Genomic DNA, 144,179 nt, shown 5'->3' with positions numbered 1-144,179 from the left:
TTCCTACTCGAGTATCTACTATTATTGACCAATTTGTCTCCTAAGGGACAACTGTCTTTTTATTTCATTGCATTTCAATGCATTTTTCAGCCTGGTCAAGTATTGTCCTAAGTCAATATTTTCTTCAACAATCTGGTTGCTTGTGTGTTATTATGCTAAAAATTGTCTATCCTTTGAGATGAAAACGAGCGCGACATATCTAACTGCAAATTTATTTAGCGCTTTATATAATATATGGTTCTCTTTGTGACTTTTTCTTCATTTCTACTGTTATTACTGGTGCAAATTTTACTTTTCTCTTGTGGTATCTTTTGGTGTGTTGCATGCTTCCACTGACATTCAGCTATGTACTCGTTGAGGTGTAATTTTTATGATGGGTATATAACTATTAAGAAGGATATTGAGTACTTGCATTTTTATCTAAATTACCACTATTTGTGAATATCGATATTGTTATTGCTTCATGACTATCTTTGGGTTGTGTAAAGATATCATGATCATCCAAAAGAAAATTTTGCAAATTCTTGCTTTGCTGTCGGACTTAGACTTAGACTTTCTGAAAAAACTTTGCTGTTAAGTGAATCATTTTGGGGTTTAACTGTTTGAAAATGTTTGCTGCTCTTCCTCAAAATCGGATTGAGTTGCAAAAAAGAAGTACTTCGTTCTTCTTAAGTTCGTTTCTTCTTCAATAGGTGGCTCATATTTGAATATTCTGGTCTCTGATTTTTCAGTTTTTTCTTTCCCTTCTATAAGTAAACTGCTATAACGCAAGAATATTGCGTCAAATTCCCCCTGATCACTAATGATGGTCATTTGAAAAAAAAAAAAAATGTTCATTTCTATGCTATTTGGACTTCATATTTTTTTTTCTCTTCTTCTTCATATTCATTGGTCTGCCTAAGTTCTATTAGTTAGAAAAAATTTTCAAAAAATTGAATTTTAATTAATAATTTTTTTTTCTTCTTCTTCTATTAATCTACTACAACGCAAGAATACTGCATCAAATTCTTCCTGACTACTTATATCATTCATTTAAAAAAATTAGAGGGGGAAAAAAATTCTTAAATTTATTGGCAAAAAGTAGATTGCCCGTAAAGTGGCAGCCGTTAGGTTGTCAAATGCTTCTATTATAATCTACCAAATGCATAATAAGATAAATAATACATAATCCCGGTCATCCTTCAGCAAGTTGTATAGCGCACTTAGAACCTCCAACAAGCTGATAGTTCATATGGTTTTACTCCACGTTTTTTCCACTTCGCTATGCGTCGGTGGTGGTTGTTTTGGTTGCAGTTAACGAGAATGCCATCCGTATTAAAGACCAACAATATTTTTCCTTCTTTCGTTTGCGGTATTCAAGTATTTTTTTAATTTGAATTGCACCCTTTTTGTCACTGTCGCTGTGATCCGCCCCTTTGCATTGACTATACCATTCGCCGTTGCAAAGTTGATGCCTTGAACTCCTTTGCAGAAAGTAAACTATTTCCATAAAATAATGACGGCTAAACTAATCCTGCTGTTTATTAAGCAGGTATGGCAGGATCGCCATGTAGGATGACATTAAAAAGAAATTAAATTTGGGAAGTGCCATTGAAGCGGCACCAAGATTGAATTCACTTTATTCACAAAATTTCGGCGTATTTATACTAAAATATTGTCACGGATATTAACATCACTAAATTATCCCATCACTAAGGCGATGCTAAGGCCATGCCAAGCAGTATTTACGTTAATAATCAAATCAAGTATACACATATATAAGGCAGCCCAGAGAGATGTCACACACAGATGCATTTACTTATATGCCTATGTGCGCGCGAGAGACTGTAAACTACAAACATTCACATCAATAATTCAATCTTTATGTATCTACATAAACGAATAAATAATTGCGTCTACACATATGTACGTATACGAGCAGCGGAGCGGCAATGCACAAACACATGCATATATCTTATCTGAGTTGTCACAAGAGCGAGCAATAATTTGTGCACGTAGTTGTGGCTGGCGATTTTGTAGCCGAAACAACTAGTAAGTTCTGGAAATCGAAGAGCCTAGAAGTATGCAGCGTAAACTATAAAAGCGGGGCAAGCGAGTAAGAAGTAATTCAGTTTGAGTTGAGCTATCAATCAGTTTGATTAAGCACGCGATCTGGCGGCCAATAGTAGAGTTTCATTTGAGTTATCAATCAGTTTGGTTATTAAGCCAGCGCGTAGCAAAGTATAAGTGTATTGTGAAGTACTTTAATAAAGGCCATTTTTCCATTATTCAATATTGGAGTTATTTATTCAACAGTTTAGTGATTCGAACTTAGCAGAGGATTGCAAATAAGAGGATTTGCAAGCAATTTCGTTACAATTGGTGTCAGAAGAGGAATTGTTGAATAAATACCAGAGGACAACAAGGACATGGCAAAGTTCAGTGAATTGAAGATCCAGCAACTAAAGAAGGAGTTGGAGAGCCGTGGATTGAATACAAGCGGCGTTAAACTTGAACTTCAGGCACGGCTACGAGAGGCAATGGAAGCAGAAGGAATTGATGTGGAAGAGTATGACTTTCATCTTGATGGCGAGGAAATAACAAAAATGGATGAAACACCGCAGACAATGGCGAACACAGACCTGAACATGATATTGGCTGCAATATCGGCACAAATGTCCGAAATGTCATCACAAATATCTACCAATATGGCATCACAATTGGAAGAACAGAAAACACACATGGCGTCACAAATTGCAGAACAATTAAAAGAACAAGAGGCACTATTAACATTACAGCTCGAAGCACAAAAAGAACGTATCTCAACAAAGCTGGAGGCACAGGAAACAAAATTCTCATCGCAGCTGGAGGCTGTTAGTGAACGACAAAATAAAGTGGAGGCCGAGATGGATGCTTTGAAAGATCGGATTCAGGAGTTACAATTGAACCGTCCAATCACTTCAACGTCTACTCTGAAGGTAAAATCCCCAGCGTTTGATGGTTCTGTTCCATTCCAGGTATTTAAGCTCCAATTTGAGAAGACGTCGACAGCGAACAACTGGAATGATGAAGATAAAGTTGCAGATCTGTTCGTGGCATTGAAAGGGCCAGCAGCCGAAATCCTACAGACGATTCCCGAAGGAGAGCGGAACAACTATGAAGCATTGATGGCCGCTGTCGAGAGACGTTACGGAAGCGAGCATAGGAAACATATTCCAAATTGAGTTGCAAAACCGCTACCAAAAAGCAAATGAGACATTGCAGGAGTTTGCTTCAGATGTTGAAAGGTTGGCTCATGTCGCAAATGCGGACGCACCCGTGGAATACACCGAGAGGGTAAAAATCCAGAGTTTTATAAATGGCATACGAGACGTGCGAACGAAGCGAGCTACATACGCGAACCCAAAACTGAAATTTGCTGAAACGGTATCACATGCATTGACTCAGGAAACTGCCTCCCTATTAAGTAAACCAGCATATAAGGCTCATCGTGTAGAAGTAGAAAGGCCAGAATGGGTAGACACAATTTTGGAAGCACTGAAGGGATCACAACAGAAAAATGCCGGAGTTATTAAATGTTTCAAGTGCGGCAACCCAGGTCATATTGCACGACATTGCAGCACCGGTCCCAATAGCTCCAACAATGTGGGTGGCCGTAAACGCAGAGTTGAAGGAGATGAGCAAATCTCCAAGTCCACTCAATCGTTAAACTAAAGCGAGTCAGCCGCAAGGGGCGACAGCTGGCTCCCTCAATTGAATGCCCCATAATCTCTATCTCACAAATTGGAAGAAGGTCAAACAATCTTACTGTCGGAGGACATGTGGATGGAAAAGAACGTTTACTGACTGTAGATACGGGTGCATCTCATTCCATCATTCGAGCGGATTTAGTCAACAAGAAGATAACACCATTGCATGGAGCAAGATTGCGTACAGCCACTGGAGAAGACAGCACGGTTCTAGGAGAAGTATCATGTGAAGTCGCAATTGGTAGCGTTACGGTAGTACACAATTTTATAGTGGCAGAGATTGTTGATGAAATCATAATTGGAGTGGACTTCTTAATCGACCAGGGCATCAAGATCGACATACAAAGCAAGACGATGCGATATAAGAACTTGGATGTACCACTTAATTTCGCCTACGAGAGAGGCTACAGCAGTAAACGAGTGCTGGTGGAAGAGAGTCAGCGAATACCACCAAAATCCGAAGCAGTCATCTGGGCAAAGATTGATGGAGATTGTGGGACAAACAAATTGTGGGTTGTCGAAGCAGCAAACAAATCAGCACTGAACATACTTGTAGGAAAAACCCTGGCTATGACAAAACAAGATGGACGTGTTCCGGTAAGAGTACTCAATGAGTTCAATTCACCACTCAAACTGACTAAAGGAGCTATTTTGGGAAGATGCCAAGAGGCTGAAGTAGTTATTAACTGTGAACAGCTCCAGGAACACGTTTCAGCTAGTAATACTAATCTTTCAAATGACATCACGGCATGGACGCAGGGGCTAGAGGAAGCATATCAGAGTAAGGCAAAACAACTGCTCCTAAAGTACGCGAACATATTTGACGAGGATGGTTCTAAACCAGGCCGCACCAACGTTGTGAAACATCAAATTGACACTGGAGATGCGAGGCCGATCCGTCAAGCTCCCCGTAGTGTTCCACTGGCGAAGCGGGAAGTTGTGAGTCAAATTATACAAGAAATGAGCGACAGCGGCGTCATCGAACCATCAGCTAGTCCCTGGAGCTCACCGGTAGTACTTGTAAAGAATAAGGATGGAAAAATGAGGTTTTGCGTGGACTACCGGAAGTTGAATGACGTTACGAAAAAGGATAGCTACCCATTGCCAAGAATTGACGACACTCTGGACTCGCTCTCTGGTACGAAATGGTTTTCCTCTCTGGACTTGAAAAGCGGCTACTGGCAAGTGGAGGTAAAGGAGGAAGACAAAGAGAAAACAGCATTCAGCTTTGGAGATGGTCTTTGGCAATTTACAGTAATGCCCTTTGGACTATGTAATGCACCAGCTACTTTCGAGAGACTCATGGATCAGGTATTGAAAGGACTACATTGGAAAACATGCTTGGTGTACCTGGACGACATCATCGTATTGGGCAAGAATTTCGATGAACATCCCAAAAAGTGTGCGCTGTTTAAAAAGGAAGTAAATTATTTGGGTCACAAGGTAACGACATAGGGCATCTGCACTGCGAACGAAAAGATAGAGGCTGTAAAGGATTGGCCAAGACCACAGAACCTACATGAATTAAGAAGTTTCCTTGGGCTGTGCACATATTACCGCCGATTTGTACAAAATTTTTCCAGCGTAGCCCATAGCCTCCATGAGCTTACAAGAAAAAATAAAGCTTTTGAATGGAAGAAGGAGCAAGAAGTGGCTTTCCAAACATTGAAGGAGCGTTTGTGCACTGCCCCAACGTTAGCATATCCGATTCCTGGAGCAACATTTATTCTAGATACAGATGCGAGTGGATATGCTATAGGAGGCGTTTTATCACAACTGGTCGATGGACAGGAGAAGGTAGTTGCATATTACAGCCGTTGGATTGGAAAACCAGAGAGGAACTACTGCGTTACGCGGAGAGAGCTGTTGGCATTGGTAGAGTGCATTAAACATTTTCACAAATACCTCTAAGGCCAGCGATTCCGTGTCAGGACAGATCACGCAGCTTTAAAATGGCTACTGCAGTTCCGTAATCCGGAAGGACAATTGGCACGGTGGATCGAGCGACTACAAAGCTATGACTTTTCCATTGAGCATCGAAAAGGTAGTACCCATGGAAATGCCGATGCAATATCACGAAGACCATGTTGTTTGGAATGCAAGCACTGTTCAAAAGCCGAGGCTAAAGAAGACATTATAGATGTCCGGCTAATGACTATAACATGTACAGATGAATGGGACAAGGAACAGCTAAGAAAGTGCCAGCTAGAAGATGCAGATCTGTCACGTGTTATGCAAGGGCTCGAACGAAATGAAAGACCAAACAGAGAAGAGATGTCAGCAGAGAGTCCCATTGCGAAGTCATATTGGGCACAGTGGAACAGTTTAGAATTGATATCCGGTTGCCTTCATCGAGTATGGGAGAGTGAGGATGGTAAATACAAGAATAAACTGATAGTTGTTCCCAGAAAGAGGATTGCTGATGTGCTCAGAGAGCTGCATAATGGTCCAAGCGGAGGTCATCTTGTAATCACGAACACGCTCGAGAAGATTAAACAGAGATTCTATTGGGTTGGTTGCCGTCAGTCGGTCACTGAGTGGATTGCGAACTGCGAGGTTTGCAGCAGAGCGAAAGGGCCCAGAACACGAAGTCATGGCCAGATGAAGCAATATAACTCAGGTGCGCCATTTGAAAGGATCGCTATGGATGTCGCCGGTCCATTTCCTACTAGCAACGGCGGAAACAAATATGTACTGGTAGTTATGGATTATTTCAGCAAATGGCCAGAGGTATACCCAGTCCCAAATCAAGAAGCGGAAACGGTAGGAGAAGTGTTTATAAACAATTGGGTTGCAAGGTATGGTGTACCAATGGAGTTACATTCTGACCAAGGCAGGAATTTCGAATCAGCTGTGTTCCAGGAAATGTGTAAGTCATTGGGCATTCGAAAAACACGGACAACTGCATTGCATCCTCAATCCGATGGTATAGTAGAACGATTCAATAGAACATTGGAGGAGCACTTAAGGAAAGTAGTGGACAAGTACCATAAAGAATGGGATACCCGCATACCATTATTCTTGATGGCTTACCGATCAGCAGTGCATGAGACAACGGGCCAAACCCCTGCAAAAGTAATTTTTGGCAATGACCTTAGACTGCCAGCTGATTTGAAGTTTGGGATAGATGCCAATGCGGAGAGAAATGTCAGGAAATCCACTAGTGATTTGGAAGAAGAGCTAAGAGAAATACATGATCTGATAAGGCAACGAACAAAGATTATGAGTGACAAGATGAAAGCCAGATATGATAAAGCAATTAATTCAGAAGGTTTTCAGGAAGGAGATTTGGTGCTGTTATACAACCCACAACGTAAAAAAGGCTTGTCCCCGAAATTGCAGTGTAATTGGGAAGGCCCATACAAAGTTGTAAAACGGATCAACGATGTAGTGTACCGCATACAAACTATCGGTAAACCACGAACCAAAATGAAGGTGGTCCATTTGGAAAGGCTAGCAACGTTTAGATCGAGAGATTTGTCTGATCGGGACGATCAGACTTAGGTGGAGGGCAGTGTCACGGATACTAACATCACTAAATTATCCCATCACTAAGGCGATGCTAAGGCCATGCCAAGCAGTATTTACCTTAATAATCAAATCAAGTATACACATATATAAGGCAGCCCAGAGAGATGTCACACACAGATGCATTTACTTATATGCCTATGAGCGCGCGAGAGACTGTAAACTACAAACATTCACATCAATAATTCAATCTTTATGTATCTACATAAACGAATAAATAATTGCGTCTGCACATATGTACGTATACGAGCAGCGGAGCGGCAATGCACAAACACATGCATATATCTTATCTGAGTTGTCACAAGAGAGAGCAATAATTTGTGCACGTAGTTGTGGCTGGCGATTTTGTAGCCGAAACAACTAGTAAGTTCTGGAAATCGAAGAGCCTAGAAGTATGCAGCGTAAACTATAAAAGCGGGGCAAGCGAGTAAGAAGTAATTCAGTTTGAGTTGAGCTATCAATCAGTTTGATTAAGCACGCGATCTGGCGGCCAATAGTAGAGTTTCATTTAGTTATCAATCAGTTTGGTTATTAAGCCAGCGAGTAGCAAAGTATAAGTGTATTGTGAAGTACTTTAATAAAGGCCATTTTTCCATTATTCATTATTGGAGTTATTTATTCAACAGTTTAGTGATTCGAACTTAGCAGAGGATTGCAAATAAGAGGATTTGCAAGCAATTTCGTTACAATATCCTAAACAAATTCTTATGTACTAAAGTTTCTATATACTAAACATACGTATTGCAAGAGCGATGTAAACGTTTGTACATAGCAACCGTTCGCACGGTCGCTGGCGCATAAGCGTGGCTCATACATATATCGCACGCGCTTCGCTTGCTTGCCTGCCTGTGGGAACGTAATTATGTTGATATTGCTTATTATAAACACATTCATACTTACGACATAAGCAGAGTACCGAATGCACTGCAGCGTGAGAAACGTTTAGAATGCATGCAAGAAATATGTATGTAACACACACAGACTTAGTTGTCAATTTGTTAGTGTAGGTTTGCTTTTCATATCGAGGTGTTCCTTCATCATATGAAAGCATGAACCAATAAAAGATTCCTCATTAAAAAAGGAGAGAGCAAAATAATCACCGTTAGCTGTGAAATAAATTTTCTCGGCTTGACGTCACGCTTTTGACAACAAGTTTCATTGCTGATGCAGTGTTCAGACTTCATTCCAATCGAAGTATTTTGCTCCGCTCTTACCTCCTACTACATTTTTTTTATCGCAAAGGTTTATTTGGAGTTGAAAACTAAATAGTATTACTACCTAATATAATGAAATATCATTGCATACGTAGAAAACCTGATTGTTTTCATGTGACGATTTGATGAAATTACGTGAATTCATTGTTCGTGTCTTAATACATGACTATGCCCATTTTACTTACAGCTTTCTACCATTTTACGTACGGAATGAGAATAGAAGGAGTAAAATGTAAGCAAAAAATGTGTCCGAACGCGATCTGTAAATCCTGCCAGAATTCAACATACAGCACTTTTTTTTAGTTTAGTTTAGTTTTTTAGTTTATTGATCATTTTGCTTATATCTACACAAATTTTAAATATAATTACAATAAGGCAAAGTATTAATATAAATTCAAGATATAAGAAAAGTTAGGAATTTTATATGTTATGCATAACAAATGCCAATCCTATTTTTGTTAATAATGCAGTGGGGTGGACTGTTAAATTAATGGTAAATTTTTACATGAGGTTAATAAAGATAACAAAACAACAAAACTTGTAAATTCATAACAAAATTGTCTACATAAGGTGGGTTGAGTAAAAATTAATAGTATTGAAAAATAAAACAGAAGAGATTAATTAAATTACAACTCTTAAGAAATCAAATTTTTAATTATCTCAAGCTGGCGCCTCCCCAACATGTGATTCCGTATAGCAATTTTGAGTGAAATAATGCGTAGTAAACTATTTTCATAGTTTTACTAGAGCAGTAATTCCTGAGTTGATAGAAGCAGCGTATTGAATATTGCAAATATTTTTTCAAGCGGGAAATGTGACTAGACCAATTCATATTACAATCAATGATTAGACCAAGGTATTGAAAATCCTCTACTATGCCAATTACAAAGCAATTGGCGCTACAGGGTGTAAGAGAATTGAAAGTACAAGACTTTAGCTCATGACATAAATGCTGATGAAGGGTGAAGCGTTCGCAATCTGAAGAATGAAAAGTTATGTTGACATCTGTAGGTTGTCATGAATTCAAGCTATAAAACAGTGACTTAGTTTTACTGCTGATGACGAGTTTATGTTTTGCAAACCAAGATCTTAACCGAGAGACATCATAATTTATATTAGCAATTATATCAAAAGAACTACCTTAGCCACATGCTATTGCAAGATCGTCAGCAAACGCAGTAACATTTCCTTTAAAGGATAAGTCAAAAATGGAATTTATATAAACTAGGAAAAGAATAGGGCCCAGCACGGAAGTTTTATAAAAAAAATGAAGTACGTTGAGTCAGTGAGGTAAGTTAACCCTGTTTTGCGATAACTGTCGCCAATTGGGAGCTCAAGAGATGTCAAATGATGCTCCAACTGTCTCTCCTAACTCAGTGAAGGTCTTCTCTTTCTTCTGCTTACAAACTGCGGTTACTTTCTTTCTTGGCCGGAGCGTATTCGTCCTTCCGCATAACATGACCTAGCTAGCGAAGCTTTCTGTTTTTATTCTCTGCACTATCGTCATATATGGGAAAAGCTCATATAGCTCATCATTATACCTCCTTCGATACTCGCCATCGACACCACGGACAGGACTATAAATCTTCCGGAGAACTTTTCTCTCAAATACTCCAAGAGCCATCTCATCTTCTCTCAACACCTTCCATGATTCCGAGCCATACTTCAGGACAGGTATGATGAGTGACTTTCAGAGCGAGATTTTTGTTCGTCGAGAGAGGACTATAGTTTTCAATTGCCCAAAGAAGCACTTTTTGGCAAAAGTTATTCTCCGTTTGATTTCTAGGCAGACATTGTTTTTGCTTTTAATGGTGCTTCCCAAATAGACGAAATCCTTCACATTCTCGAATTTATATCCATCAACAGTGGCGTGCCTATCATCATTAAAAGAGCATCAAATATGTATAGTGAACCGAAACCAAATTGGTCATCCTACCCGTTTTAGGCCGATTCCATGTGCATCTCATAATGCAGATACGTTTTTGTTGCGAAACATTTCATGGGAGAAACACAATCAAAGAGTTTGCTAAGCCACCAAATAAATTTGATGTTTGTTGTTCGCCCGCTTTCAAAAAGGAAGAAAAAATATACTCCGAAAATTTAACTTTACTCCGGCGAAGTCGTTAACTCAGGTAACAGTTTTAAATACTCCGAACACTGGCAGCGAAATATGATAGAAACGTAATAAATCGACAAATTTCAAAAGCGCTCCGTCATCAAACTTTTTATTCAAATTCGATTACAAATAAAACAATTCCGGAATGCGTGATCTTGGTTAATTTGTTTATGATATGAAAGCGTTGTCGATAAAACAAGTGTGATAACTTCTGCATAAACGTCAAAAAATTACAATTAGAGTGGATCACCTGGTTTTTAATTGACTATCGCTGTCTCATTATGTATCTCTTTCTAACAACCGCTGAAGATAGCTAGCCCTATGCGCCGCCATATTGAACATCCTGTCAAAATGCTAAAAAGTAGCCATATTGAACATCCTGTCAGGCAGTTGACGGATAAGATATAACACTTGTTTTATCCACAAGGTATGAAAGTGCCTTTGCTTTGCACTTACCATGATTCAATTACAAGAAGTTTGTTCTTCAATGATGACAGAGCTTTGACACTCACAAATTTAAAAATCTAGACGGGTTGCTTTTACGAAGTAAGGAAAACAGGAAATAATTCAATCCCCTTCTGCGAAAATTGTAGTAGAAAAATACTTTTAGTAGTGATATAATATAATAACCACAACTCAACAATTTTTAACGTTTTCAGTTACTTTTTTGTGCAATTTTAACGAAAACACCGCGTTTTATGCTAATCCTCAAGTAGGTAATATGGGGTGTGACAATCCAGCGGAGTCCCGAAATCCCTACAGCCATCTTCATCCGGTTTAGTTGTACCGATGCGGGCTAAGACATCCGCTTGACAGTTACCCGGGTTATCACTATGGCCCGGGACCCAGATAATCTTAATTGTAAAATAATTCGATGCAACCGCAAGCGTGGCCAGGCACTCCCAGACCACCCTCGATCGCGCTGTAGTTGAGCTCAAGGCCTTGATAGCCGTTTGGCTATCAGAGTAGATGTTAAATTCCCTAACCGCAGGGCCGCAGAGAGCCGAGCCGGGCCCCTAGGGCAGTTCGCGTTTACGGGCCCCCTAAAAAATAAACTCAATCCAATAAAAAACTAACATAACATAAATAAATTTTTCAGTTCACGTTGTCAATTTTATTTCATATAAAATAAAATTTACTGGAGCACTTACATAAATGAAATGTTAGATTTCATTGTTTGATTTGCTTACATTAACTTTTTCTAAATATGTACATTTTAAGAGCTTGAATCAGCCAAGGAAAACCTTCCGTTCGTTTTGGTCTGCGAATATGGAAATTACCGATTCAAAAATAATGCTGCGAGCAAGGCTGGACTCCAACGCTAATTTTCCAAGGCTTGTCAAGCGATTTTGGCTCATAGTAGAACGTAAAAAAATTTTCACGCGAGACAATAGACTAAAAGAATACTCCCCTTCAGTCACACTGACTGGAAGTGTGCAAAATATTCTTAATGCTATGCATATGTTCGGAAATAATACTTCCGTCTTCAAGTCATGAAATTTGTTCAGAAGTTGAAATGGTGGCAGCGAATCACATCCCAAATTTGCTAAGTGGATGGCTTTGAGATGAATGATTTCATCTATTAGATCCGTAGAAATATCGATACCATAGATCGTCCAGAATGCCGCTGCCTTTTCTCTGAGCTCTTCTTCCGTCAGATCCTGATACTTCCACAAAAAACTAAATTTAATCGCAACGTCATTTACGGCTTCGAAACGTCTTGTCATGTTACCAATCAAGCAGCCCAAAAGAACGTAAAAAACTTGCTGTTTGAATTGAGTTTTGGGATCACACTCAGACGATTCGCCAGGTAATTCATCGAACTGGCGCTTTATTATCTTCCTTTTTTTCTCTGCGAAGGTATTCACAACTCCTGTACTCCCTGCCAGAACCTAACATTCTTGAAGTATGATCGACCATTGATCCCTGAACTTCTTCAACTCATCAATGAGGCTACGTATATTTTCTGTTTCCACGTCCAGTGTGACATTTCTAGCTTGCAGTACCAGATTTCAATGGTTGATCACCGGCAACACTTTGAGCCAAATGGAGGCTAAGAGGATACACTCAATATATGCTTCAATACCTTCCGAATCCGTTACTGTTTCTGAACTCAGATTCAAAAGCTTGGTTTCATCAATAGCTTTCAATATTTGGGGAATGTGAGTTGCAAAAGGTTTCAAACTATCCACACGAGCAGACCATCGTGTTTGTGACATGCTGTGCAAGGAGCAATTAGTTTTTTCCTTGAGAATTTCCCATCTCTGAGGGTTTGCGCTAAAGCTATTATACAATTTCTGCATAATACCGAAAAATGTGATGACTTCTGCACAACATTCAGCAGCTTGCACTCCACATAAATTTAAACTATGACAAGCACAAGGTGCAAATATTGCCAGGGAGTTATTTCTCGGGATATGACTCTGCGCTCCTTTGGAATGACCGCTCATATTACTGCCATTATCATACCCTTGCCCACGGCAGTCATCCAGAGGAATATTGTGCTTTGTTAGAGTGCTGCGAAACAGCTCAGCGATAGCTTCTCCTGTTTTTGCGTTATAATCGACAAACTCTAAGGAGTCCTGTCTAATAAAACATAACGCAATATAAAAACAGTCTGCTCAATATGCGCCGAATCAGAGGTTGCATCCACTATTACTGTGTAATACTTGACGGACTTTCTCTCGCCTTCTATCTTTCTAATTACTTGAATTGCAAAGATTTCTATGAACTCATTTTGTATTCCATCAGACAAATAATGTGCTCGGAGACGATTCTTTTTCGTTTGAGATTCCCTCACCTTCTCCAAATGTTCATGCAATAGGGGGTCATAACTGCTGATCAGTTCCAAAATACCAAGAAAGTTTCCATTTTTTGGATTTCCGATCAATGAAATATCCCCTCTAAATGTCAATCCTTTTGCTCCAAGAAATAAAACAACATCAAGAATTCTGCGAAGTATCTCTTTCCAGCGAGCTGCTTCATTTTTAAGGGTTTCCGCGAAGAGAAAATCCACTGAACTTGCATTTCGAATTCTCATTTCATATTGGCGCCACTATATACAGCAAGTTTTATGATTTTGACTATTTTCATGTTCAGGAATTTTGTCGTGTAACCTCTTCCAACCTTTTTCTTTAGAATGACCTGAAGATTTTGTCAAAGCTGATCGGTTATTTTCGGAAATTTTGCTGAAAAGCCGGCATGGACAACAAAAAAGCGCTTCTTTCGTTGCACTCCAAACGAGCAAATCACGCTTTACTTTTTCTCCGTTTTTTTTTAGAGTAGTATGGAGTATGATTTGAAGGAAATGGCGACCACTTAAGTCGTTGGGAAGTCGGAATAAAATGAGATTTTAAGTTAGTTGAAGCATTTTTGACAGATAGCGCTTATAAAATTGTGTCAAAAACGTTTATCTAACTTAAAATCACATTTTATTTCGACTATGACTATGCCCCATAGTATTTGATCGGATGCTCATGATTTTAGTTAAGTGATTTTCAATTTTAAAACAATTTTTTGTAGCAACAAAATATATATGTATCTATGAAATCCTAGTTAGACTACTGTCAATACTGCTTTGCCTTGCCGGGCCCCCAAAAATCTTCCGAGCCCCATGGCAATTGCCCTTGCCATACATGGGCCCCCTCTCCGGGGCCCTGCCTAACCGTAGTAGCACTGGATAGCATTCCATCCACCGCATACTTAATCGCAGCAACTTCCGCTTGGAATACACTTTATTGATCAGCCAACTTAAACTTCCGGCTTACATTTAGCTCTTGACAAAAGACCCCCACCAACCTTTCCGTCCAGCTTCGACCCATCCGTGAACAAGTTAACCGGTCCCATGCCCAGATTATTCCTCTTCCCCAGTCCTCTCTCGATGGAATGAATGGGGTGAAGGTTGTATAGGGAGTAGTTATCGGCATACAATAGTCCGTTCTGTTCGGGACAAAGTCGAAACTTGTAAGAAAGCTAGAGTGTCCGCAGTCAGAAAGCCCATTGCCCATATCACGAAGCCTGACCAACGACCTTGCCGCGGCTGCCTCTCCCGCAATATCTACTGGGTATATGTTTAGCATGACGTTCAGTGCCAAGGTAGGTGTTGTTCTGAGAGCGCCACTGATACCGATTAGCGCCGTCCATTGCACGGACATTAACATTTTGGAGGTGCTCGCCGTGTCCAGTGCTTTTCACCAGACCAGCACCCCATATAGCAGAATCTGTTTGTAAGTAAAAATTTATACTTCGTATTTTTGCTTTCGGGCGTAATTTTTTTTTTTTTTTTTTAGGAATATATTTTTCGTTTAAAATGTTAAGGAACAAAAAAATAAAACTATTTTTTTCACGATCCCTGCGAGTTAAAATGACGAAAAAATATATGTTAGTCGCCATATTGTCCGCTCTTACTCATAGAAAGTGCACGAGGAAAAATTGGTGCAACACTCGCAAAAATTGTATTGAATATAAAACACGCTTGTCTGAACTAATTAATGTCTTTAGTACCAAAAGTTTTATTAACAATATAATATTTGCATTATTGAAGGATCGTTTAAAGTACCGCATTAGGGCCCATCAAAATCAACGACAAAGCCATTTGTGGTGCATATTGTGAATGGTTCGGTATTTTTTTGACCAGAGTACGATTTTCTTTGGTAATAGTTATTGATACATTTTTGGTGACGTTTGGTGACATTGTGCACCGTCTACAAATAATATGAGCTGATTACTTTCAATATTGAATAATTTTTTTGCAGTTTCGCTTGTCTCCGATTTAAGGTGTTGTCAAGTAACTGCATTATATCCAAAATAATAATATTTTTCAAAACTTGATGAATTTTAGAAATGTATTCTGAAACTTGTTGGTGGTGGGATACGCCAAAAATACTAGATATTGTTTGGTTTGAGTTCCTGCTCTTTAATTTTAGCAAAAATATAAATAAAGCTTGGGTTACAGAATGTGTGCTTACATTTCGCACAGACGAAGCTTATGGGGGGATTCCCCCCGGGCCCGGGGTTTCTCAGGGGGCCCGCGATTTAGAGGTACTAAGAAATTTTTTTTAATTCAGGAGAGTCTTTAGTTGTTCCATGTGCAAATTTTAAGCCGAATTTCAAAAGCAACGACTATTGATTATAATTTTTTGCCTGGACCTGAGGAGACAATAAAAACATCAAACAAAAATGTATGTTTACTTGAATCCGAAATCGTAAAGTTTTCGTGGTGACAGGTTCATATTCAAACATTCTTCCAAAAATACCACCAACTCTGTATCAAAGTTCAGATTATTTAAACGACTTAGATATCGGTAGGGTAGAGGGGGGAGGCTTCGACAGGTTAAGAGAAAACGATTTTTTTAGAGAAACTAGAATGAGAAATAGATAACTCCTTTCATAATTACTGATGCCATGTATGTTTATGACACTTCGGATTTGTGGTTAATATTCCACTTGTTTGTTTTTTTTTAGTTATAATAAAATAACCAAAAACAAAAAATATGACCAAACCTCCCTTTTTCAGGGAGGCTTCGTCAGTCATCTGGGTGGCTTCGACATTGGGTGGGAGCTTTCGACATTTATCAAATATAACCAGCAAAATAAAAAAAGGATGTTGGAAAAAACTCTAAACAATATTTTTAATTCATATTTTATGTAATTTATTTCAATACAGTAATAAATTTTTCGAACAAAAACATAAGAAATGTAAGCATAAAATAAACTTTAACTGTACTTTTAACGAACATCTAAATTTGAAATTTCAAAGTAAAAAATAAACTTGCTTTGCGCATGTGAAGTTCCTGGTGGATATTCAGGTGTGGGCAATATACGTATTATATCCTGATTTGAAACCAAGTGTCTGTCTTCTACAATTGTCGAAGCCTCCCAAAACATATTGTCGAACCCTCCCCCGTGCACTTATTTCAGATTTTTCGCTCCAAAAAATACATCTTAGTGTTATTGAAAAAGTCTTTAAAAGCAATAAATCTTAATTTTATTGCAATTTTAATGGGCATAAAACTCATGTTATATATTGTATATTGTACACTTTACACGCGAATACTTACCAGCAATTTTTACATCAAAACTTTTCCAAAATAAAAAATCTCATCTGCATACTATCGTCGTTGAACAAGCACTGAATAGCTTTCATGACAGCGTCACACTCAATTTGGTTACTGTTTATTCGTGGAATAAGAACAATGGCAGTAATAACGGCGACCAAATTTGAAAAAGTCGAAGCCTCCCTCATGTCGAAGCCTCCCCCTTCTACCCTACCGTGAGTAATGAGTTTTTGCGATCTGAAGAAGTCAACGAAATAATTCGTCGAGGTCATCAAAAGTGTCATGTTATTTTTCTACGTGATTGTCATGACGAGGCATTTCCTACCTCGTTGTTAAACAGAATCTTGCCAAATGGAGAGAAAGTGGAGCGTGACTGGTTAGTGTGGAGTGTCAGTAGCAATGCTTTTTATTGCCTACGATGTCGTCTATTAAGCACCAATACTTTAAATGGACCTAAAATTTGTTCTGCGGATATTCGAAATTCCAGGTATGGAAGAAGCTATACGATAAACTGCCATCACACGAATATACTCAAGATCACATTAGATGTTATATTCAATGGCGATCTTTACAAAATCTAATTCAAAAGGAGGCTACAATTGATACACTTATCAATGAACAGCTAATCAGTGAAACTCAAAATTGGAAAGAAATTGTATATAGAATTTTCTACACTATTTTATTTTTGGGTGAAAGAGGTCTAGCTTTCAAGGCGAAGGTATATATCTTGGAGAACGAAACGATGGACATTTTTTGCGCATCTAAGATCTCATAAGCCATTATGATCCGATACTGAGAGATCATTTGGAGAAAGTTGGGGTTTCACAACAGCGGCACAAACGTTTACAAGTTCACTATCTCTCCCCAGACATTCAGAACGAGTTTATAGAAATTTGTGCAAAGCACTATATTAGATCAAGGCAAGAAAGCCAAGTATTTTGCTATTATCGTTTATGCTATGCCTGATGCTAGTCACGTTGACTACGTTCATTTTGCACTAACTCCATTTCAATTCGAAAGCAACAAATTTTACAATTCAAAAACGGTTTTTCGCTTCCGTGAATTGTAACCAAAAAACTGGTCAAAAAATCGCTGATCTAATTTGCCATACTTGATTTAAGATTGGCGTGCACAAGGGTACGATAACGGCGCCAATATGAAAGGAGCTTACAAGGGAGCACTACGTCACATTCTCGACAAAAACTCGAATGCTGATTACTCGCCTTGCGCAACCCACAATCTCAATTTATGTGGTGTTGATGCTGCAGAATGTTGTATGGCTGCAATTACTTTCTTCGGGGTTGAACAAAAATGTTTTTCTATTTTCAGCAGCACTCCACAACGATGGGACATCCTCAAAAAAATGTACCGAGCTCTCTTCATAGTCTTTCAGACAAAAGCCAAATTTGGCTGCGCAATCATACGGAGGTGTTACCGGCATTCTCAAGTACATCAACAAGTTCGAATGTATCTTGCTGTCCTCAATTTGGTTCAAAATACTGACTACTATTAATGAAAGAAACGTGGTCCTCCAAGCTAGGGACGCCACCATAGATGTTGAGGTCCAACATCTAGATGCCTTATTAGCTGATTTGAATTTGATCAGGAACCAACGGGAAACAATTTTAAACGAATGCAATACAGTTGCTATTCAATTGAACATCTCGCCAAAGTTTCTGGACATTCGAAAGAAAAAACCCAAAAGACGTTCTGAAGATAATTTAAATGAGATGATTAGGGATGATTCAGAGTCTGATTTTAAAAACAATACATTCCTGGTGATCGTTGGTTCAGTAATCACTGGCATTACTGAACAATTTGCAGCTATGAGAAATTTGAGCGAGACGTTTTCCTTTTCGTGGCAATTTTAAGACATGGACGAAACTACGGTTCGGGCGAGTGCAGCAAAATTTGTCGAAAAATACAAGTCGGATATGTCTCAAAACTTAGAATGCGAAATAATTCACTTGAAACACATTTACGAAGCAAATTTTGATAAAGGTCTGTCACCATTGGAATTGCTAAATGCCATCTACATATGTTCAAAATCTGTATACGATTTTCCCCAACATTTGTGTTGCTTTACGTATATTTTGCACTATACCTGTCACTGTAGCTAGTGCAGAACGTTCCTTCAGCGTCCTTTCAAGAATCAAAAACATTCATAGATCGTGTTCAGCTCAAGAGCGAGTTTCAGGACTTTCCACGATTTGTGTTGAATCCGTTTTGGCAAGACAGTTAAATTTTGATATTATTATAAAACAATTTGCAGCGAAAAAAGCAAGAAAAACCACTCTTCTATATTGAATAATTAAAATTTATAAACATCATTAGATTTATCAGAAAGGTATTAAAATGTTACCATATAACTAGAGAAGATTATTTGAAACAATATGTGGCTGTTAAAAGAGAATTTTATTTCTACGTTACAATGAAATAGTATAAATAGTAAATATTTTCTGTTTATTTTTTTTTTCAGCTCTTAGTCCAAAAATCATTTAGTTTATGATGAAATGAATATTCAGGTGTTCTCATCCCGTTGACGTTTTCCCTTATTCTGACAAGTTCGGCATGCATTTTAGGGTTGTCTATAATACAGAACAGCCTTTGAGTTCTACTACGATCGTAGTAGATTTTACTATACGTTTAGAAATATTATAACTATATAAGGCGTTACTAGAATTATTTAGCCAAAAGATTAACGTAACATTGTATTCCCTAACAGAATATAGACAACATTTTGCAGAAAACTAATTTTTTTGAAGAATTTGTACGAAAAATTAAGCAATCCAAATGTATTACTTTTGAAATAAACGTAAATACTGGTATTTAGAGCTGCCGAAAAAGTGAGGTTATGTTGTTGACATCACCTTTATTATTACATCATGATTTAGTTGTTGTGGCAAAATTTTTTTTGATGTAATCCATCAATAATGATTCATGAATAAGACGTAATTAATTCAAATTAATCAAATGTATTAGTGGATTTTTTATAGGGGGACCGTAAATTGTTTAGTACTGGGCCCGGATTTTCTCTCTACGGCCCTGTTCGTGTATGTAATAGTATTTACATAATACCAATGGATTTTTGACACATTACGCAATATTTTTGAATAGATGCAAGGGAATTTCCATAAAATTATCATTACTTTGGTGTTTATATTCAATTCCACTTACACCAATATTATCAAAATCCTCCATTCTCACATTGTTATCTTCAGTGCTTGAACAATATTCATCAGGTGATGTACATTTCGCATTACAGACTGTTTTATTCAAATATGGCAGAAGTCGACATTTGCAACATAACAGAAATCTTGCGAAGATACCTATTACAATTTCTGCATTTGTACGACTTTATTAGTTATATTAGTTAAATTAGAAACTAACTGGCGTTTTTGCATTACGCACGAAAGCAAAAATACAAATTTATACTTACGAAAGACCGGTGGCGCCATGAATATACATACATATTTCCACTCTCCACAGTGAATGGTTTGAAAAGAATTACTTTAATAAAATGGAAAGTTATTGCGGGTAAATTACATTTTATTTTTTTCCAATGTTTTGCACCAATTTTTTCCTCGCGTACTTTCTTTGAGCAAGAGCGGACATTAAGGCGACAAATATATTTTTTCGTTATTGTAACTCTCAGGGATCGTGAAAAAAATAGTTTTATATTTTTGTCCTTTAACATTTCTAATGAAAAATATATTCCTAAAATTAAAAAAAAAATGTGTAACATGCCTCGTTAAATAACCTAAAGCTTCGCGTTTATTTGATCTGTCTAGCAATTTTAGTTTCCGAGATTTAATTTTTTGAAAAAAAGTTACTCATACGCATATTTTGCTTAATATCTCCAGATCAAAGGGCAAGCCGGTCCTAAAAATCTATGGATAGAGTTTGTTCGTGGAGTAGTTTTTGAAACATAACCTCCGATATAGGTTACTATCTGGGGGCACACTTCCGCTACACCCTTTTCATTTAAAACATTTAATTATTAGAATAATTTGGCAAAACGATTGCTATTTTTCAAACTTTTGTACAACACTAAGGAAGAATGTTTCCCATGGGTTTCTAAAAAGCTCGATCAGTGCGACATCCAGCGACACCTAAATCCTATTTTGGTAAAATATCGCCTCTTAAAGGCCCTGGAAATTTGCCTTATTCATAACGTGCAATTCGTAAACATGTTTTCACTTAATCATAGATAAATGTATATTGGCATCGCTTATTAATGCCTTAACCTAAAAAATGTCATAACTTCATATAATAGAAAATACGAAGAATTTCAAACGAAAAATACAATCCCCAAAATATGAATAAATTCGCCAACGCAAAAAATTATTAATTATGAATATGGCGGAAAACCAAAAACTAATTGTTATTGATATTAGAGAAAAATTGCAAAGTTTACAAATTGATTGGCTATGGTACCGTTATGACTAAGACGTTATTCAATTGCTTCAATAACCGACTAGATTGACTTCCATAGAATTCGTTGAATCAGCTGTTTTACACGGAGTTTGGCAGGGCCTTAAAGTAGTTGTTCTGCAATTTCGATTTAATCTCATGATCTATTTATACACGAGGGCACTATAAAGTTGTGATCAAAATTTGGTCTCACAACTTAATTCATTTACATGCGTCACACTTTCATAGCATAAAATAAAAAATATTTATTTACTCTCAGTTATAACAATTTATTTGTATATCATATAAGAAAAAATACATAACATAATTTCGACTGCTGAGCGGAATATCACTATATCTCAACTGCTGTTTCGAAAACGCGCTTTCTCAAAATGTTTCGAAATTCGGCGCTCAGTCGAGTTAGGGTGATATTCCACTGAACAGTTAGTTTATAATAACACCCTTCAGCTACATCCATCTTTTTATAAATTCTCGAACTTTTGGATTTGATACATTTGTATATAAAACCGGAAAATTGGGGTTGCTACAAGCAGCTGTTGCTACTGCACAAAGTCGTTCATTCTCGACACCTGCTGCTCCAGAATCTCCAGAACTCATATCTTTTCCACTACGTCCAGCATACATGATTGTTTCTGCATAATATTGCGGTGGTGTTGCTATATTCGCATATGCATTCCTACATTTTTGCGTGTCTGCTATTTTCACGAACTTTGTTTTGAGAAGATGAGAACTAGTTTCACTGTTTATATGTAACGAACCCCATCCACTAATTTGCATCCATGAGCCCGGTTTTAACGGAACATCGCAAAGTGGTATTATTTTTACTGCAGGATTCGGTTCAAAGGGTATATCCACTTTAACAATAGCTATATCCATAAATTTTGTTTGTGGATTATAATTAGGATCAATATGTATATCCTCCACATAGCGTTGTTGCCCTATTCCTGTGTTTATTGCCTCTGTGCTTGTTACACCAGCTAGAACGACGAGATTCTGCATAAATTTTTCTTTTACGCAATGCGCAGCTGTAAGCACCGATTTAAAATTGACTATGGAACCAACGCAATTATAGATGTTATTATTAACGAATATTGCTACAGAATGTGCGCTGTCCGCTATATTTATATTATGGCCACCTATAATGCGCAATTGGGCATTCGTATGTGCCCAAACACAGCTAAGGAGGACAAACAGCAGCCCGAAGTGATTTTGTAGATTCATTTTATTTTAAAACTTGTTCTACCACTTTTTAAGTATAAGTACGTCGAGATTAATTTTGTGGGCGCTATTTATACCTAAATGAGTCGTGTAAATAAAAATAAGATTCCAGGAATTTGAAATAACAAAAATACATCTAAATTTAAATTAAAACTATTCAAGGTTAATCTTGTTATACTCAGCGTACTTTGCACACAGAGTGTGTTAACTTTGGTAACATAACGGTTGATCGTAACGAAATAAACGAATCGAGATAAATATAGACTTCCATATATCAAAATTCTGAGGATGAAAAAAGGAATTGATTTAGCCGTGCGTCCATCCCTCCGTCCATATGTCCGTCCGTCTGTCGGTGCACACGATAACTTGAAATTTGGTATATGGGTCCTTTGGCGATCATCTCCCATCGCTATAAAAATAACGGAAATCGGATGGTAACCACGCCCACTTTTTACAAATAAAACCTGATTATTTAGTAAATAATTCATCTTGAATGTTGAATGTGGAGTGATATTAAGTCTCTTGATAAAAATTAAATTTTTTTTAAGTAGGCGTGGCACCGCCCACTTGTGATAAAATTAATTCTACAAATATTATTAATCATAAATGGGGGAAGGACCACGTCCACTTTTGTATAAAAGATGTTCAAGGGTCGTAGACTAGAATAATAAGTTTAACTTAGCGAAAAATAGTTTTGTATCACTGATATTTCACTCAACAAGTTTTATTGTAAGAGGAAATTAAGAGACATTTCTTTTTAATGGACGGTGTCCCTTCCCTGTTCCGATGAAGTAATATAAAACATTTCTAGAGCCTCAAAAAAAAAAATAAATAAATCCCTCGTAACAAAATTCGAAAAAGTAATTTATCTGAAATGAATTGTACAATTCAAATTCACGCTGAGATTATAATATTCGGTTACACCCAAACTTATACGCCCTTACTTTGTTTTTGTTTATTTTAATTAGCTGAACAAACACATTTTGTTCTATCAAAATAAAAAATTAAATGTATTTATTAATATTCTAGCGAAATGAAAAATGACAAAAGATTTTGCTACACTTTTTCAAACGGAAATTTCCTTGCAATTGTTTGTTTATATATGGGCAAACCCCAAATAAGTTCCATCACGAACCGAAAATCAAAAGTGGTCAGACGTTATTTCTATCACTTGGGATTAAAGGTCAAATTTTGTTGTTGTTGTAGCAATGTTTCAACAACAACAACAATGTGCAACAAAAACAACAACATAAAGGTCAAATATGTGTATGATGTGGAAATCAAATAGTTTATTCTTTCCCCCCATTCTGCACAGAGAAACATATTTTCAAAGAAACGCTTCATCGATTTTGCGAATTTGGATGTTTTACTAACAAAATATAACGTCCTTTCTTTATATTGTTGCGCTGTTAAACCCAGATGTAAATTTTTGCTTTTAATAAAATTTTGGAAAATGGAGGTTTTTTAAATTAATCCTGCCATTATCCTTATTATTTTCCCAGTAAGACAACGTGGACTTGAAATTAAAAAAGCTTTCAGATGTTAAATAGATTTGTTTACTAAAATTTTTCCAGAAAGTTCGGGTAGCATTCTTTATTGGTGTTTAACAAAACTTATATGTTATCAGAAACAGGTCATTTTGCACTTTCGACAGTGTATAAACTGTTAATGGATCCTTGGAGATGTAAGAGATATCTTAAAAAATATATATATATTACTAACATTTGTAAATCGTTAGAAGAACGTAATCTATAGAATAACCTACAAATTTATTGAATAATAAACAGAGGGAAATTTATATACAAGAATACGTCTCCGCTTATGAAAAGGGGATTTTGGGCCCTTGGCTCCCTTGGCGGGCATATTCGAAATTCCAGGTATGCACATTTTGTTTACTCTACTAGACCTAAACCTTCATGTCTCGCAAATAATACATTTTCAATGTCAAATAGTGCTATTCATTGAGAAAAAATTGTCGCGTCCGTAACTTGAGCTTATAGGGCCAGTTAATGGTGACTTAACCATAACCAGATAAAAGAGCTGATCGAACCAACCTTATGGAAATCAATGTAATCGATTAATGGTGCCATACCATACCTTGCCATATCCATAATCTAAAAATATTTGAGTTGGAGAATTTAATAACTTTTTGTAGATTTTATTTATTGTTTTGGATACGTTTTGACTAAGAGATTTAATTTTAGTGGCATTTGTTTGTAATTTTTTACGTTTCTTCATTTTTATGAAATTTTCACAATTTTTAGGTTAAGGTACCAATAACTAATGCCAATTTGATATTGATAAGTAAAACTATTGTTATGGCTATATCAACTTTAACTCGGGCTTATATCCAGCGTTTTAAAAAGATATTTCAGATTTCGAAAATCTACGAGCATAGGGATTGTAAAATTTGCCCCTAGATTCGTTAAGGGTTACATACTTTCACAAGCATTAAAAAATTACTTCTATTTCTTGTCCCGGCCGAGCCTCATTTTATTTGGTCATATACATGTACTTCCATTTTGGGGTACCCACAATTTTTGCTTCAAATATTGTAATATCCGCTCAGTCCGCTGCTCATGTTCCCTTTTATGCATGTTGAAATGCGTGAGAATGTCGCGCCCGTTACCAAGGACTTGCCCACATGTATTTGCAAAGTTTAATTGTGTTATTAAGTTGACGTGTACATTGAATGTATTTGTACAATTACGTAGCGGCAACGGCCCAGCCACGTAATTGTGGAGAAAATATTTGGCGAGAAAAGATAGGAAAAATAAAAACACCAAAAGGGTTTCGTATTAATACACGGAAATATGTGTGGTTTTTTATTAAAATGTTTTGAAAAAAAGTAGTGATAGGGAAAAGGTTTTTAACTAATGTTGTGAAATATAATATTTAAGAAGTATTAGAAAATTAACACTTACGTGGCGTGTGATGCGTGTTTCCTTGCTGGCTGCTGGATTCAAAGAGGACGAGCCCCTTTGCAACAAAGGCCTAGGAACCCATGATAATGCACCTTCGTTGGGTTTCCCAGCAACAAAGTTGCTACACCGTGCGCTCATGGCAGTAATAATATGCATACGTGCTACCACTCACACATGCCTGTGTGTGCTACTGACCACAAGCATATGTGGGTGGTAATTAATTATGTTACGAGGGAGGGCATATATATTTAGGTCTGTGACCTATGTACATTTGTGGATCCGCCCCTTTGCGCAATCAAGGTGGAATGGCCCCAGCTATCTCAGTACATATAGTCGCGGTTCTGTACCCTTTTTTCACCTTGATGCAAGGCGGATGTCACAATCATCTTAATAATTCCTCTCTCACATCACCTCATCAGAAGCCCACCCTTTCTTGGACCGCGCGCTTCGTATTGCTCTGCAGGTCCCCTTTCATTGCATTTGCTCCAACATATTCCAATCCGACTACCCTTTACTCATCCTCCCCCTCCCCACTCGATTAATTTAGCACATCATGTTTAAGATTTTTTTTTTCTAAATTCAATATGATATTTTACTTACATACTTACTTAATTGGCGCTTAATCGTCTAAACGGTTATGGCCGTCCAACAAGGCGCGCCAGTCGCTCCTTCGCTCCGCCAACCGGCGCCAATTGGTCACACCATATGATATAAATGTCATCAGCGTATGCCAGAAATTGCACCCTTTTGTAGAATATTGTTCCAGTGCGGTTAAGTTCTACAGCTAGTATAATTTTCTCCAGCATCAAATTAAAGAAATCGCACGATAGGGTGTCACCCTGTCTGAAACCTCGTTTAGTTTGGAACGGCTCGGAGAGGTCCTTCCCAATTCTAACTGAGCTGATGGTGTTACTCAACGTCATTTTGCACAGCCGTATAAGTTTTGCGGGGAAACCAAATTCAGACATAGCGGCATATAGGCAGCTCCTTTTCGTGCTGTCGAAGGCGGCTTTAAAGTCGACGAAGAGGTGATGTGTGTCGATTCTTTTTTCACAGTTTTTTTCCAAGATTTGGCGCATTGTGAAAATCTGGTCGATGGTAGATTTACCAGGTCTGAAGCCGCACTGATAAGGTCCAATCAGCCGGTTCACGGTGGGCTTCAATCTTTCGCACAATACACTTGAAAGGACCTTATATGCGATATTAAGAAGGCTGATTCCACGATAAATGGTGCATTTTGCAGTATCCCCCTTCTTGTGGACTGGGCAAAGAACACTTAGATTCCAACCGTCGGGCATGCACTCGTCCGCCCATATTTTGCTAAGAAGATGTTGCATGCGCCATACCAACTCCTCGCCGCCGTACTTGAATAGCTCCGCAGGCAAACCATCAGCGCCCACGGTCTTGTTGTTTTTTAATTTGGTTATTGCTATTCTAACTTCGTCATAATCAGGCGGAGAGCATATATTCCACCATCATCGATTGCGGGATCGGGTTCTTCATCCCTGCGCGGTGAATTGCTGCCTCCATTTAGGAGAGCAGAGAAGTGTTCCCTCCATAATCTAAGCACTCTCTGGATATCAGTTACAAGGTCGCCGTTTTCGTTCCTACAGGAGTTTCCCCCGGGTCTTAAAACCTTCCGTCTGTCGCCGTATTTTTTGGTAAAATTTTCGGGCGTTATTGCTGGTGGCTTGCAGCTCAAGCTCCTCGCACTCACGCCTTTCTGGTTCTGCTTTTTTCTTCCTGAAAAGGCGTCTCGCTTCCCTTTTCAACTCACGATAGCGTTCACACTCTCCTCTTGTCGCGCTCAATTTTAACGTAGCCCTGTAGGCAGCGTCAGCGTGATATTTTAGTCAGCTGAAATATAGGTAGATACATACATGGATATACGCTTTGAACAAAAATTGTAAAAAAAATTTAAACTTTACTTTGGACTTATTTACATGCAATGTTTAACGAATCAAAAAATCAAATTTTACCTTAGTCTCCAACACATGTAAATGCATCAAACAAAATTTTCTTTTGTATTATTATAGTATGGAAGTTCTTTTCTAAATTTTAAATTTGGCTAATTCAGTTTACACAAAATCCTTATATATATTGTGACGAATATTAGTAACACTAAGGGATACTATCATCTCTAAGCCGATACTAAGCAGTGACTTGTATGCACATAAACCAATCAATCATTATGTCTACACATATGTTCATGCCAGCAGCGGAGAGATGCTCACAAAATTATGCAATCTTCAGCAAAGTATTTCTCACATATACACATGCATATATCTGTAATGCTCACAAAAGTAGGCAATAATTTGTGCAAGTAACACTCACATATACACGCGCATATGAGAAGATGTAAACGTGCATCTGTAGTTTATAGCTGGTAAACAAGTAGTAAATTCTAGAAAAAGAAACGCCTAGAAGTATGCGAACGAGACATCACAGAGTATAAAAGGAGTTAAAGCTGAGTAAACAGTACTCAGTTTGATTTAAGCACGCTATTGGTTGCAAAGTAGAAGTGTTATTGTGAAAGTAGTCTAATAAAGACCATTTTGCATTATTGAATATTGGAATTATTTATTCAACAGTTTAGCGATACGAACGATAGTAGAAGGTTGCAAATAAGCGGAATTGCACGAAATTCATTACAATTGATGTCAGAGGAGGAATTGTTGAATAAATTCCGAAGATTGCGAATACAACTTGGACATGACAAAGTTGAGTGAATTGAGGATCCATCAACATCGCAGACAGTTACGAGCACAGACTTGAACACGGTTTTGGCTGCAATATCTGCTCAAACATCGACAGTGTCATCTCAACTGGAAGAACAAAAGACAAATATAACATCTCAACTGGCAGAACAGAAGACATATATGGGATCGCAACTGGAAGCACGGGAGGCACGCATTTCAGAAATGTCGACACAGATTACATCTGAGATTGAAGCACAAGAGGCACGAATGTCCGAAATGTCGGCGCAAATTTCAGCACAGATATCATCATAGATCTCTGCTCAACTGGAAGAGCAAGAAGGACGTATTTCCTCGAAGTTGGAGGCGCAAGATAAAAAAATGTTACAACTCGAAGACAAAATTGATGCCGAGATTGAAACATTGAGAGGTCGTATAGAGGAGTTGCAACTAAATCGCCCAGCAGTTTCAGCGAGTAATTTAAAGGTAAGGACACCATCCTTTGACGGTTCTGTTCCATTTCAGGTCTTTAAGCTACAGTTTGAGAAGACCGCAGCAGTGAACAACTGGAATGCGGAAGATAAAGTTGCTGCACTGTACTGTTATGAAGCATTGATGGGCGCTCTAGAGAAACGATACGGAACTGAGCATAGGAGACAGATATGCCAAATGGAGTTACTGAACCGCTTCCAGAGGCCTGGTGAAAAATTGCAAGAGTTTGTGTCGAATGTTGAAAGGCTGGCACATTTAACGAATGCGGACCCACCCACAGAATACACCGAGAGGGTAAAAATCCAGAGTTTTATAAATGGCATACGGGACGTGGAAACGAAGCAAGCTACATACGCAAAACCCAAAGCTGACATTTGCTGAAACGGTATCCCATGCACTGACTCAGGAAACAGCATCGCTTCTGTGTAACCCAGCGTTAAAAGCATGCCGGGTGGAGGTAGAAAGGCCAGACTGGGTGAACACAATATTGGAGGCGCTGAAAGGATCGCAAAAGCGGAGTGAAAGAGTTATCAAATGCTTCAAATGCGGGAAGCCCGGTCACATTGCATGTCATTGCGATCTTGATCCAAAGCTGGAGGAGATGAGCAAGAGCGAGTAAAATATAGAGATCGAGAGCTAGCTCCATCTATTGAATGTCCTGTGATATCTGTGTCGCAAATTGGAGGGAAATCAAGCAGTTTGGATGGCAAATAACGTGTACTGACCGTAGATACGGGCGAATCTCACTCATTAATCCGATCTGATTTGGTCAATAGGAGAGTAAAGCCATTACCTGGAGCAAGGTTGCGTACGGTCACTGGCGAGTATAACCAAGTCCTGGGAGAAGTGATTTGTGAAGTCTTAATTGGGAAGGTCATGGTTCTACACAAATTCGTTGTAGCGGAGATTATTGATGAAGTCATATTGGGAGTGGACTTCTTAGTTGACCATGACATCAGGATCGACATGCAGAGAAGGTTTATACATTATAAGAACCAGGATGGGCCACTTAACTTCAGTTTGGAAAAAGGGTTCAGCAGTAATCGAGTACTGGTGGAGAAGACTCGACAAAGACCACGAAAGTAAAAGGTAAAGGTTGATGGATCGAATGGGCCAAATAAAGCGAAATCAAAAGTCCCTGCGAACGAAACACTGGCATTGACAAAACCAAATGGACGCACAAAAACGAAGGAAAGAATTTCCCAGAATGAATGCGAGGGTAGTTTCAAGCCAGGGCGCACTACTCTTGTGAAACGTAGTAACAATACTGATTATGCGAAGGCAATTCGTCAATCGCAAGCTCTGCGAAGTAGTTCATTGGCCAAAGGACAGAGTGTGAGGGAACGGCCCATAAGTAGTAGTAAGATGAAACACAGGTACGACGACAACAAAAATTCGGAAGGTTTCTTGGATGGTGATTTGGAACTGTTATACAACCCTCACCGGCGGAAAGGTGTTCCATCCAAATTTCGGTGCAGTTGGGAAGGCCCGTTGTGAAGAATTTCAGTGATACCATATACCGCATACAAACCATTGGGAAACCACGAAGTAGAAGAGTGGTTCATTTGGAAATGCTAGCGGCGTTTAGATCGAGAGATTTGTCTGATCGGGACGATCAGATTTAGGGGGAGGGCAGTGTTAAGAATATTAGCAACACTAAGGGGTATTGCTATCTCTAAGCCGATGCTAAACAGTGATTTGTACACACATCAATAATTCAATCATTATGTCTACACATATATACGTACACGCAGCAGAGAAGAGATGCACAAACACATGCAGACATCTGAGATGCTCCCAAAAGTATACAATTGTAATTGCGGAAGTGTCGCTCACAAATACAAGCATATGAGAAGCTATATACGTGCATCTGTAGTCATAATTATATGGCGGTGACTAAGTAAATTCTGGAAGCGCCTAGAAGATGACACGAGGAAATCACAGAGTATAAAAGCGCCAGCGGTAGAGGCGCTACAAGCAGTTTCGATAAAGACACTATCTAACGAGCAATAGCAGTATTATTTTGAAAATCAGTTTCATTTGAGCTATCAATCAGTTTGGTTACTAAGCAAGCTATTCGTTGCAAAGTATAAGTGTTATTGTGAAGTACTTTAATAAAGGCCATTTTTCCATAATTCAATATTGGAGTTATTTATTCAACAGTTTAGCGATACGAACGTTGGCAGAAGATTACAAATAAGGGGAACTGCAGTAAATTCGTTACAATATTTTGAATAATTTTTAGTAGTCAATTTGTTAGTGGAGGTTTGATTTTCATACCTTTTTTCCGGTTTTGGGAATTGAATCTTCCAATTCCAATATATGGCAAGGGGACCCTTAACTTACCTCTTAAATCGCCAGGTTAACAAACGTATAAGGGTAATATACTTGCAACATTTAGATGTGCCTAAGCAGCTAACCATCGCTGCCATCGCTGTGACCAAAACATCTAGGAAAACATCTAGTATATTCTGTGCTGGCGAACGGCGCAAATGGTGGTAGGGACTAATTGTCTGTTCTGACCTACTCGAATGGTAGTGCTGGAACGAGGAGAAAAATAGACGGGGGTAGGGGCTGATGCTCGGAATTGCTACCGACTCTACTACGGAGATAGTAGTTATGAGTAGGAGTGGCGGTATGTACTGGTGGGCCGTGGCGCGCGAGCAGTAGCTGGTACTTTTTGTGGATTGATGGGCTACGGGACGCCCTTGGGCGTGAACAGCAAGGAGCCACAAAAGATTTGTAAAAGTTACGGGGACGTCGGGTTTTGGGATCTAGCCCAGAACATCGCGTCCGGTGTAACCATCCCTTACACGTTACACACTGGCAAGAGTGTGACCGTCCTAAAAAGGTTTTTTTTCCGGCAAACCCATCAAAACTATTTCTCTGGACCGGAATCAGGAACAGGTCCCGGATTGGGTTCGATACCTTTCCGGAGCAGGAGAATATGACGCAGTGCCGCTGCAAGGATCTGCTGGGAGGACGCAACAAATTAAACAGGATTGTACTGAAATGACAGCCCTTGGTCGGGAAAAATCCTGAGCGCTCCGGTACATAGAACCGGCTGCCTAGGGAAGCGTTGACATGCCTGTATTTTCTTCCAGTGAGTAACTTTTAGACTTGGCGACCATATAGGGGACACGTAGCATGTAATCGGTAGATCCTGATCAAACGTCACATCTAAGATTTTTGGGTGTAAGACAGTCGGTAGCGTAATTCCGTCTACGTGGATGTTGATTATGGTCGACCGTTTTCAAAAGGAAATACAGACCGCAGGCGTTGCTTTTCCCGAATGTTACCTCATGTTTCAGAGTAGTATTTTGTATAATAGTAAAAAAAATCAACATTGCAGACAAGTCAAGATGCATTTAATTTATGAGGGCTAGTATTGTCAAATGCGACTCCATTTTGTAATATTGACTTCACCTGTCTGGTTTATTGCACCATGGCCTAACCTAAACGCAATTTTCACTGTCACTTATTCCTTCAGTATTTAGCTCTGTGCTGATTTGAAATATAGATGAGGGCACGTTTTCTTCCTAATGCCAGTCCAATAGTATGCCAATATTTTACTGTTCAACTTTTTTTTATAAATTTTCACTTACAACTTTTAATTATTACAATAATTTTGCAAAACTTTTGACTATTTTTTAAACTTTTGTATAACACTAAGGTGTGTTTCCGATGGTTTTCTAAAAAGCTCGATCAGTGCGACATGCAGCGACACCTATTGCAAAAGTAAAATCCTATTTTGGTAAAATATCGTCTCTTAAAGGCCCTGGAAATTTGCCATATTCATAACGTCCAATTCGTAACCATATTTTCACTAAATCATGGTTAAATGTATATTGGCATTGATTACACTGGTCGACGGCCAAAATTTACCAGAGACGCCGTTATGAAATTCGTATGTAAAACCACCCCTGATTTCGAAAATCGAGTTCATTTTTGATTCTATGGTACCGTTTTTGAGATATTTTCAATTTACCGTTATTCGAAAAAACCAAAAAGATGGCTTCATTTAATTACGTATACATACATACATATATTAAAGGTATAAAGTGCAAATGGGATATTATCCGGATAAACGAATAACACCATAACAATGATAATACTTTTTCTTTAAATAAATCAAATAGTACTTTTAATACTCGAATTGTTTTATAGTAGGTAGAGTGGTTGCATCGAAAGGAAGAGTGGTTGGGTTCGAAACCTGCTGTAGGCATGTAGTTATAAACATGTATTTCCGTCACTTATGGGTAAGTATGCAGGTAGATTTTCAAAATTATAAGACACAGAAAATTTTTAAAGCCTACATCTAAAGCAGGTAGTATTTTCTTTTCCCGGCTTCTTATAAAAAGGAACCTTTTTGTCTAGGTAAGATTTGATTTTTTCAATTTTATTCTTGTTCCGAGTATAAATATGAGTTAATGCGCCTTGAAACTTCATAACATCTGCAAAGATCGCCGGAGATAGTTCAGTTCATAAGTAAAATTTCAAAACCGTGATTTATTAAAAAAAATAAAATGAGTAAAAGGACGCGAGAATTTGAGAGTAATAACGATCCAGATATATTCTGTTTCATGTGTGGCCAATATACTATCATAAGGCGACGACGAGTTTTCTCAGATCATATCAAAACTTTATACTCCAAGTATTTTGGCATTGAGCCTAAAAATGCTGAAAAACCATGGACACCGAACACTTTGTGTACATCGTGTCGAGTAGAATTGATTCAGTCGGAATCAGGACAACAAATAAAATTTGATACACCAATGATATGGAGAGAACCTACTTGCCATTCAATAGAGTGTTATATTTGTCAAACAAAAGTACTTGGCGTTGGAAGATCAAGAAGAGTAACCTATGCCAGCGTACCTACAGTGACATTACCAGTACTACATTCAACGGCAGTTGCGGATCCAGTTCCATTGTCAACAGTAATATCTGAGTGCGAGGAATCAAGTTGTACTGAATTTCGCATGGGAAACGAGAGAAACGTTTTGTCACAAGCACAACTTAATGATTGGATAAGAGATTTGGAACTATCCAAGGAAAAGGCCGAGATCCACACTTTTCGTATGCAACAATTTAAATTTGTGTCATCCGATGTTAAGGTGATATATTGTAGAACTCGTCACGAACCATTTTCCAAACACTATACCAAGAAAGACAGTATATGCTACTGCAACGACATTCCTGGTTTATTCAAAGAGTTTGGTCATATATATGATTCAAAAGAGTGGCGATTGTTCATAGACAGCAATAAACTGAGTTTGAAGGCTGTATTATTGCATATTGGTAACAAAAAGCCTTCTATCCCGATCGCACATGCAGTAAATACAAAGGAATCCTACGAGGAAATGCAAAAACTACTCAAATTTATCAAATATGAAGAGCATGATTGGAAAATATGTTCTGATCTCAAAGTCGTTGCAATGCTATGCGGTCTACAAAGTGGCTACACCAAGCACTGCTGCTTCCTCTGCAAGTGAGATAGCCGAGCTCGTAAGGACCACTACGTCAGAAAGGATTGGCCGGAAAGAGTCGAGTTTACCGTTGGTGTGGATAACATCAAATACACCCCTCTTGTCAAGAAAGATAAAATCATACTTCCACCCTTACACATCAAGCTCGGTCTCATTAAAAACTTTGTTAAGGCCTTGGACAAAGAAGGCGAAGCATTCGACTATTTGAAAACAATTTTTCCAGATATTTCTCAAGCCAAAATAAAGGAAGGTATTTTTGTCGGACCACAAATAAAAAAGTTGATCAACAATAATCAATTCAAAGGACTACTCTCATCAGTTGAGGCAGCAGCGTGGGAATCCTTTGAAAAGGTCGTTGCTTCTTTTCTCGGTAGACACAAAAGCCCTAACTACGAGCAGATAGTGAATTACTTAATCAATAATTATGCGAAAATGGGTAAATATTAAAGGCGTATTAAAATTAATTTCAAAAAATCCTATAACTTGTTTACCTAACTAATATTTTCTTTCCAGCCGTAAATATGTCGTTAAAAATTCACTTTCTGCACTCACATTTGAGCTTTTTTCCGGCAAATCTTGGCGACGAAAGTGACGAGCATGGCGAAAGGTTTCATCAGCAAATGAAATTAATTGAAAATCGATATCAAGGATTCTGGGACGTCGCAATGATGGGTGATTACTGCTGGTTTCTCATAAGAGAAACCGATCCTAAACTGAATAAGCGTCAAAGTCGAACACATAATTATTTCGACTACATAGTAAAATAAAATTAAGATAAAGATTGTTAGAATATAGTACAAACATAAATAAATTAAAAAAAAAAAAAGTTAAAAATATGGGTAATTTCATTCATAAATTGAACTTTTAACTAAATAGAAACAGAGCATAGCTAGATATTTCACTCTTCTTTTTACGATACATACGTTTTGAGGTTTTACGTTGAAATAGCGCAACCTGGGTATTTTTATTTGATCGCTTATAACTTACGTAGTTTTGCATCGATTTTCTTCGATGATAGCTTATTTTTTTTCTAATTAAACAGAGCTTAACGTAAATAAAAAATATTTGGAAAAAAAGTTGTGGTTTTGGAATGCAATGCAATTGCTCGACCCGTTCGTGAGATATACGTAATTAAATGAAGCCATCTTTTTGGTTTTTTCGAATAACGGTAAATTGCAAATATCTCAAAAACGGTGCCATAGAATCAAAAATGAACTCGATTTTCGAAATCAGGGGGTGGTTTTACATACGAATTTCATAACGGCGGTTCTGGTAAAGAGAAAAAGTTGAAATTCGTGGTCCAGTGTTTTTGATGCCTTAAATTATAAACCGTCATAACTTCATAAAATAGAAAATACGAAAAATTTCAAGCGAAAAATACAATCCCCAAAATGTGAATAAATTCGCCAACGCCAAAAATTATTGGCTATGGATATGACTAATTGTTATTGATATTAGAGAAAAATTGGAAAGTTTACAAATTGGTTGGCTATGGTATCGTTATGACTAAGACGTTATTCAATGGCTTCAATAAACGATTAGATTGAATTCCATAGAATTCATTGGATCAGCTACACGGAGTAGTAGTAGTAAAGCAGTTATTCCGCAATTTCGTTTTCACCTCATGATCTATTCATACACGAGGGAGGTACATATAGAGTTGTGATCAAAGTTTGGTCTCACAACTTAATTTATTCACATGCGTTAGACTTTCATAGCATACAATAAAAAATATTTATTTACTCACAGTTATAACAATTTATTTGTACATCATACAGGAAAAAAATAAATATAATAATTTGAACTGCTGAGCGGAATATCACTGTATCTCCACTGCTGTTTCGAAAACGACCTATCTCAAAATGTTTCGAAATTTGGCGCTCAGACGAGTTAAGGTGATATTCCAATAAACAGTAAATTCAGTTAATGTATCTTCTTATAAATTCTCGAACTCTTGAATTTGTTACATTTGTATATAAACCCGGCAAATTGGGGTTTCTAGAAGCACCTTGTGCTACCGCACAAAGTTTTCCATTCACAACGCCTCCTGCTCCAGAATCTGCAAGACCCATATCTTCTCCACTACGTCCAGCATACATGATTGTGTTTGCAAAATATTGCGGCGGTGTTGCTATATTCGCATATGCATATATACTTTATTGCGTGTCTGCCATTTCCACGAAATTAGTTTTGAGAAGAGAAGAAGTAGTTATACTGTTTCCATCTAACGTACCCCATCCACTAATTTGAAAACATGAGCCCTGTTCTAATGGAACATCGCAAAGTGTTATTATTTGTACTGCAGGTTTCTCTTCAAAGGGTGCATCCACTTTAACAATAGCTATATCCATAAATTTTGTTTTTGAATTATAATTACGTCAATATGTATATCATCCACATAGCGGTGTTGCCCTTTTCCTGCCATTATTTCACGTAAATCGGTTACACCAGCTAGAACGACGAGATTTCGCATAATTTCATTGTTGAAGCAATGCGCAACTGTAAGCACCGATTTCATACTGACTAAGGATCCAAAAGCAAATAAAGCAGATATTATTACATATTGCTAAAGAATGTGGGCTGTCCTCTATATTTATATTATGGCCACCTATGTATAATGCAAAATTTGGCATTCGTATGTGTCCAAACGCAGCTAAACAGGAAAAACAGCAGCCCGAAGTAATTTCGTAGATTCATTTTATTTTATTTCTAGTTTAAAACTTTTCTTTTTCTACCACTTTTTAAGTATACAGTACAGCAATACTAGTTTTGCGGGCGCTATTTATACCTAATTGAGTCGTGTAAATAAAAAATAAGATTCCAGGAATTTGAAATAACGAAAATACATCTAAATTTAAGTTAAAACTATTCAAGGTTAATCTCGTTATACTCAGCGTACTTTGCACACATAGTGTATTAACTTTGGTAACATAAAGGTTGATCGTAACGGCATGAACGAATCGAGATAAATATAGACTTCCATATATCAAAATGCTGAGGATGAAAAAAGGAATTGATTTAGCCGTCCGTCTGTCAGTGCACACGATAACTTGAAATTTGGTATATGAGTTCCTGGGCGCTCATCTCTCGTCGCTATAAAAATGAGGGAAATCGGATGGTCACCACGCCCACTTTTTACACATAAAACCTGATTATTTAGTAAATAATTCATCTTGAATGTTGAATGTGGACTGATATTAAGTCTCTTGATAAAAATTAAATCTTTTTTAAGTAGGCGTGGCACCGCCCACTTGTGATAAAATTAATTCTACAAATATTATTAATCATAAATGGGGGAGGGACCACGCCCACTTTTGTATAAAAGATGTTAAAGGGTCGTAGACTAGAATAATAAGTTTAACTTAGCGAAAAATAGTTTTGTATCACTGATATTTCACTCACCAAGTTTTATTGTGAGAGGAAATTAGGAGACATTTCTTTTTAATGGACGGTGTCCCTTCCCTGTTCCGATGAAGCATTACAAAACTTTTCTAGAGCATCAAAAAAATAAAAATAAATCCCTCGTAACAAAATTCGAAAAAGTTATTCATCTGAAATGAAGTGTACAATTCAACCTCACGCTGAGTATATAATATTCGGTTAGCCCCAAAATTAGACACCCTTACTTGTCTTTTGTTTATTTTAATTAACTGAACAAACACATTCTGTTCTATCAAAATAACAAATTTATTGATATTCTAGCGAAATGAAAAATGACAAAATATTTTGCTATACTTTTTCAAACGGATTTTTCCTTGCAATTGTTAATATATGTATGGGCAAATCCCAAATAAGGTCCGTCACGAACCGAAAATCAAAAGTGGTCAGACTTTATTTATATCACTTGGGCTTAAAGGTCAAATATGTTTATGATATGGAAATCAAATAGTTTATTTTTTCCCTTCATCCTGGGCAAAGAAACATGTTTTCAAAGAAACGCTTAATCGATTTTGCGAATTTGGATGTTTTACTAACAAAATGTAACGTCCTTTCTTTATATTGTTGCGCTGTTAAACCCAGATGTATATTTTTGCTTTTAATAAAATTTTGGAAAATTGATGTTTTTTAAATCGATCCTGCCCTTATCCTTATTATTTCCCCCAGTAAAACAACGTGGACTTGAAATTAAAAAGTTTCAGATGTTAAATAGATCTGTTTACTAAAATTTTTCCAGAAAGTTGGGTAGCATTTTTTATTGGTGTTTAACAAAACTTATATAAGAGGGCAATTTGCGCTTTCAGCAGTGTATAAACTGTTAGTTGATTCTTAGAGATATTAGAGATATCTTACAAAATATGGTGACAGTTTAAAGCGGCAATTAAACTTCCTTAACCCTAACCCCACAGTCGTAACCATACCCATTATCCATAACCATCTCCAAAGTGATCGATTAATGGTGCCTTAACCTAAAAATTGTGAAAATATCATTAAAATGGAGAAAACGTAAAAAATTAAAAACATATACCACAAAAAATAAGTCTCTTAATCAAAACTTATAAAAAACAATAAATAAAATCCACAAGAAGTTAATAAATTCTCCAACTCAAATATTTTTAGGTTATGGAGAGAAACCAAAAACCAATTGGTTGGCTTTTATATGGTTATGGCTTTAGCGCTATGGTATGGCACCATTAATCGATTACATTGATTTCCATAAGGTAGGTGGGATCAGCTGTTTTATCTGGTTATGGTGTTATGGTTATAAGTCACCATTAATTGGCCTTAAATTCGTATTCGTAAGTTTTTGAACGCAAAATTATATATCGCCTCTTTAAAGTTTTGATTTAGTTGTACTTTGTTCTTTTTCTTCTTTATTACTAACATTTGTTAATCCTTAGAAGCAGAAGAACGTACTTTATTTAATGACCTAAAATTTTATCGAAAAACAGACACAGGGAAATTTATAATCAAAAAAAAAGGGTTTTGGCCCCTTAGCCCGGACTTCGAGGTCGTATTCGAAATTCCAGGTATGCACATTTTGTTTACTCTACTAGACCTAAACCATGGTGCCTCGCAAATTATACATTTTCAATGTCATATAGGGTTATTCATTGAGAAAAAATTATCGCGTACGTAATCGTACTTGAGCTTATATCCAGCGTTCTAAAAAGATATTTCAGATTTCGAAGATCTACCGGCTTGCGTATTTATTTCACTCTCCATTACCAGGGACTTGCCCACAAAGTTTAATTGTGTTATTAAGTTCACGTGTACATTAAATGTATTTCTGATGAAAAGCACAAAGCGTACACCTGAGTACACTTAATTAGTTCTATCTGTTTACAAGCTGCTAATATTCCATCGTACACTACTACGAAACCACAGTTTGGAGCAGTGCACTAAATTTTGAGCAGCGACACTTACAAATTAATTGGGCTCACATAATCAAGATCTTGCCTTAAGTATTAATGAGACATTAATTTCTTATGGATTGAACTTATTCGTAAAACTAGCCAATACTCGCGGGTCAGTCCGCACGAAGAAAATACAACATAAAACTAGGCTTAAGTGCAGTATACGTACAACTCCAAAATCAAAAAAAGAAGTATGAGGATTGATAGACATGGTCAAGGTGAGTATAACTACACAATTTTTTTTGTGGGCAAATGACAATAACAGGAGTTATTAAGGGTCAAAGTTCATATGAAGCATTTTTTTAAATCTAAATTTCTCTTTAAGTATCGAACCGATTTTCAAAATTTTTTTTTCATTGTATAGGTAGTAAAATTACCTTTCATTGATATGCTGTTTGTATTCCTATTATTTGTACATATGTAGGTATGTGTATGTATATTCAGTTTGAGAAATAAAGCCATATGGCCTTATTTCCAATTGCTAATGGAAATAAAGTCAGTATGGCCTTATTGCCATTTTCAAAACATGGTTGTGGTAATTTTAGCAGGTTGTACCTAAAAACGCGCAAAAGAGTGCGTACCGTGGCATGTTGCCACGGTTCAGGCAACCACCCGGACTTGGCATGGCGTATCCCAGGGTTATTTAAATAAGGGCGGCCCAAGGCCGCCAACTCGGAAAGGTGTTCTGCACATAAAGGAAACAAATACCAGGTGTTCTGCGCAGAATTACTGTTAATTTGTCCAAAATTAAGTTTTGGTATACCAGGAACAGGACAGTTGGTATTGCATTGATGGGACTAAGGATATTATATATAATTTTAAATGAAAGCTTAAATTATTTCCCATCTACCAAACTATATTTTCATATATTTAATACAGCAATTAAATTAAAAAAAAATTTAGTTTTTAAAAATTTTGATATGTTTTTTAAAAAATTATATTATTTCAGGAAATTCTTTGCAGTTATATACTTAAGATATATGTACATCAAATGAAAGGTGTTGGAAATACCTATCCAACGACGTTGATAATCGGTTCAATACTTTAGAAGTAATTTAGATTTAAAAAAAAGCTTATTATGAACTTTGACCTTTAATAACTTTTGTTGTTGTTGTTTGCCCAACAAAAAAAATATATCGTTATGTTTCTTTTATTAATACCTATCGATCTCAATTTTTCGTTTTTTTATATCAGCATTGTCCGTATACTGCACTTGTTCCTAAAACTATTGCGATATACCAATATATGATACCAATATACGAAAGTTTACTGGTTGCGTCCAGATATCGGAGTTATCCCCATTTTCGGTAGTTCCGAACTGGTAGGAAAGTGTTGCAAAAATGGCATACTCATAGCCGAAGCTCCTTAAAGCTGGCCGCAGTTGTTTTTTTGTTGGTGGCTTGTTTCTCAAATATATGTTAAATAAATTCAAACTGTCGATTTTATAACTGGATAAAATGTAGCTATTGGCGGCCACCGTGGTGTGATGGTAGCGTACCACTCTGGGTTCACACCCCGGGCGAAGCAACATCAAAATTTTAGAAATAAGGTTTTTCAATTAGAAGAAAATTTGTCTAAGCAGGTCGCCCCTCGGCAGTGTTTGGCAAGCGCTCCGGGTGTATTTCTGCCATGAAAAGCTCTCAGCGAAATCTCAACTCATGCCTTGTAGATGCCGTTCGGAGTCGGCATAAAACCAGTAGGTCCTGTCCGGCCAATTTTGAGGGAAAATCAAGAGGAGCACGACGCAAATTGGAAGAGAAGCTCGGCCTTAGATCTCTTCGGAGGTTACCGCGCCTTACATTTTTTTTTTTTTTTTTTAATCTAGCTACCAACGAACTAGTACTTATTTGGCACATTCAGTCTAGTTCCGAACAAGCAATTGTTATCACTAGATACTGACTTCCCTTCAGGTTTATAGTTAGTTCTTATTATTTCCGCTATATATTTGTTTATTCCAATGAATAGAGCAATTAGTGCAGCATTCGAATAGGTACATTAATGAGTTCCGCGCAAATGTTTTTCGGCACTCCATTTCCTATATTTTATTTTGATTTCAGCAAAAAATCTAATTAAGAACAAGCTCAGCGAGTACTTCTTTGAAATATGAATAACGTATTCAAATATTCTAAGAAAAATTTGGAACAGAAGATTTGGTCTGGCGTGTTTTTTCTTTAATTTGTACTAAAAATGTTCCGGAAAGAAAAAAAAGTATTTCAATTAAAAGTCTAATTAATCTTGCGGAGCTTGTTTCAGGGGGTTTCATTGCAACAAAAAATGGTAAGGCCTTGTTCCCGAAATAATCATAAGATCAAACAAAAATTTTCTAAACGGCTATTAAGTGTAATTTAAAAAGGTTACACAGTGAATTGACCACTGAAAGTGCTGATGAGACCAATTTAATCTTATGGCCGTTGTTGACCTTATGTATGTCACCACACCAACAAAAGAATTCTCAAGTAAGATTTCCAATCCTACATCCCTCCTAATAACTGGATTTATTTAAATCAAAGTTTGTTACAGTTACATTCTAAGCTGGTTCTTTTAAATCTATGGCTTATTGAGATTCCTTCACAGGGTTGCCACCTTTTTAAAACGAAAAAGGTAGACGGAAAAGCCCAATATGTGTATAAAATCAAAGGTATTGTAAGCCGTATTAAAAAAAGTTGTTTCAAGAGATGGTTGCCACTATGGGTTGCCATCTAACTGTATATGTTTTTTGAGTCTGTCAAAATCTCGTTGACGGTTTAGCCCATAAGGCTGAAATTTTGTAGTTAATATCCTACATTATAAGCTCCGCAACTAAGTGTTTGCTACTTATTATGTTCTCTTCTGTGTAAATGACTAGGTAAATTTATTCTCCTGAAAAAAAAATTCAAGAACAGTGCGGCTCAAAACTTTTTATATTGAAGTGCGGATCACAATACATGTAAAAAAATGTATATACACTCATATTTTTTTTGTGTTTGTCCTTAAAAAATAAAAATAAAATTTTTAAGCCCAACTTGCTGAATGGCAAGTTATTTTTTTAACATAGAGTTAATTTTAAAAATTTGTCAGACGCGCACATGCGACTTATCGTGACTTTTAATACCATTAACATAATGTTGTGCGTATGCAAGTTTCCAAGCCTTTTATGAAATTCCGAGGTTGTTGTTGTTCATGATGTAATAACGACAAGGTGGTCTATGTAATGACAGCTCATTTGAAAACTCCCATACAATACGAATGATGAGAGAAAGGGGAAGAATAGAGGAGGCCGTTTTGTGAAATAGTATTAAATAAAGTACCTTTTTGTATCAAAGCCTAAGTACGTTTTTACACTTTTCATGAAAATAATTCTTATATTAAAGTACGTTTATGTCAGGCTCTCTTAATATACTTCTGGTTCTGCTATTAAAAGTTTCTGCCATTGTTTACTATATAGTTTGGCAGCTTAATTCGAGGTTATGTTGCGAATAGAGTGGAAGGCACTCGCAGGCCGTGAAAATAGGCACTCGAATGGAGTGGAATGAAGAACAGTAGGAAGACCAGAGTTGCATTGGATCAATCATTGCATCAATATTAAAGATAAATTTAGAAAAAATAATTAAATACTTGAGTATAAGCAAACATTTTCTTTCAATTACTGCATTTAAGGTGTCCTAGATGCTATTTATTCCAAAATTATAACATTTTATGTCTGTTTAAAAATTTAACTTTAATTTCCCTAAGATTTCCGTAATATGGCCATTAGTGATGTTTGTGTGTGTGTGCAAATTTTGAGCGATCAGCTGTTAGTTCCGCTACTTGGTAAAGTTTACAATGGTTTCTGCCGTTCGAAGTTTGCATAAACATGCAGGGCCGCCACTTAAAGATATATTACTATCCTTTCTTCAAAGCCTTTATTTACTTAATGTTCGTGAATTCTGTTGTAGTATGCAAACCTAAGATATTTCGCTTAGTTTGTGTTCCGAAAGGCAAAATGAGTTACAAGAAGAATAAACAGTGAAGGTATGTGGCAACTTAATGACGACCAAACTCCTCCACTAATGCTTGCGGCTATTCTACATAGTAGTTATTACTATACATACATAAACATAAACATAAGATGACGCAGTGAGGGGAGGAGGTTCGATGACGTTGCGCTGACGATGGAAATACCAGTGGCCTGCTATAGTTTGCAATACGCATGGCGAGAGGTAAGGCTGATCATTTTACTTGAGTAATGAGATACCCGGGTACTCAAGTGAGGGGGATCCAAATACCCGGGCAACCGAGCATTACCCAAAATCTGTGAACACTGTAAATAAATAATTAATAGCGTGCTAACTTCCGAAGGGATTTAAAGTCAAGCTTCTCTTCCTATTTGCGTCATGCTCCTTTTAATTTTACCTACAAATTGGCGGGACGGGTTCTACTTGTTTTATGCCGACTTCGAATGGCATCCGTAAGGCAGATGAATTTTCACTAAGAGCTTTTATGGCAGAAATACACTGGGAGTGCTTGCCAAACTCTGCCGAGGGGTGACCCCGCTTAGAAAAATGTTCTTCTCCTTGAAAACTTGTTTCTAAAATTTTGATGTTGCTTTGCCCGAAGAGTGAGCCGAGGATCTTCGGTGTCGATGGCGGAGCATGCTACCATCACACCACGGCGGCCGGTATTTAGTAACTGCATGTATTTGTATATAAATAGGAGCATGAGTTATTTCAGAGAAGAAAGGTCAGATAATACCCGGCTATCCAATTACCGGGTTAACCGGGCATTACCAAATTTACTGAGGCAGCCGGCTCCAATAAGAACATGGTAGTTTGCCATGTCGGGCATTGAATCGTCGATACTGCTACAACATATGAGGCACGTCTCACAGCCCCATCCAAGATTAACCAGTAAGCACCGCAGACAAGATGGGATAACCTGCGGGGCTAAAAATTATAGAAGGTTGTAACTGTATAAAGAATGTACATAAGTATGAAACTTTCTCGTCATTCACCATCGAATAGCCCACGGGTACACTGACCATCAGTATGGTAATGTGCTTAAGGCTAAAACCAGGCATGTTCACTCCGTTATAAACTGTTTCAGGTTTTTCTGATGGACCGCTTTACAATGAGTATTTTAACACTATTGCTTGCTGACCGAGATGTGCACTGGAATTGGCACCTGCCACATAAAACAACATATACATGAAAATAAAACAGCCACCAAAAGATATGAAAGAAATATGGTCAGTTGTAGAAAAGCTCGAGTCTTGTGTAGTATTTCTTTAGAGTAACATTAGTCTACCAGCAACAGACAAAGAATATTACATTGTACTAGCGCTTGTAATGAACTTTCGAGCGCTAACTCTACCAATATATAAAAGTGGGGTTTAGCGACGTAAACGACAGGGTTAACAAAAATGTGCCTGTGTGACACCTGAAACATTGGTAACAAGCGGAAGAAATGCTTTCGGAATATACCTCAGAACGGCAAAGAGCAGAAAAAAGCACCTGGAAAGGAAAAGCAAATGACCCGATTAAAAAATATCATTTAAATATGTATTATAATGATTATTTTAAACAAATTACCTTAATTTTGTGACGAAAATATTAAAATTTCTATAATTTTGTTATACAAACAAAATTATTGCATGAAAAAAGTGGTGCCGTTGCATAGTTTTTCAGAAAAATTGATTTGTGTAGTTTTTAGGACACTTTTTCTTCTGAATAAAAAAGTAATTTTGCAAAGAGGCAAATTGAGCTTCAGAGTGGGAGTTCAAGATGGCGGATTAGAAAGAAAAGCTGCCAACGTCAGTCACCTTGTAATTGCATCATGGTTGTTGTTGTTGCATTAACGATAAAGACACTCCCCGAAGGCTTTGGGGAGTGTTATCGATGTTGATGTTCCTTTGCCGGATATAGATCCGGTACGTTCCTGTAACAAAGGACCATTAAGGTACTAGCCCGACCATCTCGGGAACAATTTATATAACCACATTAAACCTTCAAGGCCATACCTCCCTCCCCACCCCCTTGTTCTATGAGGAGCTTGGGGTCACCAGAGCCTCGTCTGTTAATGAAACAGGATTCGCCGCGGGTAGACGAGGTTGACAATTGGGTTGGAGAAGATATATATTGCGCTGGCAACCCTTGAGAGGGTTGCGCTACACAACTACTTAAATCCCTCAAATTCCGAGAGAGTTGAGAGCCAAATTATATTCAACCAAAAATATTAAAATTTTCTCTGTACTCATATTTTTAATCTTTTGTTTTGATTTTGTTTTCATTCTAAAAAAAGTAAACACAAACAATAATCTTTTTTTAATTTGAATGCACTTAATTTGTTCACATAACATTTTGAATTTTTAAATAAAATCATTAAAATACTATTATTTCTGGGAGGGAAGCCATAGTTACGGCCATGCGCAATCCCGACTCTTTCGATCTCGTCCTATATATTCGGAAACATTGGCTACATTGTGCTTGGACAGTAAGGGGGAAAGCTTCATGCCTCGGTGGGTTAAATGTCGTAGAATACTCCCGAGGTAAGGTGTGCCCACCGCATAGGGCGACTAAAATCCCAGTGGCGGAAGTTCTCTATATTAAAGACCGTAATGAGAAGCTGAGTTCTTCCAAACCGAGTCTTCAAAAAAAGAGGATGCGGGCGCGGCACCCTGCCTTAATTCGATCTGCAAGCATATGCGCTATGAGATTTATCCCCACATTGCACAATGCTATTTAAACAATAAATTCTTTGGTATGATACTGTGGAAACTGTTAGTTGCCTTGGACTATCATAAAATATTTTTTAGAAACTACCGCCAAGTTCCATCGACACCAACAAGGACAACTTTTATAATAAAGCAGAAGACATCCGAGCTCTGCTTGACATCAAAATTTAACTTTTCGAAAAGGGTGTCATTTGTCTGAAAGATCTGCATCAACAAACCAACATACGATGTATATTGGAACGATTTTCCGTCATCCCTTGCCAAATTTGGTTTTGAGACAAACCTGTTTCGGCGTTGTGCCATCATCAGTATCGATTTTCGTTCTCGACACTGATGATGGCACAACGCCGAAACCGGTTTGTCTCAAAACCAAATTTGACAAGGGATGACGGAAAATCGTTCCAATATACATCATTTAACCACCCTGTCGAAAATCAACAAAACAAAATAAGTCAAACCAACATACCCTAACTAGAGGAGTTGAATTGGTGATATAGAGGCCGATTTTCGTTCTCGACACTGATGATGGCACAACGCCGAAACCGGTTTGTCTCAAAACCAAATTTGACAAGGGATGACGGAAAATCGTTCCAATATACATCATTTAACCACCCTGTCGAAAATCAACAAAACAAAATAAGTCAAACCAACATACCCTAACTAGAGGAGTTGAATTGGTGATATAGAGGCCTTTTACATCTCTGGTGGTGATGGCAAGTCAACTGCCTGCTGGTCTGGACGAATTACGGTCAACCGAGAAGCCACTGTGTAACCCAATTAAACAACGCCAAGGAAAACATTGCCGTTGACCACTCTTTAGTAGTACTCTGGTTGCTGTGGTCGGGCTATTTAACCGGCAATATATTTTCCACCGCTCGATGGAAAGCGCGAAAGTACAAGCCATCGGAAAAAAATGTGTTTCTTGCCATCTGCACTATAGAAACTCCTAAAATGCTCTGAATTCGCAAAAAAAAAACATCGGAATCATGATGGAATGATAGAAGGTGGCGGACGTAAGCAGTTCCTCGCTCTTACGCCGTCATCTTGAACGCCCTTAGAAATAAGAATGTTGTCGCTTTACAAAACTCCTTTTTTATTCAGAGGAAAGCGTGTATGTAAAACTTTACAAATCATTTTTTCGAAAAAAATATACAACGGCATCACTTTTTTTCTGAAATTCCATTTTGTGTTGACTTTTTTATCAATCAAACGTGTGACAATTCTCACTCAATAAATTTGTTCAAAGCGAATTCATACCAGGTAGTGGCAAGGCGAATCCATACCAGCTGATGTCAAAGCGATTTCAACCAATTCGCCGTGCAGAAGAATGTCAAGTCAAAAGAAAATTTTCATAGATTTCGATTAACTGTCATTTTGTTGTACAAGGTGTTGTATGAAAAATTATCAAGAAGAAGCAATCAGCTGTTGGGATAACAACACCTGGCACTGAAGTCGTCTTGATTTTGTTTATTTGAAATTAATTACTTGAGTTAAATGATGGTAAGATGTTTTAAAATTAGAATAAACACGATAATATTTATTTTAAATATGTTTATACAACTTTCATTGCAGGTTTTGTTCCGATTAGTGACTTTATTTCAAATAGTCATTACAGAACGCCCCGTATCGAAATTTTTTTTCAAATCAGCCCTATTCCAATGCTTATTGATCAGTGATAGCGCGATTCTTTTCGGATCAATCAATTAACATTTATTGGATAAGTTCTTATCTCAGAGAGAACCTCGTTGGGCCGTTGGAAAAGGGGCGCCGTAACCGAAAATTTGAAATAAAAGCAAATTTTTCTTTTATTTTTAACAATAAAATGGAACTATAATTCAACAATGTCAACATTTTAATACATGGATGTCCGTAGCAAAATAATTTACCTTATCTTTCCTGGTTGTTTGGTTGGTGGCTATGCTGCCCGGTCCCAGAGACCTCGCTCACTCTATCGCCATTTTCATGCACATTGTACTCCCATGGAACCAATTACGTAATATACGCTGTGTTTGTTTTACCCATTTGTTTTGATGTCTTTAATGGAGCATGCGGGTAGCACAAAACAGATTTTAGTTCGATACCTAAAGTTCTGAAGTGTTGGGCACTCACAGACGATGTGGGTAACTGTTTCCTTACAACCGTCCCTGCCTGATGGGGATTGACATTCTTCCCGAATATCTCTTTTCTAGGCATATTTAATAGAAACTCTTTTTGAAGTTGGAGGGTTTGTCACTCTGTGTTTGGTTTTCATCAACTTACTTCGTTTTATCCACATTGTACTTATCTCACCTTGTACTTTACTAACCCTACTCCTAAAATGTATCGATTAATCTTAATATCAATTATTCATCAGCACTACTTGTTAACCATCACTACTTTGAACAAAACAAAAGATATTAGCAGCAAAATACAATCGTGTTGAGTATTTATTTATTTTAATGCACTAAAGTCAAGGTAGTGAGTTCTTTTTTCTATTAATGTATCCAACATTAAATGGTGCCGAAACCCGGGAATAACTGATTCTACAATCATCCCACATCAATTGCCAAACTTACCAGCTAAGTAAAGAAAAGTAATCACGTGGATTACCTAACCTCTTTATATCTATACACTTTATAAAAATTTCTAAAATGGCCACCGTCGATTCGGTGATCGAGGACCAGCGAAAGATATACAAGCAACTACAAAGGTTCCAAAAAAACTTTGACGAAAAACCCGCTGCATCAAAAACTGCGGGTCTTATACAAGGCCTTCTTACAGAAATTGAATTGCTGTTCCGTACTTTTAAGCAAGGCCACGACGACATCTGCGCGGAAGTACGAGCAAACTCTATTGCTGATGCCGACGTTCCTTACCTAAAAGATGAGACCTTTTACGACTGCTATGATCTTTTTATCAATTTCAAAGCAAAACTGTTAGACTTACAATTGGAACTTGCTTTGCCTACGACACCTGGTACAAACAGTACATTCGCCGCCACTAATTCACACAACGATACCATTTCAGCTGCCGCTCGCTTGCCTAAAATCGATATTCCTACGTTCTCAGGGGACTACTCGGAGTGGATTCCGTTCCGCGACATGTTTCTGTCGCTCGTACACAACAATACCAACCTAACGCAGGTGCAAAAATATTTTTATTTAAAGGGTTCGTGTACTGGAACTCCCAAGAAAATGGTGGAGGAGTATCCAGCTACAAATACCAGTTATGGACCATCTTGGGCTGCGCTCGTGAATCGGTATCACAACAAAAGCAAACTCGTTGACCAAATTCTAAGAAAATTGGTTAATGCTGAAAACACAGACGGACGTCTTCGTACTATACAACAATTGCTAGACATAACACGCAATTACTTGGCGCTTTTAAGAACCTTAGAAGTGGACACCTCGAACTGGGATCCAATTCTTATGTTTTTGTTAACCCAAAAAATTGACAAGCAAACTCGAAAGGAATGGGAGCAAAAACTTCACGGCAGCACTGACATCCCACAAGTGAAAGAATTTCTTAAATTTTTAGATTCCACTTACAAGGCATTAGAGTTTGTTGAAGAAGGGCTTCCTATTGCAAAACTGGCAAAACCTTCTGTCAATTCCAAATCAGCTTAATCAACTTACAACTCTCACCAATCTGGCGTATCTAACACCTCTAAAGCTGCGACCGTGCAGTCAACCAACGTTCACACTTTGTCCACTAATATTAGTACACAAGTACTCCTAGCTACCGTTCGCGTAATAGTCGAAACGCCCAGTAGGAAATTTTGTTTCAAGGCTCTTGTAGATCAAGGAGCTCAAGCGTCTTTTATATCTGAGGATGCCGCTCAATTGCTAAGATTAAATACACGTAACGTTACTGCAAATATTTCGGGTATTGGAGGTTCTCAATTTTTTACAACAAGAAGGGTTGCCCACATAAGTTTGCGGTCAGCTTACAACAAACACTTTAATCTAGAATGCCAATTTATTTTACTGCCAAGGGTTACAACATACTCTCCTACTGCAATCGATCCCAATTACCTGAAGGATTTACCAAACGTATTCTTTACAGATCCAGAATTCAATTCTCCATCTAAAGTCGATTTTATTTTGGGTGCTGAGGTTTATTGTAACATTTTGCTCTCGGGAATGATAAAATGTGAAAATGGTTTACTACTGCAAGAAACCTACTTTGGGTGGATGATTTCAGGTCGTGTTAAAACCAATTTTAATGAGTGCAATCTTTCTGCAAATTTATCGTCAATCGATTCCATCGATAACCAACTGCGTCTGTTTTGGGAACAAGAGGATATGGTGGATCTTCCGTTAATTTCTACTGAGGAAGCTGCAGTAGAGAAACATTTTTTTGGAAACTCACTCTCGTGACGACACTGGTCGATATCAAGTCCACTTGCCATTCAAACGTCTTGTTTTGCAAAATGAGTTACCAACGTTCAGTCACACCAATTTTAACGCCCTTCGAAGACTGAATCAGCTCGAAAAACGGTTCAGATCTCAACCTGAGTTTTCGAGGCTTTATAGAGACTTTATGGAGGAGTACGTTCGTTTAGGTCACATGAAGGAAATCGGAAACTATTCGCAAGATCTTCCAGCTAACTCATATTTCCTATGTCATCACGGTGTTTTGAGAGACAGCAGCAGTACTACTCAGTTAAGAGTAGTATTCGATGGCGGAAATCATCATCAAAACCAAAACTCCCTTAACCTCGAACTCTTGGATTTGTTACATTTGTATATAAACCCGGCAAATTGGGGTTTCTAGAAGCACCTTGTGCTACCGCACAAAGTTTTCCATTCACAACGCCTCCTGCTCCAGAATCTCCAAGACCCATTATCTTCTCCACTACGTCCAGCATACATGATTGTGTTTGCAAAATATTGCGGCGGTGTTGCTATATTCGCATATGCATATATACTTTATTGCGTGTCTGCTATTTCCACGAAATTAGTTTTGAGAAGAGAAGAAGTAGTTATACTGTTTCCATCTAACGTACCCCATCCACTAATTTGAAAACATGAGCCCTGTTCTAATGGAACATCGCAAAGTGTTATTATTTGTACTGCAGGTTTCTCTTCAAAGGGTGCATCCACTTTAACAATAGCTATATCCATAAATTTTGTTTTTGAATTATAATTACGTCAATATGTATATCATCCACATAGCGGTGTTGCCCTTTTCCTGCCATTATTTCACGTAAATCGGTTACACCAGCTAGAACGACGAGATTTCGCATAATTTCATTGTTGAAGCAATGCGCAACTGTAAGCACCGATTTCATACTGACTAAGGATCCAAAAGCAAATAAAGCAGATATTATTACATATTGCTAAAGAATGTGGGCTGTCCTCTATATTTATATTATGGCCACCTATGTATAATGCAAAATTTGGCATTCGTATGTGTCCAAACGCAGCTAAACAGGAAAAACAGCAGCCCGAAGTAATTTCGTAGATTCATTTTATTTTTTTCTAGTTTAAAACTTTTCTTTTTCTACCACTTTTTAAGTATACAGTACAGCAATACTAGTTTTGCGGGCGCTATTTATACCTAATTGAGTCGTGTAAATAAAAAATAAGATTCCAGGAATTTGAAATAACGAAAATACATCTAAATTTAAGTTAAAACTATTCAAGGTTAATCTCGTTATACTCAGCGTACTTTGCACACATAGTGTATTAACTTTGGTAACATAAAGGTTGATCGTAACGGCATGAACGAATCGAGATAAATATAGACTTCCATATATCAAAATGCTGAGGATGAAAAAAGGAATTGATTTAGCCGTCCGTCTGTCAGTGCACACGATAACTTGAAATTTGGTATATGAGTTCCTGGGCGCTCATCTCTCATCGCTATAAAAATGAGGGAAATCGGATGGTCACCACGCCCACTTTTTACACATAAAACCTGATTATTTAGTAAATAATTCATCTTGAATGTTGAATGTGGACTGATATTAAGTCTCTTGATAAAAATTAAATCTTTTTTAAGTAGGCGTGGCACCGCCCACTTGTGATAAAATTAATTCTACTAATATTATTAATCATAAATGGGGGAGGGACCACGCCCACTTTTGTATAAAAGATGTTAAAGGGTCGTAGACTAGAATAATAAGTTTAACTTAGCGAAAAATAGTTTTGTATCACTGATATTTCACTCACCAAGTTTTATTGTGAGAGGAAATTAGGAGACATTTCTTTTTAATGGACGGTGTCCCTTCCCTGTTCCGATGAAGCATTACAAAACTTTTCTAGAGCATCAAAAAAATAAAAATAAATCCCTCGTAACAAAATTCGAAAAAGTTATTCATCTGAAATGAAGTGTACAATTCAACCTCACGCTGAGTATATAATATTCGGTTAGCCCCAAAATTAGACACCCTTACTTGTCTTTTGTTTATTTTAATTAACTGAACAAACACATTCTGTTCTATCAAAATAACAAATTTATTGATATTCTAGCGAAATGAAAAATGACAAAATATTTTGCTATACTTTTTCAAACGGTTTTTCCTTGCAATTGTTAATATATGTATGGGCAAATCCCAAATAAGGTCCGTCACGAACCGAAAATCAAAAGTGGTCAGACTTTATTTATATCACTTGGGATTAAAGGTCAAATATGTTTATGATATGGAAATCAAATAGTTTATTTTTTCCCTTCATCCTGGGCAAAGAAACATGTTTTCAAAGAAACGCTTAATCGATTTTGCGAATTTGGATGTTTTACTAACAAAATGTAACGTCCTTTCTTTATATTGTTGCGCTGTTAAACCCAGATGTATATTTTTGCTTTTAATAAAATTTTGGAAAATTGATGTTTTTTAAATCGATCCTGCCCTTATCCTTATTATTTCCCCCAGTAAAACAACGTGGACTTGAAATTAAAAAGTTTCAGATGTTAAATAGATCTGTTTACTAAAATTTTTCCAGAAAGTTGGGTAGCATTTTTTATTGGTGTTTAACAAAAATTATATAAGAGGGCAATTTGCACTTTCAGCAGTGTATAAACTGTTAGTTGATTCTTAGAGATATTAGAGATATCTTACAAAATATGGTGACAGTTTTAAGCGGCAATTAAACTTCCTTAACCCTAACCCCACAGTCGTAACCATACCCATTATCCATAACCATCTCCAAAGTGATCGATTAATGGTGCCTTAACCTAAAAATTGTGAAAATATCATAAAAATGGAGAAAACGTAAAAAATTAAAAACATATACCACAAAAAATAAGTCTCTTAATCAAAACTTATAAAAAACAATAAATAAAATCCACAAGAAGTTAATAAATTCTCCAACTCAAATATTTTTAGGTTATGGAGAGAAACCAAAAACCAATTGGTTGGCTTTTATATGGTTATGGCTTTAGCGCTATGGTATGGCACCATTAATCGATTACATTGATTTCCATAAGGTAGGTGGGATCAGCTGTTTTATCTGGTTATGGTGTTATGGTTATAAGTCACCATTAATTGGCCTTAAATTCGTATTCGTAAGTTTTTGAACGCAAAATTATATATCGCCTCTTTAAAGTTTTGATTTAGTTGTACTTTGTTCTTTTTCTTCTTTATTACTAACATTTGTTAATCCTTAGAAGCAGAAGAACGTACTTTATTTAATGACCTAAAATTTTATCGAAAAACAGACACAGGGAAATTTATAATCAAAAAAAAAGGGTTTTGGCCCCTTAGCCCGGACTTCGAGGTCGTATTCGAAATTCCAGGTATGCACATTTTGTTTACTCTACTAGACCTAAACCATGGTGCCTCGCAAATTATACATTTTCAATGTCATATAGGGTTATTCATTGAGAAAAAATTATCGCGTACGTAATCGTACTTGAGCTTATATCCAGCGTTCTAAAAAGATATTTCAGATTTCGAAGATCTACCGGCTTGCGTATTTATTTCACTCTCCATTACCAGGGACTTGCCCACAAAGTTTAATTGTGTTATTAAGTTCACGTGTACATTAAATGTATTTCTGATGAAAAGCACAAAGCGTACACCTGAGTACACTTAATTAGTTCTATCTGTTTACAAGCTGCTAATATTCCATCGTACACTACTACGAAACCACAGTTTGGAGCAGTGCACTAAATTTTGAGCAGCGACACTTACAAATTAATTGGGCTCACATAATCAAGATTTTGCCTTAAGTATTAATGAGACATTAATTTCTTATGGATTGAACTTATTCGTAAAACTAGCCAATACTCGCGGGTCAGTCCGCACGAAGAAAATACAACATAAAACTAGGCTTAAGTGCAGTATACGTACAACTCCAAAATCAAAAAAAGAAGTATGAGGATTGATAGACATGGTCAAGGTGAGTATAACTACACTATTTTTTTTGTGGGCAAATGACAATAACAGGAGTTATTAAGGGTCAAAGTTCATATGAAGCATTTTTTTAAATCTAAATTTCTCTTTAAGTATCGAACCGATTTTCAAAATTTTTTTTTCATTGTATAGGTAGTAAAATTACCTTTCATTGATATGCTGTTTGTATTCCTATTATTTGTACATATGTAAGTATGTGTATGTATATTCAGTTTGAGAAATAAAGCCATATGGCCTTATTTCCAATTGCTAATGGAAATAAAGTCAGTATGGCCTTATTGCCATTTTCAAAACATGGTTGTGGTAATTTTAGCAGGTTGTACCTAAAAACGCGCAAAAGAGTGCGTACCGTGGCATGTTGCCACGGTTCAGGCAACCATCCGGACTTGGCATGGCGTATCCCAGGGTTATTTAAATAAGGGCGGCCGAAGGCCGCCAACTCGGAAAGGTGTTCTGCACATAAAGGAAACAAATACCAGGTGTTCTGCGCAGAATTACTGTTAATTTGTCCAAAATTAAGTTTTGGTATACCAGGAACAGGACAGTTGGTATTGCATTGATGGGACTAAGGATATTATATATAATTTTAAATGAAAGCTTAAATTATTTCCCATCTACCAAACTATATTTTCATATATTTAATACAGCAATTAAATTTAAAAAAAATTTAGTTTTTAAAAATTTTGATATGTTTTTTAAAAAATTATATTATTTCAGGAAATTCTTTGCAGTTATATACTTAAGATATATGTACATCAAATGAAAGGTGTTGGAAATACCTATCCAACGACGTTGATAATCGGTTCAATACTTTAGAAGTAATTTAGATTTAAAAAAAAGCTTATTATGAACTTTGACCTTTAATAACTTTTGTTGTTGTTGTTTGCCCAACAAAAAAAATATATCGTTATGTTTCTTTTATTAATACCTATCGATCTCAATTTTTCGTTTTTTTATATCAGCATTGTCCGTATACTGCACTTGTTCCTAAAACTATTGCGATATACCAATATATGATACCAATATACGAAAGTTTACTGGTTGCGTCCAGATATCGGAGTTATCCCCATTTTCGGTAGTTCCGAACTGGTAGGAAAGTGTTGCAAAAATGGCATACTCATAGCCGAAGCTCCTGAAAGCTGGCCGCAGTTGTTTTTTTGTTGGTGGCTTGTTTCTCAAATATATGTTAAATAAATTCAAACTGTCGATTTTATAACTGGATAAAATGTAGCTATTGGCGGCCACCGTGGTGTGATGGTAGTGTACCACTCTGGGTTCACACCCCGGGCGAAGCAACATCAAAATTTTAGAAATAAGGTTTTTCAATTAGAAGAAAATTTGTCTAAGCAGGTCGCCCCTCGGCAGTGTTTGGCAAGCGCTCCGGGTGTATTTCTGCCATGAAAAGCTCTCAGCGAAAACTCATCTGCCTTGTAGATGCCGTTCGGAGTCGGCATAAAACCAGTAGGTCCTGTCCGGCCAATTTTGAGGGAAAATCAAGAGGAGCACGACGCAAATTGGAAGAGAAGCTCGGCCTTAGATCTCTTCGGAGGTTACCGCGCCTTACATTTTTTTTTTTTTTTTTTTAATCTAGCTACCAACGAACTAGTACTTATTTGGCACATTCAGTCTAGTTCCGAACAAGCAATTGTTATCACTAGATACTGACTTCCCTTCAGGTTTATAGTTAGTTCTTATTATTTCCGCTATATATTTGTTTACTAGCCTTTACCCGCGGCCCCGTCCGCAAGGAGAAAATGAAATATGTGGGCTATTCACGTTAGCCTGCTTATAAAGTTATCTGTTTAAAATTTTTTTTCTGTCTAATGCATTTTATTTTTGTAATTGAGTAAACAAAAGAACTCTATGAGCTGATAACCTGATAGGATCCCAAAATGATAACGAAATTATCCAGAAAAAGCCACGAAATGACCCCGACGCTATCGCGGACGGATCCCGAAAATCATCCAGAAACGCCCCGGAAGTGTTTCCAAAAGTTCCCGAAGTAGTCTCAAAAAAACCCGAAATGACAACGACACGATTCTAGACTTATCCAGATAACCACACAGAAATGATGCCTGAAGGGTACCAAATTGATCCCGAAATAGTCCCGAAAAAGTTCCGAAATTACCCTGACGGGCTCCCGGACGGATCTCAGAAACCATCCAGAAAATATCCAGGAAGGGTCCCTAAATTATACCGACTAACTCCAGAAAAAGTTCCGAAATGGCTCCGAGGGGATCCACGATGGATCGCGAAAACCATACAGAAATGATTCCGGAAGGATTCCAAAATGATCCCGAAATAGTCCGGAATTGACCCAGATGGGATCCCGCACAGATCCAGAAATGATCCCGGAAGGGTGCAAAAACTATCCCGGAAAAGTAACAAAAAATCCCGAAATGGCTCCTACGGCATCCCGGACCGATCCAGAAATGATCTCGGAAGGGTCCACAAATGATCCCAAAATGGTCCCGAAATGACCCTGATGGATCCGGCAAACCATCAAGAAATTATGCCGAAAGGGTCCTAAAATGATCCCGAAATAATACAGAAAAAGTCACGAAACGACCCCTAGAGGATCCCCAAATGATCCCGTATTAGCCCCGAAAAGGTCCCGAAATAACCCCGACGGGATCCCGGACAAATCCCGAAAACCATCCAGAAATGATGCCGGAAGGAATCCCAAATGATTCCGTAAAAGTCCCGCATTGATTCCGACGGGATCCCGAACGGATACCGAAAATCATCCAGAAGTGATGCCGGAAAGGTCCTCAAATGATGACCTAATAGTCCCGAAATGACCCTTAAGGGGTCATGGACGGATCCCATAAACCATCCAGAAATGATCCCGATATATTCCCGAAGAAGTCCCGAAATGACCCTGACGGGATCCCGGACAGATCCCGAAATCCATCCAGAAATGATCTTGGGAGGGACCCCAAATGATCCCGAAAAAGTCCCGCAATGATTCCGAGGGGATCCTGATCGGATACCGATAAACATCCTGAAGTGATGCCGGAAAGGTCCTCAAATGATCACCTAATACCAAAATGACCCTGACGGCATCCCGGACTGATCCCAAAATCCATCCAGAAACGATCTTGGGAAGGTCCCAAAATTATCCCGAAATAGTCTCGGAAAAGTTCAGAAATTACCCTGACGGGTTCCCGGACGAATCCTGAAAGCCATCTGTAAATGATCCCGAAAAAGTCCCGAAATGACCCTGACTGGACCCCGAAAGGATCCCGAAAACTATCCAGAAATGATGCCGGAAATGTCCTCAAATTATCACCTAATAGTTCCGAAAAGACCCTGACGGGATCCCGAACGGATCCCGACAACTATCTAGAAATGATGCCGAAAGGGCCCGCAAATGATCCCGTATTAGTCGAGAAAAAGTCCCGAAATGAACCCGACGGGATGCCGGACGAATCCCAAAAACCAGCCAGAAATGATGCCGGAAGGGACACCAAATGATCCCGAAAAAGTCCCGCAATAATTCCGACGGGATCCTGAGCGGATACCGAAAACCATCCAGAAGTGATGCCGAAAAGGTCCTCAAATGATCACCTAATAGTCCCAAAATGACCCTGACGGCATCCCGGACAGATCCCGAAATCCATCCAGAAATGATCTTGGGAGGGTCCCAAAATTATCCCGAAATAGTCTGGGAAAAGTCCAGAAATTACCCTGACGGATACCGGACGAATCCTGAAAACCAATCTTAAATGATGTCGAAAAAGTCCCGAAATGACCCTGATGGGACCCGGAAAGGGTCCCGAAAACTAACCAGAACTGATGCCGGAAAGGTCCTCAAATGATCTCCCAATAGTTCCGAAAAGACCCTGACGGGATCCCGAACGGATCCCGACAACTATCCAGAAATGATACCGAAAGGGCCCGCAAATGATCCTGTATTAGTCGAGAAAAAGTCCCGAAATGACCCCGACGGGATGCCGGACGAATCCCAAAAACAATCCAGAAATGATTTTGGAAGGGACCCCAATGATCCAGAAAAAGTCCCGCAATTATTTCGACGGGAATCTGAACGGATACCGAAAACCATCCAGAAGTGATGCCGGAACGGTCCTCAAATGCTCACCTAATAGTCCCAAAATGACCCTGAGGGCATCCCGGACAAATCCCGAAATCCATCCAGAAATGATCTTGGGAAGGTCCCAAAATGATCCCGAAATAGTCTCGGAAAAGTCCAGAAATTACCCTGACGGGTTCCCGGACGAATCCAAAAATGATGCCGGAAAGGTCCTCAAATGATCCCCTAATAGTTCCGAAATGACCGTGACGGGATCCCGAACGGATCCCGACAACTATCCAGAAATTATGCCGAAAGGGTCCGCAAATGATCCCGTATTAGTCGAGAAAAAGTCCCGAAATGACCCCGACGGGATCCCGGACGAATCCCAAAAACCATCCAGAAATGATGCCGGTAGGTATCCCAAATGATCCCGAAATAATCCCGAAATGACCTCGTCGGCATCCCGGACGGATACCGAAAATTATCCAGAAATGATGCCGGAAAGGTCCACAAATGATCCCCTAATAGTCCCGAAATTACCCTGATGGGATCCCGGACGGATCCCGAAAACCATCCAGAAATGATGCCGGAAGAGCCCCCAAATGATCCCGAAAAAGTCCCCAAATGACCCCGACGATATCCCGGACGGATCCCGAAAACCATCCAGAAATGATGCCGGAAGAGCCCCCAAATGATCCCGAAAAAGTCCCCAAATGACCCCGACGAGATCCCGCACGGATCCCGAAAACCATCCAGAAATGATGCCGGAAGAGCCCCAAATGATTCCGAAAAAGTCCCCAAATGACCCCGACATACTCCAGAAAAGGTTCCGAAATGGCTCCGAGGGAATCAACGACGGATCGCGAAAACCATACAGAAATGATTCCGGAAGGATCCCAAAATGATCCCGAAATAGTCCGGAAATGACCCAGATGGGATCCCGCACAGATCCAGAAATGATCCCGGAAGGGTCCAAAAACTATCCCGGAAAAGTAACAAAAAATCCCGAAATGGCTCCTACGGCATCCCGGACGGATCCAGAAATGATCTCGGAAGGGTCCCCAAATGATCCCAAAATGGTCCCGAAATGACCCTGATGGATCCGGCAAACCATCAAGAAATTATGCCGGAAGGGTCCCCAAATGATCCCGAAATAAAACAGAAAAAGTCACGAAACGACCCATAGAGGATCCCCAAATGATCCCGTATTAGCCCCAAAAAAGTCCCAAAATGACCCTGACGGGATCCCGAAAGGATTCCGAAAACAATACAGAAATGATGCCGCAGAGGTCCTCAAATGATCCCCTAATAGTCCCGAAATGACCGTGACGGGATCCCGACAACTATCCAGAAATGATGCCGAAAGGGTCCGCAAATGATCCCGTATTAGTCGAAAAAAGTCCCGAAAGGACCACGACGGGATCCCGGATGAATCCCAAAAACCATCCAGAAATGATGCCGGTAGGTATCCCAAATGATTCCGAAATAGTCCCGAAATGACCTCGTCGGCATCCCGGACGGATCCCGAAAATTATCCAGAAATGATGCCGGGAAGGTTCCCAAATGATCCCCTAATATTCCCGAAATTACCCTAATGGGATCCCGGACGTATCCCGAAAACCATCCAGAAATGATGCCGAAAGGGTTCCCAAATGATCCCGTATTAGTCGCGAAAAAGCCCCGAAATGACCCCGACGGGATCCCGGACGGATCCCGGAAACCATCCAGAAATGATGCCGGATGAGCCCCAAAATGATCCCGAAAAAGTCCCCAAATGACCCCGACGAGATCCCGGACGGATCCCGAAAACCATCCAGAAATGATGCCGGAAGAGCCCCCAAATGATCCCGAAAAAGTCCCCAAATGACCCCGACGATATCCCGGACGGATCCCGAAAACCATCCAGAAATGATGCCGGAAGAGCCCCCAAATGATCCCGAAAAAGTCCCCATATGACCCCGACGACATCCCGCACGGATCCCGAAAACCATCCAGAAATGATGCCGGAAGGGTCCCCAAATGATCGCGAAATAGTCCCGGAATGATTCCGGAATAGTCCCGAAAATGTTCCAAAAGAACCCCGACGGGATCCCGGACGGATCCCGTAAACTATACAGAAATGATCCCGGAAGGGTCCCAAAATGATCCCGAAATAGTCCCGAAAAAGTCCCGAAATTACCCCGGCGTAATCCCGGACCGATCCCGAAAACCATCCAGAAATGATCCCGGAAGGGTCTCGATATGACCCTTACGGGATTACAAATAAGGTGAAGCTAATTATAAAACCATGTTAATAAGGCAGCAGGCGCATTGGAGCGAATAAAAAGTTAGATAGAAACATACAGGTAAAGCTAATAAAAGCGTGCTAATAAAAACAATTGATGGAGGGCGGATGGCGGGAGTAGAGGAGAGGACCACTGATCGTTCCTCCAAAATTGTCTAGATCTCGTTCTGTATGTACCAGATACCAAAAACTATTGATTTAGGAGAAAATTTAGATTGAGTTATAACAATTTATGGATTTTACACCAGAGGGGGAGATAAAGGGGGGCGGGCGGAGGGTGTCACTGCTTACTTTGTAAGCCCTCGACTTAATTGACCCCTTGAGTCTGTGATATTGGTGAAGGCCAGTATACGTAAAGTTATAATGTGTAAAAATTATGAAAAATAATTTCTCGAAGGGTCGTGGGACCCCCACCCCTCTTTCCATGTTCGAAAAAAATTTCGCTAGTAGACTACTGTCTGTGTCCCAAATTTCATCAAAATCCGTGTAGCCATTCTGGCGTGATTCAGTCGCAAAGACGAAAAAATATAATAATTAAATTATAACTGTTCCTAGGGGGCGGGGACCATGCCCCTTTTGAAAAATATATAGCTAGTAGATCCTTCTAGACTATTGGCTATATGTGTGCAAAATTTCATCCAAATCGGTCCAGCCGTTCTTGCGTTATTGAGTCACAAAGACAAACGTCTGGACAAACATCCAAACATCCAAACATCCAAACATCCAAACATCCAAACATCTAAACATCCAAACATCCAAACATCTTCACATCCAAACTTTGCCATTTATAATATAATATATTAGATTAGATTCCAATGAATAGAGCAATTAGTGCAGCATTCGAATAGGTACATTAATGAGTTCCGCGCAAATGTTTTTCGGCACTCCATTTCCTATATTTTATTTTGATTTCAGCAAAAAATCTAATTAAGAACAAGCTCAGCGAGTACTTCTTTGAAATATGAATAACGTATTCAAATATTCTAAGAAAAATTTGGAACAGAAGATTTGGTCTGGCGTGTTTTTTCTTTAATTTGTACTAAAAAATGTTCCGGAAAGAAAAAAAAGTATTTCAATTAAAAGTCTAATTAATCTTGCGGAGCTTGTTTCAGGGGGTTTCATTGCAACAAAAAATGGTAAGGCCTTGTTCCCGAAATAATCATAAGATCAAACAAAAATTTTCTAAACGGCTATTAAGTGTAATTTAAAAAGGTTACACAGTGAATTGACCACTGAAAGTGCTGATGAGACCAATTTAATCTTATGGCCGTTGTTGACCTTATGTATGTCACCACACCAACAAAAGAATTCTCAAGTAAGATTTCCAATCCTACATCCCTCCTAATAACTGGATTTATTTAAATCAAAGTTTGTTACAGTTACATTCTAAGCTGGTTCTTTTAAATCTATGGCTTATTGAGATTCCTTCACAGGGTTGCCACCTTTTTAAAACGAAAAAGGTAGACGGAAAAGCCCAATATGTGTATAAAATCAAAGGTATTGTAAGCCGTATTAAAAAAAGTTGTTTCAAGAGATGGTTGCCACTATGGGTTGCCATCTAACTGTATATGTTTTTTGAGTCTGTCAAAATCTCGTTGACGGTTTAGCCCATAAGGCTGAAATTTTGTAGTTAATATCCTACATTATAAGCTCCGCAACTAAGTGTTTGCTACTTATTATGTTCTCTTCTGTGTAAATGACTAGGTAAATTTATTCTCCTGAAAAAAAAATTCAAGAACAGTGCGGCTCAAAACTTTTTATATTGAAGTGCGGATCACAATACATGTAAAAAATGTATATACACTCATATTTTTTTTGTGTTTGTCCTTAAAAAATAAAAATAAAATTTTTAAGCCCAACTTGCTGAATGGCAAGTTATTTTTTTAACATAGAGTTAATTTTAAAAATTTGTCAGACGCGCACATGCGACTTATCGTGACTTTTAATACCATTAACATAATGTTGTGCGTATGCAAGTTTCCAAGCCTTTTATGAAATTCCGAGGTTGTTGTTGTTCATGATGTAATAACGACAAGGTGGTCTATGTAATGACAGCTCATTTGAAAACTCCCATACAATACGAATGATGAGAGAAAGGGGAAGAATAGAGGAGGCCGTTTTGTGAAATAGTATTAAATAAAGTACTTTTTTGTATCAAAGCCTAAGTACGTTTTTACACTTTTCATGAAAATAATTCTTATATTAAAGTACGTTTATGTCAGGCTCTCTTAATATACTTCTGGTTCTGCTATTAAAAGTTTCTGCCATTGTTTACTATATAGTTTGGCAGCTTAATTCGAGGTTATGTTGCGAATAGAGTGGAAGGCACTCGCAGGCCGTGAAAATAGGCACTCGAATGGAGTGGAATGAAGAACAGTAGGAAGACCAGAGTTGCATTGGATCAATCATTGCATCAATATTAAAGATAAATTTAGAAAAAATAATTAAATACTTTAGTATAAGCAAACATTTTCTTTCAATTACTGCATTTAAGGTGTCCTAGATGCTATTTATTCCAAAATTATAACATTTTATGTCTGTTTAAAAATTTAACTTTAATTTCCCTAAGATTTCCGTAATATGGCCATTAGTGATGTTTGTGTGTGTGTGCAAATTTTGAGCGATCAGCTGTTAGTTGCGCTACTTGGTAAAGTTTACAATGGTTTCTGCCGTTCGAAGTTTGCATAAACATGCAGGGCCGCCACTTAAAGATATATTACTATCCTTTCTTCAAAGCCTTTGTTTACTTAATGTTCGTGAATTCTGTTGTAGTATGCAAACCTAAGATATTTCGCTTAGTTTGTGTTCCGAAAGGCAAAATGAGTTACAAGAAGAATAAACAGTGAAGGTATGTGGCAACTTAATGACGACCAAACTCCTCCACTAATGCTTGCGGCTATTCTACATAGTAGTTATTACTATACATACATAAACATAAACATAAGATGACGCAGTGAGGGGAGGAGGTTCGATGACGTTGCGCTGACGATGGAAATACCAGTGGCCTGCTATAGTTTGCAATACGCATGGCGAGAGGTAAGGCTGATCATTTTACTTGAGTAATGAGATACCCGGGTACTCAAGTGAGGGGGATCCAAATACCCGGGCAACCGAGCATTACCCAAAATCTGTGAACACTGTAAATAAATAATTAATAGCGTGCTAACCTCCGAAGGGATTTAAAGTCAAGCTTCTCTTCCTATTTGCGTCATGCTCTTTTTAATTTTACCTACAAATTGGCGGGACGGGTTCTACTTGTTTTATGCCGACTTCGAATGGCATCCGTAAGGCAGATGAATTTTCACTAAGAGCTTTTATGGCAGAAATACACTGGGAGTGCTTGCCAAACTCTGCCGAGGGGTGACCCCGCTTAGAAAAATGTTCTTCTCCTTGAAAACTTGTTTCTAAAATTTTGATGTTGCTTTGCCCGAAGAGTGAGCCGAGGATCTTCGGTGTCGATGGCGGAGCATGCTACCATCACACCACGGCGGCCGGTATTTAGTAACTGCATGTATTTGTATATAAATAGGAGCATGAGTTATTTCAGAGAAGAAAGGTCAGATAATACCCGGCTATCCAATTACCGGGTTAACCGGGCATTACCAAATTTACTGAGGCAGCCGGCTCCAATAAGAACATGGTAGTTTGCCATGTCGGGCATTGAATCGTCGATACTGCTACAACATATGAGGCACGTCTCACAGCCCCATCCAAGATTAACCAGTAAGCACCGCAGACAAGATGGGATAACCTGCGGGGCTAAAAATTATAGAAGGTTGTAACTGTATAAAGAATGTACATAAGTATGAAACTTTCTCGTCATTCACCATCGAATAGCCCACGGGTACACTGACCATCAGTATGGTAATGTGCTTAAGGCTAAAACCAGGCATGTTCACTCCGTTATAAACTGTTTCAGGTTTTTCTGATGGACCGCTTTACAATGAGTATTTTAACACTATTGCTTGCTGACCGAGATGTGCACTGGAATTGGCACCTGCCACATAAAACAACATATACATGAAAACAAAACAGCCACCAAAAGATATGAAAGAAATATGGTCAGTTGTAGAAAAGCTCGAGTCTTGTGTAGTATTTCTTTAGAGTAACATTAGTCTACGAGCAACAGACAAAGAATATTACATTGTACTAGCGCTTGTAATGAACTTTCGAGCGCTAACTCTACCAATATATAAAAGTGGGGTTTAGCGACGTAAACGACAGGGTTAACAAAAATGTGCCTGTGTGACACCTGAAACATTGGTAACAAGCGGAAGAAATGCTTTCGGAATATGCCTCAGAACGGCAAAGAGCAGAAAAAAGCACCTGGAAAGGAAAAGCAAATGACCCTATTAAAAAATATCATTTAAATATGTATTATAATGATTATTTTAAACAAATTACCTTAATTTTGTGACGAAAATATTAAAATTTCTATAATTTTGTTATACAAACAAAATTATTGTATGAAAAAAGTGGTGCCGTTGCATAGTTTTTCAGAAAAATTGATTTGTGTAGTTTTTAGGACACTTTTTCTTCTGAATAAAAAAGTAGTTTTGCAAAGAGGCAAATTGAGCTTCAGAGTGGGAGTTCAAGATGGCGGATTAGAAAGAAAAGCTGCCAACGTCAGTCACCTTGTAATTGCATCATGGTTGTTGTTGTTGCATTAACGATAAAGACACTCCCCGAAGGCTTTGGGGAGTGTTATCGATGTTGATGTTCCTTTGCCGGATATAGATCCGGTACGTTCCTGTAACAAAGGACCATTAAGGTACTAGCCCGACCATCTCGGGAACAATTTATATAACCACATTAAACCTTCAAAGCCATACCTCCCTCCCCACCCCCTTGTTCCATGAGGAGCTTGGGGTCACCAGAGCCTCGTCTGTTAATGAAACAGGATTCGCCGCGGGTAGACGAGGTTGACAATTGGGTTGGAGAAGATATATATTGCGCTGGCAACCCTTGAGAGGGTTGCGCTGCACAACTACTTAAATCCCTCAAATTCCGAGAGAGTTGAGAGCCAAATTATATTCAACCAAAAATATTAAAATTTTCTCTGTACTCATATTTTTAATCTTTTGTTTTGATTTTGTTTTCATTCTAAAAAAAGTAAACACAAACAATAATCTTTTTTTAATTTAAATGCACTTAATTTGTTCACATAACATTTTGAATTTTTAAATAAAATCATTAAAATACTATTATTTCTGGGAGGGAAGCCATAGTTACGGCCATGCGCAATCCCGACTCTTTCGATCTCGTCCTATATATTCGGAAACATTGGCTACATTGTGCTTGGACAGTAAGGGGGAAAGCTTCATGCCTCGGTGGGTTAAATGTCGTAGAATACTCCCGAGGTAAGGTGTGCCCACCGCATAGGGCGACTAAAATCCCAGTGGCGGAAGTTCTCTATATTAAAGACCGTAATGAGAAGCTGAGTTCTTCCAAACTGAGTCTTCAAAAAAAGAGGATGCGGGCGCGGCACCCTGCCTTAATTCGATCTGCAAGCATATGCGCTATGAGATTTATCCCCACATTGCACAATGCTATTTAAACAATAAATTCTTTGGTATGATATTGTGGAAACTGTTAGTTGCCTTGGACTATCATAAAATATTTTTTAGAAACTACCGCCAAGTTCCATCGACACCAACAAGGACAACTTTTATAATAAAGCAGAAGACATCCGAGCTCTGCTTGACATCAAAATTTAACTTTTCGAAAAGGGTGTCATTTGTCTGAAAAATCTGCATCAACAAACCAACATACGATGTATATTGGAACGATTTTCCGTCATCCCTTGCCAAATTTGGTTTTGAGACAAACCTGTTTCGGCGTTGTGCCATCATCAGTATCGATTTTCGTTCTCGACACTGATGATGGCACAACGCCGAAACCGGTTTGTCTCAAAACCAAATTTGACAAGGGATGACGGAAAATCGTTCCAATATACATCATTTAACCACCCTGTCGAAAATCAACAAAACAAAATAAGTCAAACCAACATACCCTAACTAGAGGAGTTGAATTGGTGATATAGAGGCCGATTTTCGTTCTCGACACTGATGATGGCACAACGCCGAAACCGGTTTGTCTCAAAACCAAATTTGACAAGGGATGACGGAAAATCGTTCCAATATACATCATTTAACCACCCTGTCGAAAATCAACAAAACAAAATAAGTCAAACCAACATACCCTAACTAGAGGAGTTGAATTGGTGATATAGAGGCCTTTTACATCTCTGGTGGTGATGGCAAGTCAACTGCCTGCTGGTCTGGACGAATTACGGTCAACCGAGAAGCCACTGTGTAACCCAATTAAACAACGCCAAGGAAAACATTGCCGTTGACCACTCTTTAGTAGTACTCTGGTTGCTGTGGTCGGGCTATTTAACCGGCAATATATTTTCCACCGCTCGATGGATAGCGCGAAAGTACAAGCCATCGGAAAAAAATGTGTTTCTTGCCATCTGCACTATAGAAACTCCTAAAATGCTCTGAATTCGCAAACAAAAAAACATCGGAATCATGATGGAATGATAGAAGGTGGCGGACGTAAGCAGTTCCTCGCTCTTACGCCGTCATCTTGAACGCCCTTAGAAATAAGAATGTTGTCGCTTTACAAAACTCCTTTTTTATTCAGAGGAAAGCGTGTATGTAAAACTTTACAAATCATTTTTTCGAAAAAAATATACAACGGCATCACTTTTTTTCTGAAATTCCATTTTGTGTTGACTTTTTTATCAATCAAACGTGTGACAATTCTCACTCAATAAATTTGTTCAAAGCGAATTCATACCAGGTAGTGGCAAGGCGAATCCATACCAGCTGATGTCAAAGCGATTTCAACCAATTCGCCGTGCAGAAGAATGTCAAGTCAAAAGAAAATTTTCATAGATTTCGATTAACTGTCATTTTGTTGTACAAGGTGTTGTATGAAAAATTATCAAGAAGAAGCAATCAGCTGTTGGGATAACAACACCTGGTACTGAAGTCGTCTTGATTTTGTTTATTTGAAATTAATTACTTGAGTTAAATGATGGTAAGATGTTTTAAAATTAGAATAAACACGATAATATTTATTTTAAATATGTTTTTACAACTTTCATTGCAGGTTTTGTTCCGATTAGTGACTTTATTTCAAATAGTCATTACAGAACGCCCCGTATCGAAATTTTTTTTCAAATCAGCCCTATTCCAATGCTTATTGATCAGTGATAGCGCGATTCTTTTCGGATCAATCAATTAACATTTATTGGATAAGTTCTTATCTCAGAGAGAACCTCGTTGGGCCGTTGGAAAAGGGGCGTCGTAACCGAAATAAAAGCAAATTTTTCTTTTATTTTTAACAATAAAATGGAACTATAATTCAACAATGTCAACATTTTAATACATGGATGTCCGTAGCAAAATAATTTACCTTATCTTTCCTGGTTGTTTGGTTGGTGGCTATGCTGCCCGGTCCCAGAGACCTCGCTCACTCTATCGCCATTTTCATGCACATTGTACTCCCATGGAACCAATTACGTAATATACGCTGTGTTTGTTTTACCCATTTGTTTTGATGTCTTTAATGGAGCATGCGGGTAGCACAAAACAGATTTTAGTTCGATACCTAAAGTTCTGAAGTGTTGGGCACTCACAGACGATGTGGGTAACTGTTTCCTTACAACCGTCCCTGCCTGATGGGGATTGACATTCTTCCCGAATATCTCTTTTCTAGGCATATTTAATAGAAACTCTTTTTGAAGTTGGAGGGTTTGTCACTCTGTGTTTGGTTTTCATCAACTTACTTCGTTTTATCCACATTGTACTTATCTCACCTTGTAGTTTACTAACCCTACTCCTAAAATGTATCGATTAATCTTAATATCAATTATTCATCAGCACTACTTGTTAACCATCACTACTTTGAACAAAACAAAAGATATTAGCAGCAAAATACAATCGTGTTGAGTATTTATTTATTTTAATGCACTAAAGTCAAGGTAGTGAGTTCTTTTTTCTATTAATGTATCCAACATTAAATGGTGCCGAAACCCGGGAATAACTGATTCTACAATCATCCCACATCAATTGCCAAACTTACCAGCTAAGTAAAGAAAAGTAATCACGTGGATTACCTAACCTCTTTATATCTATACACTTTATAAAAATTTCTAAAATGGCCACCGTCGATTCGGTGATCGAGGACCAGCGAAAGATATACAAGCAACTACAAAGGTTCCAAAAAAACTTTGACGAAAAACCCGCTGCATCAAAAACTGCGGGTCTTATACAAGGCCTTCTTACAGAAATTGAATTGCTGTTCCGTACTTTTAAGCAAGGCCACGACGACATCTGCGCGGAAGTACGAGCAAACTCTATTGCTGATGCCGACGTTCCTTACCTAAAAGATGAGACCTTTTACGACTGCTATGATCTTTTTATCAATTTCAAAGCAAAACTGTTAGACTTACAATTGGAACTTGCTTTGCCTACGACACCTGGTACAAACAGTACATTCGCCGCCACTAATTCACACAACGATACCATTTCAGCTGCCGCTCGCTTGCCTAAAATCGATATTCCTACGTTCTCAGGGGACTACTCGGAGTGGATTCCGTTCCGCGACATGTTTCTGTCGCTCGTACACAACAATACCAACCTAACGCAGGTGCAAAAATATTTTTATTTAAAGGGTTCGTGTACTGGAACTCCCAAGAAAATGGTGGAGGAGTATCCAGCTACAAATACCAGTTATGGACCATCTTGGGCTGCGCTCGTGAATCGGTATCACAACAAAAGCAAACTCGTTGACCAAATTCTAAGAAAATTGGTTAATGCTGAAAACACAGACGGACGTCTTCGTACTATACAACAATTGCTAGACATAACACGCAATTGCTTGGCGCTTTTAAGAACCTTAGAAGTGGACACCTCGAACTGGGATCCAATTCTTATGTTTTTGTTAACCCAAAAAATTGACAAGCAAACTCGAAAGGAATGGGAGCAAAAACTTCACGGCAGCACTGACATCCCACAAGTGAAAGAATTTCTTAAATTTTTAGATTCCACTTACAAGGCATTAGAGTTTGTTGAAGAAGGGCTTCCTATTGCAAAACTGGCAAAACCTTCTGTCAATTCCAAATCAGCTTAATCAACTTACAACTCTCACCAATCTGGCGTATCTAACACCTCTAAAGCTGCGACCGTGCAGTCAACCAACGTTCACACTTTGTCCACTAATATTAGTACACAAGTACTCCTAGCTACCGTTCGCGTAATAGTCGAAACGCCCAGTAGGAAATTTTGTTTCAAGGCTCTTGTAGATCAAGGAGCTCAAGCGTCTTTTATATCTGAGGATGCCGCTCAATTGCTAAGATTAAATACACGTAACGTTACTGCAAATATTTCGGGTATTGGAGGTTCTCAATTTTTTACAACAAGAAGGGTTGCCCACATAAGTTTGCGGTCAGCTTACAACAAACACTTTAATCTAGAATGCCAATTTATTTTACTGCCAAGGGTTACAACATACTCTCCTACTGCAATCGATCCCAATTACCTGAAGGATTTACCAAACGTATTCTTTACAGATCCAGAATTCAATTCTCCATCTAAAGTCGATTTTATTTTGGGTGCTGAGCTTTATTGTAACATTTTGCTCTCGGGAATGATAAAATGTGAAAATGGTTTACTACTGCAAGAAACCTACTTTGGGTGGATGATTTCAGGTCGTGTTAAAACCAATTTTAATGAGTGCAATCTTTCTGCAAATTTATCGTCAATCGATTCCATCGATAACCAACTGCGTCTGTTTTGGGAACAAGAGGATATGGTGGATCTTCCGTTAATTTCTACTGAGGAAGCTGCAGTAGAGAAACATTTTTTTGGAAACTCACTCTCGTGACGACACTGGTCGATATCAAGTCCACTTGCCATTCAAACGTCTTGTTTTGCAAAATGAGTTACCAACGTTCAGTCACACCAATTTTAACGCCCTTCGAAGACTGAATCAGCTCGAAAAACGGTTCAGATCTCAACCTGAGTTTTCGAGGCTTTATAGAGACTTTATGGAGGAGTACGTTCGTTTAGGTCACATGAAGGAAATCGGAAACTATTCGCAAGATCTTCCAGCTAACTCATATTTCCTATGTCATCACGGTGTTTTGAGAGACAGCAGCAGTACTACTCAGTTAAGAGTAGTATTCGATGGCGGAAATCATCATCAAAACCAAAACTCCCTTAACCTGGAACTCGCTGCAGGAACCGCTTTACAAAATAGTTTGCCGCTTATATTGTCTCGATGGAGACTACATCGCATAGCTTTTACCGCCGACGTAGAAAAAATGTTTCGACAGATCAATATCTGTGAAGAACACCAGCTGTTCCAATGTATACTCTGGAGAGACGCTCCTACAAAACCAATAAAAATATACAAACTCTGCAGAGTTACTTACGGTACTACTTCAGCGCCTTTCTTGGCCATTCGTGTGCTACATCAGCTAGCAAATGATGAGCGGAGCTCATATCCTCTTGCAAGTAAGATCCTCTTAACCGACAGCTACGTCGATGATATACTTTCAGGTGGAGACTCTATTCAAGAGGTAACCGAATTATACCAACAGCTGACGATGCTTACCAAAAGTGGTGGTTTCAATTTAAGGAAGTGGAACTCTAACTCGGCAGAGTTGCTGGAATCTATTCCACTAAACCACATTGATAAGCATCACTCATTCGAGGTAACTTCCGAAAATTTTGTTAAAGCGCTTGGACTTCATTGGGAAACAAAAGATGATAATTTCTACTTCAAAATTAACTTTGAGTTTTCTGCCACCGTAACTAAGAGCAGCCTTCTTTCTGAAGCGACCAAGCTCTTTGATCCACTTGGTTGGCTAGCACCTACCATTATCATTGCATGAATTATATTTCAAAAATTATGGTTGGAAGGACTGGATTGGCAAGATCCGCTTCCACCTCAACTTCATTCAGAATGGGTTCGATATCTTCACTCATTGAGAGAGCAAATCAGGATTTCAAGATGGATTGGCTGCAGACAAACAAGTACAGTTGATTTACACGGGTTTTGCGACGCCTCTCAAGCCGCTTACGGGGTTGTAGAGTATGCAGTAGTATGTACAGATGGCATTCTCTCATCAACATTAATACAATCGAAAACAAAGGTAGCGCCGCTTAAAGCCGTATCCATTCCTCGACTTGAATTATGTGCAGCAACACTTCTGGTAAAACTAATGGCCACAGTAAAAACTTACTTCACGTCAAATCTTAGAACTACTTATTACTGGACCGACAGCACCACTGTTCTAAGTTGGATTCGGAGTAATTCGAATCGGTGGGCAGTATATGTCGCGAATAGGGTTGCTGAGATTCAACGACAATCCAGCACATCTCAATGGAAATACGTTTCAACTAGCGAAAATTCCGCCGACTGTTTAACACGAGGTCTAACACCTTCAAAACTTCGTACATATGTGCTGTGGTGGAATGGACCACCATGGATAGCAACTCCATCTCGCTGGCCGACACAAAATTTGAATTTAAATACTGAGCTTGAAGAACGAAAGACTAAGGTCAACTTTCACAACACTGCTGTAACCTCAGATAAGCATGAATATTTTAATTACTAAATACTCTACTCTTTCGAAGCTTCTTCGCATTACAGGTTACATTCTTCGGTTTTATAATACGCTTAAATCAGCTGTGAACAAACGCAAACAGCAAATGCAAGAGAATGTAAGCCACGAAACAGGTTTTTTAAAATCGTACGAGTTAAAGCGAGCACTTATCACAATCGTTAAAGTAGTCCAACGTGTCGACTTTGCAATCGAAATCGACTGTTTATCAAAGAAGAACACGTTAGGCAAAACCAATCGCCTCCTACAACTTGCTCCATTTCTCGACGACAACAATATACTTCGAGTCGGAGGCCGACTGTCTAAGGCCAACATTGCCTACGACAGTAAACATTCAATATTGCTAACTAAGCAAAATCCAATATCGTTACTCATATTTAGAGATTCTCACAATCAAACACTTCACGGTGGAGTGCAACAAATGATGACATACGTTATGCGTCGATTTTGGATCTTATCTGCCCGAAGCCTGGCTAGATCAGTACTTCGACACTGCCTTGTGTGTTTCAAATATGTTGCGAAAATGCATGAACAAAAGATGGGTGATCTACCAGCAGTGAGACTTCAACCTACCAGACCATTCAAACACAGCGGACTAAACTATGCTGTGCCCGTTTTAATAAGAAATTCTACATCACGTAAAGCGCCAGCTGTTAAGGCTTATATCTGCATTTTCGTCTGCATGTGCACGAAAGCTATTCACCTTGAAGTAGTATCCAGCTTAACTACGGAGGCCTTCATGGCAGCTTACCGAAGATTTATTTCAAGAAGAGGACGTTGCACAGACTTGTATTCTGATTGCGGCTTAACGTTCATTGGAGCCGAAACAGAACTTAAAATTTGCTTCGAAATTCAAAAATTAGAGTTACCCGAGTATTTGGCAGCTGGACTGGCTAACGAAGGAACCACCTGGCATTTTATTCCGCCCGGCTCACCTAACTTCGGTGGTTTATGGGAAGCGGGTGTAAAATCCGTAAATCATCATCTGCGACGTGTTATGCGTGATCAAAGACTTACATTTGAAGAATTAACCACGCTTTTAGCCCAAACTGAGAGCTGCTTGAACTCACGACCACTGTGTCCTTTATCCGGCCAACTTGCCGACAACCACGCGCTAACTCCCGCACATTTTCTTGTTGGTGAACCAACAACCGGTGTATCTGAATATGATCTACTAGCTTACGAGGAGAATGCTTTAAGCCGCTGGAAGTTAGTTGAACGACTTAAACAGCATTTTTGGAAGAGATGGAGCAGTGAGTACATTCACACCCTACAAACACGTTCCAAATGGTCTCATACTAATCGAAACCTAGAAGTTGGCGACATTGTTTTACTGCAGCACGAACGAAGTGCACCAGGGTACTGGCCCTTAGTGAGAGTACATCAAACCCATCCTGGGACAGATGGACTGGTAAGGGTGGTTACACTTTTACTCAACGGTAAACTGCTGAAACGTCCGATATCCAAGGTGTGTCTGCTACCAATGTTTGGTTTTCATCAACTTACTTACTTCGTTTTATCCACATTGTACTTATCTCACCTTGTACTTTACTAACCCTACTCCTAAAATTTATCGATTAATCTTAATATCAATTATTCATCAGCACTACTTGTTAACCATCACTACTTTGAACAAAACAAAAGATATTAGCAGAAAAATACAATCGTGTTGGGTATTTATTTATTTTAATGCACTAAAGTCAAGGTAGTGAGTTCTTTTTTCTATTAATGTATCCAACACTCTGTATGACAAACACAGCCGATTCACCGTTATTGCCTCAGAGGGGTCTCGCGATAGACCAGCGTACTATCGCTTGGCTGTCCGAGTATAGGCATATCTCACCGCCGCTTACATGATTCCGTAATAGGAAACTACAAGCCCTCTATACCTCGTAGCTCTACTTTATTTGTATTGTGACGAATATTATCAGCATTAGGGGATACTATCATCTCGAACCGATGCTAAGCAGTGACTTGTATGCACATCAATAGATCAATCATTATATCTACACATATGTACGTACACGCAGCGGAGAAGAGAAGCACAAACACATGCAGATATCTTATCTGAGATGCTCCCAAAAGTATGCAATTATAATTGTGGAAGTGTCGCTTACAAATACACGCGCATATGAGAAGCTATACACGTGCATCTGTAGTTATAATTATATAGCAGTATCTAAGTAAATTCTGGAAGAGCCTAGAAGTATGCAAACGAGAAATCACAGAGTATAAAAGGCCGCAACAGTAGAGGCACGACAATCAGTTTGATTTAAGACGCTATCTGGCGAAGAACTTTAATAAAGGCCATTTTGCATTATTGAATAGTGAAGTTATTTATTCAACAGTTTAGTGATTCGAACGTTAGCAGAAGATTGCAAATAAGGGGAATTGCAGTAAATTCGTTACAATTGGTGTCAGAAGAGGAATTGTTGTATAAATTCCAGAGGACAACAAGGACATGGCAAAGTTAAGTGAATTGAAGATCAAGCACCTGAAGAAGGAGTTGGAGAGCCGTGGATTGAATACAACCGGCATTAAACTCGAACTTCAGGTACGACAACGAGAGGCAATGGAATTAGAAGGAATTGACGTTGAAGAGTATGACTTTCATCTTGATGGCGATGAGACAACAAAATTGGAGGAGAAAAATAAAACACCGCAGACAATGGCGAACACAGACCTGCATATGATATTGGCTGCAATATCGGCACAAATGTCCGAAATGTCATCACAAATATCTATCAACATGTCAACTTACTTACTTCGTTTTATCCACATGGCGATGAGACAACAAAATTGGAGGAGAAAAATGAAACACCGCAGACAATGGCGAACACAGACCTGCACATGATATTAGCTGCAATATCGGCACAAATGTCCGAAATGTCATCACAAATATCTATCAACATGTCAACACAATTGGAAGAAATTGCAGAACAATTAAAAGAACAAGAGGAACACATAACATTACAGCTCGAAGCGCAAAAAAAAACGTCTCTCAACAAACCTGGAGGCACAGGAAACAAAATTCTCGTGGCAGCTGGAGGCTGTTAGTGAACGACAAGATAAAGTGAAGGCCGAAATGGATGCTTTGAAAGATCGGATTCAGGAGTTACAATTGAACCGTCCAATCACTTCAATGTCTACTCTGAAGGTAAAATCCCCAACGTTTGATGGTTCTGTTCCATTCCAGGTATTTAAGCTCGGGGCTTTAAAGGGACCAGCTGCTGAGATATTACAGACCACGTAACGAACGCAACAGTTATGAAGCATTGATGGCTGCTGTAGAACGGCGATACGGAAGCGAACACAGAAAACAGATATACCAAATTGAGTTGCAAAATCGTTACCAAAATGCTAATGACACTTTGCTAGAGTTTGCGTCGGATGTTGAAAGGCTGACACATTTAGCGAATGCGGACGCACCCGTGGAATACACTGAAAGGGTAAATATTCAGAGCCTTATAAACGGCATTCGGGACGTCGAAACAAAGCGAGCTATATTTGCCAACCCAAAGCCAACATCCGCAGAAACGGTATCACATGCTCTGATTCAGGAAACAGCATCGCTTCTATGTAAGCCAGTTTTCAAAGCACGCCGTGTGGAAGTAGAAAGGCCAGAGTGGGTAGACGCAATATTGGAGGCGCTGACAGGATCGCAAATCGGAATGAAGGAGTTATCCAATGCTTCAAATGCGGGAAGCCCGGTCACATTGCACGTCATTGCGATCTTGATCCTAGTGGTTTCAACAGCATGGGTGGTCTTAATAACAAAGCTGGAGGGGATGAGCAATAGCGAGTAAGATGTAGAGACCGAGAGCTAGATCCAGCTATTGAATGCCCTGTGATATCTGTGTCGCAAATTGGTAGAAAATCGAGCAGTATTGCCGTCAGAGGGAATGTGGATGGCAAAGAACGTGTACTGACTGTAGATACGGGCGCATCTCATTCCTTGATTCGATCTGATTTGGTCTACAGGGGAGTAAAGCCGTTACCTGGAGCAAGGTTGCGTACGGTCACTGTCGGGTATAACCAAGTCCGGGGAGAAGTGATCTGTGAAGTCTTAATTGGGAAGGTCATGGTTTTACACAAATTCGTTGTGGCGGAGATTGTTAATGAAGTCATATTGGGAGTGGATTTCTTGGTTGAACATGACATCAAGATCGATATGCAGGGAAGGGTGATGCGTTATAAGAACCAGGATGTGTCACTTAACTTCAGTTTGGAGAAATGGTTCAGCAGTAAGCGAGTGCTGATGGAGAAGACTCAACAAGGACCACGAAAGTCAAAAGTAAAGGTTGGTGGATCGAATGGGCCAAATAAAGCGAAATCAAAAGTACCTGCGAGAGAAACACTGGCACTGACAACCCCTAATGGACGCACTAAAACGACTGAAAGAATTTTCCAGAAAGGATGCAAGGGTGGTTTCAAACCAGCGCGCACTACTGTTGTGAAACGTCAAGACGATATTGATGATGCAAGTTCAATCCGTCAACATCAAGCTCTGCGAAGTAGTTCTTCATTGACCAAAGAACAGAGTGTGAGGGAAAGGCCCAGGGTAATGAGTAGTAAGGTGAAACACAGGTACGACAAAACAATAATTCGGAAGGTTTCTTGGAGGGAGATTTGGTACTGCTATACAGCCCTCACCGGCGGAAAGGTGTTCCATCCAAATTTTGGTGCAGTTGGGAAGGCCCGTGCAGAGTTATGAAGAGGATATGTGATGTCATCTACCGTATACAAACAATTGGGAAACCACGAAATAGAGGGGTGGTTAATTTGGAGAGGCTAGCAGTGTTTATATCGGGAGATTTGTCTGATCGGGACGATCAGACTTAGGTGGAGGGCAGTGTGACGAATATTAGCAGCACTAAGGGATACTATCATCTCTAAGCCGATGCTAAGCAGTGACTTGTATGCACATCAATAGATCAATCATTATGTCTACACATATGTACGTACATGCAGCGGAGAAGAGACGCACAAACACATGCAGATATCTTATCTGAGATGCTCCCAAAAGCATGCAATTATAATTGTGGAAGTGTCGCTCACAAATACACGCTATACACGTGCATCTGTAGTTATAATTATATAGCAGTAACTAAGTAAATTCTGGAAGAGCCTAGAAGTATGCAAACGAGAAATCACAGAGTATAAAATGCCGCAACAGTAGAGGCACGACAATCAGTTTGATTTAAGATGCTATCTGGCGAGCAATAGTAGTGTTATTGTGAAGAACTTTAATAAAGGCCATTTTGCATTATTGAATAGTGGAGTTATTTATTCAACAGTTTAGTGATTCGAACGTTAGCAGAAGATTGCAAATAAGGGGAATTGCAGTAAATTCGTTACAGTATTAATGTCGTTTTATGTGGCGGTTCCAAGCCCAGAACGGGGATTATGGCTACTTCACACCTTTGTATAATGATCCCATTGATCTATAAGTCAGCCGCCCATGATGGTCATTTCCAGTGAATGGCTATCAGAAGCTTTGCTACCCTGTGAAGAAGGCGGTGTGACCTAGAAGGTTTAAGTTGGTCATATCAAATCGTTTCCGAGATGGTCGTGCTAGAACCTTAATGGAACGAACCGAATCTCTATCTGGCAAAGGACTATCAACATCCAACATTCCCCCAAAGCATTTGGTGAGTGTCTTTGTCGTCAAAGCAATAAAGTGCGCTATATAATGAAGACATTATGCTCGTTAGAACATACACATGACGATGTCCCGAACGCTTGGTATCTTTTCCCATCATGTAATATTGTAACGAATTTTACTTGCAAATCCTCTAATTTGCAATCCTCTGCTAAGTTCGAATCACTAAACTGTTGAATAAATAACTCCAATATTGAATAATGGAAAAATCGCCTTTATTAAAGTACTTCACAATAACACTTATACTTTGCTACTCGCTGGCTTAATAACCAAACTGATTGATAACTCAAATTAAACTCTGCTATTGGCCGCCAGATCGCGTGCTTAATCAATAACTGATTGATTGCTCAACTCAAACTGAATTACAGCGCCTCTACATCTGTTGCCTTTTATACCCTTTGGTTTCCTCGTTCGCATTTTTCCAGAATGTACTAGCATTGTCCATGAGCTCTCAAACTTCTCAGCTATATGCATGTGTTTGCGCATTGAATCTCCGCTGCTCGTATTCGTACATGGTACATATATGTAGGCGAAATTATTTATTCGTTTATGTAGATACATAAAGATTGAATTATTGATGTGAATGTTTGTAGTTTACAGTCTCTCGCGCGCACATAGGCGTATAAGTAAATTCATCTGTGTGTGACATCTCTCTGGGCTGCCTTATATATGTGTATACTTGATTTGATTATTAACGTAAATACTGCTTGGCATGGCCTTAGCATCGCCTTAGTGATGGTATAGTTTAGTGATGCTAATATCCGTGACAATATATTAAAAACTACTTTAGTTAATACTCCAGAAGAAGAGTAAGACTCAATACACGTCCACAAATGTCGAGAAAGTGTTCAAAAGAAACATTTTGACGTCGGTACCAATAATTTGAGCAATTACCCCTAGCCGCTCCAAAACCGGGTGTAAGATCCAGGTCTCTTTTTCTAACGAAGTAAACCCATGTCTTTTTATACCTCTGCCGGCATTTTTGGTCGTTTATTAGCATTCGACTACTGGCTTAGATATTACCTGAAAATTTTAAATTTATAAGCTGCAAACGTTTCAAAATTTAAATAAAATAATTTAAAAAAATTTTTTAAGTTAAACGGTTTTATTGAAAACAATACTTACATGAAATAATAATTATACTAAAAGCTAGAAAATAATTAGGTAGGTCCTAGGTACTAGTCATCACACTCCCCATCAATCTAGGGCGTTGATCAGACAATTAAATAAAAGCGTTGGACGCGTCAAATTTCTATTGATGGTCATATATAAGACCAACTAAACCTTAATAAGGTTATGATACGTCTCACACTTTTAGAAATTTAAGCTAGAAGCTTGTATAATATATATCCCGTAAAACTGATTGTTCAGATTTTATGAATTTTCAAAATTTCATCAGATTTTTTTAGATCCATTAAGGAAAGATATTAGGTATTCGGCACAGCGGAAGGCAGTCCCGTACATACTTGTTTTTATCATAAAATTGCACTACAATCATGTAACCTAACCCACTTTCTATATTTTGAAAGAGTATAAAATGTGATAGTATCTTATCTTCCTACTACTTTACCCTTCTTTTATGCCGCCTTTCCCGTGTACTTCCAAAATAAAACCTGGAGCTAAGGTCGATATGACAGCTGTCAAACCTTCCTCCACCTTCTATCATTTCATTATGATCGGAATCGTAAAAAATTCGAAACAACTTTCTTTTCGTTTATTTATAATTTTTTATCTGACATGAGAAGAAAGAAAAAAACATCTCAAAGACTTAAAATCATTGTTTATTATCATGATGCAATTACAAGGTGACTGACGTTGGCAGCTTCCCTTTCTAATCCGCCATCTTTAACTCCCACTCTGAGACTCAATTTGCCTCTTTGCGAAACTACTTTTTCATTCAGAGGAAAAATTGTAGTAAAGACCATTCAAATGAATTTTCCTGGAAAAGTATGCAAAGACATCACTTTTTTCTCCAATCCTATTTTGAGTTGACTTTTCTATAACTCAAATGCGTAAAATTTTTTATATAAAACATTTTATATTAAACGAAATTTTTTAATAATAATTCTAATACATGTTTTAACTATTTTATGTTTCTGCTTAACTGCTGTTTCAGGATGCACGGTTTGCAGCTCAATAGCAAGGGCTGACTTTGGCTACGACGAGATAGTGACCCGTTTCGATATTGATTCTCGAATCCTCAATATCAAAAAGAATGAAAGCATGTGCCTTCCGCGTGTCGAGACATGGTCGATCTGGCTGCGTTGTTTTATATGTGTGATGTTTGGGGGCGCAGATGAACACAACATTGAAAAACAATGTACACATTTCACCTCATTATTGCGAAACATTCAAATAGAGCCATGAATCATACTATCTGCACCAGAACAATTTCTTTCATGCACACTGCAATAAACATCGCATGCTGCTTCCATCGCATCTTTTAATAATTCAGTACAAGTGTGTGTTTATGTAGCAGTTGCATATGCAGCTCAAAACTCGCTCTGCATGAAAAAGTGTTAAAGCTCATACAGGTCATCACTATACCTCTTTCGATGTTGTTCTAGCGATAAGGACACTCGCCGAAGGCCTTGGGGAGTGTTATCGAGTTGATGGTCCTTTGCCGGATGCAGATCCGGTACGTTCCGGTACCAAGCCCGACCACCTTGGGAACGATTTCTTATGACCACATAAGACCTTCTAGGCCATTCCGCCCTCCCACCCCTACACCCATGAGGAGTTCGGGGTCGCCAGAGCCTCGGCTGTTAATGAAACAGGTTTCGCCACAGATAGCTGAGGTTGACAATTGGGTTTGGATAAGCTATATATTACGCTGGCAACCCCTTGAAAGGGTTGCGCTACACAACCCCTTGAATCTATTTGGTATTTTACTCGCCTCATACGACAGGCATACCTACCTCGGGTATATTCTAACCCCCTAACCCGCTGGATTGTCCTTCGATACTCGCCGTCGGCATAACGTGCCCGAACATAAATCTTTCGGAAAACTTCTCTCAACACTCCAAGAGCCATCTTCTCTCGACACCGTCAATGAGTCCCGAGCCATAGAGCATGATGAGTAACTTGTACAGAGTGATTTTTGTTCGTCGAGATGGGACTTTACTTTTCAGTTGCCTACTCAGTTCAAAGTAGCACTTGTTTGCCTAAGGTATTTTCCGTCTGATTTCTAATCTGACATTGTTTTTTGTGTTAATGCTGGTTTCAAAATAGACGAAATCCTTCACAGTGTCGAAATTATACCCGTTAACAGTGGCTGTCAAGGTGCAAATGGGCCGATTCTTTCTTGTGTGACAGCATGTACTTCGTATTGTCTTCATTTACCGCGAGAACCAATCCGTTAAGTAAAAAGGAAAAAAATTATTTCTAAAGTACCTTGAGCTGGCCACAATTTCGTTATAGTAAACAAGCCTATATATGGCTGCAGTCGCAGTGAACTATATTCACCTTTTATTTTTATAAACAAATGACAAGATATTATTTTCATTACTATTTTGGATTAAGTGCTTTGCTATAGAAAAGTACTCGATTTAATACTGTTTCACAAAGCGGCCTCTCTGTTCTTCCCCTTTCTCTCATCATTCGTATTAATTGGGAGCTTTCAAAATGAGCTGTCACTACATAGACCACCTTGTCGTTATTACCCTGCAAAAATCGTGTGACCAAAAACGCACACAGCCACACGAATTTTTGACAGGTGTGACGATTTGGAATGAAAAATTGTGCAAATGAAATAGCATGCTGACAAATTTTGCTTTCCCACAATGTATCGTGCTCTCTCGCACCTATTATTTTCATAGGGATAGCAAAATACGTCATTTTTGCGTGCAAAAAATCCGCCATTTCTAATTCTGCAGAAAAGTGGAAAATTTTTTCAATTTGTGTGATTTTCATTTTGCAGAAATTAATATACGCATTCTTTAATATTTTTTGGTCTACTAAAGTGTGTTTTAGCAAAAAAAAACTCATATCAATGTGTGCATGTTTATAAAGAAAGAAAGTGAAATACATATGTAATTGCATAGTATAAATAATCGTGAGCAATTCTAATGCAGAATAGTAAATTTTGATTTCCACATACATACAAGAAAAAAATTCTTGTTACCATTAAGATTTATTATCCAAAATTGAAAAAAAAAAAGATTAGAAAATTCGGTGTAAAAAAACGGCTATGTGTGCAATAAAATAGCCTCTCTTGTTGAGATACCCCTCCATGGTCTCCATTAATTATTGTGACGGAGGTGTGTTTGCAGCAGCAAAGTGAACCCAAACAGTGTAGGTCGTGGTGGTTGTTGTTCGTGGTCCGCATCAACTGGACCAGGTGGGGCAATGACGCCACATCCAGTTATACCAAGGTATATACTACAACAGCAACCGGGTAATGCAAGGCCATGATAGCAGCAGCAACAACCTCCCAAGGCTGGCTATCATCGTTGATTTATAAAAAAACAGTGTTGTGCATCTGTAATGCTTAAATATTTCCTCTGTTGAAACAGTTTCCACGATTCACTGTTCAACGAAAGCAGCAGCCAGCGTATGCCACCACCGAACAGCTGATAAAAACTTGGATGGCCAGTAGTTTAAAGCCAAAATGGAAGTTGAGGAAATATCTGAAAAGAAGGTAAATATATGTTTCGCGTTATTAACAAAATCGCCCTAAATTTTATGAATTAACAGATCGCTACGAACGACAAAGCATCCGAACGTGTGATCAACGAAAGCACTACAGAAATTATTGCCGGCGGGGCCGTATTCTACAATCCAGTACAAGAATTTAATCGTGATTTAAGTATTTCAGTACTTAATGTATACTCAAAGCGGTTGATAAGAGAGCGGGAAGCGGCGGCGCATAAAAATCCACAAAATACAAAGGAAAGCAAGCAATGCTAATGACAAGAAACCATACACGGCTGGTGGTGTAAAATACGACGATGGACTGCGAATATTGGAAGCGCTTGCTGCAACAGGTTTACGTAGCATAAGTTATGCAAAAGAAGTAGCAGGCGTGCGTGAAATTGTTGCAAATTATCTATCTAAGGTGGCAGTAGATTCCATTAGCGTAAATATGCGACACAATGGAGTGGAACATTTAATTGTGCCAAGCGAAGGGGATGGAATGTAGGTTTGATATACGAATCAATAGCTAGTGATTTAACTGTAATAATCAATAATAAAATTCGTAATAGGACTCTCATGTACCTTTCAACTTCATATGAGAAGCGTTTCGATGTTATAGACCTAGATCCTTATGGTTGTCCGAATCGCTTTCTGGATGGCGCTATACAATCACTGACGAGTGGGGGTTCATTACTTGTAACTGCGAATGATATGGCTGTGCTGGCAGGCAATACGCCTGAAGCCTGCAATGCCAAATATAGTTCTGTGCCTTTGCGTATGAAATGCTGCCATGAGATGGGATTGCGTATACTATTGCATTGCATTGAAACGCACTCTAATCGTTATGGAAAATATATTGAGCCACTTTTGAGCATTTCTGCCAATTTTTACATACGCGTATTTGTGCGTATGCATAGTAGTCAAGCAAAGTGTAAATATAGCATGAGGTTGGTATACAGCATTTTGGCCTTTTACCACAATCCAATTACTTACCATATCTTTATATTATGAACACAGCAAACAATGAATGGTATTTCAATGCACTGGTTGCGATACATATACCCCTGCAAAAATCGTGTGACCAAAAACGCACACAGCCACACGAATTTTTGACAGGGGTGACGATTTGGAATGAAAAATTGTGCAAATGAAAAAGCATGCTGACAAATTTTGCTTTCCCACAATATATCGTGCTCTCTCGCACCTATTATTTTCTTAGGGATAGCAAAATACGTCATTTTTGCGTGCAAAAAATCCGCCATTTCTAATTCTGCAGAAAAGTGGAAAATTTTTTCAATTTGTGTGATTTACATTTTGCAGAAATTAATATACGGATTCTTTAATATTTTTTGGTCTACTAAAGTGTGTTTTAGCAAAAAAAACTCATATCAATGTGTGCATGTTTATAAAGAAAGAAAGTGAAATATGTAATTACATAGTATAAATAATCGTGAGCAATTTTAATGCAGAATAGTAACGGAAAAAACGGCTATGTGTGCAATAAAATAGCCTCTCTTGTTGAGATACCCCTCCATGGTCTCCATTAATTATTGTGACGGAGGTGTGTTTGCAGCAGCAAAGTGAACCCAAACAGTGTAGGTCGTCGTGGTTGTTGTTCGTGATCCGCATCAACTGGACCAGGTGGGGCAATGACGCCACATCCAGTTATACCAAGGTATATACCACAACAGCAACCGGGTAATGCAAGGCCAAGATAGCGGCAACAACCTCCCAAGGCTGGCTATCATCGTTGATTTATAAAAAAACAGTGTTGTGCATCTGTAATGTTTAAATATTTCCTCTGTTGAAACAGTTTCCACGATTCACTGTTCAACGAAAGCAGCAGCCAGCGTATGCCACCACCGAACAGCTGATAACAAAAACTTGGATGCACAGCAGTTTAAAGCCAAAATGGAAGTTGAGGAAATATCTGAAAATAAGGTAAATATATGTTTCGCGTTATTAACAAAATCGCCCTAAATTTTATGAATTAACAGATCGCTACGAACGACAAAGCACCCGAACGTGTGATCAAAGAAAGCACTACAGAAATTATTGCCGGCGGGGCCGTATTCTACAATCCAGTACAAGAATTTAATCGTGATTTAAGTATTTCAGTACTTAATGTATACACAAAGCGGTTGATAAGAGAGCGGGAAGCGGCGGCGCATAAAAATCCACAAAATACAAAGGAAAGCAAGCAATGCTAATGACAAGAAACCATACACGGCTGGTGGTGTAAAATACGACGGTGGACTGCGAATATTGGAAGCGCTTGCTGCAACAGGTTTACGTAGCATAAGTTATGCAAAAGAAGTACCAGACGTGCGTGAAATTGTTGCAAATGATCTATCTAAGGTGGCAGTAGAATCCATTGGCGTAAATATGCGACACAATGGAGTGGAACATTTAATTGTGCCAAGCGAAGGGGATGCAATGTAGGTTTGATATACGAATCAATAGGTAGTGATTTAACTGTAATAATCAATAATAAAATTCGCAATAGGACTCTCATGTACCTTTCAACTTCATATGAGAAGCGTTTCGATGTTATAGACCTAGATCCTTATGGTTGTCCGAATCGCTTTCTGGATGGCGCTATACATTCACTGACGAGTGGGGGTTCATTACTTGTAACTGCGAATGATATGGCTGTGCTGGCAGGCAATACGCCTGAAGCCTGCAATGCCAAATATAGTTCTGTGCCTTTGCGTATGAAATGCTGCCATGAGATGGGATTGCGTATACTATTGCATTGCATTGAAACGCACTCTAATCGTTATGGAAAATATATTGAGCCACTTTTGAGCATTTCTGCCAATTTTTATATACGCGTATTTGTGCGTATGCATGAGGTTGGTATACAGCATTTTGGCCTTTTACCACAATCCATTACTTACCATATCTTTATATTATGAACACAACAAACAATGAATGGTATTTCAATGCACTGGTTGTGATACCTATACGCTACAGCCTATGGGTATTGTAAAAAGCAAGATCTCAGATAAAGGCAATTCGGAAGTAAAATTCGGTATACCAACTGGACCAAATGTTAATACAAATTGTGCGTATTGCGGTGATAAACATCATGTAAGTTTCAACTATCCCACTTAAGTATTTAAACTCGAATAAATCAAATTATTTCCTTCTTACTTAATTGGTGCTTAACCGTTTAAACGGTTATGTCCGTTCAAAAAGGCGCGTCAGTCGCTTTTTCAGAGGGTTAACTGGCACCAATTGTTCACACCAAATTGTTTCTTATATTCCCAAATATAGATGGGCGGTCCACTTTGGTCGCATCCCATACATGATCCAACGTTTGTTGAAGAATTGCTACAAATCATAGAAGAAAAACCGCTAAGTGATTTGGACACACAACGTCGTTTAAAAGGTGTGTTATCGGCGGTATGCCTGAACTTGTATTGGGTACATGAGTTTTTATGTAAAAAATATTCATCATATCCAACATCAATACCTCGCATTCAATTGTGGACGCTGTACGCACTATATTGGGTTCATGTAATATGGACAAGCATTCCAGTGGCAAGGCCACAATTTCAAATGATGGGGCAACCATTAAGAAACTATTGGATAAAATAATAACACAACGTAGCGTGCTCAAGTGGTATAAGCTTATCTGGAAAAGATATTTCGTAACGAAAACCCTGGAAGATTACCGCGCCTTGTCTGCTGTGGTTCAACAAAATATAGCTTGGATGTTTGTTGCTCTTTTTCAATTTTCCTGAATACAAATGTCTGGATTGGAAAAATTTCAAGCAAATAAAGCTTGACGTGCAAAAGTCAAGAAATTACTTGTCATGCAACGGTAAATGCTTATAAATATATCATTAAAATTGCATGCTTGTTTATGATGAGCCATTCGAGTGAGCATGGAGATGGATGTTTTAAATACTGTAGAGTAAATTGGCTTAATATATAAGAATTTGAAAATTTTCCAAATCTTTTACTAAAAAGTAGCTACTAGCTTGTAGAACTTTATTACTTTACTTTTAAAAAGATAAATCACTTTAGCATGGGTAATATATACCTATTATTAAAAATTAATACAAACAATATCTTCAACATTTTTTCTCGATTCACGAACACATTTAGAAAGGCTACAACGCCTGCTAAAGAGCCGGTATCTTGCCAACGCTTTAGCTTGGATTTAGAGGAGGATCTACAAACTTTGCTAGAAGCACGCGCAGCTCCTCGTGTAGCGAATGTGGATCGACACGAGAGTAACGTTGCTGTTAGCGGAAATGCAATGAACAAAATATTTGAAATGGACGATGAAAATAAATCCAACAATGCAAACACTATAAAGAGGATTCCTTATAATAATAAACGTACGTCTGATGAAAGTTTTATGGCTTTGGAAAAATTGTGGGATAAAACAGCATCCGATCCTGACAGCACACTATTTAAGTACATACATAGCGAGAACAAGGATATGGTTAAAGAAGATGCTAAAAAGCGCAGCGCCGATGAAAATTCGGTAATAATGAAGATTTCAGGATGATTGGCATATTGGAGCAAATAACTATTGCTTGGCTACTGACTGCAGCCGCCGCCTTGTGGTTTATCAGGTAATCATGAATACGCACATTTTAAATATTTAAAAATAAGCTGTATGAACTAATACCATTTGTCTCTGTGTAGATCCTATATGCAAGGTGGGAAGTATCGAAAGAGTACGACGGCGTTAGGGAAAGTTGTTCTTATTACTAGAGCAAATACCATCATATGAAAGGAGACAGTCGGGGAACTAGCTAAACGTGGAGCCACAATTTATATGGCGTGTCGTGACATGGAAAAATGTGAAAAGGTATCAACAAAAATAAACCAGATAATAATTGTTATACAAATTTTGGTAATTCTTTACTTTAGCTCACAACTGTCAAAAATATCGGGAGAGGGTTCAAAAGACGCGTTTTGATCCCTGGACCACGAATCCGAGAGTGGAAATTAAGAATTTAATTTCTGTCACAAGATATTTCAAAAAACCGCAAAATGGCCACGGAGCGCTCCGAAACCGGAGGTGGGCACAGCTTTCTGCATTGGGGGCCTTCGGCCGCGCTTATAAAAAATTACCCTGGGTGGGTCCAACACCGGTTTGGAGACCCAAACTATATCCGCGCAAAACACTTTTACCCACAGTTTTTCTTGTGGGTACCACAAAATCATCAAAATTACAATATCCACATGAAAATTTTTAATTTTGTTTGCAAATATCTCCGAAACGAAATAAAATTTCCAATTTCCGCTTTCAGATTCGTGATCCTGGGTCCAAAGCGCGTCTTTTGACACCTCTCCCGATATTTTTAGACGAGTTTTAGCAGTTGTGAGCTAAAGTAAAGAATTACCCAAATTTTTTATTATGATGTCATGGATGATGTCATACTGCCGACGTCGGAGTTAAAGCTGCTGCAAACCTTTGGGGGTGTCTTTACCGTTAATACAACAACAACCTCAAATAAAGCCGTAACATCCGTGATCGTTGGACTTTTACGTAAAAATATGGGTTCGCATAATAACATATCGCTCATTTACTTCAATGGTGTCATAACTCCAAAAACACAATTTTCCAGGAGAGCCATTCAAAGATTTTAACTGCCATATGTTGCCCATATAAAGGCTTATTTTCATTGTGCTATAGTGGTAAAGTTTTAACTGATCACAAAGATTTTTTTATACAACATAGATTATGATATTGGGTACGTTTATATGTTATTAACTCAAAAGTCATGTTTTTTGAGTTATGACACTATTGAAATATATGAGCTATATGTACGTGCTCCTACTACTTTGTTCGTGTTCGGCACGATGTGAACGTGTGATTGAAGGTAATTTTCCTTATCGTATTCTATCGGTGACTATTCGGCCCCTTAACGCATGACACACATCAGGACTTAACAAAAATATTCTTACCTTTTTCCTCTCCATTTTCTTAACTTTTTAAATGAATAGATTTCTTAACTCATGTAAGAAGGCCTTCAAATCAGGCATTTGCACTCCTTATCATATTAGACTAACAAAGTTGCTCTTGCCTCTGAAGAAAGAAGACTTGAGGCTCATGAGGCGAGTGTTTACGAGGACATTCCCTCCGGGGGTTTCATGCTTAGTGCATGCGTTCGTTTCTTGCGCGCGCGTAGCTAAGGCTCCGTTCCCTCGAGGAAGCATAGTTATCAGACTTAGAGGCAGGATTTTAGTTGTTACCTTGAAAATTTCTAGTATTTGCCAATCGGGCTTTTCCGTTTGGTCATCACATCGATTCTGGTAACATTGCGGACACATACACCCTATATGAAGTGCTTTGACCGGCCAGCTCAAGTAAACCGTTTACATTAAGGCTCGTCAAGAACTAATTAAAATTATGTAGAAAAGTAATTCATCTGAAATGAAATGTACAAATGAAGCTCATGTTCGGTTACACCCGAACTTAGACACCCTTACTTGTTCTACCTGTTTCAGAAGTTATTTTATTCATGACTTACATTATTGGGCGCTAAAGTAATGAATGACCTTTATATTTTAATTGCCTGATTAAGAGAATGCGAGAGGTACACATGATCTACCAGCAGGAAAGGCGCGGATCCAAGCACGGGGCTGTAAAGTGTCGGAAGATTATGTGTAGGTCTTACAACCTTAGACAAACAAAGTTACTTATATCATTAAAAAGGGAGGCCTGTAGACTCATGACTGGTATTCTGACTGGTCACTGCTTTCTGGCGTCACATGCCTTTAAATTAGGCTTGGTCAGTGCTAGCAGATTTTGTATGTCGGGGTTGATTCTGGATAGGTAAGAGTTTAACCTGTTACAGTATCCAGAACGAAGTTGAGCTAGAGTGACTCGCTTTTCTCTGGGGAGTATGCGTTCCTCTTCCGCGAGGTTTGGATACTTTTCTTTGAGTACTGGATTCACCGGGCAATTCCTAGCATAAAGGTCCGACGCTTGTTTATGGAGTTCACCAAGGACCTGCTTGTGTTTTTTCGCTTCATACGGCTGGGTTCTCAGGAGCCGTATTTCCTCAAAATGCTTACGGAGATGACTCCTTAGGCCCCTAGGCGGTGCTGGTTGACCAATCAGATGTCTATTGGGATGCTCAGGTTTCTGGGTACAGGAACTGTTTGGTCAGCATCTCATTTCTCTCCCTGATGGGGAGTATTCTCGCCTCATTATGCAGATGGTGTTCTACGGACATAAGAAGACAGCCCGTGGCAATTCTGAGAGCAGTATTTTGGCAGGCCTGTAGCTTCTTCCAGTGGGTAATTTTTAGGCTTGGCGACCATATGGGTGACGCATAGCACTTAATCGGCTGGCTAATTGCTTTGTGTGTAGTCATGAGCGTTTCTTTATCCTTTCCCCAGGTACTGCCAGCGAGGGATTTGAGGATTTTGGTACGGCTCTGAATTCTCGGAACAATTGCGGCTGCGTGCTCACCAAAATGTAGGTCCTGATGAAAGTCATACCCAAAATTTTAAGGTGTAAGACAGTCGGTAGGGTAATGTCATATGGTCGACATTTGGCGCGGCCATGTTTTAAATAAGATCACCGATGATTTGGTTGGTTACAATATCAGGTTTCGCGAGGCGACAAAAATGGAGAGATTGGGGAGATAGCTGTTTATTTTATTACAAAGCTCATCGGTGTAGGAAACCATAGCATAGGCGTAGAAGCAATAGTGACTCCTGGTGGTAAAGGTAGCTATTGATATGTAGAAGTTAAGCAGAAGTTTGAATATGAGTTTTTTTAAGTTATTGCAAAAAAAGCGTTGAGGATTTTTATTATCTTACCAGGTACCTTCGTACATGTTTCTAAGAATGAAGAATAAAGCCTATTCAAACTCAATTTTGACCAGGACAAAGCCGCTGAGACTTCGCTATACTTTAACATACAATACGTTACCCCATTTTAGCACAACTATCATTTTTTGATTTTATTAAATTTTAATAAATGTTTCTTCCTCTACAGTTCTATTTCGGTATTGGATGGTAAATATGGCTTTCGCATTTTCTCCATCAATAATTGTGACGAGGTGGAACAAATCTATGCGCGTAAATCGCAACATATTATCTTGGTCGAGCGTTTCTTCAATAGCTCTCTACTGGTGATGGAACAGCAGAGAAACCCAACTGTTTACAAATGTTACACTTCAAAAAGAATCAAAATATCTGTCATTGCGTCTACGGCTCAATTCCCCACAGTATATGAATGAATCGAACGCACCTAATTGTCTGCCTAACTGATAGTATACATATTCATCAAATCGAAAATATTGCACCAAACGAACTGGGTCTGAATACTGAAACAGTACACATATTCAAAATCGATGAGAACGCTGTGATGATGGTATAGGGTGAGTTGTTGAATAACATACGAAAACCACTTTAACCCATCTATATATTTGCATTACAGCTAAAGCTTTACAAACAGCAAAAATTGCTTGCGCCAAGCAATTGGAAAAGGCAGTGAAGCATTCATCACACTGTACGGATGGTGCAAAGTTAGAATCTGCTGTTGCAACTGCTGCCACCGACACAACGGTCATCTCTACTTCGCCGAGTAGCGGCTCGTCCGACTATCTATCGAAGACAGTATAATCATATCTTTTGCCAACACAGGTTAGCGATGTGCTTGCACAGGAAACGATTTCAATTGGAAAACGAAACCCAATTAAGCGAGTTTATGTTATTATTAAAGTACGTACTTCTTTTTTATATGAACTGTATTAATTTAAGTTACAATTTCATGTACATATACAATAAAGTATGTCGTGTTACGATTGCTGTTGGAATTAGATTTGAAACCAATCAATATTTCTGCTAAGGGTTGCAGAATTATTGCTGGAATGATTAGATTTAGAACAATAATAAGTCTTACTCAATTACTAGTCCTACATTTTTAAATTCATATTTTACTTTACTTTATTACTTTCAAATTCAATTACGACAGCAATCGGTTTCCACGACACCTTTGAATATTCTTCATCAGAAAAAAAAGAGTAAATCTAATCTGAATTTCTAATTAGCTTTAAGTTTTAGATTTAAATTGATTCAAATAATTATAGTTTTTTCTAAAGCTTAAAATTATTTTCTGTTCGCTTGGAAAATATTTCAATTGGAAAACGAAAACCAATTAAGCGAGTTTATTTATTATTAAAATACTTACTTTTCTTTATTTGAACTGTATTAATTTAAGTTACAATTTCATGTACATATATAATAAAGTATGTCGTGTTACGATTGCTGTTGGAATTAGATTTGAAACCAATCAATATTTCTGCTAAGGGTTGCAGAATTATTGCTGGAATGATTAGATTTAGAACAATAATAAGTCTTACTCAATTACCAGTCCTACATTTTTAAATTCATATTTTACTTTACTTTATTACTTTCAAATTAAATTACGACAGCAATCGGTTTCCACGACACCTTTGAATATTCTTCATCAGAAAAAAAAAGAGTAAATCTAATCTGAATTTCTAATTAGCTTTAAGTTGTAGATTTAAATTGATTCAAATAATTGGAGTTTTTTCTAAAGCTTAAAATTATTTTCTGTTCGCTTGGAAAAGATTTCAATTGGAAAACGAAAACCAATTAAGCGAGTGTATTTATTATTAAAATACTTACTTTTCTTTATTTGAACTGTATTAATTTAAGTTACAATTTCATGTACATATAAATAAATAAATAAATAAATAAAGTATGTCGTGGTACGATTGCTGTTGGAATTAGATTTGAAACCAATCAATACTTCTGCTAAGCGTTGCAGAATTATTGCTGGAATGGTTAGATTTAGAACAATAATAAGTCTGACTCAATTACTAGTCGTACATTTTTAAGTTCACCAATTACGACAGCAATCTGATTCCACGACACCTTGAATATTCTTGATCTGAAAAAAAATAAACCTAATCTGAAATTCTTCTAAGCTTTAAGTTGTAGATTATTCAAATAATTGGAGTTTTTTCTAAAGCTTAAAATTATTTTCTGCTCGCTTAGAAAAGATTTCAATTGGAAAACCAAAACCAATTAAGCGAGTTTATTTATTATTAAAGTACTTACTTCTTTTTTATATCAACTTTATTAATATAAGTTCCAATTTCATGTACATATATAATAATATTGAAAATAATAAATATTGAAAATTCAATTTTTTTGGTTCATATTTTAATCATATGGTTGCTCCAGGTAAAGTAAATCTGTAGGTAAAATTCATGTTATATGACGGTTATATAAATGGTAAAACCGCAGTAAAATTGATTGTCAAATGATTCGAAAATGTAGAGTGAAATGACGGAGAATATGACCGCCATTTGACGAGCATTGTGACGTGTGTGAACAGCACAGTACTATGCTCACATCCTATAGGTGGGAGCGGAATGCATGATCACATTAATAGGAACGAAACGGAAAATTTGGTCACAAAACCTAATCGCCCCATGCAAAAATGACTATGAATATAACCGCTGCAGAAAGTCACAATGACCGTAAAATGACTAGTAAAATGACGTGGAGCGTTTTTGCAGGGTACATTATCGTGTATTCTATAGTTTGGCAGCTTAAATTGACGTTATGTTGCGAATAGAGTGGAAGGCAGTGAAATAGGCAGTCGAATGACATATAATGAAGGAATGGTGTTCGGAGTTTTTTTCAAAGTTAAAAAAAAATGATAAAAGTTTAATATAAATAAAAATATTGTTTGATAACAACAAAAACGCCTTATATATTCTATATATAGATAAATTCGTAAGGATAATCTCACTTTAAAATGTTAGCTAAATAATCTAGTTTTTTTTGAAACTAAGTCGAGAACTGTGCGTGTGAATGTCCGAATTTTCACCGATAAGCTGTTAGTTGCGCTACTTGGTAAGATTTGCATTGCTTAACATTTTTTGTTGTTGTTGTTGTCGCAGTTAGGTTAAGTTGAACCATGTTACAATGGGTTGAACTCGCCGGTCCATGAGGACCTCACATAGACTCAATAAGTTCGTAGTTTTATCAGAAGTTTATTTTAACGATCAAACTGAAAGCCACTTGCTGCTTCTAGATCTGGCAGCTGTATGACTCCTAATAGCTAGAGTCTTAGCCTGGCAAGCACAGGGCACGAGCACAAAATATGGCCGGATTTCCGGAATTCCTTCAGGGGGAATAAAACGAGCCAAGGCGGATTCGATGACCTTGCGGAAAGCACGTTCCCCTTGGTGGGCATCAGTCGGGATAGGGAGGGCAGCAAATCGATTGCCTGTATAAGATTTGTAATCATCCCACTTTCCTTTCTGGTGATAACAAATCGTTCCCGAGATGGTCGGACGTGGTACCGGAACGTACCGGATCTGCATGCGGCAAAGGACCTCCAACATCGATAACACTCCCCAAGGCCATCGGGGAGTGTCCTTATCGCTCCACCAACAACAACAAGCGAAAGGAGTATTGGCAGGTGGTCAGATGCCAATGTTACCATCGGCTGCCAGTCGACGCAGTTTACTAGTCCTGCGCTCACGATGGATAGATCTCGCGAACTGTGACAGCTTCCTACCATACGAGTATTGGCGTCTCCGTTTATTGTGCAGAACGTCGTTTCCTCTATTTGGTCTGCCAACATCTCCCCCTTGCTGACCTCCTGTGCGATAAATCGTGGTGAGCATTGAAATCGCCTAAGATAATGCGATTATCGCCAGTGTGTAGTGCGCTGATAGCAGGGCGGTATCCACTGGAGCAACAGGTGACAGAAAGGGATGTATATGTTGATAATTTCTAAGTGTACATCCCCTGACCGGACAAATATGCCTTGACGTTCCAGGAGACTGTCCCTGCGGCCGATGTCGGGATCGAATAAATCATATTGCATTGAGTGGTTGATGATAAACGCGCGATAAAACCGCATCCATTTCCGCTCCCACGATCTGTATGGACATAGAGTGCTCCAGCGAAACAACACGGTTGAAAAGTCCTAGCAAGGGGAAACATAGTCCAGGGACTAATAAAAAAAAGAGAACGGGGAATGGTCACGTAATAGTGAGGAATCCCTTGAAGTGCTTCTCGACACATCGGGGACGGTTTAGAAGAGCCAGCAGACATCACTCACACTTCGATCACGGAGCGGGTAGTGCCGGCCTTGGTGACCGATGCCAAGATCGAATGGGCAGTGAAAATGTTTTATAAGTTTAAATCGCCGGGCCCAGACGGTATATTCCCGGCCATGCTACAAGTTTCAAGTATGGTGGTCGTGGAATGGCTTAAAATAATATTCGATGGGTACATAAGGCTGAGTCATATACCGCACTCTTGGAGAACTGCTCGTGTAGCTTTCCTACCAAAGGCGGGGAAGAACGGTCACGTGTATCCCAAAGACTATAGACCCATTAGCTTAACACCATTTCTGCTCAAAACCTTTGAGAGGCTGATAGATGTGTACATAAAGTCCAACGTGGATGAAAAGCTGCTCTCCACAACACAGCATGCGTACACCAAAGGAAAGTCGGTAGGCACCGCATTGCATAGGGTGGTAAATATCATAGAGAAATTCCTGGAATATAAGGAGTATGCTCTAGAAATCTTATTGGACATTTCTGGGGCTTTCAATAATGTTTCTAAATGGGCGATTATGGATGGTCTTAATTATATTAAAGTACAACCCGCCTTTATCAGATGGACGGCTGCATGTTAAATTCCAGGAAGATTACATCACAATGCGGATTGTACGAGACCACGAAATCAGTGGACAGGGGCACACCGCAGGGAGGGGTGCTATCACCTCTGCTGTGGACGCTGGTCATCAACTAACTACTCAGGCGATTCGAGGAGGTAAAACTTACGGCTTGCGCAGATGACGTTTCAATTTTCATAAGTGGAAAGTGCCTTCCAACGATTAGTTCTTTGATGGATCGGCCGCTTCGGGATATCCATACCTGGGCATCTAATGTCGGGTTGAAAGTCAATGCGGAGAAGACGGATATGGTCTTGTTTACAAAGAGGTACAAGGTCCCAAATTGGACCAGGCCTAAGTTAGGAGGGGTGACCTTACAGAAGAAACCTTGCACAAAATATATAGGAATCATCATCGACAGTAAGCTGTCATGGAAGCTCAACGTGGAGGAGAGGGTGAAGAAGGCCTCAACGGCACTCTATGCATGTAAAAGAATGCTGGGGTGTACGTGGGGCTTATCGCCCTCTCTTTCTCACTGGGTTTTTATAGCGATTGTAAGCCCTTTCCATACTCTGGAGTTCTTGTTTGGTGGAAAGCCACACAAAAAACAATATACCTCAAAAAATTAGAGGGGGTATGCAGATTATCGATGCTTAGCATTACGGGAGCCCTGAAAACAACGCCGACGGCTGCACTGTATGCCATTCTGGACATTCCACCTGTAGACCTGGTAACAAAGAACATAGCATTAACAACTGCAACCAGGCTCGGTGCCTCGGGGCAGCTTGAGAGCAGACCATATGGCCATAGTAGTATAGCGTCATCAATCACAAGACGAACAGACTACCCGATTCCCTATCTGCGCTTCGAGGGAGATCTTAAGGTTACAATAGCGGTGGACGGTTGGCGCAAGGGTGCGCAAATGGCGGATGAGGCGATGCATGTGTAGACAAACGGTTCCAAAGTAGTGGAAGGAGTAGGGTCTGCGGTATACTGTGCTGATCCGGAAATAAGGAGATCCTACAGGCTGCCGGATTACTGTAGCGTTTTCCAAGCGGAAATATTAGCCGTAACCAAATCATTAGAAACCCTGGAAGAGAATAGCTTAAGCTGCAACCGTGTTAACTTTTATATTGACAGTCAAGCAGCAATTAAGGCAATAATCTCGCATAGCACAGCACCTAAATGCATATTAGAGTGTAAGCAGTCTCTGGAGAGAATCGGGATAGGGAGAAGCATACATCTATATTGGGTCCCAGGGCATATGGGAATAGATGGGAATGAAAAAGCGGACGAACTAGCTAAAAAGGGCGCATCCTTTGAAGCTTGCTCCGTAGACGTCCCAATTAGACTGGGCGAGATTAAGCGAAGTCGAGAGGTGCACATGATAGACCAAGCGGGAAGGCGTGGGTTCAAGTGCGGGGCTGTAAAGTGTCGAAGATTATCAGCCCAATTCTAAACCAAAATTCCGTGCGAGTTTTTTCCCTTCTCCCATTCCTCGTATTCTAAATAAAAATTCCTTGTGAGTTTTTTCACTTCTCCCTTTCCTCCTATTCTGAACAATGTTCGAAAATGCGGAAACCGGTTATGGGAGAAAAGTAGGTATTATGAATGTGAGGGAGAGGGAGATTTCTCTGCCATTTCATAGGAGTTTTTTCACTTGTTAAATTAAAGGGAATGCATCAAAATAGTTAAGGGAAATTGGTTCTTTTAAGAAAGAACACTTATTTGTATAAATTTGTGCTAAAATATGTATTTACATTCTACCACAATATTCTCACTGTTAATACAACAACAATTATAACCACAATATTCTTTATTTTAAGTCGAAAAGTATATCCTAAGCAACGGTAGAGCTCTTGGTATACATATTTGATGCAGCCATCCAGAAATTGCGCAAGGATTTTTTAATAAGGCTTAATAGATTTTGGCATATGACGAAGGACGAATTCAACTCAACTTGGCCGCCAGAAAATTGCTTTGCTGAATGAAAGCAGGCAACTCCGGCAGATTTGTGTTATGCGGCCGTCTTCTTCTTATGTTCCGTTGTTGATGTTGCTGTGGCACCAATTCATTACTCATTTCAGTGAATACGACATGAAATGCAATAAATACTGTGCATTGTTTATATTTTATTTCTTAATTTCCAACAAATTTGCAACAATAATTAAACTTTTCAATTTTTTAAACAAAATAAGAAATGTGCAACGAAATTTCAATTGACAAAACAGCTGACTTCGAAAATTCGAAATTCCTATTCCCCAATTATAGCTCTCCCTAGGAGAACAGAATTGGAGGAATTTTTCCGCGGGAATAAAAAAATCCGCGAGTACAAAATTCCGCGAGAATATTTAGAATTGGTCTGTATGTGTAGGTCTTACAACCTTAGACAAAGAAAGTTGCTTCTATGATTAAAAAGAGAGGACTGTAGACTCATGACGGGTATTCTGACTGCACACTTCCTTCTGGCGTCGCATGTCTTTAAATTAGGCTTGGTCAGTGATAGCAGATGTAGGTAGTGCGGGTTGGAGGAGGAAACGATCAAGCACGTTCCGTGCTCGTGCCCTGCACTTGCCAGGCTAAGACTCCAGCTATTAGGAGTGATACAGCTTTCAGATCTAGAAGCAGCAAGTGGCTTAAGTCCTAGGAAGCTTCTAGTATTTGCCAAGAGGACGGAGTTATTTTATAACATAGGTCCTGGTTTTTGCTAGGGTTTTTCAGTTTGGTCGTTAAAACAAACTTCTGGTAACACTAGGGACTCAATCAGTCTATGTGAGGTCCTCATGGACCGGCCAGTTTAACCTAACCGCTCCCACGATCTTTTCTGTGGACGTTATATCCAGAGCAGGTCTGCAATTCAGATCTTGCTATGAGTTTGGTCTCTTTGATCGCAGCAATGCGGATGTTATGCCGCTTCATGAAATCAACTATCTCCGTGACCTACCCAGTTAACCCATTACATTTTAACTGCAGAATTCTAAAGTGCAACGGGGGAGACGTCGTCACTCTAGGGGTTGAGGGAGGCCAGGTCGCAATTGCTGTTGTGGGACTGGACGTCCCTGGCTAAGCATTGGGGTATACGGTGTAGTTGGGTTTGCGGCCTGGCAGCATGGCGCAATGAAACCCGTCGGGGAGTTGCCGGCGCTGAGACCAGAACATCTAGGAAACTGGCATCGTCCAAGGCAGGAGCTGCATTGGGCAGATGTGGCAAGCATATATGTTCTGTGCTGGCAAACAGTGCAAAAGGTGGTAGGGACAAGAGTCGCTAAGGCGCAGACTACGGGACGCCCTTGGGCGTGAACAGCAAGGAGCCACAAAAATGTATAGAAGTTACCAGGACGTCGGGTTTTGGGGTCTAGCCCAGAACATCCTGTCCGATGCAACCATCCCTTGCACGTGACACACTGACAAAGTGTGACCGTCCTGCGGCATACGCAGCAAAACCCTTTCTCTGGACCGGGGTCAGGTGCCGGTCCCGACGAAGCACTGCTGCAACAACAACAATGGTAGTGATTGCTAAGCAAAGTGTCACAGCGTAATATAAAATCAGGCTGTAAGTGAAATAAGTTTTTCCAAAAACTTAAGCTTCAGATTGTTGTTATTATTGCTTCCTTCATCTTAGCATTCTCGACTTTTTTGCTTTCCTTAAATAAATATTTACTCATAAACACCTGCGTTCCCTCGCCTCTCTTTTCTCTATTTATTAACTGACACGACTTTCTCAAATGGCTCAAGTCGCACATGTTCATAATGATGATTACGTATACGCAGTGTAGGACATTTAATGGGTCACTGTTTAGAAAAAGGGGGGAGGGGGGTTGCGTTAAAAAAAATCTACTTTCGTATTGTCGCACCCAATTCACTTTGAATTGACGGTAATTCCCTATCAATGCTGGAGACAATTTCCTTCGGCATGTTACGCCATTCAGCAGTAGTTTAGCCAAAAATCAAATACTCGATGCAGCAAGACATTTGTTGATTTCGAAGTTTTGCTTAGAAAATCAAAGTATTTCCAGTGCGGCAGTGTAATGAATAGCGGTACGAAGTATTTTTCTTCCTACTATCTTCAATAGACGTTCCACCGAAAAGGCGACTTTTGCCTAGTTCAGCACACACGATAGTGATCCATCTTTTGCAATAAGATCACGCGAGTTAGAAAGATTGTTCCATTCTCTACTTGACCTTCCAAACGCAGCGTGCATCCCAAATTTCATCGAACTATCTACATCAATTTACTTTATGTGCTCTAGCCAGCGTGTTTGCGGAATTATTCGCCTATCACCAAATCTACTCGGAACGCCCTGACGGCATCCGGCACAGGTTCGTAAATTCTCCGAGAATCACCTTTCACTCTCCTCAAGTACAGGACTGCCGAGCCATTGTAGGGTCCTTCGAGCGAAACTAATAGCACTAAAGACGGCAGCTCGTTGGCTCTGCTATTTAAGAATCCCACATCTGTAGTCATTTAGCGACGTCGTTAAAACAATTTTCCTGTTGGCGCGTGACATTGGTGAAATAGGTTCCAGGTCACAGTAGCGTGACTGTAAACTATGCTGTCTACAAAAAGTCAAGGATGGCCACTGATCACATCGAGTTAAACCAACTGAGTGACGTTGATTCTCCTCTAGCTTCATAGAAATACTGCTGATTTCATTAAGAAAGTGAATGGTACATCATCAGTGGAGTCAGACAAACTTATACCTACATAAGTGAGAACCATACTAAGCTCCTAATTAATAGCAATCGACTCTTAAAAGTCTACTGAATAGAATTTTAAAGGGCCATTGCCTGATGTGAGCACATGTGGAACACATAGGGGTCCCACAGAATGATTTCCAGCGGGGCTATAGGGACGAAGAGTCGATAAGAGGAGTTGCGCACTTTCTTTTCAGATGCTCTACTCTAGCCGGTATACCTCTGGAATGCCTGATTGTATACGAAAATTTTCTCTACTAAAATCAAAAACTTTCTGCGTTACATTTAATGGACAAGTGGCTTCAATTTTCAACTTACTTGAAGGAGAAAGGGCTATAGCTTGCAGAATGTGCCTCTCTGCCTTTACTCCATGTGCAGTCTCATTTTATGTCATAGTCCATGCTTCTACGATATACATTATAACGGAAATATTTAGAGATCTTTAGCTTGAGAGAGGACGAGAGAAGAGATTTGTAGTGGAGTACAATTTTTAAAATGAGCGGCAAGTCAATTTTCGGCCAGGATAATGTCTGCCGGGTGTGCTAGACCTCTAGTTGCAATAGAAGAGTCATATCAAAACGTTTGCAAGGTATTAGGTTTAGTATCTTAAGATGCTACTTCCGGAGCATACTGGTTATGAATACTGGATATCCGTCAATGACATATCAATAACAGGGGACTTCGGAGGGTATCTTTATATATACTACAACCATAATAACAACGTAGTCCGCGCGTAACTTAGTTGACACAAGCTCCAGTCGATAGTTAAGTTGCTCGATGCATATAAGTATTTTGCTGCATTTTGGTTCAATTTTTAGATGCCACATCTTTGGTATTTGAATTTATTACATCCAACGCAGAATATACCTACCTTGCAATGCATGGTCCGTCTCGAATGACTGTAATGACACCCTTGTTGTTGTTGTTGTTGTTGTAGCGATAAGGTTGCTCCCCGAAGGCTTCGGGGAGTGTTATCGATGTGATGGTCTTTTGCCGGATACGGATCCGGTACGCTCCGGTACCACAGCACCATTAAGGTGCTAGCCCGACCATCTCGGGAACGATTTATGTGGCCACATTAAACCTTCAGGCCATTCCCCCCTCCCCAACCCCAAGTTCGATGAAAAGCTTGGGGTCGCCAGAGCCTCGTCTGTTAGTGAAACAGGATTCGCCGTGGATAGGTGAGGTTGACAACTGGGTTTGGAGAAGCTATATATTGCGCTGGCAACCTGAAGGGTTGCGCTACACAGCCCCTTGAATCTGGTATTTTAGTCGCCTCTTACGACAGGCATACCTACCGCGAGTATATTCTGATCCTCTAACCCGCTGGGGTGTAATGACACCCTCCTTCATAGCAATTAACAACAGTGTTCGGGCTAGGGATTCTTAAGGGTTGGTATGCCTTTAGTTGTATATAGAGTTGAGAACGCCACTTCTTAAATAACATCTTCGAGTAGGTCTTGGACAAGCATCGTCGGTAGACGTTCGTGCAAACGTGGGTATATTGTTTTAAGCCTATCTCGGGAGGAAGGAGTAGCATGACTTTCTTTTGTTTTAGTGTTAACTAAACTAATTAGTTCAAAACTCAAAATTTCGAATTAACTAGAGTTGAATTCTTGGTCGATTTCTTAGAAATTCAAAACAATTTTTTCACAATATATTTTAAAAAGTCGATACCGTCATTACAATCGAGTCCCCGGGCTTATCATGTACCGTACAGGGTTCGTACAAAATATTTATGGCTTTTCTCATTGGCATATTTGCCCACCATCAAACTCGTGTAGAATTTGTAATTTGGCTTTAATTTTCATGGCATTATTGTGTGAAATAAATCAGTCAATTCGACGCAACTATTTCGTTTATGCCATAATGAGCGTTTCAATTATATCAATACATACAAATGCGCATTCGTAGCTTAAATGTTTAGAGACTGGACGCTGTTCGACAAGTATATTATTAAACCTAAAAATGGCAATATAAAGGTTTGGCGGTTCTTGAGTGTCACAAGAACGACGGTTATCGAAAGATCATTCGCGGATATCATCGAAGGAGAAAGGTCCAGTATGTTAAAGATCCTAAGGACACCAAAAATTGTACGAACGGGTTGAGAAGTCTTCACAATTTTTGCTTGATATGAATCCACCTTTGATTGGAGATGTTTTTGCGTAAGGAAATAATTCTTCTCTTCCTATGAACGCACATTTTGCCACTATACTCATATAAGCTTGGTCCTACTTCACAGTATTGAAATTACTCTTGCCGAATTCAAAATCTACCCGAAGTTCTAATATTGATTAAGAAGGAAGCTAATTCTTCCCTTCTGATTAATACTACAGTTATCGGCGGAAACTTCGGATTTTCACCCTCGGTGTCCATCTCCCTCCTTGTTTGTTTTCGAAGGGAACTTGCCACAGCCTTATCGTTTTTTTTTTTTTTTTTTTTTTGATAAAGGTTATGAAGCGCCCTTTAGCCGCCTCCCAGAGATTTTCCTTCCCATCGATCCCGATACAGAGCGAAAGCCGAGATTACTCTCAGAGCTGTAGTACAGATGTTAGGGTATTACAGCGAGTCTTCTTAGAAGTACGTTTAAAAAAAAAACAAACTGTGTGACAATGTTGTTGTTGTATTAACGATACAGATACTCCCCGAAGATTTTGGAGAATCTTATCAATATTGATGGTTGTTATTGTTGTTGTTGTTGTAGCGATAAGGTGCTCCCCGGTCTTTGGGGAGTGTTATCGATGTGATTGTCCTTTGCCGGATACAGATCCAGTACGCTCCGGTAACACAGCACCATTAAGGTGCTAGCCCACCATCTCGGGAACGATTTATATTGCCACATTAAACCTTCAGGCCATCCCTCCCTCCCCACCCCCAAGTTCCATGAGGAGCTTGGGGTCGCCAGAGCCTTGTCTGTTAGTGAAACAGGATTCGCCGCGGATAGGTGAGGTTGACAATTGGGTTTGGAGAAGCTGTATATTGCGCTGGCAACCTGAAGGGTTGCGCTACACAGCCCCTTGAATCTAGTATTTTAGCCGCCTCTTACGACAGGCATACCTACCGCGGGTATATTCTGACCCCCTAATCCGCTGGGGGAAATGTTGATGGTTGTTGTTGTTGTTGTAGCAGTGCTTCGCCCCACCTAACAGACGCGACCGATCACAAACTGTCATCAATATCCTCTAACGGGAGTCCAAGGAAACTTGCTGTTTCAATGTTGATGGTCTTCGCCTAATATAGCTATGGGGCGTTGCGATAACATAGCACCATTAAGGTACTAGTCCGACCGTCTCGGGAACGATTAATATAACTACATTAAACCTTCTAGGCCATCCCGAACCCCCACCGCCCCCTGGTTCCAAGCGGAGCCTTGTCTGCTAAATACATGTAATATACATTCATATTTGTAACAGAATTCCCCTCGCGTAGGTGAGGTTGGGAATTGGGTTGCGGAAGCTCTGAAGCTATAAAGCTTTGTATTGCGCTCATCAACCCCTCGAATCCCACTTTCACAATGTCGTATTTTTCTCCGACGTAGGACGTGTGAACTGGCTTGAGAATTTTATTGAAAAATTGATCGTTCCACAAGTGAGTTTTATGATCCGCGGGCCATCTCAGGCTCGGTATGAGTATAAGATTTCTAAGTTTCAGATAATGCCTTAAACGCCAAGGGATATGACAAGATTGCAAAAACAACAATGACAAGATTGCAAGGATCACAGCTGGAGTAAACTTGGTTGTTGTTGTTGCGCGCTAAGGACACTCCCGAAGGCCTCGGAGAGTGTTATCGATGTTGATGGCCCTTTGCCGGATGCATATCCGGTACGTTCCGGTAACAAGCACCATAAAGGTACTAGCCCGACCATCTCGGTAACGATTTCGTATGACCACATGAAACCTTCAACGCCATACCGCCCTCCCAGCCCCTAGATCCATGAGGAACTTAGACCGCCAGAGCATCGGCTGTTAAAGAAACAGGATTTGCCACGTATAGGTAAGGTTGACAATTGGCCTGGAGAAGCTATATATTGCGCTGGCAACCCTTTGAAAGGGTTGCGCTACACAACCCTTTGAATCAATTTGATATTTTAGCCGCCTCTCACGACAGGCATACCTGCCACGGGTACATTCTAAGCTCCCTAATCCGCTGGTTGTAACTTGATGTTACCTTGCTGTGCTACTTCTAGAAAGAACGTCTTCGATTGCGCCTGTAGTGCACTTCCCAAGCTTCAGGAGCACTGAAACAGTTTCCCAGTTGTGACGAGCATGCATCAAGGCCGATATGACGAGTTTGATCCTTTTAAACTTTCCAATTAACACTAGCTGTAGCTTTTTCAATTTGTCTGGGAATAAAGCGTCCTAATGGCCTTTAACGTTGGCAGCTTAACTTAGTCTGTTTTTCTTCCGTCCACTAATAAACGGACTGTTTCACACCAAGCATGGTACGTTTAATTTTCCGGGACGTACTGGATGTTGTTGTTGTTGTAGCGATAAGGACACTCCCCGAAGGCCTTGGCGACTGTTATCGAGTAGATGGTGCTTTGCCGGATGCAGATCCGGTACGTTCCGGTACCAAGCCCGACCATCTCGGGAACGATTTGTTATGACCACATGCGACCTTCTAAGCCATACCGCCCTCCCACCCCCTAGATACATGAGGAGTTCGTCGCCAGAGCCTCGGTTTTAATGGAACAGGATTCGCCACGGATAGGTGAGGTGGCCAATTGGGTTTGGAGAAGCTATGTATTTATTGCTCTGGCAACCTGAAAGGGCTGCGCTACACAAACCCCCTAACCCGCTGGGGGATCGATAACCGCAATCGACACTGATAAACTCCCCTAACCTTATTGCTACAAGAATAAGATGATTAAAGACACTGATTTTTTTATTCAAAATTTGTTTTATTATTATTTCACATACATATGTACATACATTTTATTAAGATTCATTCGGCGGAGTGTCGAAATTTATTAACCGAAAATAAACGAATTGAAAATAACATTTCATTTTTACAAAATATAAGTAATTAAAATCTTAAATTTATGTTTTGATTGCGGGGTGGAAGATCGCCCTATCTCAGAACCTAACTTAAGATGGCGCTTTAGCAGAAAGAATTCGTTTAACAAACCTCCATCACACGGCCAAATTCTGGGTTAATACGTTCTAAAAACTTTGAGTCAAAATAAATTTCTTTTAATGAGATGAAGGGATATCGATATAGGAAGATCTTCCATTCAGCCATCGATGAGATATTAATAAGTACGAAAACTAAAATAATCGTAGCAACATTGCAACTTTCTAACTTCGTATGAATCAATCAGGGCATCAAAGTTCTAACATAAACCAGCAATGATTTATAATTTACCAAGTTAAATTTACTTATTCCCACAATGAGGCCCTCCTGTCGTAATAATCGATTTAAATCCACGCTATTGCTCACATTCGTAACTTCCTCTTAGCTCTGGGGAGTATTTTTACTGCTACAAAAACAATCAACAAGAAGTCCTAAGGACAACCAACATTATACGCTAGAAATGGACATCGAAACATGAAATTGGCTAGGCAAGAAGACGTAGATGCAACGAAATTGGTGTTTGAAAGGCCCAACAGCTCAATGATGCTCCGAGTTTCACAAATGAGCCGCCAAGAGAGTAAAGTGGCGTCTACTGAACTCCTTCCGGCAATGATGCCCTTCTTGATGAAATGTTTTTGAGCTCAGCGATTGCAGATTAAGTGAATATTGGAGACGTCCCAAGCCGTTTGAGTGAAACGAAAAGTAGACATGAGTTGGATGTGGCATGAAAGACGCGGCGTTCAATGTGGTCATATTAAATCGTTCCCGAAATGGTCGGGCTAGTAACTTGAAGATGCTTGTTACCGGAACGTACCGGATCTATATCGGACAAAGGACCATGTACAATGAAAACACTGCCCGGGCAGTGTCCTTATCGCTACAACAACAACAACAACAACATAAAAGTACCGGCAAAAGAAGCCGACTAAGTGCGACATTTCAACTTAAGAAACTTCTAATAAGGAACTTTATGATAAAAAACAGGCGACTGGTCAATTGAGGCACGAGAGATTCATTGCGTAGAAAGCAATTTTAGGGACCTGCATGTTTTCTGTGGAATCCATGTTGATCCGGCTGAACACAACGCCAAAGTGGCATTCGTTTTTAACGCTCAAGCGGACATAGCCGGACCTGAAAAAATTGGGCGGGGCGGAGTGGAGTCCATCCCTCTTTCCGAAAGCAATTCATTTTATTTTCAGTTTAAAACTGTGATAGTCTTTTAGGCAAATAACGAAAAGTGCTAGTTTTCCACGCGAAAATGAACCGTCCTATACTTCCATGGAAATTTGAAGCGTGCTTGTCTTCCATGGGACCAAAAAAATTGTTTCTAAAGCAGAAATGTTCAACTAACGAATATCCAATTCGATAGATAACTACGTATAGAAAAGTTTTTGGCATTAGGTAGTACACGCCGACATATTCTGCGAAAACGATCATTTGATATACACGTTCTTGTTCGAATGAATGATCTGAATTGCGGAAAGCCACTCCGGGTAAGCTTCGGTGTTTTTCCTCAGCTCCCAACCCAATTTTGTAGGTTTGCTTTAACCTTGAGCTTAGCTGCACCTTGCTTAATCTTAGTAATACTGTTTACGTAGTTTTATTGTTGTTAAGGTCGTCGTTTAATTTTTTGCTTTACTTTTTTGATAGTCTGTTATCGGTTTTGTCATAGTTGATTTGTTATTGTTGTTGTTACTGTGTTTTGTTGTTGTTTTTGTAGTTTTGTTGCTGTTATTGTTTTGTTGTTGTTGTCGTTTCAGTCTTGTATTTGTAGTTGTCCTTTTGGTTTTTGTTGTGTTTTTTTTTTCTTTTTTTCAGTCCTTCAACGCCTCTGAATCGTGCTAGATCAACTCTTTTACGAACTATCGATACTCGCTTGCGCGTCATTGTGCATTTAAACTGTTGTTGTTTTATTAACAGCATAAACCATTTCTTGGCGAAATAGTTCTTTTAGGCCGGCATGAGTGATGGGTTGAACTGGCCGGTCCATGAGGACCTCACATAGACTGATTGAGTCCGTAGTGTTTCACTTGGCTTTTTACAAATTCTGGCTCATGATCATACAAAAATGTTCATCTCTTTCAACCAAAATGGGATGTAAATCTACTTAGTAGGCTATATTTCTCTTACGATAGTATTATTCTTCTTCTTTTAGCAGTATTTATAATTAGGTTAATACCTATATGATGACTTGACTGCCAAAATAAACTAACTGAATCGAATCAATATCGAAGGCTTGGCATATCTACAAGTGTTTTTGGAAATAAAACTATAAACGAATTTCAGTTAAAAACCTTCAGCTTAAGCTAAAAATTTTCTGTTGGTTTTTGGTTAAAAAAAAATCCCTAACTTAGCCAAGCTCGCCCCTAGAGAACCGCTAGTCTTTCCATTGGTGTATTACGATTTACTGGTCATCAAAGCTCTAACCTAATTAAATGCTATAGACCAATTTTGAACAATATTTGTCATATGTACATAATTTTTTTTTAACACAGCACATACGACGAATATCACAAAATAGGAAACCCTGTCAACTCTGTAATTATTTATAACAGCACAGTAACAACGCCTTAGTACTAGGCGGTAGCAAGCACAATTTGGTTCATCGTCGCATACCACCACGTCCATAATATCGCGATGTGGACGCTTCCAGTGTGCTCGCTGGTGGTAATAGACCCGCACTTGGATGATATGATTGTACATTAGCAATAACTGGAATTTTTTGTGGCACTGCTGCATGTTGCTGCGTCATTGGTCTTTGATGCCCGCGTCGCGCTGACGATACTGAAGGTGGTGGTGGTGGTGGCTCGTCATCTGCACCTGCTGTCACCGCCGCTGCCATTGCCGCCGCCACTGCTGCGTGCGCACGATTACGTGGATCCCGCATATTTTTAATATGATTGTTATTTGTTACAACCGGTTGTTCTTCGACTTGACGTGGATGTGGTCTTTGCGCCGGTTGTTCGAGTACTGATGGTTCTTGCGAGCAGTTATAAATATCTAACAAACGTTGACGCAAGTGATACAAACTGAATGCGCTGGCTTCGGGCTTACCAGGTTCAGATATTAGATCAACAAAATCACTTAAAGCTATAAGTTGGTTTTCATTTAATGTGCTTATTTGACGCATGAGCGGTAACTCATCTAAACCACTGTTTGCTAAACATAAAGTTTGTGTACCAAAAGTTTCGCAAGTGGGCATAACCTGTACGCCTATATCGCTGCCATTGTTACGGCGCGAAGATGCAGGATCATATACGGTAACTTCATTCGTTTGAGTAGCGACTGTTATGAGGAATGACGATTGCGGTTGATATCTTTTTTGTTCTTCACTCTCTTGTTCCATACGTTCTTTTTTTATTTTTTGCAACTTTAAGGGTATTTTAAATGTTTCCATTTTTTTGAGTAAAGCATAGTAATCGAAACCTAAAACTTTGCCGACTTTTGCAGCAGCTCTTGGCATTTCCTCTATACCCCATTCATATAGATTAAAACGGAAAGCATGTGAATTAAATTTATAGGATACATTGTTGACATTGTTAAGAGGTGAGCGATTCTCATAGATTTGTTGTTTCAAATAGGAATAGCTGCCGGGCAATTTTCTCAGGGTGGTTGTATATATAAACGCTGACATGGGTTCCTTTTCTTCTTTGCTGAAATTTTTGAATGCTTCAATTGCATCGAGAGCGCGTTGTTTAGCTGAAAGTGAAAAAAAGAAAAGTTGAAAAGTAAGCGGAAAATGGAAAAATCGGGTTGTTGATATTGTAGCAGTGCTTGACCCCAACCAATAGGTGCGAACCCTCCCACAAACTGGCATCTATATCCTCTAACGGAAGACCGAGGAAGCTTGCAGAGAGAAAGGGGTGTTAGACGCATTGATTCCACACTGCAATTGAAAAGATGGCTGGTGTCATGTGGGGACACGTTACAAGCAGGACATACATTGTATATATAGGCGTGGATTCTGGATAGGTAACCTATTATCGTATCCAGATCGAAATTGAGCTATAATGACACGTGGCTCCCTGGGGAGGTTGCTTTCCTCTACTGCGAGTTCTGGGTACTTGACTTTAAGAGGTTTCTGGGCATTCAACAGAAACTGTTTGTTCAGCATTTCATGTCTCCCTCTTATGGGGAGTACTCTCGCTCACTGTGCACATGGTGCTCTGTGGACATAAGAAGGCAACCCGTAGAAGTTCTGAGAGCGTGTTTTGATAGGATTGTTGTTGTTGTAGCAGTGCTTCGCCCCATGTAATAGGTGCGACCAATTACAAATTGTCATCAATGTCCTCTAACGGGAGTCCAAGGAAACTTGCTTTTTCAACAAGGGTGGACCATAATGAGAGGGGTGTTAGAGGCGTTGGTTCCACAATACAATTGAAGAGATGGTTGGTGTCATGTGGAGACACATTTCCAGCAGGACATACATTTTGTATGTCGGGGGTTGATTCTGGATAGGTAAGAGTTTAACCTGTTACAGTACCCAGATCGAAGTTGAGCTAGAGTGACTCGCGTTTCCCCAGGGAGTGTGCGTTCCTCTTCTGCAAGTTTAGGGTATTGTTCTTTAGGTACAGGATTCGCCGGGCAATTGCCGGTATAAAGGTCCGACGCCTGCCTCTGGATATCACTGAGGACTTGCTCGTGCTTTTTTGTTTCATACGGCTGCCTTGTCAGGTGCCGTATTTTCTCATAATGCTTACGGAGAAGACCCCTTAAGCCCCTGAGCGGTGTAGCCTCATCAATCAGATGTCTGTTGGGATGCCCAGGTTTCTGGGTATTCAACAGAAACTGGTTGCTTAGCATTTCATTTCTCTCCCTAATGGAGAGTACTCTCGCCTCATTATGTAGATGGTGTTCTGGGGACATAAGAAGACAACCCGTAGCGGTTCTGAGGGCAGTATTTTGGCAGGCCTGTATTTTCTTCCAGTGAGTAACCTTTATGCTTGGCGACCATATCGTGGAGGCGTAGCATGTAATCGGCCGGTCAATTACTTTCTAAGTAGTAATGAGCGTTTCTTTATGTTGTTGTTGACGTAGCAGTGATTCGCCCCATCCAATAGGTGTGACCGATCACAAATTGTCATCAATATCCTGTAACGGGAGTCCAAGGAAACTTGCTGTTTCAACAGGGGTAGACCATAATGAGAGGGGTGTTAGAGGCCTTGGTTCCACAATACAGTTGAAGAGATGGTTGGTGTCATGTGGGGACACATTACAAGCAGGACATATATTTTATATGTCGGGGTTGATTCTGGATAGGTAAGAGTTTAACCTGTTACAGTACCCAGCTCGAAGTTGAGCTAGAGTGACTCGCGTTTCCCTAGGGGGAGTGCGTTCCTCTTCTGCAAGTTTAGGGTATTGTTCTTTGAGTACAGGATGCACCGGGCAATTCCTGGCATAGAGGTCCGACGCCTGCCTGTGGATATCACTGAGGACCTGATTGTGTTTTTGGCTTCATACGGCTGTGTTCTCAGGTGCTGTATTTCTTCATAATGCTCACGGAGATGACTCCTTAAGCCCCTAGACGGTGTTGGCTCATCAATCAGATTTCTGTTGGGGTGCCCAGGTTTCTGGGTATTCAACAGGAACTGTTGGGTTAGCATCTCATTTCTCTTTCTGATGGGGAGTACTGTCGTCTCATTGTGTAGGTGGTGTTCTTGCGACATAAGAAGACAACCCGTGGCGGTTCTGAGGGCAGTATTTTGGCAGGCCTTTAGCTTCTTCCAGTGAGTACTCTCGGCTGGCCAAGTACTTTGTAAGTGGTAATGAGCTTTTATTTATCTTTACCCCAAGTACTGCCATCAAGAGATTTGAGTATTTTATTGCGGCTCCGGATTTTCGGTACAATTTAGGCAGCATGCTCACCAAAATGTAGATCCTGATCAAAAGTCACACCCAAGATTTTGGGATGTAAAACAGTCGGTAGCGTAGTGCTATTTACGTGGATGTTCAAAATGGTCGACATTTGGGACGTCCATGTTGTAAATAAGGTCGCCGCTGATTTAGTCGGTGATGTCAGGTTTCGCGAGGCGAAAAACTGGAGAGATCAGGGAGTTAGCCGTTTATTTTGTTGCTAAGCTCATCGATGCGATACTTTCTGGTGGCGAAGGTAGCTTTGATATGTAGAAGTTAAACAAAAGTGCGGAAAGGACACCACCCTGTGGCACCCCTTGTTTAATTCTTCTTGGTTTTTATGTTGCATTTCTAAATTGCACCGATACCTGCCACCACCCAGATAATTTGCGGTCCACTTGGGGGAAGGGCAGACCCGTCCAGGTCTTGCAGTAACGTTCCATGGTTGACCGTAGCAAAAGCTTTTGATAAGTCTAAAGCAACGCGTACTGTTCTATGGTCGGGGTTTTGATTTAAACCGCAATTTATCTGGATGCTAATGACATTTAGCGCGGTGATTGTGCTATGAAGTTTTCTAAAGCCATGCTGATGGCAGGCTAGTTGCAAATTTACTTTGAAATAGTTGAGCAAAATGACTGCAAGTGACTTGGCTACTGGCGATAGGAGATATATCGGGCGATATGAATCTCCTATGTTAGCTGGTTTCCCAGGCTTTAGTAGCGGGACCACATTGACCATTTTTCATTTTTCGGGAATGACAAAGGTGGAAAAGGACAGGTTGAAGACATGTGCTAAATATTTTAAACCCTCTTTCCCTAGGCTTTTAAGCATCGGCATGGCTATGCGGTCTGGGCCCACTGCTTTGGATGGTTTAGCATGACCGATGACCGAGGGGGATTGTTGTTGTTGTAGCAGTGCTTCGCCCCACCTAACAGCCGCGACCTATCACAAATTGTCATCAATATCCTCTAACGGGAGTCCAAGGAAACTTGCTGCTTCAACAGGGGTGGACCATAATGAAAGGGGTGCTAGAGGCGTTGGTTCCACATTACAATTAAAGAGAAGGTTGGTGTCATGTGTGGACACATTGCAAGCGGGGCATACATTTTGTATGTCAGGGTTGATTTTGGATAGGTAAGAGTTTAACCTGTTACAGTTTCCAGAACGAAGTTGAGCAAGAGTGATACGCGTTTCCTGGGGAGTATGCGTTCCTCTTCCACAAGTTTTGGGTACTTTTCTTTCAGTACTGGATTCACCGGGCAATTCCTGACATAAAGGTCCGACGCCTGTTTGTGGAGTTCACCAAGGACCTGCTTGTGTTTTTTTTCTTCATACGGCTGGGTTCTCAGGTGCCGTATTTCCTCAAAATGCTTACGGAGATGACTCCTTAAGCCCCTAGGCGGTGTTGGCTCATCAATCAGATGTCTGTTTGGATGCCCAGGTTTCTGGATATTCAACAGGAACTGTTTGGTTAGCATCTCATTTCTCTCCCTGATGGGGAGTATTCTCGCCTCATTATGTAGATGGTGTTCTGGGGACATAAGAAGGCAGCCCGTGGCGATTCTGAGAGCAGTATTTTGGCAGGCCTGTAGCTTCTTCCAGTGGGTAATTTTTAGGCTTGGCGACCATATGGGTGACGCGTAGCACGTAAAGGCTGGCCAATTGCTTTGTATGTAGTAATGAGCGTTTCTTTATCTTTTCCCCAGGTACTGCCATCAAGGGATTTGAGGATTTTATTACCGTTCCCAAGGCAGTCGGTTCTATGTACCGGAGCGACTCGGGATTTTTCCCGACCAAGGACTGTCATTTCAGTGTGACCCCATTTAATTTGTTTCGTCCCTCCCACAAATTGTCATCCTCCCAGCAGCTCCTTGCAGCAGGACTGCTCCATATTCTCTTACTCCGGGAAGGCTTCGAATCCAATCCGGGTCCGTCTCCTGACCCCGATCCTGAGAAATGGTTTTGCTGCATCTGCCAGAAAAGAATCTTTTTAGGACGATCATACTCTGTTCAGTGTGTCTCGTGCAAGGGATGGTTGCACCGGTCAGGTTGTTCTGGGCTTGATCCCAAAACCCGACGTCCACGTAACTTTTATAAATCTTTTGTGGCTCCTTGCTGTTCACGCCCAAGGGCGTCCCGTAGTCTACGCCTAAGCGCCCCCCACTACCTTCCAGCAGCCCCGCTGCTCAGCAAGCCACAACAAGTACCCGCTGCTGCTCGCGCCCCACGGCGCCAACAACTCAAACAGCTGATACCACTCATAACTACTACCTTCGTAGTAGAGTTGGTAGCAATGCTGAGCATCAGCCCCTGCCCCTGTCTTCTCCGCCCCTCTTTTCCGGCAGCAATCGTGCAGGTAAGGGAAACAGACTCTTAGTCCCTACCTCCGTTTGCACCGTCTGCCAGCACAGAATATATAGGTTTGCGACATCCGCCCAATGCAGCTCCTGCCTAGATGTTCTGGTCTCCGCGACGGCAACCCCCCGACGGGTTTCATCGCGCCATGTTGCCAGGTCGCAAACCCAAATCATCCGGGTACCCCAATGCTTGCCCAAGGACGCCCAGTCCCAGGGCCACAACAGCGATTGCGTCTTGGCCTTCCACAACCCAGGCGTAGTCACCCGTCACTTACCCCCAGAGTGGCGGCGTCTCCCCTTATGCACTTCAGAATTCTGCAGTTAAACTGTAATGGACTAACTGGGAAGATTACGGAGATAGTCGATTTCACGAAGCGCCACAACATCCACATTGCTGCGATTCAAGAGACTAAACTCACAGCAAGATCTGCATTGCAGACCTGCTCTGGGTACAATGTCCACAGGAAAGACCGCGAGAGCGGAAATGGAGGCGGCCTCGCGTTTATCATACACCACTCTGTGCAATATTATAGAAATCATCAACATCTACATCCCTCCTGCCACCTGTTGCCCCAGTGGATACCGCCCTAATATCAGGGCCTTACTCACTGGCAACAATCGCATTATCTTAGGCGATTTCAATGCCCATCATGATCTATGGCATTCAAACTTGCGGGCGGACAGTAGGGGTGAGATGTTGGCGGATCAAATAGAAGAAACGACGTTCTGCACAATAAACGGAGACGTCCCCACACGTATGGTAGGAAGCTGTCACAGCTCGCCAGATATCTCAATCGTGAGCGCAGAACTCGCAAACTGCGGCAACTGGCAGCCGATGGTAACATTTGCATCCGACCACCTGCCCATACTTATTACGCTCGAGCGTACCGCCGACTTCATCGTCACTGAAAAACGAACTTTCATAAATATCAAAAAAGGAAAGTGGGAAGAATATAAATCCTTTACAGACAACCGCTTTGCTGCCCTCCCTATCCCGACTGATGCCCGCCAAGGGGAGCGTGCCTTCCGTAAGGTCATTGAATCCGCCTCGGCACATTTCATTCCCGCCGGGAGAATTCCCGAAATCCGGCCCCACCTCCCGGCGGAGACCGCAAACTTAGCGAGAGAACTTGACCTTATAAGACAGCTTGATCCAGGCGACCCCCAAATAAGGGATATAAACCAACGCATCAGATTGCTTGTGGATGAACACAAGCGGGCGAAATGGGAGGAACACCTAAGAGGTTGTAACCTCTCTACCGGTGTGGGTAAACTTTGGTCCACCGTAAAGTCCCGATCGAATCCGTCTAAGCACAATGACAAAGTTTCCATCGCCTTTGGCGATAAAGTGCAGTCGGATGCGAAAAAATTCGCGAGCGCTTTCTGCCGACAATATATAATGCATTCTCCGGTCGACAAAGATAGACGGAGGGCCAACAGACACGCACATAAACACAAATTCACGCGTCACCAATCACCATCACCGCTAAATAGGTTGAGGGCGCCATTGGCCACGCTAAACCATCCAAAGCAGTGGGCCCAGACGGCATAGCCATGCCGATGCTTATAAGCCTAGGGAAAGAGGGTTTCAAATATTTAGCGCATGTCTTCAACCTGTCTCTTTCCACCTTTGTCATACCCGAAAAATGGAAAATGGCCAAGGGGATCCGCTACTAAAGCCTGGGAAACAAGCTAACATAGGAGAGTCGTATCGTCTGATATCTCTCCTATCGCCAGTAGCAAATACGCTTGAAGCCATTTTGCTCCCCCATTTCCAAGCAATTTTGCAGCTAGCCTGTCATCAGCATGGCTTCAGAAAACTCCACAACACTACCACCGCGCTAAATGCCATTAGCACCCAGATAAATTGCGGTTTAAATCAAAACCCCCACCATAGAACAGTACTCGTAGCGCTAGACCTATCAAAAGCTTTTGATACGGTCAACCATGGCTCGTTACTGCAAGACCTGGAAGGGTTTACTCTTCCCCCATGTCTTAAAAGGTGGACCGCAAATTATCTGGGTGGTCGGCAGGCATCGGTGCAATTTAGAAACGAAACATCAAAACCAAGAAGAATTAAACAGGGGGTGCCACAGGGTGGCGTCCTGTCCCCACTTTTGTTTAATTTCTACATATCTAAGCTACCTTCACCACCGGAAGGAGTCACAATCGTTTCATACGCCGATGACTGCACAATAATGGCCACAGGCCGTCGATGGCACTACGCTACCGACTGTCCTACATCCCAAAATCTTGGGTGTGACGTTCGATCAGGATCTACATTTTGGTGAGCACGCAGCCGCAATTGTTCCGAGAATTCAGAGTCGTAACAAAATCCTCAAATCTCTCGCTGGCAGTACCTGGGGAAAAGATAAAGAAACGCTCATGACTACATACAAAGCATTTAGCCAGCCGATTACGTGCTACGCGTCACCCATATGGTCGCCAAGCCTAAAAATCACCCACTGGAAGAGGCTACAGGCCTGCCAAAATACTGCTCTCAGAATCGCCACGGGCTGTCTTCTTATGTCCCCAGAACACCATCTGCATAATGAGGCGAGAATACTCCCCATCAGGGAGAGAAATGAGATGCTGACCAAACAGTTCCTGTTGAATACCCAGAAACCTGGGCATCCCAACAGACATCTGATTGATGAACCAGCACCGCCTAGGGTCTTAAGGAGTCATCTCCGTAAGCATTTTGAGGAAATACGGCACCTGAGAACCCAGCCGTATGAAGTGAAAAAACACAAGCAGGTCCTTGGTGAACTCCATAAACAGGCGTCGGACCTTTATGTCGGGAATTGCCCGGTGAATCCAGTACTTAAAGAAAATTATCCAAAACTCGCGGAAGAGGAACGCATACTCCCCAGGGAAACGCGTGTCACTCTTGCTCAACTTAGTTCTGGATACTCTAACAGGTTAAACTCTTACCTATCCAGAATCAACCCCGACATACAAAATGTATGCCCCGCTTGCAATGTGTCCCCACATGACACCAACCATCTCTTCAATTGTAATGTGGAACCAACGCCTCTAACACCCCTTTCCTTATGGTCCACCCCTGTTGAAACGGCAAGGTCGCGGAAGATTTAGTCGGTGATAATGCCAGGTTTCGCGAGGCGAAAAAACTGGAGACATCAGGGAGGTAGCCGTTTATTCTGTTGCATAGCTCATCGATCTGTGGGCCTGGGCGTATGAAACGATATTGACTCCTTCCGGTGGTGAATGTAGCTTAGATATGTAGAAATTAAACAAAAGAGGGGATAGGACACCACCCTGTGGCACCCCTTGTTTAATTCTTCTTGATTTTGATGTTTCGTTTCTAAATTGCACCGATGCCTGCCGACCACCCAGATAATTTGCGGTCCACCTTTTAAGACATGGGGGAAGGGTAGACCCTTCCAGGTCTTGTAGTAACGTGCCATGGTTGACCGTATCAAAAGCTTTTGATAGGTCTAGCGCTACGAGTACTGTTCTATGGTGGGGGTTTTGATTTAAACCGCAATTTATCTGGGTGCTGATGGCATTTAGCGCGGTGGTGGCGCTATGGAGTTTTCTGAAGCCATGCTGATGAGAGGCTGCAAATTTGCTTGAAGTAGGGGAGCAAAATGGCTTCAAGCGTCTTTGCTACTGGCGATAGGAGAGATATCGGACGATACGACTCTCCTATGTTAGCTGGTTTCCCAGGCTTTAGTAGCGGGACCACCTTGGCCATTTTCCATTTTTCGGGTATGAAAGGTGGAAAGAGACAGGTTGAAGACATGCGCTAAATATTTGAAACCCTCTTTCCCTAGGCTTTTAAGCATCGGCATGGCTATACCGTCTGGGCCCACTGCTTTGGATGGTTTAGCGTGACCAATGGCATCTTCAATCTCTCTGGCGGTGATGGTAATTGGTGACGCGCTGAATTTATGTTTATGTGCGTGTCTGTTGGCCCTCCGTCTATCTTTGTCGACCGTAGAATGCATTACATATTGACGGCAGAAAGCGCTCGCGCATTTTTTCGAATCCGACAGCACTTTATCGCCGAAGGCGATGGAAACTTTGTCATTGTGCTTAGACGGATTCGATAGGGACTTTACGGTGGACCAAAGTTTACCCACACCGGCAGAGAGGTTACAACCTCTTAGGTGCTCCTCCCATTTCGCCCGCTTGTGTTCATCCACAAGTAATCTGATGCGTTGGTTTATATCCCTTATTTGGGGGTCGCCTGGGTTGAGCTGTCTTATAAGGTCACGTTCTCTCGCTAAATTTGCGGCTTCCGTCGGGAAGTGGGCCGAATTTCGGGAATTCTCCCGGCGGGAATGAAACGTGCCGAGGCGGATTCAATGACCTTGCGGAAAGCACGCTCCCCTTGGCGGGCATCAGTCGAGATAGGGAGGGCAGCAAAGAGGTTGTCTGTAAAAGATTTGTATAGGGGGATTGTCGTTTATTTTGTTGCATAGCTCATCAATAGGTGGGCCGGGATCTGTAGCCATTATCGTGCAGTCATCGGCGTAGGATACAATGGTAACACATTCAGGTGGCGAGAGGGGTCCGATATATAAAAGTTTAACAAAAGCGGGAGTAGAGCGCCACCCTGTGGGCGCTCTGGTCTAATTCTTGTGGTCTGTTACGTTCCTGAACTGGACCATTGCCTGCCCTCCATGACAGATAATTTGCAGTCCATCTTTTGAGAGTAGAGGAAGGGTGGACCCGTCCAGGTCTTGCAGCATCGTTCCGTGATTTAAAGTATAATAGCAATAAGTCTAGCGCTACGAGTACTGTTCGGTGGTGGGCTCTTAATCCAATCCGTAATTTATCTATGTGTTGATGGCGTTTATCGCAGTGGAAGGCCCCCATTTACAAGTATGTCTATGCAAAAATGCTTTGATAACAATTAGAAAATCGGTAACATGATTATTTTTATACTCAGTTGAGCAGAGCTCACAGAGTATATTAACTTTGATTGGATAACGGTTGGTTGTACAGGTATAAAGGAATCGAGATAGATATAGACTTCCATATATCAAAATCATCAGTATCGAAAAAAAATTTGATTGAGCCATGTCTGTCCGTCCGTCCGTCAGTCCGTTAACACGATAACTTAGTAAATTTTGAGGTATCTTGATGAAATTTGTCCTGGGCACTCATCTCAGATCGCTATTTAAAATGAACGATATCGGACTATAACCACGCCCACTTTATGATATCGAAAACTTCGAAAAATCGAAAAAGTGCGATAATTCATTACCAAAGAGGGATAAAGCGATGAAACTTGGTAGGTGAGTTGAACTAATGACGCAGAATAGAAAATTTGTAAAATTTTGGACAATGGGCGTTGCACAGCCCACTTTTAAAAGAAGGTAATTTAGAAGTTTTGCAAGCTGTAATTTGCCAGTCGTTGAAGATATCATGATGAAATTTGCAGGAACGTTACTGCTATTTCTATATGTATGCTTAATAAAAATTAGCAAAATCGGAGAACGACCACGCCCACTTAAAAAAAAAATTTTTTAAGTGAAATTAAAAAAAAAAGTTAATATCTTTACAGTATATAAGTAAATTATGTCAACATTTAACTCCAGTAATGATATGGTGCAACAAAATACAAAAATAAAATATATTTTCAAAATGGGCGTGGCTCCGCCCTTTTTCATTTAATTTTTCTATGATACTTTTAATGCCATAAGTTGAACAAAAATTTACCAATCCTTGTGAAATTTGGTAGGAGATTAGATTGTTGGACGATAACGGTTTTCTGTGAAAAAGGGCGAAATCGGTTGAAGCCACGCCCAGTTTTTATACACGGTCGACCGTCTGTCCTTCCGCTCGGCCGTTAACACGATAACTTGAGCAAAAAACGATATATCTTTACTAAACTCAGTTCACGTAATTATCTAAACTCACTTTGTATTGGTATAAAAAATGGCCGAAATCCGCCTATGACCACGCCCACTTTTTCGAAATCGAAAATTACGAAAAATGAAAAAAATTCCATAATTCTATACCAAATACGAAAAACAGGAACCTTGCTTTTCTTCGCAGATATTCAAGGGACTTTAAGGATCCGTATACTAAGAAAGCCCTATATATATCGTTAGTGCGCTCCAAAATTGAATATGCTTCCAATATCTGGAACCCCATCTACAGTAATTATTCAGCCAGAATAGAAAGAGTTCAAAGAAAGTTTGTCCGTTTTGCTTTGAACTCCATACATTTTGATAATCGCTGCCTTCTTATTCTTCTCGTTGTCAACTGATCAATCTGCAATCACTTGAAGCGAGGAGAACGGTGCACTTGGTTATGTTTGTGTATGACTTAATTGTGGGCTCTTTGGACTGTGCGACTTTTCTTGAGAAAATATCGTTTAATGTGCCGCAAAAAAATTTGCGCGCATTCCTGCCTTTTTACTTGAGTGCTTGTAGAGCAAATTACTTTTATTTTAGCCCAATTTTCCGCGCCCGTACTGAATTAAATAAAATCTCTACTAGACTAAATATTGATTTTTCTGCGTCCAGAGCTACATTCAAGGCTTCCTTTGTCTTACTCTTTACATAATGTTGTACCTAATGTATATGTTTAATACCTATATTTATTTTATTTTTAATATGTTATTGTATCTAGTCTGTAAGATTCTTGATCACAGACTGAATTAATAAACTATACTATACTATACTATTTTAAGAGGGCCATGGTTCTATAGGTGGACGCCATTTAGGGATAACGCCATAAAGGAGGACCAGGGCTGACTCTAGAATTTGTTTGTACGATATGGGTATCAAATCAAAGGTGTTTATGAGTATTTTAAAAGGGCGTGGACCTTAGTTCTATAGGTGAACGCCTTTTCGAGATATCGCCATAAAGGTGGACCAGGGGTGACTCTAGAATTTGTTTGTACGATATGGGTATCAAATGAAAGTTGTTAATGAGTATTTTAAAAGGGAGTGGGCTTTAGTTCTATAGGTGGACGCCTTTTCGAGATATCGCCATAAAGGTGGACCAGAGGTGACTCTAGAATTTGTTTGTACGATGTGGGTATCAAATGAAAGGTGTTAATGTGAATTTTAAAACGGAGTGGGCCTTTGTTCTATAGGTGAATGCCTTTTCGGGATATCGCCATAAAGGTGGACCAGAGGTGACTCTAGAATGTGTTTGTACGATATGGGTATCAAATTAAAGGTATTAATGGGGGTTTTAAAAGGGAGTGGTGGTAGTTGTATATGTGAAGGCGTTTTCGAGATATCGACCAAAATGTGGACCAGGGTGCCCAGACGATCATCTGTCTGGTACCGCTAATTTATTTATATATGTAATACCACGAACAGTATTCCTGCCAAGATTCCAAAGGCTTTTGATCTCGCCCTGCAGAACTTTTTCATTTTATTTTACTTAATATGGTCCACACCCATTTTACAAAGTCTTTTTTTCTAAAGTTATATTTTGCGTCAATAAATGAAAAAGTTCTGCAGGGCGAGATCAAAAGCCTTTGGAATCTTGGCAGGAATACTGTTCGTGGTATTACATATATAAATAAATTAGCGGTACCAGACAGATGATCGTCTGGGTCACCCTGGTCCACATTTTGGTCGATATCTCGAAAACGCCTTCACATATACAACTACCACCACTCCCTTTTAAAACCCTCATTAATACCTTTAATTTGATACCCATATCGTACAAACACATTCTAGAGTCACCTCTGGTCCACCTTTATGGCGATATCCCGAAAAGGCATTCACCTATAGAACAAAGGCCCACTCCGTTTTAAAATTCACATTAACACCTTTCATTTGATACCCACATCGTACAAACAAATTCTAGAGTCACCTCTGGTCCACCTTTATGGCGATATCTCGAAAAGGCGTCCACCTATAGAACTAAAGCCCACTCCCTTTTAAAATACTCATTAACAACTTTCATTTGATACCCATATCGTACAAACAAATTCTAGAGTCACCCCTGGTCCACCTTTATGGCGATATCTCGAAAAGGCGTCCACCTATAGAACTAAGGTCCACGCCCTTTTAAAATACTCATAAACACCTTTGATTTGATACCCATATCGTACAAACAAATTCTAGAGTCAGCCCTGGTCCTCCTTTATGGCGTTATCCCTAAATGGCGTCCACCTATAGAACCATGGCCCTCTTAAAATAGTATAGTATAGTTTATTAATTCAGTCTGTGATCAAGAATCTTACAGACTAGATACAATAACATATTAAAAATAAAATAAATATATGTATTAAACATATACATTAGGTACAACATTATGTAAAGAGTAAGACAAAGGAAGCCTTGAATGTAGCTCTGGACGCAGAAAAATCAATATTTAGTCTAGTAGAGATTTTATTTAATTCAGTACGGGCGCGGAAAATTGGGCTAAAATAAAAGTAATTTGCTCTACAAGCACTCAAGTAAAAAGGCAGGAATGCGCGCAAATTTTTTTGCGGCACATTAAACGATATTTTCTCAAGAAAAGTCGCACAGTCCAAAGAGCCCACAATTAAGTCATACACAAACATAACCAAGTGCACCGTTCTCCTCGCTTCAAGTGATTGCAGATTGATCAGTTGACAACGAGAAGAATAAGAAGGCAGCGATTATCAAAATGTATGGAGTTCAAAGCAAAACGGACAAACTTTCTTTGAACTCTTTCTATTCTGGCTGAATAATTACTGTAGATGGGGTTCCAGATATTGGAAGCATATTCAATTTTGGAGCGCACTAACGATATATATAGGGCTTTCTTAGTATACGGATCCTTAAAGTCCCTTGAATATCTGCGAAGAAAAGCAAGGTTCCTGTAGGCCATTGGGAGCACATAACATATGTGATTGGTGAATGTGAATTTTGAGTCAAAGACAACGCCTAGATCAACATGTTCGTTAATTGACGCCAACTGGATGCCTGAAATAGAGTACAACCAACCATATAAACCAACGCATCAGATTGCTTGTGGACGAACACAAGCGGGCGAAATGGGAAGAGCACCTAAGAGGTTGTAACCTCTCTACCGGTGTAGGTAAACTTTGGTCCACCGTAAAGTCCCTATCGATTCCGACTAAGCACAAAGACAAAGTTTCCATCGCCTTTGGCGATAAGGTGCTGTCGGATGCGAAAAAATGCGCGAGCGCTTTCTGCCGACAATATATAATGCATCCTACGATCGACAAAGATAGACGGAGAGCCAATAGACACGCACATAAACACAAACTCAGCGCGTCACCAATTACCATCACCGCTAGAGAGGTTGAGGACGCCATTGGTCGCGCTAAACCATCCAAAGCAGTGGGCCCAGACGGCATAGCCATGCCGATGCTTAAAAACCTAGGGAAAGAGGGTTTCAAATATTTAGCGCATGTCTTCAACCTGTCTCTTTCCACCTTTGTCATACCCGAGAAGTGGAAAATGGCCAAGGTGGTCCCGCTACTAAAGCCTGGGAAACCAGCTAACGTAGGTGAGTCATATCGTCCGATATCTCTCCTATCGCCAGTGGCAAAGACGCTTGAAGCCATTTTGCTCCCTTATTTCCAAGCACATTTGCAGCTAGCCCCTCATCAGCATGGCTTCAGAAAACTCCGTAGCACTACCTCCGCGCTAAATGTCATTAGCACCCAGATAAATTGCGGTTTGAATCAATATCCCCACCATAGAACAGTACTCGTAGCGTTAGACCTGTCAAAAGCTTTTGATACGGTCAACCATGGCTCGTTACTGCAAGACCTGGAAGGGTCTACCCTTCCCCCATGTCTTAAAAGGTGGACCGCAAATTATTTGGGTGGTCGGCAGGCATCGGTGCAATTCAGAAACGAAACATCAAAACAAAGGAGAATTAAACAAGGGGTGCCACAGGGTGGTGTCCTATCCCCGCTTTTGTTTAATTTCTACATATCTAAGCTACCTTCACCACCGGAAGGAGTCACAATCGTTTCCTACGCCGATGACTGCACAATAATGGCCACAGGCCCAGGCCCTAAGATCGATGAGCTATGCAATAAAATAAACGGCTATCTCCCTGATCTCTCCAGTTTTTTCGCCTCGCGAAACCTGGCATTGTCACCAACTAAATCTTCCGCGACCTTATTTACAACATGGACGCCCCAAATGTCGACCATATTGAACATCCACGTCGATGGCACTACGCTACCGACTGTCCTACACCCCAAAATCTTGGGTGTGACGTTTGATCAGGATCTACATTTTGGTGCGCACGCAACCGCAATTGTTCCAAGAATTCAGAGCCGTAATAAAACCCTCAAATCCCTTGCTGGCAGTACCTGGGGAAAAGATAAAGAAACGCTCTTGACCACATACAAAGCAATTAGCCAGCCGATTACGTGCTATGCGTCACCCATATGGTCGCCGAACCTAAAAACCACCCACTGGAAGAAACTACAGGCCTGCCAAAATACTGCTCTCAGAATCGCCACGGGCTGTCTTCTTATGTCCCCAGAACACCATCTACATAATGAGGCGAGAATACTCCCCATCAGGGAGAGAAATGAGATGCTGACCAAACAGTTTCTGTTGAATACCCAGAAACCTGGGCATCCCAACAGACATCTGATTGACGAACCAGCACCGCCTAGGGGCCTAAGGAGTCATCTCCGTAAGCATTTTGAGGAAATACGGCACCTGAGAACCCAGCCGTATGAAGCGGAAAAACACAAGCAGGTCCTTGGTGAACTCCATAGACAGGCGTCGGACCTTTATGTCGGGAATTGCCCGGTGAATCCAGTACTTGAAGAAAAATATCCAGAACTCGCAGAAGAGGAACGCATACTCCCCAGGGAAACGCGTGTCACTCTTGCTCAACTTCGTTCTGGATACTGTAACAGGTTAAACTCTTACCTATCCAGAATCAACCCTGACATACAAAATGTATGCCCTGCTTGCAATGTGTCCCCACATGACACCAACCATCTCTTTAATTGTAATGTGGAACCAACGCCTCTAACACCCCTTTCCTTATGGTCCACCCCTGTTGAAACGGCAAGTTTCCTTGGACTCCCGTTAGAGGATATTGATGACAATTTGTGATCGGTCGCGGCTATTAGGTGGGGCGAGCATTGCTACAACAACAACAACAATAGAGTACAACGAAGAATAGTAACTCATGGATTTTGAGAAAGACATACTAAAGCATTTTTTAACATTTAAGAAAAGATTATTGGCGCGACACCAATGTTGTTGTTGTTGTAGCAGTGCTTCGCCCCACCTAACAGACGCGACCGATCACAAACTGTCATCAATATCCTCTAACGGGAGTCCAAGGAAACTTGCTGTTTCAACAGGGGTGGACCATAGGGAAAGGGGTGTTAGAGGCGTTGGTTCCACATTACAATTAAAGAGATGGTTGGTGTCATGTGGGGACACATTGCAAGCGGGGCATACATTTTGTATGTCGAGGTTGATTCTGGATATGTAAGAGTTTAACCTGTTACAGTATCCAGAACGAAGTTGAGCCAGAGTGACACGCGTTTCCCTGGGGAGTATGCGTTCCTCTTCCGCAAGTTTTGGATACTTTACTTTGAGTACTGGGTTCACCGGGCAATTCCCGGCATAAAGGTCCGACGCCTGTATGTGGAGTACACCAAGGACCTGCTTGTGTTTTTTCGCTTCATACGGCTGTGTTCTCAGATGCCGTATTTCCTCAAAATGCTTACGGAGATGACTCCTTAAGCCCCTAGGCGGTGCTGGCTCGTCAATCAGATGTCTGTTGGGATGCCCAGGTTTCTGGGTATTCAACAGGAACTGTTTGGTCAGCATCTCGTTTCTTTCCCTGATGGGGAGTATTCTCGCCTCATTATGTAGATGGTGTTCTGGGGACATAAGAAGACAGCCCGTTGCAATTCTGAGAGCAGTATTTTGGCAGGCCTGTAGCTTCTTCCAGTGGGTAATTTTTAGGCTTGGCGACCATATGGGTGACGCGTAGCACGTAATCGGCTGGCTAATTGCTTTGTATGTAGTCATGAGCGTTTCTTTATCTTTTCCCCAGGTACTGCCAGCAAGGGATTTGAGGATTTTGTTACGGCTCTGAATTCTCGGAACAATTGCGGCTGCGTGCTCACCAAAATGTAGATCCTGATCAAACGTCACACCCAAGATTTTGGGGTGTAGGACAGTCGGTAGCGTAGAGCCATCGACGTGGATGTTCAAAATGGTCGACATTTGGGACGTCCATGTTGTAAATAAGGTCGCGGAAGATTTAGTCGGTGATAATGCCAGGTTTCGCGAGGCGAAAAAACTGGAGAGATCAGGGAGGTAGCCGTTTATTTTATTGCATAGCTCATCGATCTGTGGGCCTGGGCCTGTGGCCATTACTGTGCAGTCATCGGCGTAGGAAACGATTGTGACTCCTTCCGGTGGTGAAGGTAGTTTAGATATGTAGAAATTAAACAAAAGTGGGGATAGGACACCACCCTGTGGCACCCCTTGTTTAATTCTCCTTGGCTTTGATGTTTCGTTTCTAAATAGCACCGATGCCTGCCGACCACCCAGATAATTTGCGGTCCACCTTTTAAGACATGGGGGAAGGGTAGACCCTTCCAGGTCTTGCAGTAACGAGCCGTGGTTGACCGTATCAAAAGCTTTTGATAGGTCTAGCGCTACAAGTACTGTTCTATGGTGGGGGTTTTGATTTAAACCGCAATTTATCTGGGTACTAATGGCATTTAGCGCGGAGGTAGTGCTATGGAGTTTTCTGAAGCCATGCTGATGGGAGGCTAGTTGCAAATTTGCTTGGAAATAAGGGAGCAAAATGGCTTCGAGCGTCTTTGCTACTGGCGATAGGAGAGATATCGGACGATACGACTCTCCTATGTTAGCTGGTTTACCAGGCTTTAGTAGCGGGACCACCTTGGCCATTCTCCATTTCTCGGGTATGACAAAGGTGGAAAGAGACAGGTTGAAGACCTGCGCTAAATATTTGAAACCCTCTTTCCCTAGGCTTTTAAGCATCGGCATGGCTATGCCGTCTGGGCCCACTGCTTTGGATGGTTTAGCGCGACCAATGGCGTCCTCAACCTCTTTAGCGGTGATGGTGATTGGTGACGCGCTGAATTTGTGTTTATGTGCGTGTCTGTTGGCCCTCCGTCTAACTTTGTCGACCGTGGAATGCATTATATATTGTCGGCAGAAAGCGCTCGCGCATTTTTTCGCATCCGACAGCACTTTGTCGCCAAAGGCGATGGAAACTTTGTCTTTGTGCTTAGTCGGATTCGATAGGGACTTTACGGTGGACCAAAGTTTACCCACACCGGTAGAGAGGTTGCAACCTCTTAGGTGCTCCTCCCATTTCGCCCGCTTGTGTTCATCCACAAGCAATCTGATGCGTTGGTTTATATCCCTTATTTGGGGGTCGCCTGGATCAAGCTGCCTTATAAGGTCCCGTTCTCTCGCTAAGTTTGCGGCCTCCGCCGGGAAGTGGGGCCGGATTTCGGGAATTCTCCCGGCGGGAATGAAACGTGCCGAGGCGGATTCAATGACCTTGCGAAAGGCACGCTCCCCTTGGCGGGCATCAGTCGGGATAGGGAGGGCAGCAAAGAGGTTGTCTGTAAAGGATTTATATTCTCCCCACTTTCCTTTTTTAAAGTTTATGAAAGTGCGTTTTTCGGTGACGATGAAGTCGGCGGTACGCTCGAGCGAAACAAGTATAGGCAGGTGGTCGGATGCCAATGATACCATCGGCTGCCAGTTGACGCAGTTTACGAGTTCTGCGCTCACGATTGAGATATCTGGCGAACTGTGACAGCTTCCTACCATACGTGTGGGGGCGTCTCCGTTTATTGTGCAGAACGTCGTTTCTTCTATTTGATCCGCCAACATCTCGCCCCTACTGTCCGCCCGCAAATTTGAATGCCATAGATCATGATGGGCATTGAAGTCGCCTAAAATAATGCGATTGTTTCCAGTGAGTAAGGCTCTAATATTAGGGTGGTATCCACCGGGGCAACAGGTGGCAGGGGGGATGTAGATGTTGATGATTTCTAGGTTTGCATCGCCTGACCGGACAGATAGGCCTTGACGTTCTAAGACGTTGTCCCTGCGGTCGATGCCAGGATCAAATATGTGATATTGCACAGAGTGGTGTATTATAAACGCGAGGCCGCCTCCATTTCCGCTCTCGCGATCTTTTCTGTGGACATTATACCCAGAGCAGGACTGCAATGCAGATCGTGCTGTGAGTTTAGTCTCTTGAATCGCAGCAATGCGGATGTTGTGCCGCTTCATGAAATTGACTATCTCCGTAATCTTCCCAGTTAGTCCATTACAGTTTAACTGCAGAATTCTGAAGTGCATGAGGGGAGACGTCGCCACTCTGGGGGTAAGTGACGGGTGACTACGCCTGGGTTCAGGAAGGCCAGGACGCGATTGCTGTTGTGGCCCTGGGACTGGGCGTCCTTGGGCAAGCATTGGGGTACCCAGATGATTTGGGTTTGCGACCTGGCAACATGGCGCGATGAAACCCGCCGAGGGGTTGCCGTCGCGGAGACCAGAACATCTAGGAAAGTGGCACCACCCGAGGCAGGAGCTGCATTGGGCGGATGTCGCAAACATATATATTCTGTGCTGGCAAACGGTGCAAACGGAGGTAGGGACTAAGAGTCTGTTTCCCTGACCTACACGATTGCTGCCGGAAAAGAGGGGGGGAGAAGACGGGGGCAGGGGCTGTTGCTCAGCATTGCTTCCGACTCTACTACGAAGATTGTAGTTATGAGTGGTAGCAGCTGTTTGAGTTGTTGGCGCCGTAAGGCGCGAGCAGCAGCGGGTACTTGTTGTGGCTTGCTGAGCAGCGGGGCTGCTGGAAGGTAATGGGGGGGCGCTTAGACGTAGACTACGGGACGCCCTTGGGCGTGAACAGCAAGGAGCCACAAAAAATTTATAAAAGTTACGTGGACGTCGGGTTTTGGAATCAAGCCCAGAACAACCTGTCCGATGCAACCATCCCTTACACGAGACACACTGAACAGAGTATGACCGTCCTAAAAAGATTCTTTTCCGGCAGATGCAGCAAAACCATTTCTCAGGACCGAGGTCAGGAGACGGACCCGGATTGGATTCGATACCTTCCCGGAGCAAGAGAATATGGAGCAGTCCTGCTGCAAGGAGCTGCTGGGAGGATGACAATTTGTGGGAGGGACGAAACAAATTAAATGGGGTTACACTGAAATGACAGTCCTTGGTCGGGAAAAATCCCGAGTCGCTCCGGTACATAGAACCGACTGCCTTGGGAAGCGGCGCGCGACACCAATCATCCACATTATTAAGGTCACTTTGCAGAAGGCAGGAATCCGAAGGGGCATTAATTCTACGGAAAAATTTAAGATCATCAGCAAATAGCAGAAAACTGGAGTTTTGAAGCAGGAACCAATATCATTTATGAAAAGCACAAATAGGAGTGGACCGAGAATACTTCCCTGAGGCACTCCAGATGTTGCGACAAATGAGTGGGACTTAAGATTTTCGATCTTAACACACAAGAGTCTATTCGTCAGGTAGGGTTTCAAGCAGCTTAAAAACACAGAGTGAAAGCCAATACACTCAAGTTTATATAAAAGAATCTGGTGAGAGACCTTGTCGAAGGCCTTCGAGAAGTCCGTGTATATAACATCAATTTGAGATCCATCTTTAAATGCGGATATACAAAAATCCGAGAAAGACGCCAAGTTAGTGAAAGTAGAGCGTCCGGCAATAAAACCATGTTGATTGGGTTCAACAATGCGTTTGACTATAAAGGATAGTTTATCTTTTATTATATTTTCGAAAAGTTACAGACAGTAAGTTTAGCAATAGGCCTATAGTTTGAGACATCGTTTTTATTCCCGGTTTTGAAAATCGGTGTTATCGAAGCACATTTCCATCTATCTATAAAAATGCCAGATGAGAGAGACAAATTAAAGATGTAGCAAAGAGGTGAACATAAAGATACACTGCAGTGCTTCAGAACACACGCGCGGGATTCAAGGGGTTGTGTAGCGCAATATATAGCTTCTCCAACCCAATTGTCAACCTCACCTTCGAGCGGCGAATCCCGTTTCACTAACAGACGAGGCTCTGGCGACCCCAAGCTCCTCATGGAGCTTGGGGGTGGGGAGGGAGGGATGTGCTGAAGGTTTAATGTGGCCATATAAATCGTTCCCGAGATGGTCGGGCCAGCACCTTAATAGTGCTGTTACCGGAGCGTATCGGATCTGTATCCGACAAAGGACCATCACATCGATAACACTCCCCAAAGCCTTCGGGGAGTAACCTAATCGCTACAACAACAACAACGACAGAACATACGCGCAGACGCCATCACTGTCGCATTTCAGTGAGCATTGCCAACGTCAGTATTGGAGACCGTGAGCGATCCAAAATCCAATCGTTCATTGACAGCAGAGAGCAGATTCGGAACAGCAACATCACCTTCAAAATTAGATTTAAAGAATTCAGCAAAGAGTTCAACAGAATCATCCAGAGTCTGGGCGCACTTGCCATTAAAGTGCATGCAAGTGGGAATATTAGAAGAGCCACGTTTGGAGCGAATAAAATTCAAAAAGCCTTAGGATTTACTTTTAGATCCGTTTCGAGCCTTCCCATATACCCGTTATACAGAAATTTATCGAGAACGTTGAACTGTTTCACACTAATTGTATATTGCTCCCTGAGGAACGTATCCGTAGTATTAGCCCTATACAACTTGTTATACTTATTTCGTTTATTTTTTAAATTTTTTAGAGCTTGGTTGTACCAAGGCAGTTTGTATAGTTTTGGCCCAAGAGGAGGCACCTTGATATAAAAAATCTCACACAACTTATACAGGAAGGTGTCGTAGCAAGCGCTGACATCCTGAGAATTAAATATATTTTCCCAAGTTACATCGAGGAAGGCATTATTAAGCTCCTCAAAATTAGTTCGGCGGAAGTTCAAGGAAAGATTGTCCGCGAGAGTAGAAACGGGAATCGCATCAAAGTATTGAATAAATATAGCAAGCGGAACATGATGTTTATCGGACGCGCATAATGGGAGAGTACTCTCAGACAGTTCAAATATTAAATTTTCGTCCACAAACACAAGATCAAGCAACCTAGAAAGAGCGTTAAATAAATGATTAATTTGGATAAGATCACAACTTAAAAAACTATCAATGAGATTAATTTCATGTAAGCGCGTAACATTTGTAGGAGTTAAAATGCCATTATTCTGTAAATTCAGCCATGTGATGTCCGGCATATTATAATCGCCAAGAATACAACAATTAACATCAGCATTAGTTTCCCAAAGGTTGACAATATTTTCGATGTGAGGACTATATATACTGTCACAACTGTTTGGCGGTATGTATGAACAGCAGATGAGCGTATAACACGAAGAGCCAGAGATTCGGACACACAGCTGATCGATTAGGGAATCGCGGTGAAGTAATTCAATGACTGAGGCACGTAAGCCTCTTTTTACTGCGATCAAAACACCACCACCTTTTCTCAGCCCGGTTTTGATATAATCTCGGTCTTTGCGATAAGTTACAAAGAGCATAGGATAGAAAAACTCTTCATCGAAGAAGTCCTCATTAAGCCAAGTTTCGACGAGAACGTAAACATCGTAGTCCATCCGGGATGAGGACAGGAGAACATCTATCGCCTTTGTGCGCATGCCGCCTATATTTTGGAAATAAATTTTCAGTGATCTACCCGCTCTGGCAACTGGATGGGTAGCTCGTTCAGCGTTGAGCGATTTATAAGAGCTAGGTGTTATTAGACTGACTTTCAAATTGCTGAAAGGGCCGAACGTTGACGTCAGCTGGCCAAAGTTAGGGTTTAAAAGACTGTCATACAAAGCAGTAGTGACTCCGAGCTTGAAATTTATGCTCTCCAGGCTATCGAGTGGAACACCATTTTTCACTAGCTTAAGGCACGAAAGATGTTTGCGCTCAATTCCAGCATACTTTGAGACAAAATCATTGATATTTTTTTCGGAGACCGTCGGCCTGAAGGAGGAAATGTGAACCCATTTCTTTTTAACAACAGCCTCGAGCTCGGTGCTCCCATTGCAGCCATGAATTATGGTCCTCCTAAGGCTATTCCTTTCACCGGTAGTTTGACGGCCAACAGTAGCACTATCCACATTATTAAGAGTGTTTGCAGCGGGACCAGAAGCATCAACAGAATCCGTAGCACTGCTCATATCAGCAGAATTTGCAACAGCGGCAGTAGCATTAGCAGGGCGTAATCTAGTATTAGTGCTTGCAGCGGCATTGGCTTCAGCTGCAGGGTTCGACTTAGCATTGGTATTGGCTTTAGCAGATTTGCTTTTGGAAGGAAATGTTAGGTGGGTGTTAGCAGAATTGTTAGCCATAACAGCAGCATTAACAGCGTTAACGTTAGCAGCATTGGCACTAGCATTGATAGCAATAACAGAAGCGCCCGAGTTAGCAGCATTTGTGTTAGCAACATTGGCATTAACAGAGGTGTCAGCTTTAGCAGGTGTAGATTTATTACCAGCAACAAAAGGCGCTGCCAGCTGTTGGGCATAGGACAAGTTAGGCATTGCGGTGTTTGGCGAGGAGGGGAGGTTTGCAATTACAGTGTTAGCAGTAGAGGGCAATGTATATGAGCTTGCGAAACCAGGTGACCGAGCAACTAAATGGCATTGCATGCATTGTTGAATTGGCTGAACGAGAGGAGATATAGACACGGCAAGTGGAGTGAGTGCGCAACTGTTTATATCACTGCTCAACGTTTTATTAGTAGCATTGACAGAGCACTCGTTCGATTTGTTATTGTCGTATTTATTATTGTTGGATTTAACATGAGTGTTAAAATCTTTTCTTATTTCAGCTATCTAGTCAAACAAAAGCTTGAATTTCACGTCTATAGCGAGCAATGCGGATTCCAAGTCAACTTTATGTGATGCTAGGACAGTGTCATAGGCCTTGCAAAGCTTTTCGTAGGAATTCGAGCATCCCGTACACAAGTAACTGAGGTGTCGATTTTTTATGAGCAAATCCACATCATATTCAGACAAACTGCCCTCACAGCAAAAACGATGGTAGAACATCTTGCAAAATCCACCGCACGGCACAATATGGGACTCATTTCTACCAAAGCACTTGTCACATTTTCCACAGAACTTGTCCATTGCGCCAATATTGGCAGAAAAACAAATAAACAGAAAAAATCCAAACGAAACAAATAAAAATTTCAAAGAGCGAACTAAAACACGTCCGAACGGCACGACGATACGTAATACCATCCATTTGATACACGTGTCATACAAACACATTCCAGGGTTATAGGTTCATTTTCCTACATGGTGATTTTCCCTTACTTCGTCTCCATAGCTCTCAACTGAGTATGTAATGTTCGGTTACACCCGAACTTACCCCTCCTTACTTGTTTTAATAAACATTTTTTGAAATTGGGTATTTAGAATTTAGGATTTTTTTTTGTTTTTTTTTTTTTTTTGTATTTTAATCCCAAGCCAAAATTTTATGATTATATTTCAATTAATTACTTACCGCGCTGGATTTTATCTGCGGGCAAAAGATTCTTAGGTGGTTGCTGACGAGATTTGTCGACATCTTTCTCCACTACAAATGATATGACAAAAAAAATACAAACTTAAGTAAGTTTAAGTTTAGCCTATTACAATTCTGACTCACATTTAATGCGTTTAAAACCCAATGGTGCAGTCATATCAATAATGAGCCCATTTCTATTTACATTAGTGCGACGCTGGAAGAGCTCACTTTCACGCACCGGCAAACTAATATCAGGTGTAACCTCCTCAATTGTGGGCGTTTCTATGGCGAATGTGGAAAATTCAGATTTAATACGTAAGCGACCTGTAGAAGCCCAGTTTGTATTTTGTTTAGCTTTAGCGGATGCAGAAGCTGCTGCACTACTTGTTGTCGGTTCATCGTCCTCAACTAAATTTATTGTCTCAAGTGGCACATTTGAAAACTCGCTTTTAACGCGTATACGCATAGGTGGCTGTAGCGAAAGTGGTTGAGCATTCTCTATTTCACGTCTCTTGTTGCGCTTTTGCTTACCATCTGGAGATTCTTCCGTATCCATAGCTTCGGAATGTGAACGTTTGTGCGATTTCTTTTTCTTCTTTTTATGTTTTTTATGTGCCTTACTTGTAATGGATTCAAGTTGTTCTAATTCTTTCAAACGTTCGCTAAATTTTCTTTCTAAATCATTATTTACTACATCTTCAAGACGTTCTGCAGCATGATCAACAAGTAAATCATCAAAAAAGTTGTCTGGTATGTTCGCTGATTGTGTTGGTTCGGGCGATACATCGTTAAGAGTTGGTTCACTTTTTACTTTCAATTCATTAATTGGTATGGCTTTAATTACTGGGGTTGTAGTAGCTGCTGGTACAGGCGCTTGTAATGCAGCTGCAGTGATATCATCAGCATTTTGTAATAGATCGTCAAAGAAACTCTCTGGTAATGTTTCGTCAGGTTCTGCAGTTTCTGTGTTTTTATTGGCAGCAGAAGTAGTTGGTATAAGAGGTACAACTGGGGCTATAGTTGCTCCTTCTCCAAAAGTGGCAGAAGTTGGCGTTATTGCAGTTGTGCTCTGATCTGCAGCTGCTACATTTTTATCTATTTGTTCTGATTTAATATGTATTCCTAGCACATTTTCTTGTTGACTTTCTGCGGCAGGAGCTTGTGCTTCTTTAGCCTTTGCACTTTCGTTTGAACATTCATCCGTTAGTTCACCATCTTCAAGAGCTTCCTTCTTAACTTTTATTACGCTATCCAGCATTAGTGTTGCCGCAGGTTTTACGGTTATTTTATTAACCGAAACAGACTCAGCTGTCGTATTTCTTGCTGACGTAGTTGCAGAAGTTTCCAGTGCATTTTCAGAGCTACTTATTGTTAAATCATCAGCGCTACTTTCAATATTGTCGGTTGTAACTGGATCTATTGTACCAAGCGCACTATTAGTTGCGCTCTCTGTATCATTTGCAGCAACTGCCGATGACTCCGTTACATTAACAGTGGCTACTTCGTTTATGTGCAGTGGAGCGATTTGTGTTGCATCCAATTGATTATCAATCGCTTCCGCCATTTGAGTACTTCCTGTTTCCAAGGGTTCTTCTTTTACCTCTGGTGGTAGCATAATAGGCCTGTGTGGTAATTCCATTGATTGTGGGGGTGCTGACACATTATTTGATGCTGCATTAGCTGCTTCGAGCTCTTGCATGTACTTCTCAAGCGGATCCGTCGTATTGTTGCTTTCCATAATTACAAATGGCAAAATGTGCGTGGTGCAATGTAAATGCTACAAATTTACGAAAAACAATAGTTTAGGGATGCGCTTAAACGATCAGGTACCAAAGCAATTGAAAATATTTCGGTTTATTTATATCGATATGGATTGATGCACCTTATAATCAAAATGGTGTTTAAGGGCCAATTAATAGTGTCTGAAGGGCAATTAATGGTGACTTATAACCATATAACCATAACCAGATAAAACAGATGATCGAACCTACCCGATGAAAATCAATGAAATCGATTAATGGGCCATCCCATAACTCTAACGCCATAACTATATCATAAGGCCAAATTAAACTTCCTTAACCCTAACGCCATAGTCGTAACCGTACCCATATCCATATCAATCTCCAATGTGATAGATTAATGGTGCCTTAACCGAAAAATTGTGAAAATTTCATAAAAATGAAGAAAACGCCAAAAAATTGCAAACATATTCCACAAAAAATAAGTCTCTTAGCCGAAGCGTATCCCAAACAATGAATAAAATCTACAAAAAGTTATTAAATTCACCAACTCAAATATTTTTAGGTTATGGATATGGCGAGAAACCAAAAACCAATTGCTTGGCTATGATATGATTATGGCGTTAGCGTTATGGTATGGCACCATTAATCGATTACATTGATTTTCATAAGGTAGGTTCGATCAGCTGTTTTATCTGGTTATGGTTTTAAGGGCGAATTAATGGTGACTTATAACCATAAAGCCATAACCAGATAAATCAGCTGATCGAACCTACCTTATGGAAAGGAATGTAATCGATTAATGGTGCCATACCATAACGCTAACGCCATAGCCATTCAATTGGTTTTTGGTTTCTCGCCATATCCATAACCTAAAAATATTTGGGTTGGTGAATTTAATACCCCTTTTTAGATTTTCTTCATTGTTTTGGATACGTTATGACTAAGATACTTATTTTTTGTGGAATATGTTTGTAATTTTTTCCGTTTTCATAATTTTTATGAAATTTTCACGATTTTTAGGTTAAGGCACCATTAATCGATCACATTGAGATGGTTATGGATATGGGTATGGTTACGACTATGGCGTTAGGGTTAAGGAAGTTTAATTTGGCTTTTATTCATGGTACAATTACCAGGTAAAAGCATCAGAGTTGCATTTTACATGTTTTTTCATTCGAAGGTGGTCATAAAATGTCAAACTTTGTTTATGTTTACATTTTTCGTTTATTTACTTTTGATGTGAAAATTTCTTAATACGCAGTGGTTTTTAAATGTTTTGCAAATTTTTGTAAAGAAAACAGAATTTACTTGTGTTTTGTGCATATTTAAATATGGGAAAGTGTTGTTTGTGCAATATTAGAAGGGAGAAAGCGGGTGTGAAGCTTTTCACAGTCCCGCAAGATCCAAGGAAGAGAAAAAATTGGGAAAAGGCTTGTGGCGTTTAGTTTCCCCAAAACGGCTTCATTTGTCGCTCCATTTTCAAGCCTCTGACCTAATTGTGGGAGCGCAGAGAGTAAATTTGATGCCCAATCCACTAATGCTTCTACCTGGTAATTGTACCATGGTTTTATTATTGTTATTATATTCATATAGGAGCATTCATTAACTTCAGTGAGGGACAGTAAACCTGAATGCCATTGTGAATGATAACTAAGTGTGATATCTTCTGCATAGACGTCAAAATTTCAAAGTGATTGGATCACCTGATTTGTATTTGACTATCGCTGTCTCATTCTGTATCTCTTTCTATCACCCGCTGAAGATAGGCGCCGCCATATTGAACACCCTGTCAAAACGCTAAAAAGTAGCCATATTGAACATCCTGTCAGGCATTTGACAGATAAGATATCACACTTAAGGTAAGGCCACATTAGGCTGCACTATGCAGCACTGCACTGCGCTACAAAATATTCTTGGCATGTATTCTTATGAGGCAATTCACACCTAGCGTCAGCAGCACTGCGCGACCCGGCACAGCGCGGCAAATTTGATCAACTAGGAAAAAAAGCCGCGTTGGAAAGTGTCGCGCAGTGCTGCTGCCGCTAGGTGTGAATTGCCTTATAAGAATACATGCAAAGAATTTTGCACCATATTTTTTCAATCTGGGCAAAAAAGTGTGGAACTCTCCTTCCTCATATCTTGAGGATGAGATTTCTTGGACCCATAACCACGACCTTTTTCTTTTCCATTCCTCTTCTTCGCACAAAAATGAAATAATTACAGCTTCAAAAACTGTGTCGTCCATTTTGCAAACAAAAATAAACACAAACTTTTGCTGCAATGTGTCGCTCGATTGCCGCTTAATGTGAATTGCCAAAATATGTCGCTCTGTGAGGCGCTGCTGCTGCTACGTGTCGCGCAGCGTAATGTGCGCGTACCTTTAGTTATCATTCACAATGCTGAATGCCTTTATGAAATTGTTGGTATTAAGGTAAGGCCACATTAGGCTGCACTACGCAGCACTGCACTGAACTACAAAATATTCTTTGCATGTATTCTTATGAGACAATTCACACCTAGCGTCAGCAGTACTGCGCGACCCGGCACAGCGCGGCAAATTTGATCAACTAGGCAAAAATGCCGCTTTGGGAAGTGTCGCGCAGTGCTGCTGCCGCTAGGTGTGAATTACCGAGCGGCAAAATATGTTTACAATATTATTATTGGCCTAGTTTAATATATTTATTAACAAAATGCAAATAAACGAGGAACAGCTTATTATTTTAATAAGTAATTATCCCGAACTTTACAATTTACAAAATGAGCATTACATGAATACTACGAGGAAAAACAATATTTGGGCCGAAATCTCAAAGGAAATTGGAGCAGATGGTGAGTAAACTGTTTTTGTTCTTGCGTTTGCATTTTCCGAGAGGTTGCGTTGAATATATCCATGTTTTAGTTAAATAATAAATCATTCACGCTTGCAGACAGTTTACAGCGAGGGTAATGAATTTATTGCAACAGGTGATAAACTATAATCAATTGCGTAAGGAGCCAATGAAGACACTAAAGGTTTAATCGTGGTCTTTCCGCTATTATTGTTATGGCTTAAAAAAGCCTTAAAGGTGACAGTGTAATCGAACTTTACCCCTAAGACGTTCAAAATTTGCATTTATTTGTTCGGTGAAGGTACCAGGTCGTGCGAGCTGAAGTAACCAGAAAGTCTGGGAAGATAGGAGTTTATTCTAGAAACTAATTCGTCTTTTTGTAGGGAAAAATCAAGAGGAGCACGACGCAAATTGGAAGAGAAGCTCGGCCTTAGATCTCTTCGGAGGTTATCGCGCCTTACATTTATTTTAATTTTATAAATCGTCTATTGGAGGGCTAGGTTCGGTTGTCATTATCGTGCAGTCGTCGGCGTAAGAAACTATAGTTGTTGTTGTAGCAGTGCTTCGCCATACAATAGGTGTGACCGATCACAAATTGTGATCAATATCCTCTAACGGGAGTCCAAGGAAACTTGCTGTTTCAACAGGGGTGGACCATAATGTGAGGGGTGTTAGAGGTGTTGGTTCCACATTACAATTAAAGAGATGGTTGGTGTCATGTAGGGACACATTGCAAGCAGGGCATACATTTAGTATGTCGGGGTTGATTCTGGATAGGTATAGGTTAACCTGTTACAGTATCCAGATCGAAGTTGAGCTAGAGTGACTCGCCTTGTATAATCTATCTAATCTAATCTAATATATATTATAAACTAGCCTTTACCCGCGGCCCCGTCCGCAAGGAGAAAATGAAATATGTGGGCTATTCACGTTAGCCTGCTTATAAAGTTATCTGTTTAAAATTTTTTTTCTGTCTAATGCATTTTATTTTTGTAATTGAGTAAACAAAAGAACTCTATGAGCTGATAACCTGATAGGATCCCAAAATGATAACGAAATTATCCAGAAAAGGCCACGAAATGACCCCGACGCTATCGCGGACGGATCCCGAAAACCATCCAGAAACGCCCCGGAAGTGTTTCCAAAAGTTCCCGAAGTAGTCTCAAAAAAACCCGAAATGACAACGACACGATTCTAGACTTATCCAGATAACCACACAGAAATGATGCCTGAAGGGTACCAAATTGATTCCGAAATAGTCCCGAAAAAGTTCCGAAATTACCCTGACGGGCTCCCGGACGGATCTCAGAAACCATCCAGAAAATATCCAGGAAGGGTCCCTAAATTATACCGACTAACTCCAGAAAAAGTTCCGAAATGGCTCCGAGGGGATCCACGATGGATCGCGAAAACCATACAGAAATGATTCCGGAAGGATTCCAAAATGATCCCGAAATAGTCCGGAATTGACCCAGATGGGATCCCGCACAGATCCAGAAATGATCCCGGAAGGGTGCAAAAACTATCCCGGAAAAGTAACAAAAAATCCCGAAATGGCTCCTACGGCATCCCGGACCGATCCAGAAATGATCTCGGAAGGGTCCACAAATGATCCCAAAATGGTCCCGAAATGACCCTGATGGATCCGGCAAACCATCAAGAAATTATGCCGAAAGGGTCCTAAAATGATCCCGAAATAATACAGAAAAAGTCACGAAACGACCCCTAGAGGATCCCCAAATGATCCCGTATTAGCCCCGAAAAGGTCCCGAAATAACCCCGACGGGATCCCGGACAAATCCCGAAAACCATCCAGAAAAGATGCCGGAAGGAATCCCAAATGATTCCGTAAAAGTCCCGCATTGATTCCGACGGGATCCCGAACGGATACCGAAAATCATCCAGAAGTGATGCCGGAAAGGTCCTCAAATGATGACCTAATAGTCCCGAAATGACCCTTAAGGGGTCATGGACGGATCCCATAAACCATCCAGAAATGATCCCGATATATTCCCGAAGAAGTCCCGAAATGACCCTGACGGGATCCCGGACAGATCCCGAAATCCATCCAGAAATGATCTTGGGAGGGACCCCAAATGATCCCGAAAAAGTCCCGCAATGATTCCGAGGGGATCCTGATCGGATACTGATAAACATCCTGAAGTGATGCCGGAAAGGTCCTCAAATGATCACCTAATACCAAAATGACCCTGACGGCATCCCGGACTGATCCCAAAATCCATCCAGAAATGATCTTGGGAAGGTCCCAAAATTATACCGAAATAGTCTCGGAAAAGTTCAGAAATTACCCTGACGGGTTCCCGGACGAATCCTGAAAGCCATCTCTAAATGATCCCGAAAAAGTCCCGAAATGACCCTGACTGGACCCCGAAAGGATCCCGAAAACTATCCAGAAATGATGCCGGAAATGTCCTCAAATTATCACCTAATAGTTCCGAAAAGACCCTGACGGGATCCCGAACGGATCCCGACAACTATCTAGAAATGATGCCGAAAGGGCCCGCAAATGATCCCGTATTAGTCGAGAAAAAGTCCCGAAATGAACCCGACGGGATGCCGGACGAATCCCAAAAACCAGCCAGAAATGATGCCGGAAGGGACACCAAATGATCCCGAAAAAGTCCCGCAATAATTCCGACGGGATCCTGAGCGGATACCGAAAACCATCCAGAAGTGATGCCGAAAAGGTCCTCAAATGATCACCTAATAGTCCCAAAATGACCCTGACGGCATCCCGGACAGATCCCGAAATCCATCCAGAAATGATCTTGGGAGGGTCCCAAAATTATCCCGAAATAGTCTGGGAAAAGTCCAGAAATTACCCTGACGGATACCGGACGAATCCTGAAAACCAATCTTAAATGATGTCGAAAAAGTCCCGAAATGACCCTGATGGGACCCGGAAAGGATCCCGAAAACTAACCAGAACTGATGCCGGAAAGGTCCTCAAATGATCTCCCAATAGTTCCGAAAAGACCCTGACGGGATCCCGAACGGATCCCGACAACTATCCAGAAATGATACCGAAAGGGCCCGCAAATGATCCTGTATTAGTCGAGAAAAAGTCCCGAAATGACCCCGACGGGATGCCGGACGAATCCCAAAAACAATCCAGAAATGATTTTGGAAGGGACCCCAATGATCCAGAAAAAGTCCCGCAATTATTTCGACTGGAATCTGAACGGATACCGAAAACCATCCAGAAGTGATGCCGGAACGGTCCTCAAATGCTCACCTAATAGTCCCAAAATGACCCTGAGGGCATCCCGGACAAATCCCGAAATCCATCCAGAAATGATCTTGGGAAGGTCCCAAAATGATCCCGAAATAGTCTCGGAAAAGTCCAGAAATTACCCTGACGGGTTCCCGGACGAATCCAAAAATGATGCCGGAAAGGTCCTCAAATGATCCCCTAATAGTTCCGAAATGACCGTGACGGGATCCCGAACGGATCCCGACAACTATCCAGAAATTATGCCGAAAGGGTCCGCAAATGATCCCGTATTAGTCGAGAAAAAGTCCCGAAATGACCCCGACGGGATCCCGGACGAATCCCAAAAACCATCCAGAAATGATGCCGGTAGGTATCCCAAATGATCCCGAAATAATCCCGAAATGACCTCGTCGGCATCCCGGACGGATACCGAAAATTATCCAGAAATGATGCCGGAAAGGTCCACAAATGATCCCCTAATAGTCCCGAAATTACCCTGATGGGATCCCGGACGGATCCCGAAAACCATCCAGAAATGATGCCGGAAGAGCCCCCAAATGATCCCGAAAAAGTCCCCAAATGACCCCGACGATATCCCGGACGGATCCCGAAAACCATCCAGAAATGATGCCGGAAGAGCCCCCAAATGATCCCGAAAAAGTCCCCAAATGACCCCGACGAGATCCCGCACGGATCCCGAAAACCATCCAGAAATGATGCCGGAAGAGCCCCAAATGATTCCGAAAAAGTCCCCAAATGACCCCGACATACTCCAGAAAAGGTTCCGAAATGGCTCCGAGGGAATCAACGACGGATCGCGAAAACCATACAGAAATGATTCCGGAAGGATCCCGAAATAGTCCGGAAATGACCCAGATGGGATCCCGCACAGATCCAGAAATGATCCCGGAAGGGTCCAAAAACTATCCCGGAAAAGTAACAAAAAATCCCGAAATGGCTCCTACGGCATCCCGGACGGATCCAGAAATGATCTCGGAAGGGTCCCCAAATGATCCCAAAATGGTCCCGAAATGACCCTGATGGATCCGGCAAACCATCAAGAAATTATGCCGGAAGGGTCCCCAAATGATCCCGAAATAAAACAGAAAAAGTCACGAAACGACCCCTAGAGGATCCCCAAATGATCCCGTATTAGCCCCAAAAAAGTCCCAAAATGACCCTGACGGGATCCCGAAAGGATTCCGAAAACAATACAGAAATGATGCCGGAAAGGTCCTCAAATGATCCCCTAATAGTCCCGAAATGACCGTGACGGGATCCCGACAACTATCCAGAAATTATGCCGAAAGGGTCCGCAAATGATCCCGTATTAGTCGAAAAAAGTCCCGAAAGGACCACGACGGGATCCCGGATGAATCCCAAAAACCATCCAGAAATGATGCCGGTAGGTATCCCAAATGATTCCGAAATAGTCCCGAAATGACCTCGTCGGCATCCCGGACGGATCCCGAAAATTATCCAGAAATGATGCCGGAAAGGTTCCCAAATGATCCCCTAATATTCCCGAAATTACCCTAATGGGATCCCGGACGTATCCCGAAAACCATCCAGAAATGATGCCGAAAGGGTTCCCAAATGATCCCGTATTAGTCGCGAAAAAGCCCCGAAATGACCCCGACGGGATCCCGGACGGATCCCGGAAACCATCCAGAAATGATGCCGGATGAGCCCCAAAATGATCCCGAAAAAGTCCCCAAATGACCCCGACGAGATCCCGGACGGATCCCGAAAACCATCCAGAAATGATGCCGGAAGAGCCCCCAAATGATCCCGAAAAAGTCCCCAAATGACCCCGACGATATCCCGGACGGATCCCGAAAACCATCCAGAAATGATGCCGGAAGAGCCCCCAAATGATCCCGAAAAAGTCCCCATATGACCCCGACGACATCCCGCACGGATCCCGAAAACCATCCAGAAATGATGCCGGAAGGGTCCCCAAATGATCGCGAAATAGTCCCGGAATGATTCCGGAATAGTCCCGAAAATGTTCCAAAAGAACCCCGACGGGATCCCGGACGGATCCCGTAAACTATACAGAAATGATCCCGGAAGGGTCCCAAAATGATTCCGAAATAGTCCCGAAAAAGTCCCGAAATTACCCCGGCGTAATCCCGGACCGATCCCGAAAACCATCCAGAAATGACCCCGGAAGGGTCTCGATATGACCCTTACGGGATTACAAATAAGGTGAAGCTAATTATAAAACCATGTTAATAAGGCAGCAGGCGCATTGGAGCGAATAAAAAGTTAGATAGAAACATACAGGTAAAGCTAATAAAAGCGTGCTAATAAAAACAATTGATGGAGGGCGGATGGCGGGAGTAGAGGAGAGGACCACTGATCGTTCCTCCAAAATTGTCTAGATCTCGTTCTGTATGTACCAGATACCAAAAACTATTGATTTAGGAGAAAATTTAGATTGAGTTATAACAATTTATGGATTTTACACCAGAGGGGAGATAAAGGGGGGCGGGCGAAGGGTGTCACTGCTTACTTTGTAAGCCCTCGACTTAATTGACCCCTTGAGTCTGTGATATTGGTGAAGGCCAGTATACGTAAAGTTATAATGTGTAAAAATTATGAAAAATAATTTCTCGAAGGGTCGTGGGACCCCCGCCCCTCTTTCCATGTTCGAAAAAAATTTCGCTAGTAGACTACTGTCTGTGTCCCAAATTTCATCAAAATCCGTGTAGCCATTCTGGCGTGATTCAGTCGCAAAGACGAAAAAATATAATAATTAAATTATAACTGTTCCTAGGGGGCGGGGACCATGCCCCTTTTGAAAAATATATAGCTAGTAGATCCTTCTAGACTATTGGCTATATGTGTGCAAAATTTCATCCAAATCGGTCCAGCCGTTCTTGCGTTATTGAGTCACAAAGACAAACGTCTGGACAAACATCCAAACATCCAAACATCCAAACATCCAAACATCTAAACATCCAAACATCTTCACATCCAAACTTTGCCATTTATAATATATTGTAACGAATTTTCTGCAAATCCTCTTATTTGCAATCCTCTGCTAAGTTCGAATCACTAAACTGTTGAATAAATAACTCCAATATTGAATGATGGAAAAATGGCCTTTATTAAGTACTTCACAATAACACTCAAACTGTGCAACGAATAGCTTAATAACCAAACTGATATCTTAAAGGAAACTGACTTTCAAAATAATAGTGCTATTGCTCGCTAGATATCGTCTTACTCGTAACTGCTTGACAATTCAAATCAAACTGAATTCCTTCTTACTCGCTGGCGCCGCTTTTATAGTTTACGCTGCATACTTCTAGGCTCTTCGATTTCCAGAAGTTACTAGTTGTTTCGGCTACAAAATCGCCAGCCACAACTACGTGCACAAATTATTGCTCTCTCTTGTGACAACTCAGATAAGGTATATGCATGTGTTTGTAGTTTACAGTCTCCCGCACACACATAAGCGTATAAGTAAATTCATCGGTGTGTGACATCTCATCTCTCGCTGCCTTGTATGTAAATGTTGCTCGTCGGAATGTGTACATATGGGTAGACGCAATTATTGATTCGTTTATGTAGATACATAATGATTGAATTATTGATGTGCATTCACGTCACTGCTTAGATCGGCTTAGAGCTGGCAGCACTCCTTAGTTTTGCTAATATTCGTAACACTGCCCTCCACCTAAGTCTGATCGTCCCGATCAGACAAA

At 40.3% G+C, this 144,179-nt stretch overlaps 4 protein-coding genes and 1 pseudogene across 7 annotated transcripts in view; 4 read left to right on the top strand and 1 right to left on the bottom strand.

Moving 5' to 3' along the window:
* Positions 1–82,597: 82,597 nt before the first annotated feature.
* LOC137247847 (tRNA (guanine(26)-N(2))-dimethyltransferase-like) lies at positions 82,598–83,599 on the top strand. Its single transcript, XM_067778781.1, has 3 exons — positions 82,598–83,034; positions 83,103–83,480; positions 83,551–83,599. The coding sequence occupies exons 1-3, from the start codon at positions 82,982–82,984 to the stop codon at positions 83,558–83,560; spliced, it is 441 nt and encodes a 146-aa protein (XP_067634882.1). The 5' UTR covers positions 82,598–82,981; the 3' UTR covers positions 83,561–83,599.
* A 159-nt stretch (positions 83,600–83,758) lies between these two features.
* LOC137249643 (tRNA (guanine(26)-N(2))-dimethyltransferase-like) lies at positions 83,759–85,466 on the top strand (annotated as a pseudogene).
* Positions 85,467–85,558: 92 nt separating this feature from the next.
* On the top strand, positions 85,559–92,546 carry LOC137249645 (uncharacterized). 4 transcript variants are annotated; one of them, XM_067781344.1, is made up of 7 exons: positions 85,559–86,362; positions 86,650–87,125; positions 87,199–87,364; positions 87,427–87,577; positions 87,810–88,382; positions 90,512–90,896; positions 90,956–92,546. In XM_067781344.1, exons 1-2 carry the CDS (start codon positions 86,355–86,357, stop codon positions 87,056–87,058), a joined length of 417 nt encoding a protein of 138 aa, XP_067637445.1. In that variant the 5' UTR covers positions 85,559–86,354; the 3' UTR covers positions 87,059–87,125; positions 87,199–87,364; positions 87,427–87,577; positions 87,810–88,382; positions 90,512–90,896; positions 90,956–92,546. The 4 variants fall into 4 exon arrangements, 2 of the variants coding, with proteins under 2 accessions (XP_067637445.1, XP_067637444.1); XM_067781343.1 differs by having other exon boundaries at positions 85,559–86,455; XR_010952460.1 differs by lacking the exon at positions 85,559–86,362 and adding an exon at positions 86,559–86,573.
* A 12,217-nt stretch (positions 92,547–104,763) lies between these two features.
* On the bottom strand, positions 104,764–134,537 carry Panx (Panoramix). Its single transcript, XM_067781342.1, has 3 exons — positions 132,800–134,537; positions 132,656–132,727; positions 104,764–108,656 (listed from the first exon to the last, which is right to left on the bottom strand). The coding sequence occupies exons 1-3, from the start codon at positions 134,394–134,396 to the stop codon at positions 107,560–107,562; spliced, it is 2,766 nt and encodes a 921-aa protein (XP_067637443.1). The 5' UTR covers positions 134,397–134,537; the 3' UTR covers positions 104,764–107,559.
* A 2,554-nt stretch (positions 134,538–137,091) lies between these two features.
* LOC137247846 (uncharacterized) overlaps positions 137,092–144,179 on the top strand; it is a 26,812-nt gene continuing 19,724 nt past the window's right edge. Inside the window, exon 1 of the mRNA XM_067778780.1 lies at positions 137,092–137,229. Coding sequence (XP_067634881.1) covers positions 137,169–137,229 — 61 coding nt within the window. The 5' untranslated portion in view covers positions 137,092–137,168. The remainder of the gene's footprint in view (positions 137,230–144,179) is intronic.

Source organism: Eurosta solidaginis, chromosome 4 (genome assembly GCF_040869045.1).
Source record: "Eurosta solidaginis isolate ZX-2024a chromosome 4, ASM4086904v1, whole genome shotgun sequence".
Lineage (NCBI taxonomy): Eukaryota > Metazoa > Arthropoda > Insecta > Diptera > Tephritidae > Eurosta > Eurosta solidaginis.
Note: the sequence above shows the minus strand (reverse complement) of the source record. Positions and strands in the feature narration are given on the sequence as shown.

Coding starts and splice junctions, on each gene's coding strand:
- Panx (XM_067781342.1), bottom strand. CDS start 134,396: ATGGAAAGCAACAATACGACGGATCCGCTTGAGAAGTACATGCAAGAG. Junction 132,728..132,799: donor GGGTTTTAAACGCATTAAAT/GTGAGTCAGAAT, acceptor TATCATTTGTAG/TGGAGAAAGATGTCGACAAA. Junction 108,657..132,655: donor CGCAGATAAAATCCAGCGCG/GTAAGTAATTAA, acceptor TTTCACTTTCAG/CTAAACAACGCGCTCTCGAT.
- LOC137249645 (XM_067781343.1), top strand. CDS start 86,427: ATGGAGATGGATGTTTTAAATACTGTAGA. Junction 86,456..86,649: donor GATGTTTTAAATACTGTAGA/GTAAATTGGCTT, acceptor GAACACATTTAG/AAAGGCTACAACGCCTGCTA.
- LOC137247847 (XM_067778781.1), top strand. CDS start 82,982: ATGCGACACAATGGAGTGGAACATTTAATTGTGCCAAGCGAAGGGGAT. Junction 83,035..83,102: donor CCAAGCGAAGGGGATGGAAT/GTAGGTTTGATA, acceptor AATTCGTAATAG/GACTCTCATGTACCTTTCAA.